The sequence below is a fragment of the Chiloscyllium punctatum genome, chromosome 14 (genome assembly GCF_047496795.1).
Source record: "Chiloscyllium punctatum isolate Juve2018m chromosome 14, sChiPun1.3, whole genome shotgun sequence".
Classification (NCBI taxonomy): Eukaryota; Metazoa; Chordata; class Chondrichthyes; order Orectolobiformes; family Hemiscylliidae; genus Chiloscyllium; species Chiloscyllium punctatum.
In genome coordinates this window covers 20,712,382-20,818,718 of record NC_092752.1, presented here as the reverse complement: position 1 = coordinate 20,818,718, position 106,337 = coordinate 20,712,382, and the positions used below count along the sequence as shown (strand labels likewise).

The window sequence follows — 106,337 nt, the reverse complement described above, 5'->3', positions numbered from 1 at the left end:
CTTGAGCAGCTGTATTTATGCTGATGATGCTGGGGTGCCAGTTTATTTTGGTTTGATGAGTTCAGGTAGACTAGCATCAACACCTGGAGTTTTGCCAAAAGTAAGGGAATCAATAACTTTGCTCGTGTCTTTCAGCTATTCCATGACAGTCAAGCTCTGTAAATTTAAGGTCATCATGTCCTCCCTAAGGTACAAGATAATGTTTCACTCAAATGGAAAAAAAAATGCCAGATGCAACTCAACAGATCTGGCAGCATCTATGGACTAGGCAGCAGAGTTAGTGTTTTGAGTCTGCTATGACTTCTATAGAGGTGAAAAAGTTTCAAAAATGGCAGTTTTAACGCCGTTGACTGTCATGGTGGGTTGGGAACAGGAACGAATGGGACTATGAGGGTGTTCACAACAAAAGACAAAGGGAATGTGAATGGAGATGAAACAGTGGTAAAGGTGCAAATTAGGCATAAATGAAGGTTCTGCTTTGCTGAGAGAAAAGTCAACAAGATAAAGCTGGGGGAAATGTGGGGAATGCACGAAAATGGAGGATAGAGGTCATGCTTTGAAGTTGTGGAACTCTTAAATCTAAAGAAGTCATACCAGTTTCAATGGGTCTGGCAGCATCTGTGAAGAGAAATCAAAGTTAATGTTTCTGATCTGGTGACCCTTCCTCAGAAGAGTCACCAGACCCAACTGTTAACTTTGATTTCTCTGCACAGATGCTGCCAGACCTGCTGATCTTTTCCAGCAACTTCTGTTATAGAGTCATAGTCGTAGAGATATACAACATGGAAACAGACCCTTCAGTCCAACTTGTCCATGCTGACCAGATATCCCAACCCAATCTAGTCCCACCTACCAACACCTGGCCCATATCCCTGCAAATTCTGTTCTTGTTTCTGATTTACAGTGTCCACAGTTCTTTCAGTTTTTATACCAGTTTCAATGTTAACTTTGCCCATTTTAAGTATTATTGTTTTGTATTTATTAAAACAGTGAATCTACTGGGAGACCAGTTCAAAATTTGTGGCTGACTGGGCATTAGCCTCTTGTTCTGTTGACTGATGTTATTTTTCTGTTTTCCTCCTGCTGTGTTCTTGGCTGCTAAGTGTTATTGCTTATTGAACTTACTAGCCACTACCCCTTGGTAATATGGCCATTGTCACCTCTGAACTCTAATTGTCTCACCAATGCATTAACTAGTACCGATTCTTTAAGGGTGATGGTCACCTCACTGATGTCACTTCCTATATCCTGACTGATTCCAGAAAACATCAGTAATGTGTGAACATCCTTTCTTGAAAGGGTTCAGAATGATTTACAAAGCTAATGCCAAAACTAGAAGGTTTGAGCTTCAGGGATAGGCTGAGGAGACTGGGCCTTTATATCCCTACAGTGTCAGAGGTTGTCATTAGATGAAACTGATTACAGAACTAAGTTCTAATATAATGCATTATAAAGGTTTGTAAAATCATGAGGGGCAGAGAAAGGTGAATAGCTGAGGTCTATTTCCCCCAGGTTAGGGGAATCCAAAACTAGAGGGCATAGTTTTAAGGTAAGAGACAGTGTTTTCACACAGAGGGTGCAGCATATATGGAGTGAGTAGCCAGAGGAGTTGGTGGAGGTGGATACAATTACGGCATTTAAAAGGCATCTGGATGAGTACATGAATAGGAAGGGTTTGGTGGGGTATGGAGATAGTGAGGACTGCAGGCTGGAGAGTCAGAGTCTCTCTCCCCAGTTCTGATGAAGGGTCTGGCCCGAGACATCGACTCTCCTGCTGCTCAGATGCTGCCTGACCTCCTGTGTTTTTTCCAGTGGTACACTTTATCAATTTAGGGGGAGATGGGCCAACTGCTGGAAAATAGAACCAAATCAGTTCGGGCTATCTGGTTAGAACGGATGAATTGGACTGAGGAGTCTGTTTCCGTAATGTATAACTCTGTGACTCTTAAAGCTTTTCACTCTTAATTTATCAAGATTACAGAATACCAATAGGGGCCCTTGTTCTGCAGTGGTAGTGTCCCTACCTCTGGAACAGAGGGCATGGGTTCAAGTTCTGACTTGCACAAGAGGTATGTCATAATATCCCTGAATAGATTGATCAATCTTATATTTTCTCATCAATCTAAAATAATTACTACTTTGTATAAGTTTAGGGCATATGTAGTGTCAGATTGGAATGAGTGCTATTATCCCATACTCCTAATTGGGGGATTAGGGTGAAGTGATGTCACATTACCAAGGATCAAACCTTATCACTATACTAAATATGTAAAGCCTAGGTTGTACAAGATATCATTAGATGAAACCGATTACAGAACTAAATTCTAATATAATGCATTATAGGTCTACATAGGTCTGGTAGATACATTAAAAAAGATTTCTTCCTTTAAAGCAGAAGTTTGAAAAAAACTAGGTCAACATGAAACCAAAGCTGTTTTGTTTCAAAATACTATGGCAGTTGAAGCTCTGAAATAAAAATAGAAAATGCAGAAGAACAGATTTGGCAGCATCTGTGGAGAGACTGATAAAGTTAACATTACCAGTCTGATGACTCTTTAGTATATTCACGAACATTTATCCGTCTCTAGTATTGGCTTATTTTGATCTGAGACAATGTGCCACATTAAAAAATCCTTCACAACCTGAATTTTCCCTTGTCCCAGACCAAGGAATTTGGTAGCATCTTATGCACTTTCTAAATTTAGTAGATCCAGCATGTTTGTCACTGATGTGCTAATCCACAGCATCATAGTGACTCCACACTGCATGATAATGCTGCAACGAGAATTCACAAGCCTCAGACTTCCATTTTGCAAACTTTGACAGCTTCTGTCTCCAACACACTTTACTGAAACAGAGAATTGTATTGCTGGCCTGGACTGAGCTAATGATAGCAGTGTGATGTAAAGTAGTGGGTGAATGTGAGCAAGTTGAATGCTTCTCTCGTCCAACAGATGGAAGAAATAAAAAAAAGTGAGAAAAACACTTATTGTTCCTTAGAATTATAAAATCTTTCAAATAACACAATGTAATGGATTCAGAAATTATGTTCAATGCTAGTTTTAACAGGATATATAAGAATACACTGTTGGTATGTGTGACTAGTGTTGCAATGTATTTTACGACTCTAAATCAAAATCTATTCATGTGGCAATGCCAAGTATTATGCTGCCATCTTGTGGCTGAAGGTTTGATCTGTGATTCAGTAGAGCCTGACAGAATGAAAAAGGGAAGACTTCAATATTGATAAATGTAATACATGTTTAAAAGATAGCATTAAACAAAACAAATTTTTGAGTTCCCAAAATGTACTTCTCGTTTCAGTTTTGTAAATAGCTTGGATTTTCAACTTCTCCTTAAGAACAAATTTGAAAATTGGAAGAACATATTCTAGATTTGTTTAAATAGTAGGGAAGAAGTTAAAGTTATCCATTAGAATAGATTCAACATATAATAGTTAATACATACTTGCACTTCCATAGATTTTGCTGTAAAATGTAAATGTGATGTCAGACTACTTACATGGTATGGGAGTATCTTCAATTACTGTAGTTGCAGTAACTTTCATGTATGATGATGTATTATGTTGAATATAAGACTCAAATTAAGAACAGTTCATAAAAGTTTATCTTGCACAAAACAAACCCCAAATCTTTGAAACAACTGAGATGATCAGGCATTACTTAGAGGGTGTGACTCTCTGAAAATCTACAGCTTCCTGTAAGAGACAATTCCAATCATTGAATATATTCAAGGCAGAGGGTCAATAAATTTTTGGGCACTGAGTATAGCAGCAGATTAATGTCACGCCTGAATGATCTACCCTTGCTTTATTTTTATATGTAAAACATCCATACCTCCCCAGGTCACATCTTTGTAGCAAATTGACCACATATTTGGAAGTATCCTCTGCCATTTCAGGAAATCAGTTCAACTTCTGCTGCTGGTCCATTTCCAAATTAGAGCTAACTTTGTATATTGTTTTCTTTCAGGACAACTCAGCTCCATGGCTACCTGCAATCGAATGGCTGGTGAAGATCCAAGATTCCAATACAATTATGTGACTTTATCCAACAGTAATCAATCAAATGTCTCCTTCTCCAGGGTTTGATTAATTTTATTGATATGTTAAATAATCTCTTTCTTTCCAACTATCATTTTACTCATTCCATTTGCAGTCTGAGGTAGACAACCAACATCTTAAAAACCTGAGAATGCTGGTCTTGATTCAAGCATCAAATGGAGCATAATTACTTTTAGGTTCTTTTCTTTTATTGATGGACAACATGGGGAATGGAAGGGAGGCCTGACAAATGGAGGCTTAAATCTAGAAATCTGGGCCCCATCGTACCCAATTTTGCAGAACTAATTTGTTCAGCTGCTACTCTGGCAAGAATAATGTTGCCTGTTTTAATGTTAACACATACATTGGGATGGTTTAGAATCATAAGCAGTGTTTTTGAAACCCGAACCACTTGTTGCATTAATAGGTTTCCTGCATACTTTGGTCCAGTCTTTTTGATTCTTTCATCAATAGGAACAGTTTCTTCATATGTTCTTAGTCAAGATTTTGAACATTGTTGCAATATTCCCTTTCAACATTCTCTCAAGGAGAACTTAAACTTCTCCAATCTAAGTGAAGTCCCTCATCTCTCGAACCATTCTTGTAAATTTTTGCTGTATCTTCCATAAAGGTTTGCAATGCTTTTAAAAGTGCAATGCCTAGAATTTGACAATACTCCAGAGGCAACTGAATCAGTTTTATAAAACGTCAGCATAATCACCTTCGTACTAATGTTTACTCTATGTAAAGGCCAGAATCCTGTGTCATATTAATCACTTTCTCAAGCTGCCCTCATTTCCTGTATCCTCTTTAAATATGCTCTTTATAAGGATGCTAAGAAATGACAGATGAAATTTAACATTGGAAGTGAAGAACCTTTAATTTACAATACTTTCAAATTTTGTTGCATGCATATTTAAAAATTGTCCCTTAATATAGACAGGAAGATAGGATACTGAAGGTTGTATTTGGTATGCTTACCTTTATTGGTCAGAGCATTGAGTACAGAAGTTGGGAGGTCGTATTGCAGCTGTACAGGACATTGATTAGGCAACTTTTGGAATATTGTTCAATTTTGTTCTCCCTCCTATAAGGAAGGGTGTTGCGAAACTTGAAAGGGTTCAGAAAAGATTTACAAGGGAGGATTTGAGCGATAGGGAGAAGTTGAATAGACTGGGGCTGTTTTCCTGAAGCATTGGAGGCTGAGGGTTATCTTATGGAGGTTTATAAAGTTATAAGGGGCATGGATAAGGTAAATAGACATTGTCTTTTCCCTGGAGTGGTGATGTCCAAAACTAGAGTGCATAGGTTTAGGGTGGAGGGGGAAGACTTACTAGGGACCTAAGGAGCACTTTTTCCTGCAAAAGGTGGTGCATGTCTGGGATAAACTGCCAGAGGAAGTGGTGGAGGCTGATATAATTGCAGCATTTAAAAAGGCATCTGCATGGGTTTATGAACAGGAAGGGGTATAGACCAAATGGGACTAGATTAGGTTAGGATATCTGATCAGCATGGACAAGTTGGACCAAAGGGTCTGTTTCTGTGCTGTATATCTCTATGACTCTAAGAAAAGCAGTGGTCAGAATTCTGAGGAACCTCACTATGAGCTTCCTCTAATTCAAAAACTAACCATTCACCAGTACTGTTCAATGTGACTCTTAACTTCATCGCCACATTGCTATTGTCCCTTTTGTCTTAAACTTTGTCACTTTACTAAATATCTTTTGTTACTCTATGTACTGCAAATCAACTCCATTTCCCTCTCAAAAAGGTTTGTTAGTTGAACATAGTTAGTTAACTTTGAACTAATCTGTGCTAACTTTCCTTTAATTTTTGACATGGGTCATTTCTAAAAAGCATTCTCACCACTGAGGTTAAATTGACTGTTCTAATACTGGACATAATTTTATACCACAATTTCCACCTACTTCCTGCCAACTTCAGATATACCTCCTTCTGTTCTAGTTATGAGCAGTCTCCAGAATACAAACGGGTTTCATTCTGCAGTCCCTTCACTAAACAATTTGTATGCGAGTTGAAACAATGCAGGACAGTGTAAAAAAACTGTGCATTAAGTGCAGAAGTATTTACAAGTCACAGGGAGGCTCAGTGGTTAGCACTGCTGCCTCAGTTCCAGACAGCAGGATTTGATTTCACCCTTGGGTGATGGTCTGTGTGTAGTTTGCATGTTCTCCCCTTGTCTGTGTGGGCTTCCTCCCACAGTCCAAAGATGTGCAGGTTAGGTGGATTAGCCAGGAAAATGTGGGGTTACAGGGATAGGATAGAGGGACGCTCTTTGGAGGGTCAGTGTGAATTCAATGGGCCAAATGGTTTGCATCCACCCTGTAGAGATTCTATGATCATTAAACTTACACCCTTGTACGGGATCACATATTTAAGGTGAATATTCATAAATCAGAGCAACCCATACTTAACTCCAAAAGGTAGTCCAAATCTCATTATTTTTATAAATCAGTTTTCTCTTATTAAAATTACTTCCTTTTTATCCTAATGTGGCCACAGCACCTTTGTTGGTACAAAACAGGTGAAAAGTACCAATTTACTGTCTGAGTCATGTCTCTGCACCCCCCCCCCCCCCCCGCATAAATCTCCTTTCACTTAGGGTATGTTAAAAAGGAAGCCAAAAATCTTCAATGTTGACTTCTAATCTCTTCTCACACTTCCCTTTGGTTTTTTTTTCCCATTTCCCTTCTAAATTTTGTACATTTAGCCTGATTTGCAATCATTTTATTTTTGAACATCTGCTATGTGGTTTTTTTTTGGTTCATTTTGCTCTGTCATCCAAGAAGCCACAGTTTAGTTTGTCCTATTATTCCCGCTCATGCGAGTAGACCTCAACTATTTGTGAACTATCTCCTCTTTAAGGACAGCTGTTTGCTCTGTTTTATCTATTAATTTTAATTGAAGCCTCTGATCACTCAATGCAAGAATAGGTGTCAACATATCAGTTATTAAAATTTACCACAAGCTGTGTTGCTTGCTAGCTTTTAAGAAAGGAGGACAAATATCAGAATCCGCTTGGGCCTTAAGGTAAACTATTGAAACTTGTGCCCTTTCTCTTTGCCTTCAATTTGGACTTGCATGTTTTTGGACACATGTATGTCATTCAAAAACAGCATTCCTTCTCCCAGAACTCAATGTGTCTGATAGCACCAAAAAACAAAACACTGGCATGAATAGTGGAAACGGCCTCTTTATTCAACACAAAAACATGATTCAAAGCAGCTGAAGGCTTGTTAGGTAGCGGTGTCAATATAATTATTTAATACACAAGCTAAATAGACACATTCCATTTCTACGTGATACAGTTAACATGGAGTGCAGGAATCAGGCACTTAATACAACCGGATCCATAAATGAACATTAGTGAGCAAATGGAAAGAGGTAATGTGAATCAAATGCTAAACACGTGACTGGTTTAGGCAAGGCAGTTAAAATTTGTAAAAATTGTTTTATTCAATACCGATTCTATACTGACCAAATTCTATTTCTCAGGGTGATACCAATGAATTTCTACCCTTAGCAAACAGCACATTTGATTTCACAATTAATGCTGCATTTGCTTACTACAGTCATTGAAGCTTTTCAATATTGCACCCACACAAGTTAACACAGTGACGGGTCACAGGCACTTAAATAAAGTTTGGTAGTATTCAATAAACAATTAAAACATCAGTGGCTTCATTTTTACATCTAGAATATTCTGTGAACGTTCTCTATTTCTAAAAATATCTGATTAGATGGTAAACAATCTATTTTGAAAACACTCAGGTCTGTGAATTATTTATAGCACTTCTGTCATTCTAAGATACAGTCAGAAATATATCCACAGGTCTTTCATACTATGTAAGACTTGAGTTTGGCAGCTTTCTGAAGTATCAAAATTCAAGTCATTCGATAAATACAGAGTTTTACACAGAGCATATTAAAGTCCCATTTATTGCAGTTGCCAACATCTGCTCCCACTAATAAGCACTTGCACCTTTTTTTCACAAATCTATGTGCAGAACAAATAATGGAACAATTGCACTTTGATTACAGATGATAAATGTCATATGCATTAAGCAACATGCATGTTCTGTCTTATCTATGATGTACAATTAAATTTCTACCTCTCCCACTCCCAATACCTGCCTGCAGATAGTTAAGATTTGAAGCAAGAAATTCTGTCCAATGAATGCCTTATTATATGACGGCATATTCTAAAAACAAATCCCAGTAAGAAGTATTGTTCTAACACCAACTTTAGGACCAGAACAGAATTAAGCCCATGGGTACTGATTTATAAGTGAACAAGTTACCATCAAATTTTCTTGCTGGGATTGTTAAACTCCCTGTCAGACAGCTACACTTTGGTCCCAATTTGAAGTATTTCTCTTCTTCCCTTCACTTCGACCACTTTTTTTTGTTTAAAAGGTAAAATTGAGATTTAGAATCACATGCTGGCTAAGCAGACTGTAAATACTATATTTAGGGAAAATATATAAGGTCAAGAGGGTTGAAAGCACCAAGTTCCTAGGAGTGACAACCACCAATCTGTCCTGGACCTTCCATGGAGAGGTAATGGTCAAAAAGGCACAATAATGCCTCCTCTTCCTCATGAGGCTTAGGAATTGCAGTATTTCCATAAGGACCCACACCAACGTTTACAGATGCACCATGAAAAGCATTCTCAGTGCATAATAGCTTGGTACAGCAACTGCTCTGCCTCAGAAATCTCAAAAATCAACCTCCCATTCATGGACACCATCTACACTTCTCGTTGCTGTGGAAAGGCTGCTATTAAAAGAATCCTCTCATCCCGGTAATATTCTCCTCCAACCTCTTCCTTCAGGTTGAAGATACAAAACTTGAACAAACATACCAACAGGTTCACAAGCAGCTTCTTTCCTGTTGTTATTAAACTGCTGAATGTACCTCTAATTTAAAATCTAATGTTGATCTTGCTTTTGTGTACCTCCTGTGCAGCTGTAACCTTGTTTGCCTCGCTCTATCTAAACTCCCTCTGATCTGTATGTTCTGATCTACCTGGACTGCTCAAGCCAAAACTTTTCACTATACTTAAGTACGTAACAGCAATAAATGATATTTGATTTAAAGTGCTCCTTTAACAATTAAGTTCTATATTCAAATTTTTACTATGAAACCAGGAATTACACTTGAATGGTATGTTGTTTCTAATTGTTTTTGATATTATTCATAAAAATCTTTAAAGCCATAGTTGCAAGAAAAATATATTAACAGCAGAGGTTTAAAATAATTCTTCAGAACTTCCATGCCCATTCCCTCCTCAACTGACAAGGATATGCAACGGTTATAGATGAGTAGAGATAGCATTCCTTTCTTGCAGTACATAATGCTATTTGGTCAGAAGCAAAGTTTCGTGAATCTCTACTTACAACGTCTCAGAAGGTCAAACTCCTCTTTAAAGATGAAGAATCATAATATAATTCCCACACTCCTCTTCCATAGCCAACATCATAAAACCAAACTGCCATTAAACTAGCACAATGTCAAGCTAAGAATTGCTTATCAGATGAGGTCTAATTCAGGAATTAAAGTGCTATATCAAAAATAAAATTATTTCCTATCAATAAGAACAGTAAAATTAGTAAGACCTTTGAGCTGGTCACCATAACAACCATTACTATTTTACAAGATATCACTGCCCTCTGCCAGTGACTACTAGAAGAAATAATTAAGCACAACTCATACGCTATAGAGCTTCAAAGACTCAACACTGTTGTCAATGAGAACAGAAATCACTAAATTATCAAAACATGGAAGAAAGAAATTGAATTTATACACATCCTTTCACGACATCAGGACACTACAAGCATTTTATAGCCAATCAAGTAATATCTTTGGAGCATAGTCACTAATGCAGAAAAGCAATTCAAAGAATTACAGGCTGCTCTACTTTTACATGTTTATTGCAAAAGATTAAGTGTAGCTGTGGTAGGAGATTACTATATTGTGCCTATGTGTTTACACTATCACAGAAACAGCAGAGTGTGGGGTGGGGTGGGGAGGGGAGGGGAACTAACGGAATAGGATTTAGTTTGGAATTTAAGTCTTAAAATGTCACCTTGAATTGCTATAAGTAAATAAATTTGAAGTGTTAACTATTAACAGCATCTCAATGATGCACTAGTACTACAAATAATAACCATATCACTTTAGATCATTCACTAGAACTGAACTATTAAAACATCCCACATTAAAATCTAATTGTTTCTACAGAGTCCAGTGTTAATTCAGTAGCGCAAACATTTAACTTCACAAACAAAAATAAGAAAAATAATGGAAGAATAACTAAAACCTTCCACAGACTTTACTGATGTATTTTATTAATATTCAGTCTTATTTCCTACTCCCTTTGTTATGCAAGAGGGAAAAGCTGAACAAATCCAAAATGTCGCTCATGAGAATGGATGTTTTATCTATAAAATCTCTCTTCAGCAAATGTGTGTGGATGCAAAATACATTTCAGCAGATTAATCATGGTACTGTTATCATCCCATGTTAATTCAGGCTTTACCATTTATTGTCAGTTATTGTTTAGCACATGTTCATTATATACTGCATATCATGATACTGGTTTATTTAGTAAATGGTTAGAAGTATTTATTAAAATGCTAGCACATTTTGATAATTATCAATCTTTCTACTTAACTAATGCAACAAGAATGTACTAAAACAATAGCTGGTATCTGCACCAAAGTCATTCATAGTCAATTCAAACTAGTGTTCCATACACTGAAATCCACAGATCCACCTGTAATTAATTTTCTTCTGTACTAATTCTGACCAGATAATTTTAAAACTGGACTTGGTAAATATAAATTTCTTTTGCCCTATACATGTTTCCATTGTTTTAATCAGAATGGACTCCAGAACTGTTAAGCGAATATTCTATAGTGTAGCGCTAAGTAAGTCAAAAAGGCAGGAGAGTTCATCCAGTAAGAAAAAGACATTAACAACCAATGCTTAAACGCAAAGCCTGGTTTTATATAGCACAAAAGAATGGTGCGAAAAAGAAATTGAATGCAAATTTGAATGCTAGCTTTACAATACCTCTCCAGTCATGTTCAATTTTGACATGCCTTGCTGATGCTGGTGTTAGCTTCGCCATACAGTTAAGGCACTTGATGGCTTTCAGTTCAAAGACTGGCCATTTACTGCCCAGCTTGCCCTCCAAAATAGTACTGAATTCCACAATACTTCCTTGTCCCAAATTCAGCAGAACATTCTTGAACTCATTACTAGCTCTTAGTACAATATCTTTGGTTGCATCATCTTCAAGAGTTTCATTCCCATTCGAACCATAAGGCATTCCCACAGTTATTTCAAATTTATAGCGACAAAATCTTTTAAGGTGGCAGGTGTGCTTTGTGAGGAATTTAAGCCGACAAAGATCTTCCTCCATCACAGTCACATTTTTAGGATCACATTCAGGATATGTCTCACCATACAAGCATCTCATCCAATCACTTAAGAAGTATGGAAGCATATTTATTGCAGACTCTGCACTGTTCTCAATCTCCGTGATACGGACATATTTGAACCTTCCTGTCCATGTTACTCTATGTCCCTCAAGATGACCACAAAGAATTTGAACTTGAGCCATGTTCGTCTCTTTCCAGGCACGAGGACCACAAACAAAGCTATATTGCTGCCAGGTCAAAGTGGAATTGTACACCTTCATACCTTCCGACCTGTACACATAAACCCAACAGAACATCATAATTGCAGTGAGCCAAACCAGGATGAGCTTGACAACAGAGCTCCTTGTCAGGGATTTAACTAGTGCTAACAAAGTGCCAGTTGCTTTTGTCCACATGTGAAGGACAACTGGAATTGTGCATAATACAAGGGTGACAAGAATCTTGATCAATTCCATGGAAATGAACCATTTTATTAACTGGATGAAAATCATTATTGCAACACCAATGAGTAGAATTGGTAAAGCAAAGAGAAACAGGAAATAGCCCACAGATGCCCGAATCAGACCCAATCCTGTGGATGACCTCAAGAGTTCTATAGCCAGTTCACACCATATAAAGCAGACAAGGTACGGAATTAAGTAATAGTAGGTACCTTTAAAGTTCCTCAATTGTGCCATTTTGAAGAACAAGTAAAACAATAAAAAGTACAAGAGACAGGGAATGCCAAGATTCAACATAAAGACATGACCTATTGGCATAGAGATAAAGGGCTCCCCAATAATTCTTAAGTAGGACCAGTTATCAGGAAGTGTGTAAAGGAACCCGATTACTGCACATATAACCTCTGTAATGAGGGCCCTTCGAGTATACGGTTCTGCACTTGTACTCAGACTCGTATAAGATGTAATCAAAAAGAAAATTGCAATAACTGACAGCTCTGAACAAGGAATCCAATCTTTGTCTGCAACAGGAAAGGAAAGAATCACAAAAAATGCAGAGAGCATGAAGTGGATATGTGGTTCCAAATGACTCCAACTAAAGTTCACCTCAGCCTGTTCTACATCTAGGTCTGGCTCAAAACGCAGCAGCAAGTCAGTCATTGTTCTGAAATTGTCCCATGCTTTGCTATCTTGAAAGACCTTTAGCGTACAAATTACCATGGAAATGAAGGAGAGATAAAAAATGACTAAAGGGATGATGAAAGCAAAAAAGCCAATTGTCAAATTGCTGATTATAAAGAAAAAGACAAGAGCATTTACATGGTGAAGTGGAATAATAGTATGTAACCAGTGCATTCCAGCTTTAGAGGCAAAATCTATTAGGTGCTCCTTTATTTCCATTAAGGCATGAAGTGGATATTTCACAATCTATAGGAAAAAAAGACAAAATATAATGAGACATTATAAAAAATGTTCTGTAAGGTTTGATTAGATTAGATTCCCTACAGTGTGGAAACAGGTCCCTTGGCTCAACAAGTCCACGTTGACCCTCTGAAGAGTAACCCACCAAGACCCATTTCCCTCTGACTAAAGAACCTAACACTATGGGGAATTTAGCATGGCCAATTTACCTGACTTGCACATCTTTGGACTGAGAGAGAGGAAATCCACGCAGACACGGGGAGAATGTGCAAACTCCACACAGACAGTCGCCCAAGGCTAGAATTGAACCAGGGTTCCTGGCGCTGAGAGGCAGCAGTGCTAGTCACTGAGTCACTGTGCCACCCACTTTGTAAATGTTCCCTGCCTGAGAAGCAGCAGCCGATTGATTAGATAATTGATTGATAGATGTATGGGTAGATAGAAATTAGAAACTATGATGGAGTGAAAGCTATCAAAACATTGTAAAATTATTGACAAACACCAAGTGACTGCCAAAGTAATCCAGTGTCACGTTTGACTGATTAATGAAGTAATACTATTATTATACAGTGTAATCAAACTTTAAAAAAAATGTATAAGGGCTGAAACAATGGAAACAAAAAGTTTGAGAACTCCTTAAACAGCTCCTTCCAAATTCAAAATCACTTTCATCTAAAAAGGGCAAAGGCCAACAGGTACTTCAGAAAACCATATGCAAATTTTCCTACATGCCACTCATCATGACTTAGAAGTATATCACCATTCCTTCAAAATTCTGAAACTCCTTTCCTAAGGACATTGAGAGTCTGCCTATACCAAATGAACTGCAACAGTTCAAGGTGGCAACTCACTACCACCTTCTCAAGGGCAACGAGAGAGAGATGGGGAATAAATATTGGCTCAGTCAATAAAACTCTCGTCCCACAAATAAGGCAATCAAAATGCATTGACAGTACTCAGCAAGAAATCTTTAAAAGTACTCACCTAGAACTCTATTTTGTTCGCTATTCGTGACAGTAATATTTAACATTTGGAAAATTTACAATTGCTACCTGCAACTTACATGCAGAATTATTTATATTTCTCAATCTTTTCAAGAACAAGAATTGACATGTACTAATCAGATTGATTATAACTATACTCAAGCAATCCTTACAGATTATAAATAATTCAACACATTTACTTTCTTTAGTCAACCCCAGTTGGCAATATTATAAAAGAAAGTATCAAAGTAAGAGGGACCTATTGTAATAAATTAGTGCTCACTGTACAAGTCTGTTGAACAAATCTATTTGGATTCTTAACTATACCTTCTGCTGTAAAGGCAAATCTTCAGGTAGTTTCCCTTCAAGTCCATCATCCTCTCCCTGCATTAGTAAGTTAGATGGGATAATTCCCTTGGCATACTTCTTTGTGATGTCAACAAAATCATCCAACTTCATGTCCTTGTTACCTGAAGTAGTAATAACAGTTTTGATTAACAGGAACCAACTGTATCCTTCATTGGACTATTAAGTTGCACCTTCCAATTTTATAGCATTTTATTTCTGTTCAAGGTAAGAAAACATTAGGATTTTATATACTTAGTTTTTATTGAATACTTCCAGCTAAGTGAACTTTAGTGAACTCTGACAACATGTCTTAGTTTAAGCGGACAGAATTATCCCATTACACTTGTATCACACCTGCATTCTTGAGGTCATGACATCACCGTATTGCCAAGTTGTGAAATTCATAGAAAAGTTATAGCACAGAGGAGGCCATTTAGCTAGAGTACCTGAGGTGCCTCTCTGCAAGAGCAACTCAATCATTGATACTTTTGCCAAATACATTAAACCAGTGTCCTCGTGTTCCTAAGCCTTCTGCCAATGCAAACAGTTTCTCTTTATCTAGTCTGTCCAGTCTCTGAGGAGAATTATTATAACATCACCTGTCTGATCATGGAGCTGAAGTCCTTCATCACCACAACTGTTTGTCTGATATAAACTCATTATGATGAAATCCACCAGTCAACTTTCCAATGATAGCAGAAGATCATCAATAATGAAAATAAGGTTATTACCTAACATACATTTAAGCTGACTAGGTCATTTGTTTAGCTTCGCAGTATCCTTTTCCTTGTAAAGTTGCTAGCATTTTAGGATTGAGTGATACTGATTCTGTAAGCATTAGGCTCATGTTCATAATCGCTTTATATCGCTTCACAATAGAAAATACATTTAATCTACCAGCCTGGTTTAAATTTGAATCTAGGAGTTAACAGAATACTGACATTCAATCCTCTTAAATGGCTAACCTTAGGTCAGGTATCTGAGCAGTACTGGCCATTTTATATTGGCCTCACACATCACAGTCCCAGATTAATGCAAGGCATATACAGTGACATAGGTACAAGTATTGAGTAGCATCATTGTACTCTTGGGAGTTTATGGGAGAGTAAATTTCTTTCTGCCATTCAAAGATATACTTCCTTGATTTCACTTCGCTTGCATCCTCCTTTCTCCATTTTTCATCTTTGGTTCTAATGACCATGAACAAAGAAGTTAGTAAAGCAGAAACTGGAAATGGAGATAAAATATCCTATAGCACACTAATTCCCTGATCACTGGTATTCACTTTAATATGAAAATTGAGAAAAAAAATCTCCATTCAGGGATGATTTGATTTTCCTACTCCTGGTATATCACTTTACTTCCATTAAAGACAATATTTCTTAAACTGAAGTTAAAAATGATTCAAATGAAATTGAACTAGATGAACTAAACTATTTGCATACTGAATTTCACAATGTAGCTGCTTAAGAGTTACAAAGGAGGAAGAATGTTAGCAGGTTATCTTACTTTGAATGCTGACCAGTCGCTCAAGCACTCGCCTCTCTTTCTGCAGCATTTTCGGGACAGGGCCTGGTTCAGCCTTGCTACCTGCATGATGATAAAAGCAAAGGAATGGCAATCTGCTACAACACATTGTCAATATACATTTGAAAATGTGTGAATTTCATCTGCATCAAGATGTGGATGAAGACCCAGCAATGAACCTTCTCTTTTGCCCTACCTTCAGCATTGATGTGACTAACATTCTCCAGGATTTCAGAGACAGCTACCTGCTTCTTTCGGTTTGGATTCAGCTTCTGATACATAATTAACGTAGCCTTCCGCACAGCCCGCTCAAGCTCACTCTCATTTGCAAGTTGCTTCACCAATTCCTCGTTCTCAGATGTGATGCCTTGAGGAAAAAGTAGGTGTCAAGCAATTTTTCCTGAAAACTGCATTAACACATGCAGCCATACAGTAACCTGGAAAGTAGCATGCAAACGGTTTACAAGTTTTTCTCATGAAGATGCAACATGTGCAAAATCTTCAAAATGCTGAACAGATCTACACAATCAAAAGTAAAATGATGTTTGCATTAATTATTTCAACTCTTTAAAACAATGGAAACAAAATGTGATCCGAAAAAAAGAAACATTTTGAATGATTGCACTCTTCTAAATACAGGTTTAGACTTTAGCAATTGCGTTTAGAATTGATTCAAAGCAGGCTGCAAATTGGACATCAGCTCACATTTATCACTGATTTCCATTGTCCTTTTTAAGAGCACTGTGGTATAATAGGAGCGTCAATAGGCTAGTAATTTACAGTGCCAGATTCTAGGGATGTGGGTTTGACTTCCAGCATGGCAGATGGTAAAATCTGAAATTACAGAAAAACTTGTCTGATACGATACCATAGTCATTGCTGACTTGTAAAAACTCATGTGGATTCGCCTATGCCCGTAGGGAAGGAAATCTGTTATTGTTCCCTGGTCTATGTGGGAGTCCAGACTTCTAGCAATGTAGTGAACTGCCCAATGAGATAGCAAGTGACTCAATTTCTTTTTGAATCAATACAAAGTCAAAAGAAATTAACAAAACCTCTGGGGCATCTGACATTAACTCAGGCACCAGAAACAACAACAGCAAACACAGCCTTGATGTGCAAAGCTCTTCTCATTAACATTTGGGGGTTTATGCCAAAAACTGAGTGCTGTTGCTCACCATTCAAGCTATAGCCTGACAGACACACCTACAGAATCATACCACACAGTCAATGTCCCAGACAACACCCTTCCCAGGTACATACTATTTTACTGGCAGGACACACCAACCAGAGGCACTGACATCAGGCATATCGACAAAAAAAAATGAAGCATCAATCTGGAAGCTACAGAGGTTTATTTGGATGCCAAACGTCGGAAGCAGCAAGCAATATTCAATTCAACACAGAGACCAGATCCTAATCCTGCCATATCCAGTTGTGAATAGTGTGGTTTATTTAAACAGTTAACAGAAGGTAGAGAAGGAGGATCCACAAATATGGTCATCTTGAATGATGGGGGGAGCCCAGCACTTAAATGCAAAAGACAAGACTGAAATATTCTAGGAGAAAGTGAGGACTGCAGATGCTGGAGATGAGAGCTGAAAATGTGTTGCTGGAAAAGCGCAGCAGGTCAGGCAGCATCCAAGGAGCAGGAGAATCGACGTTTCGGGCATGAGGCCTTCTTCAAGAATAGGCTAAAATATTCTAACACAGCTAAATGTGGCAAGTGGATGATACATCTCCAACTCCTCCTGAAGTTCACAGCATTTTAGATGTCATAGATTCATACAGTAAAGGCCCATCAGCCCATCAAGTCTGCAGCGATATAACTGGCATTAAAATGGGTAAATCCCAATTTCCTGCACTTAGCCTGGTCCAGGTTGATCCTCCTCTCTCTGTGGCTTCCCTCCTGTAAGACCCTGAGTTTGGTCTGACCTTTTGTGCCAAGTGGTGTTTATGGGGATTGTTGCAAGTATTTGGAACAGCATCATTAGGTTGGGATCATTTGTTGGGTTTTTGGGTAGGTTACATTATTCGGTGTTCCGTTCTCATTTGTGTTTCATTTAGTAATCTTGTAAATAAATTTTGTTTTGTTTAAAATTAAGTGGTGGACCAACTCTTGGAATATCTGTGTTACACCAGCTTAAAACTAGCAAAGTTAGAGTCTAAGCCACTTTCTTTAAATGTTCGGAGTGGGTCTAGCCTGGTCCATAATAAATACGATATTTGAAGTGTTAAGCCAAATGTTTTCAAGGTTCTAAGGCTTCCAGCCTCAATTATCTTCCCAAAGAGTACATCCCAGATTCCGATCACCCACAGTGAAGCAGCTTTTTCCCCAAATCCTATCTGAATCGCCTGCCCTTTACTCTAAAGCTATGCCCTCCAGCGATTGACTGCTCAACCAAGGGATACAACTGCTCTCTATTCACTCTGTCTTTACCCCTCATTATTGTATACACCTCAAGCATGTCCCTGCTCAGTCTTCTCTGCTCTAAAGAAAACAATCCAAGCCCCAAGCCTATCAAATCTTTCCTTATAGCACAATTTCTCCCTCACAGGAATCATCCTGGTGAATGTCTTCTGTACAGTCTCTCGTACAATCACATCCTTCTTGTGGTGTGATGACGAGAACTGCACACAGTACTTCATTTATGGCCTGTCCAATGCTCTGTACAACTCCAACATTACTTCCTTGCTCTTATATGTTATGCTATGACTGACGAAAGCCTTCTTAACTATCACATTCATGTGGTCTGCTGACTTCATGTCAGTTCTCAATTCGATTCATTCTACATGATAGTCAAGAAATGCACAGAATCCATAATGTGAAAACAGGCCATTCAGCCTATCAAGTCCACACCAACCTTTTGGAGAACATCCCACCCAGTCACATCCCTGTAATCCTGCATTTCCCATGGCTAATCCATCTAGCTTGCACATCCCCGAATACTATGGGCAATTCAGCATGGCCAATCCACCTAACTTGTACGTCTTTGGACTGAGGGGGGTAACCAGAGGACCCAGGGGAAACACACACAGACACGGGGAGTGTGGAAACTCCACACAGTCACTCAAGGCAGAAATCGAACCTGGACCTCTTGTGCTGTGAAACAGCAATGTTAACCTCTGAGCCATTGTGCTGTCCCAGACTGAAGGCATTGGATACTGCAAAGGCTCTGACAAACATCTGGTAACACTACTGAAAACATATGTTCTGGAAGTAAGTGCACCCCTCGTCAAGCGGTTCACAGCTACGACACTGACATCCATGCAACAATGTGGAAAATTATCCTGATTTGTCCTATTATTATGGACAGGGCATATCTAACCAATTCCCACTGTCTACTGAAAATCAGCAAATAGCTCATCGACAATGCTATTCAGTAATATTTGTAAAGGAAAAACTTGCTCAATGATGCTTTGGTTCTGCTAGAACCATTCAGTTCCTGACTTCATTACCACCTTGGTCAAAGAGCTGAATTCTATATATTAAGTGTAACTGCCCTCAACATCAAGGCCGCATTTGATGGAGAATTACATTGAGACATCCTTGCAGAAGTGGACTCAGTAGGATTTGAGGGAATAATCTCCACTGTTCAACATCTTGGATAGCACAGAGGAAGATGGTTGTTATTAGAGGTCACTCATTTCTGTCTGAGAATATCAGTGCATGGGTTTCTCAGATTAGCGTCTAAGGCCCAACTATTTGCAGCTGTTTCATCAATGAGCTTCCCTCCCTTGTAAAGTCAAATGTGGATGCTTGCTGATGATTGCACAACTATTAGCACAATTCGTGGCTCCCTGAATATTGAAGCAGTCCCTGTTCAAATTTTGCACGACCCAGACAACTTCCAGGCTTGGGCTAAGTAATATCTTAAAGCAATGCAACTGCCAGGAAATGGCTCTTGAACAGGAGAGCATCTAACAATTGCCCTTTGATGTTCAATGGCATTACTATTGCTAAATCCTCCTTTATTAACAACCTGGAGATTGGAGATTTGCCATTGACTGGCTACTGAACTAGACCAGCCATATAAACAATGTTGCTACAACAGCATGTCAGAGGCTGGGAATTCTGCAGCAGGTAACTCCCCTCTTGCTTCCCCCAGTACTTGTCAACCAGCTCTAAGTCACAACATGATCAAGTACTTCCTACTTGCCTGGATCACTAAAACTCCAACTACACAAGCACCTCCACACCATCCAGGACAAAGCAACCAGCTTGATCCAACATCTTCATTATTCACTTTTCAATCCTGCATCACACAATACAAGTTGCAGTGCTGTGATTCACCAAGGTTCCTTCGACAACATTTTAAATGGCGAAAGCAGCAGTTATAGTGAACTGCCACATTCTGAGAGTTTCCTTCCAATGCACACATTAGGAGTTGAAACTAGATCGCCACTCCTAGATTGCCTTTGGATCAAAATCCTTTCCTAACATAACTAAGTGTTTGTAAGCTCAGAGGATTGTAATGGTTCAAGAACGCAGCTCATCACCACCAATTCCAAGACTATTAGGAATGGATAATAAATGGCGGCACAGTCTGTGATGAATTAATTTTTAAAAATGCTAATGTATTTAATATGCAAAAAAAATTATTGCAATACATAGTTTTACAAAAGATCTAAAAGTTGGAAGACACAGACAGCCTACCACTAACCCATTTCCAAATCTGAATAGAGGGAGGGACTCTTGTGGGCGGCACGGTGGCACAGCGGTTAGCACTGCTGCCTCACAGCGCAAGAGACCCGGGTTCAATACCCGCCTCAGGTGACTGTGCGGAGTTTGCACGTTCTCCCCGTGTCTGTGTGGGTTTCCCTCCCACAATCCAAAAATGTGCAGGTTAGGTGAATTGGCCATGCTAAATTGCCCGTAGTGTTAGGTGAAGGGGTAAATGTAGGGGATGGGTCTGGGTGAGTACGCTTCGGCGGGTCGGAGTGGACTTGTTGGTTCGAAGGGCCTGTTTCCACACGAAGTATTCTAATCTAATCTTTCTCAGAGCTAAGTAAATTCTGGTACTATATTTCTCCTGAACTCCAAGTCTGTTAATCCTGTATTCAAAGAATATTAATGGATGACTAATTATGAAAAAATTGAAGCGATTAAACAATTTCCAGCTTTAGCAACTGAGCTAAAATTCTAACAGTCATACATAGCCAGATATGGCATAAAACATCCAAATGCCAACTAACATAATCAGGCTGTAAGGAGAGATTCAGTTGCAATTTCACATTGTCTGTGTCTCCACTTGCACATAACATAAGCCATTCAGTCCCCACTTTCTATTTGGGTGGGCAGACCATTTCCTTGATATATTGAACAAACTTTACTTTCTGATACTGGCTCTAAAGTCAATTTTACGAAAATGCAATGAGACTTCAAAGCAGCTTTGGGTCAATTCTTACAGATGTGATAATAGCACTGGAGTAATGCAGGTCCTTCTTTCTCACCAATTTAAATTAATGACCTCCCATCTCAGATTAACTGCTTACATCGGTCATGTATATACTTTGGGGAAGATTCCTCCTTTAAGGATGTTGAGCCTTGGCTGATTCAGTTTTTTCCTCAATGCACACCCCCATTAACCTTTCCTTTAAACTGACCCAAAGGGCAACAACAATTCCAATGCTGGTCATGCACAAGTTGGCTCCTTGAAGTCTGAGTATGTGGCCACACAAAAAAAATAGTGATACAGGGGTTACAAGCTTAGACAAATCATCTGCATATTTCAAAACGTTTAGAGGGAAGAAAAGTCATTACCTAGATTTAGACTGCAGCACAGAAATAAGCTGTTCTGCCTAGCTGGTTCACGCCAGCTCGAGGTGTCCTTCCAGCCTTTTGACAAGCAAATTTATTCTGGTATTCTTCCTTGTGAATCAGTTTCACACCCTCTCTGGTGCTTTTCTTTTAAGACTATGGAGACATGACATGAGTTTTACTGTCCTTCTTTCAACCTTTTCCCAAAGTATGGCTCATGGCATCACCTCCAAAATGGGAAAGTCAGTTTAAATAAGCAGTCAGCATTTGCCATGTGCAGTTTTGTGATATACTTGTGTTCCTATAGCAATGCAATCATTCAATCAGCATTCCTTTTTAAAAACTGTTGCACCATTTTAGCCACATAATAACTGTAGGGTACAAAAATGATATGTTATCTTTACTTCCACATGCCATTCAAAGTCTTATTATGTCTACTATAAAAAAAAAAGTACCTTTCCTTTCTGCAAGACAACCTTTAAGCAGTTTTCCAGCTTCTTTTTTGCCCTGTTTGGCAGATTGGATTAACCAGTATACAGCTGTACAGTTGTTCAGTTCTTCATCCTTTCTGCCAGCAAGCTTCAGGTAATATTTACCAACCTAATGGCAGCAGATAAAAAGGACATTATTTTTCTTTAAAATGCCACATATGCAAATCTGACAATGGCTGTCAAACGGAGGCAAACATTAAAATCCTGGATCTTCAGATAAGTATAGGCAACAAGAATGATATGGCTTTAGAAGTCAATGGTTAGGTTGCAGCAGTAGTACCATATCTACATTTAAGTTTGGACAATGCACTTGCAGAACGCTAGCAAGGTCTTACAGACTGTGAAAACGAGAATCATTGGAATGATATGGGGGATGAGAAACTTCCTTTACCAAGGAAGACAGAGAACCTATAAGGAGAAAGTCAAGATGAGGTTCAGTAAGTCTTCAAAATAACAGAAGACCTCGATGTTTTCTTTCTTACTCTGTTAGCATTGATGCAAATGTCAGGTACCAGAGTACAGTGAATTCAAGGAAATTTTCAAAAGAATCAGGCAAAAGAAGATGACTTTTTTAAACAAGAAATAAAATGCACTTCACACAAGAAAGTGCTGAATGCAGATTCAATCATAACTTTCAAAAAGGAAGCTGAAAAATTTGAAAAGGACAGAGAAAGGGAAGGAATAACTGGCTGAATAGGCTCCTATGCCTTTGGTTCAGTGAATCCTATAATAGTGATACATGTCTGGACAGTGGCTTTACTTCCTACTTATTTGTGCATGTTGAAATATGGCACCTTAGCTCAACTATGTAAATGCAATCTATTTTCCACTATTAAATAGCTGAGAGTAAAGTCAAAAGACTTCAAACATTCAAAATTGGCTGCCAATGGAATAGGGTGGTCCTTATGCGGGCAGATGGACGGACGAGATCTGGTAGGATGTGCTCTTTGTGGGGTTTCTCATTGTTCCACTCTGTCTAGATCAATCCTCATCCTTTTTCTCCCTCATATTTTGCAAATTAACACCACACACACACACACACACAAGTTTATGCAGGAGAGTAGAGAGTGAAGCTCGGTCTTCCTTAAATGAGCAGTTCAGATGGAACAAAACCGGATGTGAACAATAGCGTAGAAATGCAAAACAAATATCATTCTTCTTTAGCAATTCTAAAGAATTAGACTTACAGAACACCAGATGTAGGACATTGGTGAGACCACATATTTGAAATATAGCCTCTGTACTTTGTATTCCCCTCACAATAGACAATAACATCCTATGATTTTGTCTAATTCCAAAAGATAAGTAGTGCAGACCACAAGGTGAAGTTTTTTTCTCCTTCAGTCCTTTGGCTTTTAGCAATAGTGACATGTTGTTGTTTGTAGGGCAATAGTTCTTAGTTTCGTTGGTTGATCAGTTATACCTCAGTATTTTCCACATATTCAAGAGTGTGTTTGTTATGGTTATTTTCTATCTGTAGACTTTAGAAATTTCTCTACTGCTCTTGACAGTGTTTTTATGTAATTCTGCAGCACAACTGCTGTCAGACAAAATTTCTCATAAGGCTCGATGTCACTCAGCCTTCAAAAAGCAACACTGGGCCACACAGCTCAAAAATATGTAGCACTTCATCAAGTTGCAAAATTCTTATTACAATTATAGTCCAACTTCCGCCATTTAATAATCCCCCCAAAAATGTCACTTCTATGAAGCACTTGCTTTTTGGTTCTCTCAGGTGAAATAATCCTTGCTTCAACAGTAAGTAAATTTCCTTTTTTGCATGAGTGGATGAAGAACTTTCCTTGGTGCAGCCAGGGATACTAGCTTTGTTTCAGGACAGGGTGATTTATTATGATACCTCCTGCTTTCCACGTCTCACGAATAGCTGTGGGAATTCAGCTCTGAAATGTTTTGACGGATATTCTTGGCTTTCCAGTTCCTCTACTCTGCCAATAAAATGCAAGTCAGATTTCTTGTGTAAGAGTGGATTGCTCTGGTTCAGGTTTATAAAATCATGAGGGGCATAGATAAGATGAATAGTGAAAGCCTTTTTCCAAGGGTAAGGGAGTTCAAAACTGGAGGGCATCATTTTAAGGTGACAGGAGGAAGATTTAAAAAGGGACCTGAGGGGCAACTTTTTTCCACACAGAAGGTGGTTATGTGGCAGATGCAGGTACAGTTACAATAATTAAAAGACCCTTTGATAGCTACATGAATAGTAAAGGTTTAGAGGGATATGGAGAAAGTGAGGACTGCAGATGCTGGAGATCAGAGCTGATAATGTGTTGCTGGAAAAGTGCAGCAGGTCAGGCAGCATGGATGCTGCCTGACCTGCTGCGCTTTTCCAGCAACACATTTTCAGCTTACAGGGATATTGGACTGGTTTAGTTTGGGAAACCTCGTTACCATGGATGAGTTGAATGCAAGGTCTGTTTCCATGCTGTATGACTATCACATCTGGATTTTAATTATTTTTCTATCTATATTGAAAAGTCATATTCAGTTGCCCGACAACCTATGGTTTCATGTTCCTAGGGTACTGGTTTACCAGTATGCTCATTTTTGCAGTAAGGCTGAGTACAGTGTGATACTGGGTAAATCTTCAAAGTCAATTTAGCGATACTTCTGCTTGTTTGGGGCTGAAAATCTGCTCAAAAATCCAGTAATAGCAGACATTGTCCTGTCATTCACTACCATTTTATAATATTCTTCACCTCGCTGTGCTACTAAAAATATTTAGATTCTGAGGAGGTAATGAAAACACTAAACTATTTTTTCCATCTTGTTACAATACTTCAAGAGACAGCAGGAGCACTTCCTGTGATGATGTATGCAGTCTTTTTAGCATTTCAGCTAGACCTAACCCTGATAACATTTTTGCCACTTGTTTTACTAGAGAGTATTCACATAAAAGGTTCAGTACAGGCACCACATTACATGTACAGCGAATATTTACACCATTTAATTGATTTGACTGCTCAAATAGCACAGGGCAAAAGTGAGGACTGTAGATGCTGGAAACCAGAGTTTAGATCAGTGTGGTGCTGGAAAAGCACAGGTCAGGCAGCATCTGAGGAGCAGGAGAATTGATGTTTTGGGCAAAAGCCCTTAAAAAAAATGTGATAATTACACTATAAATAATGATAAAAATAAAAGATCTTTTTCCAGATTTAAGTGAAAGGCTTACATTTCTCAAACCCAGCAAGTGGGTCAGTTCACTGAATCTAAGCATATTATGAAGTTCAACATTTAGCTTTTGTATGTTATTTCTCCATTAATTAGTAGAAAACTCAATGAGACATTTTCAAGCCTGTTATAGCAATGGAAACAATACAGATTAGGCCAAAGGAAAATTTTAAGTTTGCTCAGAATAAATGATTCAAGAATTATTTGTAGAAATGCTTTTCTGAACAAAGATGCATTACTCAAGTTTATCCTGCAGCAGAAATACTAACATAGGAACATATAAAGAAACTACGACATGACTAGGTCACTGAACCCCTCAAAAACACCACAGGAATTATGCCTGCTTTACCATTTGATATAATTGGAACTGATATACCGCTACAACTCCAATTTCCCTTAATCTCAGGTGCTGTCATTCAATTAAATCAAGGTTGTTCTTTATGTTAACTTCATTTACCAGCCGGGGTCCCATAGAACTCATTATCATTCACAGACCTTTGTTTGGCAATCTCAGTTTTAAAATTTTGAACTGACCTCAGCAGATTCGCGATAAGAGCGGCCATCACTTTGACATCAGCCCCGAATTTCCCATTTCAAATTTTAATGTTATACTTCTTTGATCTGAATTCCATTAACAGAAACAGTGGTTTCTTTTTGATCTAACCAACCCCTTTGATCAGCTTAATTAACTTAGCTTTTATTCCCTTAACTTAATAGATCAAGTCTAAGAGAAAATTAAGTCTATACAGCCAATCCTCAAACTTTACACTTTCAGTTCTAGGGTCATTCTGGTAAAATTTGCAGCACCACGCCCATGGCTAATACATCCTAGTACACTGCCCAGAAGTCAAAACATGGTGGACCAGAACCCTGTATAGTTGTAACTTACCTTCTACTATTTATTTTCTAGCTTGAGATAAAGGCCAACATTCCATCAACTTTTTAAAAATTGCTTTATTCACATGTCCCCTAGTTTATACAATTTCTTTATTTGGACCCCTAAATCTGATTTTTAAAAAAAACAGTTCCCATTAAGAAATGGATGGCCTTATTACACTAAACTCTGCCACTTTTTGCCCATCATTTAATCTACCAATCAATGTCACTTTACTGCTTTCTATTCCATCTACATTAAAATGCCCCTTACGTAAGTGCCCCAACCAACTTACATATACAGCTCTCTATTCCTTCCTCCCTAACCAGCGAGAAATCTTCACTAAATCAGTATCCAAAACAGCACGACCATCTCGAAATGTCTTGGTAAGCAAATTTGAGTGTAATGTGACACTGGACTGCAGCACTGATCTGCTAGCTGGGCAAGGCCCCCAAAGGAGTTTTACAGCTGCCTGCTGTGTTATGGGGGGGGGGGGGGGGGCTACATGTAGCAGTGAAATCCAAATATAAAATGGTTCAGTCTTTTGCAATTGCAGAAAACAAAATCTACTTTTATGAGAAAACAACTGGTTACTCCTCCACTCTCAAAAGCAAATAAAAACAACATTCAAGAGTCCAAAGTCACCATAAAAATAAACACCTTTGAGGAATCTATCCACAATATAATGCAGGATTGGGGATCATTTTAATGACTGAAAAGAGGTTTTAACTTTTGAAGTAGGTTTAAATCTATAAGAGGCAATAATTTATATTTACTGTATAACTACAATACAAAAGAAAACCTTATTTCCATTTTGTATCTATTTTAAATCAGTAATATTAATGTCTTCAATCTATCCTCTCATCAATTCAGCAGCTACCACTATTTGCATTACACCCAATTTTCCACATTAAAGTGTTGGCTTAATTTGTCTAATGTTACAATAGTCTGTCAACGCTAATAACCCAGTAGCCTGGTAAGCCTTTTTCTGCACTTCCCAGGCTTTGTAATGATCCTCAGTCACGCTCCCTCTGACCCCATCCAGTGCCACACTGTGGCAATGTGATCTTCCACTCTTGCATTAATACACTTCGGCTTCTTTAGTTATCTTTTCTTGAAGCTTCTGTAGCTCCTGCTTTTTTTCAGCTCATTTTTCACGGTGGCACAGTGGTTAGCACTGCTGTCTCACAGTGCCAAGGACCCGGGTTCAATTCCTACCTCAGGCAACTGTCTCTGTGGAGTCTGCACATTCTCCCCATGTCTGCATGGGTTTCCTCCGGGTGCTCCAGTTTCTTCCCACAGTCCAAAGATGTGCAAGCCAGGTGAATTGGCCATGCTAAATTGCCCATAGTGTTAGGTGAAGGGGTAAATGTAGGGTTGCTCTTCGGAGGGTCGGTGTGGACTTGTTGGGCCGAAAGGCCTGTTTCCACACTAAGTACTCTAATGTAATCTTTCATTTAATTTTGGGCTTTGTCCTTCAGTTTCCGTTCTGGTGGTGCTCTAATTTGTTTCTGTATACAATATCTATTTTTTCTCGTCATGCTTTTATGGCCTACTCAGGCTGGTAGAACAAACCAGTTGCGAGAGATCGCAGTAGAAAGATGACAAGAGATCCAGGGGCACACAATGAAAGACATTCAGCTAATGGAGAAGTCAGAAAACAGTGCTGAGGGGAAATCAGAATACTGGAAGGCAGTGGGAAAAGCAAATACTTCCAGATGGGACTGAGTAGCTGAGGAAATCAAGAAATGAACTGTTGAGCAAGATCCAAGAGGGAAGGCTATTTAAAATGGAATAAATGCTTTAGAAAGACCTTTTTTGGAAGCTGATAGCATCAAAGGATGAGAAAGAGTTGAGTGTTAAAGTAGATGAAAGATGATTATAACACAAGAGGAGGACCCCACAAGGATAGGCAATGAACTGAAAGATAATGTTTTCTTATGGGATAGTGTGAAGTGAAAAGTAGTAGTAGGATACAGATCAAGGTGATGAAATGGTGGAAGAGAAGAGTGCGCAGTAAGCAAAGATGGAAGTAAATCAAAATAAATACAATGCACAATGCAGTATATGATTTTAGTCTTCAGATCCAATAAAGGATAATTATTTACCTTGGAAGGGGGAACAAAGGTTAATAGATTGATTGCTCAGGTGAGAGACCATCCAATGAAGAGATAATATTGAATAGGTGTATTCTAAGAAAAATGAAAGGTGATCTAATTGAAATTGATAAAATAGAATCATAGAGATGTACAGCATGGAAACAGACCTTTCGGTCCAACCCATCCATGCCGACCAGATAGACCAACCCAATCTGGTCCCACCTGCCAGCAGTCGGCCCAAATACCTCCAAAATCTTCCTATTCATATACCCATCTAAATGCCTCTTAAATGTTGCAATTGTACCAGCCTCCTGGGTCAATAACCCCTGAGTTGTTTCCCTGTGGACAGCCTTTAACTAGGGAATACAGTCTATGCAGATTAGTCATTTAGGACTAAGATGAGGAGCCAATTCACATTCAGAGAGGATTGTGAATCTTAAGAACAGTCTAATCTTGGCTGCAGATATTCAACTGTTAAATGCATTCTTGTAATACTACTGCTCTCCATCTGACCTCTTTCAGCTTGACAATTCTGAAATCTGTGCTCCTTTAATTTTCATCTCTCAAATCTTCAAGCTTGCAAAACCACCAGCCACCCAGCTCTGCAATTCACTTCCTGAACCTCTTTGTATCTCTTTCCTCCTTGAAGGTGTTGCTTATAACCAACATCACTGTATATGTCCTTATATCTCCTTAAATTATTGATTTCTCAGCCTGAATGAGTATATAACTTGGGACTTTTGAAGCAGTATGGGGATTTTGAGGCAGCGTGGGAACTTGGTGCAATAGGAAGAGGTAGTTTTTGTTTTCTTTCCAGTTTCATAGCTTAAGGTCTCTTTAGGGGATAAATTGTAGCTCATGATCGGAGGCTCAGCGTAAAAGAAAGTGATATCATAGAAAAAACATAAAGTCACTAGTTGATAATAGCTATAATATGACTATTAAAGATTACTTTCAGATTAAAAGCAAACACAGGAAATATTTACAGGCTACAAACTAAAAGATCAGTATTTAATCGTTAAAAATCCATGTTATAAGATGGATGTTTAATCACTCTAGGATCTCCAGCTCAGCATTGATGAGTTGGAACTCAAGCTTCAAAAACTGTGATACATGAATACATCATAAAGTGGAAAGTAACCTGGATGCCGTGTTTCAGGGGCAGTCATACCCCTTTTTATACAATTTATTCATAGGATCATTAGTTAGGACTAGCTGGAATTTAAAGCAAAATCCTAGATCATCATCTTAGGGTTCTAGATTACCTTCCTCAAATAGAATCAATTAAGTGACTGCATACATTACCCATTGTAATAAAATTATGTAACAGCAAGTGTCGTAATATGTCGGCCTGTGATGATTTACTAGATGAAGTACATAATTTATTCAATTCGTATTTCTAAAAACATATTGACAATGCAGATGTTAATTATGTATAATGTAAATTTTGGCAAATCTGGGAATTTAGAAAAAAATAGCACGAGAGGTGGCCATTTGTTCAACATACCAAATCTAACTTTTTGGAAGAGCTATCCACCATTAATCCTACTCACCCAGTCCTTCCCAAAACGTAGCAACTTCTGACCTCATTAGTGTTGGTCCAAACATGCAAAAATCCATCTGACGTCCAGGAATGACTGCTTCTAACATCACTGTACATGTGACTAAGAGTTCTAGCAAAATCAGAATTAAGGGAAAACTGAAAAGGTTGTTATAGGTCAATAATCTCAGCTCCAGAATATCACTACAAGAGTTTCTCAGGGTAGTACTTCATGCTCAACCACCTTCAGCAATGCTCTTCCTTCTATCCCAAAGTCAGAAGTGGAAATGTTCACTACTGGGGACAACGTGCATAATGTTCAGCAACATTTGAGAATCCGCAGATTGTCCATTAACAATCGCAGCAAGACCTGAACAATATCTGGGCTTAGGTTGATAAGCGTCAAGTAATATTTACACCATACAAGGGCCAGGCATGACAATCTCTAACATGAGGGAATTAATTATGCCCTCTTGACATTCTATGGGGATTACTAATGATTAGAAACAGAATTGGAACAGACAATAGTACTGTGGCTATAATAACCGGTCAGAGACGAGGGAATTCTGCAGCAAAACACCTGACTCCCCAAAGCTGGTCCACGAACTACTGGGCACAAGTCACGAGTATGATGGAATACTCCCCACTTGACTGGATAAGTGAAGCTCCAACAATATTTTAAAAGCTTGACAATTCAGGAAAAGCGCAATGCTTGTTCAGTATCACATCCAAACATTCAATCCATCTATGGACTACTTTCTAAACGGTGAGAAATTCGTAAAGCCAAAGTACAAAGGGATCTGGGAGTGCTAGTCGAGGATTCTCTAAAGGTAAACATGCAGGTTGAGTCCGTGATTAAGAAAGCGAATGCAATGTTGTCATTTATCTCAAGAGGGTTGGAATATAAAAGCAGCGATGTGCTACTGAGACTTTATAAAGCTCTAGTTAGGCCCCATTTGGAGTACTGTGTCCAGTTTTGGTCCCCACACCTCAGGAAGGACATACTGGCACTGGAGCGTGTCCAGCGGAGATTCACACGGATGATGCCTGGAATGATAGGTCTAACATACGAGGAACGGCTGAGGATCCTGGGATGGTATTCATTGGAGTTTAGAAGATTAAAGGGAGATCTAATAGAAACTTGCAAGATAACACATGGCTTGGAAAGGGTGGATGCTAGGAAATTGTTTCCGTTGGTGAGGAGACTAGGACCCGTGGACACAGCCTTAGAATTAGAGGGGGTAAATTCAGAACAGAAATGCAGAGACATTTCTTCAGCCAGTGTGGTGGGCCTGTGGAATTCATTGCCACAGAGTGCAGTGGAAGCCGGGACACTAAGTGTCTTCAAGGCAGAAATTGATAGATTCTTGTTGTCTCGGGGAATTAACGGCTACGGGGAGAATGCAGGTAAGTGGAGTTGAAATGCCAATCAGCCATGATTGAATGGCGGAGTGGACTCGATGGGCCGAATGGCCTTACTTCCACTCCTATGTCTTATGGTCTTATTACTGATGAAGTAGCAGCAGTGTGTACTATCTGTACAATGCACCAGAGAAATTCAACAAAGCTCTGAGACAGCACCTTCCAAACCCATGAGAACGATCATTGACAAGGTCAAAGGCAGCAGACACACGGGAACACCAGCACCTGGAAATTCCTTGCTAAGTCACTCAACATCATGACTTGAAAACATTGCTGTTCGTTCACTGCTATTGGGTCAAAATCCAGGAAATACCCCCCAAAAACAAATGTGCGTACCTACACCAATTGGTTGCATCAGTTCAAAATACAAGTCACCATTACCTTATTAACAGTAATGAGGATGGGCAAAGGATACTGACTCAGCCACTGAAGGCCACATCATCATGAATGTGTATTTTTTAAAAAAATATTATTTCCATACAAGGGATAAAGATCATACAAAAATAATCAGTAATCTCCAACTTAAGTTTAACTTATTTAAATCCTGCAACAAGTGATGAAGGTTTCTATGGAATCTTCATCGGAGAACTTAAAATGAATACACTGTACCTTAGCTTTGGCCTTGATATCCTTGTTAACCTACTTTTGACAAAAGTAATTGAATATTAAAAACCATTGGAGTAATGAACCATACTACAAAAACCAAACTTCCTGTTAACATAGGGAGAGTTTGGCGGGCTGGCAGTAGAGAAAAAAAATTACTTGCAACTATTAACAACTGTGAATTAGTAAACCTGAAAATGACCCTTTGATTTTTTTTCCTTCTAATATTATAGATAACAGTTGGTTAAATATATGAAGATGAATTCCCATTATCAATTGAATACATTGACATTTTGAATTAAAGAATATTTACAGCAACGTTTTGGTTCTACCTCAGTCTGTGCCTTTGCATCACCATTTCTGGCTTTTTCCTCTTGTTCCTCTATGTATTCTCTCTCATTCAACATTTTTGCTGCAAATAAAAATATAACAAAGGAAACTATTAAGCCTAGCATAATTTTTTTAAACTCAATTGAGTTTTACTAATGAAATGTAATGGAATAGCTCAATAAGACAGTCACAGAAGTCATGCTATGCTCAAATAAAACATTTATCACAAATTAATCATTCAGAAAACAAATGGTACACCAAATAAATAATTTTAAAACAGCATGACATTTGGATAATAGCAGATTTGACATCCTCTTTCCTTATTTCCAACTATCCTAAAATTTACAGCTAAAGATCCAACCCTGATACAAACACTGTGGTAACATTTCACTACATTATTCAAATTGATTAGGTATATGTGCACTCCATACACTCTTCTTATCCAGTATGTAGAAATGCCAACAGGAGAGGGGACACTGCTGAATCCAGTAATCAGACACGAGGAATAATCAAAGAGGTATATATTTGCCATAGTGATCAAACATAGTAAGCTTTTAGGATAAAGATTGAGAAAGACACAGTAAAACATAAAGCAAACTATTTAATGGGGAAAAACTAATAGGTAAGAACTGAGCTAAGAAAAATAAACTGGAAAGGTACTCAAAGAAATAAGATGTTTAGAAACTAAATACACTGCATTAAAAAGATCAAGCTCAACATTAAAATTACATTATAGATGATTAAAGAAGTAAAAAGTTTACTTTAAGCATACTGGCAAATGAATAGATGACAAGAAAATGGAAATGGGAGTGTCAGGAAACAGGCCAAAACAGCTTGAAAGATAAACATAAATTTAAAGATTAAAGTACTAAAAAGAAACAAGAAAACATTCTTTAACCATACAGAAAATAGCCAGGATTTGTATATGCCCACTGGGGAAAATGAATGACAGGCAATAACAGAAAAATGGCAAAAATATGACATTATTACTTTATCGAATATGCAGGGCATGACATTAAGAGATTAAAAATTAATAATGTTTGATTTCCAAAAAGAGTGATAACTAAAACTATTCAAGTCCCTGGAGAAAACAGGCATTACTATACATAATACTATCCAAGTATGGGGCCAGAAGACTAGCTTCCATTTAACATTATATTTGGAAAAGGAGTTTGGATAAACCCAAGAAATATAGACTGACTGGCTGGCTTAGTGCAGGTAAGATAATGGAATGCTTATTAAAAATATAATGTAAAAACATCTCAAAAATAAAAATATAATAAACATGCCCATATGGATTTCAAAAGGACAAGTTCATGCGTAATCAACCTCACTGAACTTTGGTGAAGAATGTTCACCTGAGTTCCTGTTTCGCTTTCTCAGCAGCTATCCTACTTTTATGAATTCTAGATCCATTAACTATTTCAAGTGGAAACATCTCTACTTCTAGTCTAACAATTCCTTTCATCTTTTAAACAGCTTGAGTAGACCGCATTTAAGTCTTCTTTCTTCTAAAAACTACAATACCAGTCTCTTCAGACTGTCGTGCTAATTAGTTCTGGTACCATTCTAGTAAATCTTTCTTGTACCTCTTAAGAACTAGTTGGAATAGCCAGCATGTGGCTGTTGCTTTCCCTTAGGATAGATATAATAGGAAGGAAGGAATAGAAGGCTAGGGTTAGCAAACAATAAGAAAAGACTCATGTACAGCATAAACACGGTCATAAACCTGGAGGGCCAAATGGCTGATTTCAATACTGAGAATATCATAGCATACTGCTTAACAGCAAGTGTTGGCATGCTGTTCACAAGAATTTCATAACTTAACCAATTCTGCAATTTATGATGACACTGTGTAGTTCCCCAAACTAAAAATAGCACAAACACATTTAACGAGTGTAATATTAAAAGATTAAATAGGATTCGCTCTCTGGACATTAATATAATGTTAAAAGGTTAAACTACACAGTGTACATTCTGGAAGTGGGTAGGGATGATAGTCAGGCAAGAATGCGAATGACCCCCCACTCCAATTAGACAGTCATCTGCTCCCCCATTAACAAATTAAACCATCATTCCATCTCTTCCTTCAGAAATGCTTTCTAGCCATCTGCTGAAACTAGGTATGTCGCACCTGCATTGTCTTGTGGCATCATGGAGTCAGGAAATCATCTGCATAACGATTCTCCAGGATTAGGATATTAGTATTCCCATTATCTTAGAGGATGATCTCATCCTACCATTGTACCTGGGGTAACATGTGACTGAGTGACTGGGTGTTGTTTGAGTGGCATATGACTATGGGGGAGTAGCCAGAGTATCTGTCAGTATGGCCAACTGACCTGTATAAAGAGGATGTGGTTTCTTTATTCAGTGCCTCACTTTGACTCAACTTCACATGCTGGTGAAGAGGGTCAAAGGGGGTTACCTAGCTTGTACAAGCTTTAATAAGCTTTAACTGTTTGCAGATGTTGGTGTGTGAGAATTGCATCTTGTGTATAAAACCTCAGGAAAAGAAACTAACAGTTTCATGTCTGGCTTTTAACAACTCTCCAGCTAGTGCTCTTCCTAGTTGAAGAAGGGCTTTTGCCTGAAACGTCAATTCTCCTGATCCTCGGATGCTGTCTGACCTGTAGTGCTTTTCTAGCACCACACTCTCAGTTTAATCTCCAGCACCTGCAGTCCTCACTTTCACCTAGCTACTGATCATGCCAAACTCCAACTATTCTTTCCATATTAAAATTAATATTGATTACACCTTTACGTATTTGACCTCTATACCTCAGTCTTCCTTTATTCCTATTTTGAATGAATGATGAATTTGTAACTCGACAAGAACTGTTATATCAACCACAATTTTGTAGTTAAAAACAGAACCAAATAGCAGTCTCATTCTTTTGCTATAAAAGCAAAGTCTGTAAAAGGGATAGCAGTAAAACAGCATCAACATTACTTCATATATGGAATTGCTCACAGTTTAGTGAACGAATTGGACATGTTTCATTGTCTGAGTCATTTGGCTGGAATCCCTACATAACCTGAAGAGAAACAAGTGCCATGAAACTGTACAGGCAAGAATGAACTTGAATTGCAATCTTTCCTCTCCCCAGCCAAGCCATTCGAAGAGTAAAGAGAATTAATAGCAAACCCATATAGAGGCAATATTCATTAGTATATGGAAATGGAGTGGTCTCAATTTTATTAGTATAAAGAAAGGCTTGCACTTATGCAGTGCTTTTCATGACCACTGGATGTCTCAAAGCACTTTACTGGCAACGGACTTTTTTTGTTTTGAAGTGCAGTCACTGTTGAAAATTGACACTTAATGGGAAGACAATGGTTTAGTAGTATTATTGATGGACTATTAATCTAGAGACTCCGGTAATGTTCTGGGGGCCTGGGTTCAAATTCTAATCTGGAATTAAGAACAATTGTTGGTTGTCAGGAAAATTCCCTTCATGTGACTCCAGATCCACAGCAATGTGGTCGACTCTTAACTACCCTCTGGGCAATTAGGGATGGGCGATAAATGCTGGCCTAGCCAGCGACACCTACATCCCGTGAATGAATTAAAAAAAACTTGGTAGCCACTTTTCACAGAAATTGGCAACATGACAGTTTCCAGCCAACTGTTTCTGCAATGTTGATTGCAGGGTAACTACTTATCAGGACACCAGGAAATAACTCATTTGCTCGACTACAAAACAGTGCAATGGAATCTGTCAGCTTCACCTGAAAGGGCAGGCAGATCCTTGGCTTAAAAGCTACACAAAAGACAGCATTTTCAGTCCGAATCATACCCTGAATGGAGCAAAGGAATGTCAGAACTGATTTTATTTTTGTTGCGGGTAAATCGACAAATTTGAATGGGCTATGATGTATGGATTTGCAGTTGGGCTAAGGAAACTAAGGCAGAATTAGGGAAAAAAAGTAATTAAAATTGTTAAAATTTAGAATTTTAAAAATGTTAGGATGTGGATGTCATTGGCTGGCCAACAATTACTGCCCATCTCTGCTTGCCCTTGAGAATGCAGTGGTGAGCTGTCTTCTTGAAGCACTGCAGTTCACAGGCTGTGGATTGATCCACAATGCCCTTAGGCAGGGATTTCCAGGATTTTGACCCAGCAACAGTAAAGGAAGAGTAATATGTTTCTGAATCAGATTGGTGAATGGCTTGAAGGCAAACTTGGAGGTGGTGGTATTCTCATGTATCTGCTGTCCTTGTCCTTTTAGAACAAAGAACAAAGAAAATTTACAGCCCAGAAACAGGCCCATCGGCTCTCCAAGCCTAAACCGATCCAAATGTACTGTTTAAACCTGTCTGTCAATTCCTAAGCATCTCTATCCCTCTGCTCCCCACCTACTCATGTGTCTGCCCAGATGCACCTTAAATGAATCTACTGTGCCTCCCTCTACCACCTCTGCTGGCAACGCATTCCAAACGCCCACCACTCTGTGAAGTACTTGCTGTGTGTATCACCCCTAAACTTTCCACCTCTCACCTTGAAAGCGTGACCTCTCAATATGGAATCCTTCACCCTGGGAAAAAGTTGGACTCTATCCACCCTGTTTATACCCTTCATGATTTTGTAAACCTCAATCAGGTCCCCCTTCAATCTCCTTTTTACTAAAAAAAAATAAACCTAACCTACTCAACCTCTCTTCATAGCGAGCACTTTCCATACCAGGCAACATTCTCGTAAACCTTCTCTGCACCTTCTGCAAAGCGTCCACATCCTTTTGGTAATGTGGCCACCAGAACGGTACACTGTATTCTAAATGCGGCTGAACCAATGTCTTGTACAATTTTAACATTACTTGCCAGCTCTTATACTCAATACCCTGTCCAATGAAGGCAAGTATACTATATGCCTTCTTGACCACTCAATCCACCTGTGCAGCAACCTTCAGGGTACAATGGACCTGCACTCCCAGATCTTTTCCCAAGGCTCTTCCATTCATTGTATAATTCGCTTTAGAATTAGTCTTGCCAAATGCATCACCTCATTTCTCTGGATTGAAAACCATCTGCCACTTTTCCACCAATTCTCCAATCTACCTACATCCTCCTGTATTCTCTGGCAGTCCCTTATGCTTTCTGATACTCCACCAATCTTCGTGCCATCTGCAAACTTACTGATCATACCAACAGTGGCCTCTTCTAGATCATTTATGTATAATACAAACAACAGTGGCTCCAATACTGACCCCTGTGGAACACCACTGGTCACCTTTCTCCATTTCGAGAAACTTCCTTCAACTACTACTGTCTCCTGTTGCTCAACCAGTTCTTTATCCACCGAGCTAGAACACCCTGCACACCATACGACTTCACTTTCTCCATTAGTCTACCACTGAGAACCTTATCAAATGCCTTACTAAAGTCCATGCATATGATATCAATAGCCCTAGCTTCATCTATCAACTTGGTCACTTCTATCTCGAATCTCAACATTCATCATGCTCCTGTCAGTGAACACTGATGCAAAGTAATCATTCAGAATCTCACCCATTCTCTCAGGTTCGACATACAGCCTTCCTTCATTATCCTTTAGTGGACCAATCCTTTCTCTAGTTATCCCGCTTGCTTCTTATAAGAATAAAATGCTTTGGGATTCTCCTTAATTCTGCTTGCTAAAGCTATTTCATGACCCCTTTTAGTCTGCTTGATTCCTTGTTAAAGACTTGTCCTACTCTTCTGATATTCTTCCAGGGCCCGTTCTGTTCTTAGCTGCCTAGACCTTACGTACGCTTCCCTTTTCCTCTTGGCTAGTCATACAATTTCTCCTGTCATCTACGGTTCACAAATCTCGCCCTTCCTTTCCTTTGCCTTCAACGTGACATGCCTATCCTGCACTATCTTTAACCTATATTTGAAAGCCTCCCACATCTCAAATGTGGACTTCCTTCAAATAGGTGCGTTCAAAGTTTGAGAGAAGATTTGTAGCTCGGGTGCTTGTTGTTGTGGTTCTGTTCGCTGAGCTGGGAATTTGTGTTGCAGACGTTTCGTCCCCTGTCTAGGTGACATCCTCAGTGCTTGGGAGCCTCCTGTGAAGTGCTTCTGTGTTGTTTCCTCTGGCATTTATAGTGGTTTGTCTCTGCCACTTCCGGTTATCAGTTCCAGCTGTCCACTGCAGTGGCCGGTATATTGGGTCCAGGTCGATGTGTTTATTGATAGAATCTGTGGATAAGTGCCATGCCTCTAAGAATTCCCTGGCTGTTCTCTGTTTGGCTTGTCCTATAATAGTAGTGTTGTCCCAGTCGAACTCATGTTGCTTATCATCTGTGTGTGGCTACTAAGGATAGCTGGGCATGTCATTTCGTGGCTAGTTGGTGTTCATGGATCCAGATCATTAGCTGTCTTCCTGTTTGTCCTATGTAGTGTTTTGTGGAGTCCTTGCATGGGATTTTGTACACTACATTGGTTTTGCTCATGCTGGGTATCGGGTCCTTCGTCCTGGTGAGTTGTCCGAGTGGCTGTTGGTTTGTGTGCTGTTATGAGTCCTGGTGGTCGTAGCAGTCTGGCTGTCAGTTCAGAAATGTTCTTGATGTATGATTACGTGGCTTGTCCTTTGGCTTGTGGCATGTCCTCATTCCGTTGTCTTTCCCTTAGGCATCTGCTGATGAAATTGCGGGGGTATCGGTTTTTGGCAAATACATTGTGGAGGTGTTCTTCTTCCTCTTTTTGCAGTTCTGGTGTGCTGCATGTCCAATCCACATTTCAGAGCTCCTGCCTAATTTTGATATAATTGACCTTGGCCCAGTTTAGTACTCTTCCCTTAGCACCACTCTCTTCTTTATCTAAGAGTATTTTAAAACTTACATAATTGTGGTCACTGTTCCCAAAGAAATCCCCCACCGCAACTTCTACCACCGGGCCTGGCTCGTTCCCCAGTACCAGGTCCAATATGGCCCCTTCCCTCGTTGGACTATTGACATACTGCTCTAGAAAACTCTCTTGGACGCTTCTTACAAATTCTACTCCATCCAGATCTCTGACGTTAAGGGTATCCCAGTCAATGTTGGGAAAATTAAAATCTCCCATCACCACTACCCTATTGCCTCTACATCTTTCCATAATCCGTTTACCTATTTGTTCTATCTCACGCTCACAGTTGGGAGGCGTGTAATAGAGCCCCAACAATGTAACTGCATCTTTCTTATTTCTCAGCTCCACCCATAATGCCTCACTACCCAAGACCTCAATAATGTCCTCCTTTAGCACAGCTGTGATAGCGTCCCTGATCAGCAATGCAACTCCACCCCCCCACCCACCCTCCCTGTCCTCTCTGAAGTGTCTATATCCTGGAATATTTAGTTGCCAATCATCATGCCCTTCCTTCAACCAAATCTCTGTGATTGCAATAACATCATACTCCCAGACACCAAACCAAGCCCTAAGTTCATCTGCCTTACACACTATACTCCTTGCATTAAAGCAGATAAATTTCATGCCACCAGTTCTTTTGCATTCACCTGCTCTCTGCCAACTCTTCCCTTTATTAAAGGTATCGTCATAATTCTTACAGTCTCCAGTCTCCACCTCGCTGCCTACTTGTTTTCTCTTCCGATTCCCAGTCCACTGCTATATTAGTTTAAAACCTCCACAAGGATATTGGTTCCGGTCTGGTTCAGATACGGACTGTCCATTTTGTAATGGTCCCACCTTCCCCAGAACAGGTCCCAATGTCTAAATAATCTGAACCCCTCCCTCCCACGCCGTCTCTCAAGCCATGTGTTTATCCTGACTATTTTTTCATTTCTATGCTGCCTAGCACGTGGTACTGGTAATAATCCCGCGATCACTACCTTTGAGGTCCTCCTCTTTAACTTCTCTCCGAGCTCCCTGAATTCTTCTTTCAGGACCTCATTTCACTTTCTACTTGTATCGTTGGTGCCTATATGCACCAAAGACAACTGGCTGTTCACCCTCCCCTTTTAGAATGCTCTGCAGCCAGTGACATCCCTGATCTGAGCACCTGGGAGGCAACATACCATCAGGGAGTCCCATTTCCAGCCACAAAATGGCCTATCTACTCCCCTCACAATAGAATCCCCTATGAGTCTTTTTCCCACCCTTCTGAATAGCAGTGCCTGCCACCGTGCCATGATCTTGACAACTACTGCCCTCGCCTGGTGAGCCATCTCCCCCAACAGTATCCAAAATGCTATACCTGTTTTGGAGGGAGATGACTGCAGGGGACATCTGCACTGCCTTCCTACTCTTTTTGCCGTCTTTTGGTCACCCATTCACTGTCTCCCTCAACAATTCTAACCTGTGGTGTGACTAGTTCGCTAAACGTGCTGTCCACGATCTCCTCAGCATCGCAGATGCTCCACAGTGAGTCCATCCGCAGCTCAAGAGCCGTCATGCGGTCAAACACGAGCTGTAGCTGGACACTTCTTGCAAGTGTAATAGACAGGAACGTCAGACACATTCCTAAGCTCCCACATCAAGCAAGAGGCACATGCCACAGGTCTGAGGTCCCCTGCCATTGTAAGCTTAGCTTTATATGAACTAACTAAAACCAAACAACGCACTTAAATAAATGAAAAAGAAAGATAAGAAATAAAAGCCTTACCTTACAGAGTGTTTTTCTTCCACTTAGAGGAGGAGGGCAGGATGTGTAGTATCACAGGTTTAACCACTGCCCAAATATAAATTAAGCCCTTACCTTCCCGGCAGACCTCGCTTCACCTCACCTTCTCTCCTCACCGCTCTGGCAAAATGGAGGCCCAAATCCCGAGGTAAGTCCCTTTTTAAGCGGGGAAAAAACCTTACCCAACTGGCAGCCCTCGCTTCACCTCACCTTCTCTCCTCGCCACGTTGACAAAATGGAGGGGAATGGTCTGAGTTTGAAAGGTGCTGCAGAATGTTTGCAGTGTATCTTGTAGATATTTCATACTGCAGCTACTGACTGTCATTGGGAGGAGGGAGTAGATGTTTACCAATGCGGTGCCAATCAAATGGGTTACTTTTTCTTGGATGGCATCGAGCTTCTTGAATGTTGTTGGAGCTGAACCCATTGAAGCAAGTGGAGAGCTAGGAGGTGAGTTACTTGCCGCAGTTTTTCTAGCATCTGACCTGCCTTTGTAGCCCAATGTTTATGTTGCGAGTTCAGTTCAGTTTCTAGTCAATCCTAACCTGAAGGATGGAGATTGTGGGGGACTCAGTGATGGCAATTGAATGTTAAGGGAATGTGGTTAGATTGCTGTGGCACAAATGTTACTTGTGACACGTCAGCCCAAGTCTGGATATTGTGCTGATGTTGTTGTATTTGAACATGGATTGCTTCCATATCTAAGGAGTCATGAATGGTGCATGAACTTAAATATGACTTAAATAGCAGATTGAAATTCTTTCTTAGCATCTTTAACCATCCTTAACAGTAGCCTTCCTGCAACACGGTTCTTTATTTTGGGGAAGTTTGATCTTTTTCCAGCTCTGTCCCTTTTCCTTTAATAAGCTGTGTGTCACTCAAAAGGGAAAGAAAAATGTGCTGATGAGTACAAATCAGCATCTTAGCCTTTTATTTTACCTACCCAAAAGGCTTGGTTGCTCAAAGCATATTACAAATGAAGACCAAAAGAGAGATTTCATGCTATAGTGTCGCTCATATCATCCCAACACCCATAAGTTTTTAAAACAGCTCATTAATTATATTTTAAACATATCCTATGTTTTGTAGTAAAAAGTGGGAGCACATTGAGGAACAAAATGCATTAGGTGAAAGGAACGTATGGTTGTAAACTTTAAAAAAAGGCAAAGCTAACCATAAACCTTTCCAATTACTATTTTTAACCACTTTGGGAAATGGTCCTTTCATTGTAAGAGGCTGATAACAAACTTTTCACTCACTTTGTATTTTGCAAGAAAATTAATCAGTTATTATCATTGTTTTCAAATTCCTCTACTGCTCTCCCTAATTCAAATCACCTCCATCTCTACAACCCTATAAAATATCTGCACATTTCTAATTCTGGCTTCTTGAACATCCTGATTATTACCGATGCTTATGCCTCGAGTTGCTAATGTTCTGGAATTTCCTCCTTACTTGTCTCACTACCTCCCTTTCCACCTTTAGGATGCTCCCTAAAATCCATCTGTCTGAACATGTTAATAACTATCCCCAATGTTGCTTCTGCAGCTTGGTGTCGTATTTCACCCCCTCCCCTATGGTATGCTTTGGAATGTTTCATGTTAAAGATTCTGAAGAAATACAAGGTTAATTTCATTACACTGGGGAAGCAAGATTCTATCGTAAATTTGCATAAATAGGACACTATTTATAAATTACAACTATTTTTTTCTACTCATACACCAGAAATACATGAAACTATCACTTTGATGATGAAATACTAAAGGTATGGAAGTGCCAACATGTATACAAGTGCTGTAGTGGGAAAATATGCCTGCACCCTAGAAATGCGTATTTTCTTCCTGATTTTGAGCATGATTCCAGTATTCATTCTTTTACAAGTTCTACTGTATTTTAAAGTGCCACCTATACTTGCAAGTTGTACCATCCCCACTACCTGATACATTTGTAAAATATTCTTTATAACTGTGGCTTGATTTCAAAAGTATTAGTTGGTTGTACAGCACTTTGCCACATCTGGTGATTGTAAAAACACAACATAAATACAAATCTTCCTTGCTTGGGTCTGAAAGAATATGAAAGGATAAATAGATCAGGTCATACCTCAACCCTCTTGTTTAAGCTAGAAGGGCCTCGGTGTGATTTTGTGCCTAAAATATATGAATAGAAGAATACAACTATACAATGCTTTGGAGATGCCAGTGTTGCAGCTTCGAATGCTATACAATGCACTCTCCTTTGTGATCTATCTTGACTGCTTTAAGGAATTGATCTCTAAAATCAAACTTATGTCTTTTTTAAAAGCAAAGAAAAAAAGTAACAGGCTTCACATCTACCATCATCTGTCCTCATCTGCTATTAGAATTCCTGATGAAGGGCTTTTGTCCAAAACGTTGATTTTCCTGCTCCTTGGATGCTAGCTGAACTGCCGTGCTTTGCCAGCACCACTCTAATCCAGAATCTGGCTTCCAGCATCTGCAGTCATTGTTTTTACCCTGTCTTCTTACTTTGCAGATCTATGCCTAACTGTTGTGCATTTTCACAAAGGATGTGAATAATTTCTGGATTTTAACTCAGTTTGGTGCAAACCAAAGAGCAGAATTTTCAGTCATTACAAATGTATCAAATACAATGAGATCAAAATTATTTTGTGCAAACCTACATCATGCTAAATTGTCCATAGTGTTAGGTACATTAGACAGAGGGAAATGGGTCTGGGTGGGTTACTCTTCAGAGGGTCCGTGTGGACGTTTGGGCTGAACGATCTGTTTCCACACTGTAGGGAATCTGACCTAATCTAATCTAATCTAATTTCATAAATTGATAGCGCTGCGTGTAAAATCACCGATATAGTTAATTTAGATCAACCGGGCAATTTACGGTTTGACTTTTAGCGATGTGTAATGTTAAAAAAAAACTACGGATGCTGGAAATCAGAAAAAAAATGCTGTTTTAGTATCTAACGTTAAAATAAGAAACATAATTTGAAATGCATAACAGGACATTATGCGCAAAAGGCTATTTAAAGCATACCACACCTACAACCTGGCATAAAAGCATCCAGTGCTGTTTACTTTTGCAAACTGAAATGCAAAAATCTGTCAGACATTTTTCGTGGAAAATATTACAAGCCTAAATCAAATGTGGTGCATAGACAGACACAGACACCATCCAATGTTTTGACTGTAACAAATCCCACCCACCTCCCCCGGGAGATGCCTGCACCCAGGAACGGCTCACAAAGTGGTGATCGCCCCGAGTGGATACTGACCGTCCTCTCCCGCCGCAGGCTCCGACTCGACGTTACAGCCATCTCCCGCGGCGTTCAGTTGCGACTTGCCGTGCTGCGGAGTCGGGGGCTGCTCCGGCTGCATGATCCTCGCATCGGAGAACAACTCCTCTGAGCCTCCTCCTCCGCCGCCACCACCGCTCCTGCCGTCTGTCTGACTGATAGCTGTCCGCAAGGTCGCGCGGTCAGGCCCCGCCCCTCGGCCGCTGGCCTCACCCCGCGGCGCTCTGATTGGTTGAAGCGCCGCTCGGCGACGTTCCTCGTGACGTTAACGGGTGGGATGTGGTAAAGAATGAGACACGCCTAACGGTCAGTGGGATTGTTAGTAGTGAAGCTGAGATGTGTTTATAATTCCTTCTCCGTCTATCAACTCCTTTAGTTTTTTTTCCATTATATTCGACCGAATGAGGGGTGTACAAAGTCTGTGTGTATTTTACGCGCGTGTGAAAATGAAGATGATGATGGTTGTTGTTGTTGTAGTGATGGTGGTGGTGGTGGTTCTAACGGCCGACAGTTTGGACGGTTAGGCGCGTGACTATTAAACGCCGGGCATCTGGCTGCTCGCGACCCCGCACGAACCCCCCTGCCCCTCCAACTAGTCCGATAACCATTGGTTGCCGCTTAATAACGTCCCCGCCCTCAACCTGGGCTCTCTGCTCGTATTGGCTGACGCCGGTTTGGCTCGCCCACCATCGAGCTCTGCGATTCTATTGGCAGGCGGCCGGGGTCGTGCCCCGTTGCGCGTGAACATGGAGCTGCAATCGGAGGAGGTGGAGGCGGTAGCCGGGCGACCGCAGGCCCCGCTGCGGACCGATTTCGCCTCGTCCCCCTTCGCTGCCGTTCAACCGAGTCGGAAAGCGGCTGTGAGGACGGAGCCGGCCACTCACATCGCTGCTGCTGCCGCCGCCGCCGGTGGAGGTGGTAGCGGCGCGGTGCCGGCCTATTGCGGTAGCAGTGCGGGCGGGGACGCGGCCACTTTCATCGGGAGTGTGCCGGTCACCGTCTCCTTGGAGAATTTTGATGGTCAGCACAGGTACGGGGGGTTGGTCAGTACACCGATATAGGATATATACCAGCACAGAAACGGGCCACCTGGTCCGAGCAGCTGTTGATTGAATGGCTCGCGTGCAGCCATCTGTCCTCTAAATATGTCTGTACGATTCGAAGGAAGAGCAGAGCCTCGGTAAGACACTGAGGTTTCAAGAAGTTCAAAAACATTGGGTAGATATGTTTCAGATAACAGGGCGTCCAGCCCCGTTGACACAGAAGCCAGCTCAGCTTTAACTCCAGATATTTGATTCAACAACTTAAGTGTTCGGATTTATTCAATGATTTTTGTGTTATGGAGTTTTTATTCATTCATAGGATGTGTGTGGTGCTGGGTTGGACAGGATTCGTTGCTCATCCCTGGTTTCTCTTAAAGGTGATGGCAAGCTGTCTTATTGAACCATTGCAATTCATTAGCTGTATATACACGCACAGTGCTACGAGGGACAGATTTCCAGGATTTTGAACTGAATGGCAAATTGCTTCCAAGTCAGAATTTTGTGTGGCTTGGAGATGGGCATGCTCCCATGTAACTACTGCCATTGTCCTTCTGGATGTTTAGTAATCGTGACTTTGAAATATACTTTCTATGGACCCTTGGTGAATTTCTGCAGTGTGCCTTGGAGATGCTGCATTGGGTATCACTGGTGGAGGGAGTGAATGTTTGTAGATACATTGTCAATTAGTTTGTTCTGGATAGTGTCTGATCTCTTGTGTTGTTGGAGCTGTATACGTCTGGGAAACTAGGGAGTATTCAATACACGAGAATTGAAATTTCAGGTCAGAGCCCTTCATCGATTCTCCTGCTCAGATGCTGCCTGACCTATGCTTTTCAGCAACACACATTTGACTCCGATCTACAGTATCTGCAGACCTCCCTTTCTCCTAGTATTCAATACACCACTGACTTGTACCTTATGTTTGTTTTTGGGGATTTAGAAGGCAAATTAACTGCTGCATGATTCCTACCTTCTGACCTGTTCTTGTAGCCACAATAAATATTTGGCTCATGCAGTTCCATTTTCTGGTCAATGGTAGCCACCAGTGTGTTGATGGTGGGGATGATTCTGTAACTAATGTCTTATCAAAGGGCAATAGTTAGATTGGATTTTGCTGAAGATGGTTGTTACCTGGCACTTCTGTGAAGTGAATTTTACTTGCTACTTATCAGCCTAACCCTGGGTATTGTTCAGGTCTTGTTGTAGTTGCATATGGACTGCTTCAGTCTCAGCAGAGTCACAAAAGGTGCTGCATGTTGCGCAGTCATCAGCAAACATCTCCATGTCTGACCTTGCAATGAAAGGACAATAATTGAAGCAGTTAAAGACCATTGACCCAAGAGAGGTTTTTGGATTCCTCGTTCAACGGCATCGTGAAAACCCGGAATGCAATTTTGGTAAGTAATGTGGAAGGCAAATGGGATGTTGACTTTTTATCTCAATGGAAATGGAGTATAAAAGTGAAGACTTGCTAATGTCATACAAGGCATTAATCAGAACGCAGCTATAATAATATGAAAACATTTGAGTCCCTTCTTTATGGAAAGATATACTGGACTGAAGGCAGCTTAGTGAAGGTTCACTGCGTTGATTCCAGGTATGGAGAAATGGCATTTGTAATTGGGCCTGTGTTTATTGGAGTTTAGAAGAATGAGAGGTTACATTATTGAAACATACAAGATTCTTAATGGACTTCACTGGATAGATATGGAAAGCTTGTTTCATCTTTGGGGGAGTCAAGGACCAGAGAGCATAATCCTAAGAGTAAAGTGTTGTCTTCTTTAAGACAGATGGAGAAGAAATTCTTCTTTCAAAGGTAGTGAATCTGATTAACACTACCACAGAGGCTAGTAAAGGCTAGTTCATTTTGTATTAAAGTCTTGAATATTTTTTAATCAGGAAATCAAGGGTTACGGGGGAAAGGCAAGAAATTATATAAAGGATTATTAAATGAACTATGATCTAATTAAATGGCAGAGCAGACTCAATGGTCTGGATGCTGTGATGTTTTACTAATGCTACTGAGGAACTCTTGCAGAGATGTCCTCGAGCTGAGACAACTGACCTTTAACAACATTGTCCTTTTGTGCTAGGTTTGACTCCAACTGGTGAGATTTTTGCCTGATTCCCATGAAGTCTTATTTCACTACTACAACTGGATGCCACCCATGTTTGGTCAAATGCACTGTTAATTCAAGGGCAGTCACACTCAGTTTGACTTCTTTGTTCATAATTGGACAAAGACTAATGAGGTTGGAAGTTGAATAGCCTTGATAGAACTCAAACTGCATGTCAATGGCTGTAAAGTTAGACACCTTTTATTTCTTTCTTTCTTTCTCTGTATTTAAAGATGGCATCGGAGAGTGGCCACACTATGCAGCACTAACACTGTATTTTGTAACAAATGTATGTGACAAAAAATAAATGAATCAAATCAGTGAGTAAGTCCTTCTAAATCCAGTGCTGCTTGATTTCATTCAATTTGTTATATGTAACAAAGTGTCGTGAAAAGCTTTGTTTGCGAGCAGTATTAGCAGATCATAGTGAGCAAGGACATAAATCGTAGGGTTTTAAAATAAAAGCTTAAAGGCATACACTTGTGTCGCTAAGAGCATGTGCTAGGCAAGATCAACGTTAACATGATGAGCATTATTTGAAGTTAGTGTCCATTCATCTGTCTAATAAAGACCGGAAGAAACTGTTCCTAAACCTGCCGGTGTGTGTGTTTTAAGCTTCTATATCTTCTAGTTGATGGAATAGGTTGTAGGAGAGCTTTATTTGGGGTGTGTAGTGCTGTGAAGTTGGCAGACTTTCTGCGGCAACAAACCATATACATGGAGACCACAGATAGAAGGTTGGCTTCTCTTTACTCAGCGAGTTGTGAGTTATGCAATGCCCTGCCAGTAGCAGTGGTGGACTCTCCCTCTTTATGGGCATTTAAACGGGCATTGAATAGACATATGGAGGATAGTGGGCTAGTGTAGGTTAGGTGGACTTGGATCGGCGCAACATCGAGGGCCAAAGGGCCTGTACTGTGCTGTATTTTTTTCTATGTTTCTATGTTCTCTGGTCTAGGATGAGGTACAGTTGTCTACCTTCACTGCAGTCTATGGGTCATAGGGTCACAGTAATAGCGATGTACAGCATAGAAACATAAGTCAAAGGAAGAGGAGGCTAGAGTGGAACATTGCTGATTGGGCCAGATGGCATGTTTCCTTACTTCTATTTCTGTGAGGCAACTTTTTTTAAAAAAAGTGTACTTCAGGATTTCTACTTGTATTTTATGAATCACGTGTATCCACATTTTCATAGGCAAGATTCACGCCTGTGACCTTGATACCTATCTGTACTGGACAGTAATCCACCCCACATCCACAGAGGATATGTTCCAGGACCTACTGCGGAAAGGTGCAAACCCATTCATTTCAATAGGAGATGTATCCTCCCAGTAGCATGCTGGTCCTTGGTTCCGGAAAGTTCCCGATAATATGTTCCGGATACAGTAAACTCTGGGAAACTGAAACCACAGAAAACTATTCTGCGAATTCGGAGTTGGGTAACCCTGTACATGAACTTTGTCATAATTTACCCAAGTAACAAAATCTTGTATCTAATGTTATGTTATCCTTGTTAACAAAGTAACGACCTGTTTTGATGTGTTATAAAGTAACTTTGAAATGTATCGTAAGCCCTTGACACATCAATGTTCAAACAAAGGCAATGTAGTTTCTTTCTTTTTTTCAGTTGAATCATAGCCATATAGCACAGAAACATATCCTTCAATCCAACCAATCCATGCTGACCATAATCCCAAACTAAGCTAGTCCCACCTGCCTGCGCTTAGCCCATATCCCTCCAAACCTTTCTTGTTCATCTATTTATCTAAATGTACTTAAAATGTTGCAACTGTACCCGCATCCACCACTTCCTGTGGAAGTCCATTCCACACATGAATCACTTCCCTGTGTTTGAAAAAAGTACTGTTTTCTTTAAATATTTTTCCCCTCACCTTAAAAATATCCCCTGTAGTCTTGAATATGCCCCCACCCTCAGGAACAGGCACCTGTAATTCACCTTGTGTATGCTCTCAATTTTATAAACTGATATTAAGGTAATCTCTCAACCTCGTACACTCCAGTGACAAACATTCCAGCCTCTCCTTACCACTCAGACCCTACATTCCCAGCAACATGCTGATAAATCTCTTCTGATACCTCTCTAACTTAATAATATCATTCCTATATCAGGGCAACTAGACTGGACAGAGTACTCACCAATGTCCAACCTCAATATAAAATCCCTGTACTCCGGTCTGAACAATGAAGGAAAGCATACTGAATGCCTTCTTAACCACCCTATCTATGTGTGTCATGCAGACTTCAAAGAATTATGTATCTGAACCCCTAGGTGTCTCTGTTCTACAAGACTACCCAAGGACCTACGTTTAATTGTCTAAATCTTACATTTTGGTAAAACAAAGGCAATACCTTGCATTTATCCAAATTAAACAAATTTGCCACATTTCACCCCTTTGACCCAATTGATCAAGATCTCTGTGTCATCTTAGATAACCACCATAACTGTCCAATATACGACCAATCTTGGTGTCATCTGCAAACTTACTTACCATGTTTTCTATAATCTTATCTAAATCATTTATATAAATGACAAAAAGAATGTGAACTTAGCACTGATCCTGGCAGAACACTACTGATCACAGGCCTCCAGTCCGACAAACAACTCTCCACCACCATTCTGTCTCCTGCTGTTAAACCAATTTTGTATCCAATTCATAATCTTACCCTGAATCCCATGTGATGTAACTTTTCTGCATAGTAGACTAATTAGTACCTTGTCAAAAGCTTTACTAAAGTCCAAGTAAACAATGTCCACTGCTTTGCGTCCACTGTTTGACTTCCAGCACCTCAACTTGTCTAACGTGAGCTGTTTTCAAAACATCAATATTTATATTCCTGTGTTCTCTGGCCACCATTTCTTCGCAACTTAAAAAAAGCGATGTGAAATATTCATTTTATATCTCTCCCAATTTCTGTGGTTCAACACAAATACAACCTTTTTGATTACTTGCTCAAAAAAATTAATCGAGTTTGTGAAACACCATTTCCCTTGCACAAAACTATACTGACTGTCCATGATCACTCCTGCCTCTCCAAATGCACATAAATCCTGTTTTTCAGAATCAGTTCGAACAGCTTACCTACCACTGAAGTCAGATCCACAAGTCTGTAGTTCCTAGGCTTCTCTTTGCATCCCTCCTTAAAGAAAGGTGCAACTTAGCCACCCTCCAGTCATTTGACATCTCACCCCTATCTTTAGATGATATGAATATTTCTGCAAGGGGCCCTCAAATTTCCTCCCTAATTTCCCTAATTGGTAGGAGATGCACTAAATTAGGTTCCAGGGATTTTTCTGGCTTTGTTTTCTAAGACTTCCAGCACCTCAACTTGTCTAACGTGAGCTGTTTTCAAAACATCAATATTTATATCCCTGAGTTCTCTGGCCACCATTTCTTCGCAACTTAAAAAAAGCGATGCGAAATATTCATTTTATATCTCTCCCAATTTCTGCGGTTCAACACAAATACAACCTTTTTGATCTTTAAGGGGCCCTACTCTGTCTTTCGTTAATTTCTTGCTCTTAATGTATTTGTAGAATCTCTTTGGATTCTCCTTAACCTTATTACCAAGGCTATCTCATATCCTCACTTTGCCGTCCTGATCTCCCTGTTAAGAATGCCTCTACACTCTTTATACTGTTCAAGAGATTCATTTGAACCCAGTTGTTTATATCCTAAAAATGTTTTTTTTTTGTTCTTGACAAGAGCCTCAATATCTATATTCATTTGTTGTTCTCTAATCGTACCAGCCTTACCTTTCACTCTAACAGAAACATAATTGCGTTGAACTCTTGTTATCACACTTTTGAAAGCCTCCCACTTATCAGGCATCCCTTTAACCGTGAACAGTCTACATCAATCAATTTTTGAAAGCTTTTGTCTCGTACTATTAAAATTTGTCTTACTCTAATTAAAAGTTTTATTTTTATGGAAGGCTTATCTTTTCTATAATATTTTAAAACAAATAGAATTATGATCACTAGGTGCAAAGTGTTCCCCAACTATCACTTCAGTTTTTTGCCCTGTCTTATTACCATCTGATTATATTAAGTTGGAACAAATTTTTTTAAAAGGGTTTTTTTTTCAGCAGATTTTCTTGTCAATATTTATTAATATTTTCATGTTATGTCTATATTTGTTTTTATAGTACATAGAAGCATCTTCTCAAGAAGTTTTTCTGTGTTTTCTTTCTCAGTTAAGATCCAACCAAAATGTGAGGAATTTTGTTGTGGCATTGGTAAGATAACTGAAGTATTTCTTGCTGACATTGTAACATTGAGTCATCGAGATGTATAGCACAGAAGCAGACCCGTCGGTCCAACTTGTCCATGCTGACCAACCCTTCCTATTCATATACCCATCCAAATGTCTCTTAAATGTTGCAATTGTACCAGCCTCCACAACTTCCTCTGGCAGCTCATTTCATACCTGTGCTAACTTGTGTGAAAAAGTTGAGATATCGTAAATTAATCTATTCCCATTTGCCAACATTTGGCCCATATCCCTCTAAGCCCTTGCTATCCATATACCCGTCCAGATTGGTTTTCAATGTTGTAATCGTACCAGCCTCATCCACTTCATCTGGGAGCCCATTCCAACCTCTGAATGAAATGTTGCCCCTTAGGTCTCTTTTAGATCTTTCCCCTCTCTCTCCTTAAACTTATGCCTTGTAGTTCTGGACTCCTCCATGCCAGGGATAAGACCAGGTCTAGTTACCCTATCCATGCCCCTCATGATTTTATAAACCGTAAAAAGTCACCCCTCAGCCTCTGACATTTCAGGGAAACAGTCCCAGCCTATTCAGCCTTTCTCAATAGCTCAAATCCTCCAATCCTGGCAACATCCTTGTAAATCTTTTCTGCACCCTTTTCAAGTTTCACAACATCCTTCCGATGGGAGGGAGACCAGAACTGCACATGACATTCCAAAACCGGCCGAATCAATGTGCTGTATAGCTATCTAATAGCTGTCCGGATGCATCAACATCAAAATGTTTGGGGAGCATTTTCTGAAATAATGCATCACTTGTTCTCTTTGTTAATGTGGAGAATAATACTAACTGTAAATAATGGTGGATAAATCAAGCTATCACATTTATTTAGTTTTTCTTTTATATGAGCAGTAGTTTACTGTTCTAAATTGAAAGTGCTTTTGGGTGTATTTTTGTAGAAACTGTCAGGATGCCGATTTTCTTTGTTTAGTGTAACTGGACCTGCATAGTTTCTTTGTCTTGTTCATTGTGGGAGAACTGAGTTTGAATTTCGTAATCTTATGAATTCGGGGGTTACCACAGCTCCTTCGTGAGTTCTTTATTTTAAATCAAAGGTGATGTTTTAAATTCAAGTTGGCAATTTATTCTCCTTAGAATAACTTTTTCAATCTCTGTCCAGTTTGTGTCACTATATCTGTCCTCCACACAATGAAAATTCTCTTTTTTTGAGTAAAATGAATGATCATCAGAAGCGTTGTCTGTGTATAAAAACATGTCTCTTCTACATACGTTTTTGATGAAAAACATTTTTACAAAAAGTTCTCATATATAATGCGTGTGTAGACTAAAACAAAACGTCATTAGTGCAACATTTTTGATAGAGGAAAAATAAGTTTTAGAATTTGATTTCTAAATCTTTGCATTTCGTTCTTCCATGAAGGGAGTGGCATTGGTTGAGATATAATTTTGAAATTGTTGACTTTGTAAACTACACAATCACGCACTGTTTCAATCCAAGAAGGTGCAGTTAATAACAGAAAATAAGTCAACAGAAATCAAAAAAACAACCTATTTCCAAGCTTTCTTTGCTTTGCTGGGAAAAGTTGGTCGCCACAGTTAAGATGACATAGTACACGAAAGAGAGAATGTAGGAGAAAACTTCCCTGAGACGTTACATGATTAAGTCCTAGTTTCATCTTATGATGTCAAGATATTGCTCCTAATGTACCTGCTCAGTAGCTATGATTTGTGTAAAGGTGCTGTTGACTCTATTGTCATAAGCATAGAGAACAAATATTTAAGATGATGGATAAGTGCAAAACAAATTAACTGCTTTGTCTTGAATGGTGTAAAACCTCTTGAGTGAGTGCAGCCGAGCAACAACCAGACAGTAAGAAGTACTGTATTTTATCTCACACTTAACCTCCAGTTGGAGCAGCTTTGGGAATTGAGAAGTTACTTGTTTGCACAACCCTTGTCCTCTGACCTGCTTGTTGTAGCCTCTATGACTCCAGTTTAATTTAGATGAATGTGAGGTTCTGCATTTTGAAAAGAAAAATCAGGGCAGAACTTATGCACTTAATTGTAAGGTCCTGGGGAATGTTGCTTTAAAAAAAGGGACCTTGGAGTGCAGGTTCATACTTTCTTGAAAGTGGAATCCCAGGTAGATAGGATAGTGAAGAAGGCGTTTAGAACGCTTCAATACATTGAGTATAGGACTTGGGAGGTCATGTTGCGGCTGTGCAGGACATTGGCTAGGCCAATTTTGGGATACGCTGTTCAGTTCTGGCCTCCCTGATATAGGAAGGATGTTGTGAGATGTGAAAGGTTCAGAAAACATTTACAAGGATGTTGCCAAAGTTGGAGGGCTTGAGCTATCAGGAAAGGCTGAATAGGCTGGGGCTGTTTTCCTTTTGTGTCAGATGCTGAAAGGTGACCTTGTAGAAGTTTATAAAGTCATGTAGGCATAAGGTGAAGAGCCAAGGTCTTTTCCCTGGGGTCAAGGAGTCCAATGCTAGAGGGCATCACTTGAAGGTGAGAGGGGAAAGATTTAGTGACCTAAAGGGCAACTTTTTCACGCAAAGGGTGATGCATATTTGGAATAAGCTGCCAGTGGAAGTGGTGGCGGCTGGTACAATTACAGCATTTAAAAAGCATCTGGATGGGTATATGATTATGAAGGGTTTAGAGGGATATGGGCCAAATGCTGACAAATGAGATTAGATTAATTTAGGATTTCTTGTCAGCATGAGCGAATTGGACTGAAAAGTCTCTTTCCGTGTTGTACAGCTCTCCAACTCCATGTGACAGATCCAGTTAGGTTTCTGATCAGTTGCAGCTGCTGGGATTGTAATCATTGAGATTCAGCAATGGTAATCCAATGGAATATCATGGGGAGATTATTGGATTCTCTCTTGTGGGAGATGGCCTTTGCCTAGCACTTGTGTTATGCATTTGTTACTTTCCACTTATCTGTCAAGACAAAATGTTGTCCAGGTTTTGCTGTGTGCAAGCATGGGCTATTTCAACATCTAAGGAGTTTTGAATGGAACTGGCAGGAAAGATGCAGAATTCTGATGTTTGGTAGCAGGAAGGCCAATAATGAAACAACTGAAGATAGTTAAACCTGGATGTTACCTACAGGTGTTCTTTTGGGAAATGTTGTGGATATGAAATAATTAGCCTTCAACATCTACAGATATCTCCCTTTGTGTCAAGATACATTTTTGCCCTGATTTCCATTGGCTTTAATTTTGCCAAGATTCCTTGGTGTCGCACATGCCTTAAAACCGCCTTGGTATCAGGGAGAACTGCTCTTGTCTCATTCCTGGAATTCAACTTTCTTGTCCATATTTGGATGAAGGTTTGAGTCAGGTTTGAAAGCAAGTGGCCACAGTGGAGTCCAAATTGAACATTGATGAGCTGCTTATTTAAATCTGTATAAAATAAAAGTAATAGCTGATACTATTATCAAGATTGCAAACAGCTTGTACACACAAAAAATGCTACTTTCAAGGTTATACTGCAGAAATGTGGAATAATGACATTACCAGACTATGAGTTTGTCATTTCCTTTTTTATTGGCGATAGTGGCTTTCATCTTAACCTAAGTCTTTCATTTTTCGATTGTTGTTTATTTCAGTGCTTGAGTGGTCTTAATGCTGCAATATATTAAAACTAATGTGGTCAGTGCTTTTAGTTACTCAAAAAACCTAAGTGACCCTGTAAATATTTTCTCAAATATTGGTCAAATGTTTTCCATTTCTGCTTAACTCAAGTTTTACAGTGAAATAATTTTACAGGTCTCTATCTCTGACTTGATGTATTAATTAGTTCTCTCCTGCATTCCGAAGGAGTGGCTTTTGCAGAGCTCCAATGAAATGAATTCCGAAATGTTCCCCAGCATTGAGTTCAGGATCTTGTTGCATAAGCTATAAAACTATTCTAAGATAGCCAAGAAAAATAGATCTTAATTCAGAATGTCCTGAAAAATAATTTATTAGGTTTGAGTAATTTCAACCTAAATATGTGAACTAATAAAAACTCTTTTTAATTGATGGGTCAGCAATTCATGTAAATCCTTTTCTGCTTTACATTAAAGCTAGCTTTATTTCCTTTGTTTTGATTGCTTTGTTTAATGTCAGCTATGAGTGTCCAACTTTGTTACTTGAGTAATACATGGGGACAGTTGATTAAAATATTTTTTGTTTTGAACAGCAAAATAATTAGCGTGACTTTGATTTTCAGTTTCATTCCTGAAGCTTATTTCAACTGCAATTTTTATTAATTTCAGAATAGTATGTGTGACTACAGATGCTAATGGAGGAACATTGTCTTACGTGGGTCAGCTGAATTCAGATGTGAATTTGGAATTACAGGCTGCAGGTAATGGTCTTGTACATTGTTGTTGGAGACGTATTTTAATTTTTATTGACCTGGGATGGGGAAATGTGATTCAGCTTTTGTTTACTTGCTAACTAACTAGTAATCCCAGTCTGCAGTTTGTTAAATGTAAAGAAATTCCATTTATACATGACACAAAGACACTAAGATGAGCTGTGTGCTTACAGCTAATTCTGGAGACAGAGGACAAGATCTATCATAGTAAAATAATCACTAATGCTTTTACAGTTGCCCAGTCACCTTACAGTTGAGGTCCAAAGGAGTATTAAATTTATACTATTAGTTCAAATTGAGATGGACCATCTGCTCCTATCTTTTGTCACATGACTGAAATTGGAGCTGATTTGTTTTCTTTTCAAAAATACACAATTATAAGATTCTAAGTTGTTGAACCTGTATAGGTGGGGCAGTTCTTCAGGCTGAATTGCCAGCTCACCTTGAAATCTCCATGTCTCTCTCCAAATTACTGGCTGGAAAGAAGCCCACACTTTGCCTGCCTCTATTAAATTGTAATTCAAGTCAACCGATTTTTAATACTTTTTGGATTTAACAAACATTTAATTTATAACTTCTTAGCTCTCCTATCCTGTCTTCCTTAATTTCCTCTGTGTGGAATAGTGCAACAATTCCTTTGCTTTTTAAATATTTTCAAAATAAGCCTTACCTTTGATTTTGTGAAAGTCGGAATTTGAGAAAGGTTTTGGGGAATACCCTTTGGCTTATTTTAGTAAAGCATTGAAATTGAAAGGAGTAAATCAAACCATGCCTTGCTGTTTTTGACTTGAGGTGAAAAGTAGTTGAGATTTAATTTTACCTTACATCTGTGACAAAGCAGAGAATGATTTGGACTGGTTATGAATTGAATACAGCATGGAAAGAGGGCGTGCAAGGAGGCATTTTATTACTTGGAAGAAGCATTTGAATAAATTTCAATGGAATAATGATTAATGTGAAATTTGCTGAAATTGCAGAACTTTATTACCAGTAATTATCACAGTTGAACTTAGGAGTTTGATATCTATGAATCTGTTGGTATAAACCATTTTCCTAGCATATTGGTATTTCAGCATGCTCCATTGACTTAGTTGAAAGATGATCGAAATTATGCAAGTTTTACCATTTGAGATGCTGAAACCACAGAAGTTCTCAGCTTATGGCATATAAGGCAAAAGAAAAGAGACACTACATTGATTTTTTTTTAATTTCAAGGTGTGCTTTTAAGATTTTCTGAAGGGTTACTTTAGATTTTCAGAGCTGCTTTTTGATTATCAATCATTCCATCATTAGATGCCTTTACACAGTAACGTTACTGTATGTAGTTGTTGAATTTTTACAAGGTTTCCTTCTTTTAGATTAGCAAGATAAAACAAATTTCAAACCAAAAGACTCACTCTCTAATCAGTGACAACTTATCAAAAGAAAGTAGATCAATTTTGTATGTTAATCATCTATTAGTGCTAAATTTGAAGATTTATTTTGCAAAATAACACCTCTTTTATTTGGCAAGTCATGGTTTGTGCAATAGTGGTTTAAAAAAAATAGGAGTAAACGTATAAAAAGTTGCTAATAGCAGTTTTGATTCAAATGCAAGTTCCACCATAAGCACCAAAATGCTTGTCTGTTAAATTTGTAAAATTGATTACTCATGAATGTTTGACTCATAAAAAATCCAAGTTCACGATAACGTTGCAAATTTTGAGATTAAGAGAAATCATTGATATATTTATGTCTATCAATCACATTCTTTGTGACTATTACATTTTCTTGTTACATAATTTCTTTCTTTCAAAATCATGTGGTACAGGATGAATATGCTAATAATTGTGACCTCCCTGAATTAGCGCAACTTGCTTCAGTAAAAGAACTCAAGGTGTTAGTACCTATGAGCTAAAGTTGGTTGTCCTGCTGTCTGAATATTCATTGTTCGGCACCTAAATGTAATTCCAAATTGACAACAAAATGTTTGCAGAAGTACAACAAAGGAGCACAAGTAGGTCATTCTACCCTTCTAGCCTATTTTGCTTTTTAATATGGTCATGGCTAATTTGATTGTTATACGATCCACATTCTCATTTGTTCCTGATAATCTTACACTTTTGTTAAGCAAGGGGGTGTATGTACTGCTGCCTCAAAAATACTCATAGACTTCACTTTAACCTTTTTTGTTAATGAAGAGAATTCTGAAGACTCAAAAAGAAGTTGTCTTGTCACTGTTTTAATGGACAAACCCTTATTTTTTGACAAGTGACCCCTAATTCTCAATGCTCTCATAAGTGGAAATACCATCTTCACATTCAACCTATCTTTGTAAGTTGCAATTGAGTTATATCATTCCTTAAGGGGGGGGCGGGGGGCTGCTACTCTACACAATACTCCAGATGTGATCCCACAAGAGTCCTGTATAACTCAAGTGAAACCTCCTTAGTCCCTCTTGCAATAAATAATAATATTGTGCTGGCTTTTGTATTTATATCATGTACCTTTTGTAGTAAGATGCCCATATCACACTGCATCTCAGAGCTCTAATCTTTCATCATTCCAATAAGAGGCTTTCTTTTTTCCTTCCTGCTTAACCAGGCAATTGCATTATGCCACAATATAGTCCATTTCCCAAATCTTTGTCCACTCACTCAACTTGTTTGTAGCTTCCGATGATATCTTTGTGTCCTCTTCGCAACTTGTTTTCCCGACTATCTTTGTCATCAGCAAATTTGGCAACCATTCCCATCTCCCTTTATTCAAGTCATTCATATGTAACTTGTTGATGTCCAAGCACTGATCCCTGTGACACATCTCTCCTTGCATCCTGCCAACCTGAAAAAAGACCCATTTATGTTTCCTGTTAGCCTACATTGAGTTTTTATTTTGTGCCATAACCTTTTGTAGCACATTATCCAAGACCTTCTGGGATTTTAAATACAGTACATCCATGCATTCCCCTTTATCCTCAGCATGTGTTATTTTCTCCATGAACACTCAGTAGATTTGTTAAACATGATATCTGTTCACAAAACTATGTTGATTTCATCTGATTACCTTGAACTTATCTTAATGCCCTGCTGTAATTTCTTCCATAATAGCTTCTTGCATTTTACCCTTTGACTGATGTTAAGCTAACTGGCTTGAAGTTTCCTGCTTTCTGTCTCCCTTTTGTTTTGAATAAAGGAGGTGTATTTGCTATCTTTCAGAACATGTTATTCCAAGAAACTATGCCAAAAACATTGTGAACTCCTCATCAAGGCCACTTTTGCCCATCTGACGTTTCCAATCTTTATGTAGATTAGTCTCCCATGATTATTATTGTATTTTTCTGACAAGTTATTTTTCATTATTTTTCATTCTGCTCCACCAAACTATCTACCCAAAGACCTGAAATTATGCTCTGACATAAAAGGTATATCTGGCTCATTTAGAGAAGAACTGGTTTGAGCTGCTTCTTTGATTAATTAAGCCTTGCTTCTCTTCTGACATAAGCCTTGTTAAAATCCTTCATAAGGCTGGGGATTTTATTTAAAATTGGATTTTAGCTAAATGCTAACTAAAAACAAAACTAGATTTGTACTGAAAATTCAAACTTTTCTTAACCATAAGTACCAGCATTCAGACTTTATGTAGCTTAACATAAGAATCTCTGTTTCCAGCTATTTGATGCAATGAAACGAGCCAGAGACACAAGGAGTTCAGGTAATTTAGTCAAGGGCCAAATGAATCTGGTCTTCTCGTTCCCCACTAACATTAACAATTACTGTGCACTTAAGAGTCCAATGTTAAGAGCACTGGCCCATGCATTATAAATTTGTGCCCATCTTTTCCTAGAACTCCAGCAGGTTTCTGCTTCTGTTACAATGTTGAAGCTGTTTTTTTTTTCAGAGTCACAAACGATATCCCATGTGAGTAACTAAAGGCAGGCATTCCCTTCTCGTCATTCTGAATCTGTCTGTAACTTTTGCCATGGTTGACCGCACTATCATCCTTCTCCACCTCTCCGTTATTGCTAATCTGCATGGAACTGCAATCACTCATTTCCAGTATTGGCTACAACTGGATAGATAATTAGCTATGTGTTATGGCTTCTCTTCCTGCTCCCACTCCAAGTTCTATCTTTGTCACCCTTGTTTTCTGATCTGCATGCTGCCCTTTGGTGACTTAATCTGAATGTCGCTTTCCATATGTGTGTTAGTGACAACCAGCTCCAATCATGGCCACCTCTTAACCTCTCTGCTGTTTCTGAAGTGTCAAGCTACTTCGTCGACATTCTGCACTTTAGCAGAAATTCCTTCAAGCTAAATATTGGGAACAAAAAAACGTTGTCTTTGGTCTTCATCCTCTGCTCCATAGCCATCCTCTTGCTGTAAAATGTCTGAGGTGGAGTCAGACTGTTTGTTTGCAGTTATATGTCATATTTGACTGTGTTAAATCTCCATCCATTAACCTATTCTGTCAAGGCTGTCTATTTCCACCTCTGTTCCTCTTTACCCCATCTTAGCTCATCTCAGCTAAAATTCTAGTGTGTTTGCTACCACTAGAGTTGGATACCCAATCTTGTCCATTCCCCATAATACAGTTTGTGTTGAACACTCAGTATAAATTTTATGTCAATGACTCTTTTCAAGTTTGCTCTTTCTTTTCTTAAACCAGCCTTTCTTCAAATATTTTTTGCCAAATATTAAAGTTGCTATTGCTAGAAATTGAAAGAAAATAAACAGGTAATTTGTTTGACTTAACATTTCCAGGGAGCAATGCTTAATAGACGTATTTGGTCTGTCAGGTTTATTTGAATCCAACCGTCACAGTAGAACTGAAAATGAAGTTTAAGTTCAGACACTTGGGGAAGGCTGAGGCTTTTTGAGAACATTGCAAGTTTAGACAACTAAGATTTCCAAGCTAAGTAGCAGTTACGTTTTGTGAAATATAATTTAATTGATTCACTTTTTTTTAAAGTTTATTTATCGGTTATTGTGATTAGTCGTTCTGTTAAAGTTCTTATTTTGCCTTTTTCAGTTTGCTATCCCACACTGCCTCCAACCCCACAGTCCTGGAACCCCACATTGCCAGGTTCTACCCCTTACCCAGAATCCACAAACCTGACTTCCCTCAGTTGGTCTATCATCTCAGCCTGTTCCTGCTCCACCAAACTTATCTCCTTCTATCTTGACCATCGTCCTATCCCTCTTGGTCCAGGAACTCTCCATCTATTCGGGTCAGCACCCAAACCCTGCACCTCCTCCGTGACTTTTGTTTTCCTGGCCCCCAATGTCTCATCCTCACCATGGACATCCAGTCCCTATACACGTCCATCCACCAGGGCGAAGGCATCCAAGCCTTCCATTTCTTCCTCTCCCACCAACCCAACCAGTACCACTCCACTGACACTCTCATTTGATTGATGGAAGTGGTCCTCTCCCTCAACTTCTCCTTCAAATCCTCCTATTCTCTTCAGACCAAAGGGTAGCCATGGGCATCCGCATGGGCCCCAGCTATGCCTGCCTCTTTTTTTAGGTAATTTTTTCCACAATTACACTGGTACCATCCACCACCTTTTTCTCTGCTACATTGACGACTCTATTGGCACCACCTTGTGCTCCCAAAAGGATGTTGAACATTTCATTAACTTCACTAACACCTTCCACCCTGACCTTAAGTTCACCTGGACCATATCGGAGACCTCCCTCTCCTTCCTGGGTGTCTCTGTCTCCATCTCCATCTCTAGTGGCCAACTCAACATGGGTATCTATTTCAAACCCACCGACTTCCACAGCTACCTGAACTACATCCCCTCCCACCCATGTAAAAACACTATCCCTTACTCCCAATTCTTCCGCTTCCGCCGTATTTGCTCCCCGGAGGAGCAATTCCACTCCAGGACATCACAGCTTCCTGTTTCAAGGACTACAACTTCCCTTCCCACATGATCAACAACGCCCTCAAACGCATCTCCGCTACTTCCTGCACCTTTACTCTAGAACCCTACCTCTTCAACCAAACCAGGATAATATTCCACCTCACCTTCCACCACAGCAATTTCTGGATACCGCGCATTATCCTCTACCATCCGCCCCTACCATCAGGTTCCACCACCCCACCCTTATCTGCATTCCGCAGAGAGTATTCCCTCAGTGTCTCCCTCGTTGGGAACATGCCCTCCATCAACCCGCCCTCCATCAACCCACCCTCCCCTCCTGGCACCTTCCCTTGCCACCTCTAGCGATGAAAACCTGCACTCTCGCCTCCCTCCTCACCTCCAAGGCCCCCAAAGATCTTTTTTCGCATCTGGCAGAGATTTTCCAGCACATCCAAACATCTCATCCACTGCATCCATTGCTTTTGCTGTGGTCTCCTTTACATTGGAGAAACAAGATGCCAACTCGTGGAACGTTTTCAGAAACATCTCTGGAACATGTGCACCAAACAACCCTACCACCCTGTGGCCGAGCATGTCACCTCCCCCCCCCTCCCAGTTGACCAAGGACATGCAAGTTCTGGGCCGCCTCCATCGCCATATCCAAGCCACCTGACGATTGGGACCCTCCAACCACATGGCAACAACATTGACTTCCACCAGTTTCTTTATCTCCCCTCTGCCCACCTCATCCCAGATCCAACCCTCTTGAAGTGTACTACCTGTCCATCTTCCTTCTCTCTCTTCCCCCTTCGCCCCCCCCCCCCATCCACTCCACCTTCTCCTTTGACCTACCACTATCACCCCCCCCCCCATCTGTATCTACCTATCGCCTTCCCAGCTACCTTGACTCCCATCCCACACTCCTATTTATTTCTCTGCCACATTCCTGATGAACAACTTATGCCCAAAACGCAGACTTTCCTACTCCTTCGATGCTGCCTAACCTGCTTTACCAGCATCTCAGTACGCTTGCTAGTATCACTGATCTGGATTTTTACTTATTTCATCTTGCTACTTCTCAACTTGAGTCAACCAATAAAAGTATATTGTCATTAATACAAGTGGCAAAAAGTGTTAGGATATGTGTGCAAATGTAAACTTATTTATGTGCAGTTGGTATTTCACAACGTGTATATTTTAACACCATATTTCAGTATCTCCACAGCCATTGCTGCAGCGAGATGGTGTGAGTGCTATTTCAACTGGCAACCCACTCCTTCAGATTCATCCGTTGGATGCAGGATCACAGCGCCTGCAAAGTGTTATTTTGGAGGGACAAACAGAAAGAAGTAGCAGTGCAAAGGAAGTTGAGAGTGATGAACCCAAGGTATTTGTGTAGGATTGGTGAAGTGGTGTTCATTTATGGATTTGATTTCTTCCCAAAGTGAAGTAATTGACTTTTGATTCCTAGTTTTTTTTTAAAATGCAAGATTTGTTTCTTGTAAGCTTCTGTTCTAACTTTAATAATTTGTATGGTATTTACAGAAGTACCAGTCTTGCCCATGACGATGACATTAAGGCTATTTACTGGTGCCTTGTTTATAGATCAACCCACAACTTGTTGATATGTAGGATTAAAGATATGGGAATGTGTTGGTATGAATGATATTTGAATTGCAGTAAAGGAGTCAAGAACATGAACTTAATTTGAGAAGACTCAAAAAAGATGAATTTCTCTATTTTTGAACAAATTATATTGGGGGGGGGGGGGAAAGCCTGGAAGTCGTAGCCTATTTGGGGATTGTCATTTGAGTGGATTAACTTTTCTTCAATTTAAGAAATTAAGACTGCTGTAAGGGAGATGGTGATTAGCAATGAGCAAAACTATTGAATTTTCATTATTTTGAGGCTATTTACCATCAGCAAATTGCCTTTTATAATGCCACCTTACAAGCACTAGCTCTGCTTGAATAATTTAAATAAAGACAATTATTTGGACTTTTGAGTTTTACAGTTGTGCAAATAAATAATAAAGTATTTTTAATCTTGAATTAATTATTTTAGGGCAAGCTTGACTTGCAAACCCATTTGTTTAAATAATGGGGTGTTTTTTTTCTCTCTTGCTCTGCTTGTATCCCAAAACCTGTAAAACTGGTTTGCTTGGAGCGAGCACCGAAGTCAATCAAACGTCCAAACAACTAAAGAGGGTTGGTATTAGTGGGGTCAATTAGCAGTTGTTCATACTTTTTCAGTGTTCCATTTAATCAGTACTTTGTGAGACTGAACAAATGGACAAGTATCGTTAACAAAAATAAATCCTGCAGTCTGTGAAACCTGGTAGTGAATTGATGAATGCACAAAACACCAAAAATATTGAGAATTTGGCTTAGTTCGAGAATGTTTTTATACCAGGAATAAATGAGAGTCAAGATGCTGAGAAATTATGGCTTGATCATTATTTTAATTTTCAAGAATTGCACGTCCTGATTATCATGTTTTGTACTGACACAATTAATTTAATGTGAATATAACTTGTTTGGAAACCTATTTCTGTTTTGGTTTTTCTTTTGCTTTTTAACAAATCATCATAAGGATATTTTTGATTTTGTTAACCTGCATTAGAATTTGAGTAGCACTTGTAATTGAAATGGAAATTGAATACTGGACCAATGAGTTCTCCTAAATTCAAGTTCCAGTCTATTGATGCAATGTTTGCAGGCTTTGGCAGTGAATAAATGGTAATTTTGTTTGTTATTGTGAAATTATATTTGGGCTGGAAGGGAAATGTTAGCAATTCTTTTGTTAATTTTACAATGTTTATAAAAGGTTTATACTTGGTTAACATTTTTCTTAATTTAAGCTACTGATTGTGTTGCAACTCTTTGCAAGTTGCATTGTTACCTTGGTAAACCAAATACATGAGTCACTGTGGTTCCAACTTTTGACATTCCTACACAACTAAATTTACAATTTGCTTCCTGCTTATTGGCAAGAAATACAAAAAATTGAATTAAATTAAGTGATGGACATAACTCACAGCCAAATCTTGCTTCCAATTAGTGTATCAAGTCACTGTTTAAAACCAGAATCCTGCTTTTATAAAGGGAGTGACATATTAAGGACAATGGAAGAGTCAATGTTTGGTGTAGCATGTTTTCTACATGCTGGGTCATGTGCAGATGACAGGGAAAATGTGCGTATTTTGATACCTGTTAAAGGGTTAGATGGGATCGTGTCGGTCTATTTTCTTTCTTTGATTCTTGGATACATAGAAAAGTATTTTATACTTTATTTTGCTGATTTGAAATTGTTTTTGTAGCCTCAGGGTTGATCCAACAGATTTCTCTGTTGTAGAACCGATCTTTTGTGCCTCCTTGTGGCAATTTTGATTTCTAGCTTGAAGTTTCTTCTGTTGAGAATATACCACATTGTATCACTGTAGCTGTTTACTTGAGATAACTAAAATTATATTGCTCACTATTATGATGCTGCATGTTAGATATTCGGTGTATTCCAAGTAGTCTAAATTTGAAGTTCCCGCCACAATGAAATATTATATTTGTACAGTGCCTATCATAAGTCCTAAATTGCTTGACAGCCAGTTAAGTTCTTTTCAAGCGTAGTCACTATCATAATATATGAAATACTATTGCCCGTTTGTACACAACAGATAATTTGTTGCTAGTGATATTCTTTGAGGAGTAAATGTTTGCCAAGACATCGAGAGCTCCTCTGCCCCCCTCCAAATAACAATCTGGTTCTGCTGAGAGGGGCAGCTTTTGGCTGTAGTTTAGCATATCACTTGAAGATTGATAGTTTCAATGCCACCTTGCACCATCTATACCACACTGAAGTGTTAGCTTAGTTTTTGTTTGCTCGAGCTTTGTTTAATAAGGCTTAAACTGAAGGCTTCTGACTCGAGTGACAGTACTACTGTTAATCCATACATTGACACTTATGCGCATTAATGTTGTTCAGTTTGCAGCAATAACTAAACATTCATGCAACTGGGCAAGTTTTCATACACCATTTTATTGCTGCTCTGTTTTGTTAATGGACTTGTGCCACAGAGAGGTATCCCTTTTCAAATCCTTTTGTTTTGCTTTGTACTATGGCTACACTCTGATCCCCTTCAACCCAGCAAATCCACACTGCTTTACTCTGGGCTTTCAGTGCTGCTTCTGGTCCTGAGAAGTTGCAGTATCTGCTGCTCCTGGTGGAGTTCTTGGGAGCACGGACCTATTGGTTATTTAATTAGCCGGCTGCTGTTAGAGGCAGTATCCTCAATCTGAGATGCCAGACAGAGGCAACAGACTGTCAGAAAGGGATTTAATTACATTGGGGTGCATGGAAATAGTCACAGTGGCTTTATGGCTGGTGAATGGAGCCAGAATCATGACCACTAAATTTAGCTGTGAGAGTGTGTGCTTTTAAAGAAAGTGCTATTGCTGCTAAGAGGAAAGGCATTGCTTCTGCATACTTTATTTTCCCTTGTAATAGGGAAGCTGCCCTGTAATATAACTGAGTTGTTTTCAGCTGGGAAATTGATCTTATTTTCCCGATCTTTGCCTCAATTGATACCACAAATACACGTGCTTTCTACAGCAACTCAAAAGCAAAATACCGCGGATGCTGGAAATTTGAACTAAAAACAGAAAATGGTGGAAATGCTCAGCAGCTCACTCTGGCAGCGCCTGTGGAGAGAGAAACAGAGACACCGTTTCAGGTCTGTGACCTTCCATCAGAACATGCTCTCTATTTCTTGATAGATTGGCCACAGTGTTGAATGCCCCTATTTCTGAAGACCGGGTTTAATTGGAATCAGTCATCCCTATGTCAAGGTCTGATTTGTTATTAACCTTTGATCTCTGTACATGGATTGAATAAATCAGTCATGAGTATATTGTTTATAGGTCAGCTCAAGTTAATAGGTTTCACTTCAAATTCCACAAATACAAGAATACAATATAAAATGCAATTCATTTGCAAGGAAGAAAACAATCCCACAAATCAGTTGTTTGCTATGGTGGATGTCTTATAACTTTTATCTTTAACAGGGCTAGTACAATCGTGTCAAGCATCAGTTCATAATTAGTGTTCTCATGAGTGTTTTCCGTAATATGCAGAGAACAATATCTCACTATTGTCAAATTTTAAGTAATTGCCTAATATTTGAAATTTAAAAACTTATGACCAGCATGGATGAAAACCTGCTTATGTTTGGTTCTCCTTAGTGGTGAAATTTCTCCTGCCAATCTTAAATTTTGACCAAAAGTCAGTATGGATGCAAAGCCTTTATTGTTATATTGATCTAATCATGGGAATTTAGGTGGAATTAACTCACCTTCCTGCGTCTACCTGAAACCCAGAGAACATTTGACAAAACAATCTTACTGTCTGATTTACTGCAGTGAAAGACAATGAGATGTTTTTCGCATTTTCAAGATGAAAAAAATTGCAAGTTGTTGATTACTCCCATTGTTTTTGTTATATCAATACACTTGGTATATATGATGTAATTTATCTGCTATTTTCACAGCAAATGACTGATGCATTGAATTGTTTCTTGTAAGTGGAATTGAAAGTTATTTTCTATTTATTGATATTTAAACTGAAATGTGTTTGAAAAAACTTGTGTCCAAAATATCAACTTATACTTTTCAACCGTAACTGAAAATGTGGATTGGGTTAGGGAAAAAAAGTCAGTGTAAAAGGTACATTGGTCTGTAGTTGATGTCAACCTGTGTTTGCAGGTACAGAGGAGTTCAGCTTTGCTTCTAATCTGTTCTGAGATGCAGATAACATTTGTTTTGTGATATCATTCGAGGAAGATTAAGGGAAACAAATCAATTTCCTATTTGTATCCTGCACTCTTGAGTTGAGCTAAGTATCAAAGAAAAGTTACTGAAACAGTAGTAATAACACAACCTAAATTAAGGAGATTTTTTTAATGTCAGAGAATGGCTTGCTCAATTGAAAACTGATAATATTGCAACTTGAGACAGAAGGGTTTGATATCAAATGAAATTGTAATGCTAGTAACAGAGCAATGACATTTCAACTTTGGTGATACCGTCATTTTTACTCTGACCTACATACCAGCACATCAGGCATTTAACAATTTAGGGTTAGTTCTAAAAGTAAAAGATACAATTTACTAAAAATATGATAGAGATCTTGGGTAGTAATTTGAACTTGAGGTCTGTTGATTTTCATAAGTAGCTTCAGTGTCACTCCTTGCTTAAGGTGGTAGAAAGAAGTGATTGACAGAGTTACTTTAGAAATGCCCAGTTATTCAGAAATGGGTTCTGAACTTTAATATTTGCCCTTGTATCTTGTTGTGGATTTTAGGGCTGCTATGTAGTAGCATGTTCTGTGCTTAAGGGGTTTTTCCAGTCTAAACAAGTATGGTCACTTCTTGCTGAAAAAAAGTGTTTTTAGCCCAGGGTGTTTTTTAAAAATTAATTTATTGCAATATGGGCATTGCTGGCTGGGCCAACACTTATTGTCCATTCCTTGTCCTGAGAAGATGGTGGTGAGCTGCCGCCTTTAACCACAACAGTACTTTAGGTTGAGGTAGACCCAAAATGCCATTCAGGGAGTGAATGCCAGGATTTTGATCCAGTGATAGTGAAGGGATGGTGACGCATTTCCATGTCAGAATTTTGAGTGGTTTTGAGAGGAGCTTGCAGGTGGCGGTGCTGTTATGTACATCTGCTGCCCTTGTTCTTCTAGATGGGAGTGATTTTGGGTTTCATAAGTAACCTTTTGTGAATTTATACAGTGCAATGTGTATCTTGTGGATGGTGCATATTGCTGCTATTGAGCATTAGTAATGGAGAGAGTGAATGTTTGTGGATGTTGTGCCACACAAATGGACAACTTTCTCCTGGATGGTGTATTCCACCATACTGCTGATTTGTGGATAGACTTTTGAATCAGAAGCTGAGTTAAACACTGCAAGATTCTTAGCCTGATATGTTCTTGTAACCGCTATATTTATGTGGGTTCAGCTTCTGATAAGTGGCAACTTTATGTTGATAGTGAAGGTTTCAGTCATGTATTGCCATTAAATGTCAAAAGATGATGGTTGGATTATCTCTTGGATAAAATTGCCTGGCATTTGTATGGTATATATATGATCTGCCACTTGTTAGCCCAAACCTAGATATGGTCCAAGTCCTGCTGCATTTGAAGATGGACTGTTTCATGTGCATGTACACAATTGTCTGGTAGTACAGAACGTTAGAAGATAGATACCTAAATACACAGGATCCTGTTTTATGAAGGCAAAAGGAATTTGCACATAGGTTGCACCTTTTCCCTTTAAGAGTCAACACTCTGACCAATTGGAATCTACATCTCTGGTCTGAGAATTAAGATTTAACAGTTAATTGTTTTGCTGTATTTCCATTCCAATCTATCAGCACCCTGTTCTCATCCTGTATAAAATGGTATCCCTTGTTTCAAATCTGTTTTAGTTCTGATGAGTGCATGATGAGCATTTCAACTTCTTACACATGGCAAGATATTGCTAAAAGGCATGTCGATAGTATTACTTCTGAAGGGGGAAAAAGGTTTTGAGTCAAACCAATGATACCAAGTGCCATCAAGAAAAGTGTACAGAACTTGAGGTAAATCAGGGACTAATAAGTAGATGATACCATGTTTGAATTTTATTTGATCTTAAGCTTCACTGTGCATGCTTTGAGTGATTTCTCACTGGTTGGAAATGGTAGCACAGTATATTGAAATGTTACAGGGTTCAGTGATCCAGATTATGGTATAGGGCAATTGTTTAATTCCACCTTGGAAGAACAGGAACTTAAATTCAATTTATTAAACAATCTGGAATGAAAAACTTGTATCGATAATGATGACCATGTCACTCATGGATTATCTTAAAATCTATCTGCTTCACTGGTATCCTGTAGGGAAGGATATCTGCTGTGCTTACCTAGTTTGGCCTGCATTTGACACTGGACCCAGAGCGCTGTGGTTGACTCTTCACTGGCTTGCCAAGCCTTTTCAGAAAACAATCAGTTGTCAAAAGGGTTGCTCACCATGGTCTTGTCAAGGACAATAAATTACGGCTTTGTCAGCAGAATTTACATTCTGCAAATTAATATTTTAAAAATGCCTACTGTTGGGCTGTTTATAACAACAAGGCTAACCTGAAGTTTCAAATTTAATTTAAAAAAGCAAATGTATATTTTTGTCAGTAATAGCTTCATGTATTCACGCCAACGGAGACATCCGTAAACCTCTTTTTTTTTAATTCAGAAGAGAAAAGGTGGTTGGCCAAAAGGCAAGAAAAGGAAACCTCAAAAAGATTTTACTGCACCCCGGGCTCCTACTACAGGGTAAGAAAGTGGTTTCATGTCATGTTTGAAGGACTTAATTTTGAATGCCCAGTCGACATTAAGCACTTGTATTGATGTTTGCTCATTTGATCATTCTAGCATAATGTCATCTACTTTGCTCTGATAAAAATCACATCCCTTGTAATAATGTTTCTGTCAGATTTATAAGTGAACCTTGATGGTATGATGGCTATATTGCCACAATGTGTTAGCACTATTTCAAGTCAGAATAAAATACCTAAACAAAAATAATAATTTGCAATCAGAAAAGCAAAGGAATTAGAATGAAGACTTTTGGCCACCTGTCTAATACCAAAGAGCTCCACCAAAATTGCGGGAATGCACAAACACTAAAATTAGCAAGTTAACTGCACAGGATGTGGCAAAAGGATAATGTCCAAGCTTATGGTGAGGTTTAAAACTACGTTGGGTAAACCACTACAAAGTCACCAAAAATGCTTAATTTATATTTGAGCAATAAGCTACGTTATAGGTAGCTCAACCTCTTTTGTTTTTGCGTAGCTAAATTTTATGATTGTATAAATAAAACTATAGTTTATCAATAACCAGATATTTAGTAATAGTGCTTATACAGTACGTGTATCACAAACATGTTTTATGAAATGCTTGTGGTAAAATTGGGTCATTTGTATTCATATTTTTGGACATCATAATTGTAGAATCAAATCACATTGTCTTCTGTTGCAATACTTTTCTAATTTCCCAGTTAAAATATGGCTAGACTTATTCTTTGTGTAGTCTCATTTATTTATTTTTTTAAATTGATATGCCTGGTAACACTGCCTTTCAAAATTTGTTCCTTTTAATCCCTCATAACTGCCTGGCAGGTATGTGTTGTTCCTGAATGAACAGAGAGCCAAGCTGAAAATTGAACATCCAGATCTCCCTTTTACAGAGATTACAAAACTGCTGGGCACTCAGTGGTCACAACTGTCTCAGGAAGGCAAACAGGTGAGAAATGTCTATCTTTAAAGTGGCTACAGCTTTCTTCCTGTCTGTTTGGCTTTGGAGTAAGACTTCATGTTTATTTTTCCCGCCATGTTAACTCCTCTTGTTATAGCTCTCCTGCTCTCCATACAAAAAAAATGAAGAGGATCAGAGAAGGAAGAAGAGGGTACGTTCAGAACTTTGCCTTCAGGGTTCACATTGAGGTTTTCTATGAGCTGAAGTGTTAAATATGAAGTTTATATTTGTGTTTCAATTAATTGATCCTAACTGATCCTTGGCTTCAGATTTGGGATTTATCGTTATTGAACAATGGCATTTAAAAACAAAACCTTTTCCAGGGGCATACAATTCAAGCAGGAATAACTAACAAATAAATCTAGGTGCAAATGAGACTAAGGGTTTAGAGGACCATAGTGCCAATCCTGTATCCAGGGTGAGGGTAGGGTGATATTGATGATACATGCAGCCCTTGGTCTGTAGGATTGACAACCTGATACTAGATGTCACTGTTTAATAGACGGATCCATTAATTGTTGGTTTCTGCTGCTTAGAAAGTCAACATAAGTAATTGTCTTCTCATAAGGACTACAGGTATAATGAATTTAACTTACACCTGGTTGGAAATCAAAAGCTCCAGTTTTGAGTTCTTGTCATTGCATGCTTAGCATTTTTTTGGATGCATCCTATTTACCTGTGTATTCACCAGTAACAATGATTTCCTAGGTTCCCAAGAGAAATTAAAAGATGGTCCTATCTAATCTCATCGGAATTAATTGAATTGAATGGAATTTATTGTCACGTGTATCGAGGCACAGTGAAAAGCTTTGACTTGAGAGCATTGCAGGCAGATCACATATTTAAATAGCACAGATATGTAAATAGTAGGTAAACAGCAGCAAAAACCAAAACACTGCAACGGGTGAATGCTAAGAATTTGAGTCCATTCAGTATCCGAGCAACAGGAGGGTAGAAACTGTTTCGAAACCATCTGGTGCGTATGTTCAGGCTTTTGTACCTTCTCCCTGATGGTAGAAGTTATAGGAAAGCATTGCCAAGGTGGGATGGATCTTTGAGAATGCTGGCTGCCTTTCCTTGACCGGGGGCCTGGTAGATGGATTCTACAGATGGGAGGTTGGCCTTTGTGATTGTCTGGGCCGAGTTCGCCAGTCTCTGTAACCATCTCTGATCTTGAATGGTATAGTTGCCATACCAGGTAGTGATACATCCAGATTGAATGCTCTCAATGACTCACCGATAAATGTTAGCAAGGGTGTTTGCCATCTTGTCAAATTTCCTCAGCTGTCTGAGGAAGATGTGATGTTGGGCGTTTGTAACCAGTGCGTCCACATGAAGAGTCCAAGAAAGCTTGTTGTTGATCATTCCCAGGATCAATCTCCATTTGTTACATCTGTGCTGTTAATGTGTAGGTGGGCATGAGTAACATCCCACAGAAAGTCAGTAATGAGATATTTGGCTTTGCCGGCATTGAGAGCTAGGTTGCTCTCGGTGCTCCATTTTTCCAGGTCTTCCACCTCCTGTTAGTCTGTTTCTTCACCATCTGAGATTCAACTGACTAGGGTGGTGTCATCAGCGAACTTGTAAATGGCATTAGTCTGGTATTTGGTGATGCAGTCATCGATATACAGTGAGTAAATAGGGGGCTGAGTATGCACCCCTGCAGGGCTCCAGTGTTGAGTGTTAGTGACCATGAAATATTGTCCCCAATCTTTGATTGTGGCCTGATTGTGAGTTACTCATCTTGGCTCAAGTTTAGGCAGGGTATAAAGCCTGGCTATTCGAGGCAATCGAATTTTAAAAAAAAAGAAATTTTTACAATCAAGGGCTGGTTGGGTACAGCCTACACACATTTGTTGCAAATGGGCAAAGTGACCTATTGTTTAATATGATCCACCAGTTGTTGGTGCATATTACCTGGCATCCCATCAATATTAAAGTTCATGTACCACGTTACTCATTTATGTGCTGGGCAGAATGTTTTGTTGGCTTAATGGTAGTATCTATTATGGTGAATATCACTTGTGTTGCTGCTGCAAATTAGCAGTATGGAAAAAATAACTTCAACTGTTGCTCACTTTATCCTGCCAGAGTTATGTGAGGTAGATTAAGATCTTTTCAGAGCTGCTAGTGGTGGCCTTAGGCTTGTTCATAAGTTGGTGAGTTGTATAGTGAGCAGTTATCTACTGTAGGCAAACCACAGGGAAGCATTGACATGCTCTATTTTGGCAGTGACCTTGCATGTGGCAATGTATAGCTTCTGGTACACGCAGGTGAGTTGCACTGCACACCTGACTGATCATAAATGTATCGTTAGTGTAATTCTTCTCATACTAGATTATCCAGCACAAGACCAGTCATAGAATCCCATCTAATGTTGAGCACTGTTGTTTAAGAGGAGGTTGGTTAAGTATGGTTAGTATGTTGCAAACAGCCAAATACGCAGGCCCCTGTTGTACACTGAAAAGCTGTGCGTAAAATGTCTTTTTCAGCTCAACAAAATAATGGTAGATATTTGCTGGTTCAGTTCTCAAGTCAAAGTCTTAACCACTCAGTCAACTTGCCTGATTTTAACATTTAAACGAGCTTGGTAGTTAATTGTTGATGATCACTAACTGATATATTCTCCATGGCAACAACTACCAATCACAGTCCACTTGCTCCTTTCATACAGCTGTAAGTGTTGGTTTCCAATCATATTGGTATTCTTGCAAATTGTCCCGATGTTATGGACCAAACTAAACCTCCCCAAAATATGTTAGAGATAGCCTAGGCTCTAACTTTTTATTTTATTTCAAGGCATGTGGGTGGTGCTGTGTTTCAGATATGATTTGATTGGTCCACCTCTAAGCTTCGGGTTAGCTGTTAACAATGGTGATAGCTAGACGACATATCGTCTAGCTATCATCATTGTTAACAGCGAACCTGAGAATGCAACTTTAAAAAAGGGTTTTGTGATTTACACATGAAAGAAGTGAAATTATCACTGTATTCTAACAGATGAAAGGCTTAACAGACAATCAGTTTTTAATGTATAATTTCAGTTACATCACACTACAAATTTTTGCTATAAATTCTGTGTTACGATTGTGACCTCCACAATCACCTGATGAAGGAGCGTCGCTCCGAAAGCTAGTGTGCTTCCGATTATAACCTGGTGTTGTGATTTTTAACTTTGTATACCCCAGTCCAACACCGGCATCTCCAAATCATGCTCTTTTGTGCAATGTTAAAAAAAAGCACTGCTTCAGAAGCAGACATTGCAGTCTCATAGTGGCAACACCCCTCTCTGCAAGTGAAACTGCGCACAACAAATTTAGTACCATCGTAGAGTGCAAGACAAAAGCTTAGACAAAATGTGTTCTCAGCAATACTATAATACTGTCATCTACATGTTGGAAGTATGCATTTGGTATGATTTGATGTCAGTCCATGGCAATAATATTTCTCATGGAAACTGGCGACACATAATAGATTTGGATTCCACTAAGCATTCCTCCCTTTATACCTACAGAAGTATATTGATGAAGCAGAAAAAGACAAGCAACGATATATTGAGGAGCTGAAAGCATACCAAAATTCAGAGGCTTATCAAGCTTTCCTGAAAAGACGAGCAATGAACAAAGTAAAAAACCTATGTGGTAAGAGTCTAGCTCATTTGCCTTTTTATTTTGTTACTTTAATTTTGCATTTTTTTATAACTGACTTATAGGAAAATATCAATTTTGTTATGAAAGGAACAATCAATTTTATTCTCAAACAAAATATTTTGCCAATTATATAGATCCATATTGGAGATAAAAAGCAAAATGCAAATGTTAAAAATTCTGTTCATCAACAAATCAATCAGCATCTGAAATTTTAAAAAAAGACAAATTTTGGATGGACACCATTCCAAAAAACTGAAGAAAGAACTCTACTGTTTTCAGCATTGTACATGATTTGTGGTGATGAAATCCAGTATAATACTGAGATTGCCTCCCCCAGAGTTAATCATTGTACTACAGTAACTTCATCCACATGTTCAAGATAACACATCTAGGTTTCATAATTATGCAAATTTTACTTGTCAGACAACTTTTTAGTTCTCCATTTTTGCATGAAAATTCATGGAAAGAAGAGCAAATTTGATACGTTCTGATATGGGTCAGTACTCGAGCATTCATGTATTTGCTGCTGTTTGTAGGCTTAGTTGCCAGCAATCATGCTTTGCCTGTTAGATGTTTATGGGTTCCATTCCAGGGAGGTGTTGAAGGAATGTTGCATTGGGAGTGTTTTTAAAGTGAAAAGTTGTCAACTTACTCCATTGGTTTGTATGTGTGTTATAGAGGTTGATGAGAGGGTTTTGAGTATTATACTGATAATTGTCTGAACAATACCTGTTTTTAGGGCCTTGCTTTAGTGCTACATTCATTTACTTAATAGAAAAGTTGCATCCATGTAGTTAATTCCATCTGCAACATTTCAACTCACTTCCTAGATCACCATGGTGGATGTGATATTGAGGATCTAAAATTTGAATTTAGACAACAAGTATATGTAGATTTTTATTTACCACAAAATGATTTCTCAATTTAAGAGAATATTATAAAATGGCCTGTGAACCTGTACTGCTGATTTGCAGAATTAAGCTGAAATTCAAAGATAAGAGGACAATAGAGTTTTCATAAAATGAATACTGACACATTAATTGACCATTTGAACTAACCTTGAACTGATACATGGCATGACAATTTACGTAAATGAGAACTTTTCCAAAGAATACCATTGGATTAGCCTGTCTTCAATCATGTCACCATCTTACAGTTGATTTGGACTTTTCTTGTAATTAAGAACCCTTTCCCAGGGAATATCATTGGATTAACTTGCTGTAAATCATGTCACCTTATTATGTGATTGGTCTTTCTTGTAATTAAGGCTGTACTATTTCTTAAAAAAAAAAGTGTAATTTTCAAATGTAATTGCGCAACTTCACCACGGAACACAGAAGCTTCAATCTGTGTTGCTGGATAGAATTGCGTCAAGGTACCTTTTTTAATTCAATAAACTAATTACGCTTGCTTTTTGGACAGACCGCATTTGTTGATTCTTTTGACCGATCTCGAACCAAGAGGCCCCTCTTGAGGGGTCATAGATTTTCAAGGTTTGGCTCAGAGGGTTGGAGCTAATCACTTACATTTTTAAAAAAAATACATGTACGTTTCCAGGTTTAATCAGCTGAATAATTGAGAAACTGCACAGTACTGATATACAATGCCAGCAGTTCTATGACATTGCTCATGTTAAGTCTGTAGACACTGTTTTACAACCTATAACAGAATGTTTATAATGTTGAATATATTGAACTATTAAGATGCAACTATGTTGTTTTAAGGCAGATCAGTATTATTGCTGGTAAAGATGGTCTCAGGCCATTGAAAGATTACTCAGTTTTTGGCCAGGAAAAATTGGAAGGTGTAAATCAGTTTAAGGCTTCAGAAGCATAATACCTTTGAACATTGTTGAAAATTTGTACTTGTGTATGCCGATGTTACTATGTTGTAATTGTAACGTTGTTACTTAATAGCATTCTATACCATCTTTTGCCATATTTAAACCTGATAAGATTTTTATAATTTGGATATTTCTGACATTTTGGTGATCATAGGGAAGTTTCATTTTGAAGTTAGCTCGAGATTGAGAAGAAGCAACAACTTCATGTCTAGCAAAGCATATAAGCCCCATAATCTTGAACTAATATTCAATTCATCAGTATTAGAGATTGCAATGTTTATTTGCCAAAGAGGACATCTATTGCCAGGCATCAAACTGCTGGTGAGGCAAAAAACTGTTCAGATTTAAAGTTACAGTGAATGCCATCATTTGTTCCAATTAGGTGTGGAGTCTCTGGATACCGAATTTGAAAGTGAAGCGGTTGGACTGTCAGAAATTGGTGTAAGTAAACTTTTTTTATTTCATTAAACATCGAGCGTAACAAATAGTAATTTATTTTAAGCAAGGGAAAGGCAGTGAAAATTGTTTATTTGGTAAAATAATCTAAATTATTAGTATAGTACTACTCCTATTCAGGGTACTGTGACAGCAGTTGAATGCACTTTGAAATGTTGTAGTTGAATTGGAGGGTAATTAAACCAATTTATAGGAAATGAAGTCCCACATGCAGCATTAAAAGTAATATCCAGGTAATATTTTTGAGAGTGTTGGTTAAAGAATTTATTTTAACCCGAACACTGCGTGAACTGCTATCCTTTTTCTTGTGTGTGGGATCTTTTTATTTCTCTCTGAATGAGTAACTGGTGCCCTGGTTTAATATTTCATCAGAAAAAACAGCACCTCAAACAGGCAACATGCCCTCAGTATTATACTGAAGTGTCAGCCTGGATTATGAGCTCAGGTTTCTGAGGTGGGGTTTGAATCCAGAGCTTCTGATTCCAAGCTAAGTTTGATACATAGCATCGATAGATAATTATCCTGTTTACGTTCATTTCAAATAAAAATGACTCATTGTTAATTGTATCCTAAGCTCCTTCGTTAACGTGAGAGACTTCCACACTTAGAAGATATGCAGTCATGAGTTTGCAATCACCTCCAGCTGTCATTTACTTGTGCTTTAGATGCAATAATAAAAGGTAGACGATGGCCCAGTGAACTTATTGCTAGACTGTTAATCCAGAAACCCAGGTAATATTCTGAGGACCTGGGGGTGAAGCCTTGGAGATGGTGGAATTTGCACTTAATAATAATATGGAAGTAAGAGTTTAATGATAACTGTGAAACCATTGCTGATTGTCAGGAAGAAACCCATCTGGTTCACTAATGTCCTTTAGGGAAGGAAATCTGCTGACTTTACCTGTCTGGCCTACATGTGACTCCAGACCCACAGCAATATGGTTGACTCTTAACTGCCCTTTGGGCAATTAGGGATAGGCAATAGATGCTGGCCTAGCTAGTGACACCCACATCCATGATTGAATAGAAAAAAATACTTCTAGAGATATTGTAAAATGTTCCTGTAATTCAAATATTACTTGAGTTTTAAAATGTTTCACACACTTGTAAATTTTGACTTAATTTTTTAAAAATTAGATATCTCTTCTTTCCCCTAACCAATTTCTTTGACGCTTCACTATTCATATATCTGATAAAGAATGGTATGTGATTTGAGCTACTTCCTGGCCGTTAGATTTCACAACTCGAGCCTATTAATGACACACAAAAGTAAAACAACAGCTTCTTTGAAATAATTCCACCATGTAGAAACCTGGCTCAGATCAAAAGCTTTAGGAATGGAGGGATTTATTCTGATTCACACACTATCTTTAAAATGCTTAATTTTCAAGCATTTAGTTTTGATCCTGTCGATGACTAGAATAACCACATCCACCAGTTGAGAGTTATATTTTTCAGAAATGGGTGAACTGACTGCTTCTCTTTCTCCTTGAAAAGAGAACGTGACGAGGGCCCGGTGGACCCCTGCAAAATTATATAAGTTGTGGACACACTGTTACATAAGCAAGTTTTGAGAAGATTTGTAACTCAAGTTGAGGTTCTGGATGTAAGTTTGCTCTCTGAGCTGGAATGTTCATTTTCAGATGTTTCATCATCATACTAGGTAACATCATCAGTGAGCCTCCGTTGAAGCATTGGTGTTAGTGACCTGTTTCAAAATGTCTTTAGGTTTCCTTCGATTGATTGATTGCCATTTCCAATGGTGATGTCACTTTCTGTTCTTTCTCACAGATGGTAGTAAATGGGCTCCAAGTTGATTTTTTTTTTGTTGTTAGAGTTCTTGTTGGATTGCCATGCTTCTAGGAATTCTCGTGAATGTCTCTGTTTGCCTTTCCCAAGGATGGATGAAATCTGGAGAATTAAATAAGACAAACTTCCAAAAAATGAAACCAGATGGACCCAACACACCATCCTTCTATGGATTACCCAACATTCGCAAACCAAGAGCTGCCCTCAGAACTATAGTCTTGCTGCCTGGAACACCAATGTACAGATTAGCCAAGGAGCTACACCAAAGACTAAAACACTTCGTAGAAGACTCACACTACTCCATCTACTCCACTCAAGAATTCCTGAACACCATCAAAGACATCAACTTAGAAGAGGATGAAATAATTGTCTCCTTTGACGTAACAACTCTATTCACATCCATCAACATCAACCTAGCCAAGGAAACGCTGACTACGTTATTAGAAGAATCAAAGACACATACACCAACCACCACCAACATCATCAGCAAGGACAATATTGTCAAGTTAGTGGACCTATGCCTGACCACCTACTTCACTTTCAATAACCAACCTACAGACAAACCAATGGAACACCCTTGGGATCTTTGACATCAGGGTTCTTAGCAGAGGCAGTAATGCAGAGATGTGAACAAACCGCTCTGCCAACCATCCAATCCAAACTTTGGGTCTGCTGTATGGATGACATCTTTGTCATCACTAAACAAAACAAATTAGAGGAAATCTTCAAGATCATCAACAATATGCCTTACTGGCATAAAATTCACTAAAGAGGAGGAAAACAACAACAAACTGCCATTCCGAGATGTCACGGTAGAGCGAACAGTCAGTGGGGAACTTTAAACCAGTGTCTACAGGAAAACAATACATACAGACCAAATACTGAACTACAGAAGCAATCATCCCAACACCCATAAACAAAGCTGCATTAGAACATTATTTCAATGAGCCACCCCACACTGCAGCGCAGAGGAAAATCTCCTAGACATCGTAATCAAAAAGAATGGGTAACCAATGAACACAGTCTGCCAATTTCTCAGCAACAAACCCAAGCAAGCAGACAAAATCCAGAAACCCTAGCCACACTCCCCTACATCAAAGACCTCTCGGAAATGAATGCTAGACTACTCAGGCCTCTTAGAATCGTGGTAGGCAGCAAACCAACCCACACACTAAAACAGTAGCTAATGAACTTAAAAGACCCCATACAGACAACAAGCAAAACTGTTGTCATTTACAAAATAACTTGCAAGAACTGTAACCAACACTACATTGGACAAACATTCTGAAAACTAGCCACCAGAAGAGATGAACATCAAGTAGCCACAAGACGACATGACTTACTCTCACTAATATTCTTATGTACAGATGAGGAAGGACACCACTTTGACTGGGACAACACAACCATCCTAGGACAAGCCAAACACACGCATGAAGATTCCTAGAAGCTTGGCATTTCAACCAGAACACTCAACAAACAAATGTACTTGGACCCCGTTTACCACCATCTGTGAGAAAGAAAATGAAATGATATCGCTACAGGAAATGACATCACCAACGCAAGGAACCCTCAACACAAATAGAAAGCAGGTCACTAATACCAGCGCTTCACAGGAGTCTGATGTTATGGTGACGAAATGTCTGAAAATGAACCTTCCAGCTCAGCAAGCAAACTTACATCCGGAACATTGTTATACTTCTGGGGAAGAGCAGAGTGAGAGGCCATGAATATAAAATAATCATTGAAATATTTAATAGGGCATTCATAAGAAATTTCTTTACTCAAGTGGTGAAACTGAGGCTCATTATCATGACTGTTTTGTTTTAGTTAATGGAATGTGGGTGTTTCTGACAAGGCCAGTATTTATTGTCCATTGTTAATGTGCCTTGTGATAGTGAACTGCCTTCTTGAGTTGCTGCAGTGTTTTGGGCGTAGGGACACACTCAGTGGTATTGAAAGGGAGTTCAAGGATTTTGGTCCAACGACAATAAAGGAAAAGTAATACAATCCAGAATCAGTGTGGTGCATTTCTTGGAGGGGAATGTGCAGGTCGTCGTGTTGCCACTCATCTGCTGCCCTTGTCTATCTGGATCATAAATGTCCCGGTAAGCAGCTTTGGTGAGTAACTGCTTTGCATTTTGCAGATCATTTTCATAGCTGCCACTGATGTTCAAGGTGTGATTGTTGAAGGTAGTAGTTGGGGGTGCCAGTAAGAGACTCTTTTTTTCCTGGATGGTGTTCTTAAGTATTATTGGAGCTAACCCATTTAGGTAACTGGAGAATATTTTGTAACAATCCTGGCTTATTCTATGATGGTGGAAAGGTACTGAGGAGACGGGAGGTGGGTTACTCACTGCAGAATTTCTAGTCTTTGACTGACTTATGAAGTCACAGCATTTATATGGTTGGTTCAGTTCAGTTTCTGCTCCATTGCAACTTCTGAGGATATTGGAGATTCCAAAATAGCTGTGCTATTGAATGCCAAGGAGCGATGGTTAGATTCTCTTGATGGAGATGGTCATTGTTTGGTACTTGTGTTACACGGATGCTACATGCTACCTATAAGCCCAAGCCTGAATATTGTCAGGGTCTTGCTACATATGGATACAGGGTGCTTCAGTATCTGAGGAGCCATGAATGGTGCTGAACATTTTCCACACAAGCAAACATCCACTATTTTTCACCTTTACGATAGACAGAAGTTCATTGAAGTAGCTGAAGATCACTTGGGGCCAGGATATTGTACTGAGGCAATCTTGGATAGTGATACCTTGGGGCTGAGATGATTGGTCTTCAGCAACCATAGCCATCTTCCTTCATGATAGATATGATACTGGCCAGTAGTGTTTTCACCTGATACCCATCGACTTCAGCTTTGTTTGGGTCCTTAATGTAATTGGCAGTCATTCACCTCTGGAGTTCAGTTCTTCTGTCCATGTTTGACCAAGGCTGTAATGAGGTCAGGAGCTGAGTGGCCATGGCAGAGCCCAAATTGAGTGTCACTGAGCATGTTATTCCTATGCAAATGTTGCTTGACAGTACTGCTGCCGACCTCTTCCATCATGTTGCTGCATTTGAGAATAGACTGATGTGGTAGGAATTGACTGAGATGGACTTATCCTGTTTTTGTGGATAGCATATGTTCCTGGGCAGTTTTCCACATCAGGTAAATGCTTTTTAGGCATTTGAAAATGTTTGCAGGGTTGCCACGGCAGTATTTAAATGCATGATGCCAAAACATTCACCTGCGGCTGTGGATTATTACCAGTTGATAGGGAAACATTTATGGGAATCTGTATGAGTGTATCTTGGAAACGGGAGTAAATGGTTGTGCTAGTATTTAGATAGGAACATAGGAGGAATCTCAATTAGCTGTACTTGAACAGCTTGACTCAGTGCACAGCTAGTTTTGTAGCACAAGTCTTCAGTAGTATCGATAGAATGCTGTCATGGTTCACGCCCTTTACAGTATCCAATTTCTTCTGATGTTTCTTGATTTCAGTGGAGTAAAGTAAACTGCAGACTCAGCTGATGCTGGAGACCTCCAGAGGAGGCTGAGAAAGATAATTTACTCAGCACTTCTGGCTGAAGATGGATGCGAATGTTTTGACCTTGTCTTTTGCATAGATGTGCTGAGCTCCCCTATTCTTGGTGATAGGGACATTTGTGGGGCCTTCACTTTCTGTTAGTAGTTCAACTGTCCAGCACCATTCACGATGGAAAGTGGCAGACGTGCAGAGCTTTGATCTGAATTGGTGTTTGTGGGATTACTTGGCTTTGTCCAATGCCATGGTGCTTTTGCCATTTGGCATTCAAGTATTTCTCTGTTGTGGTTTCACCAATTTGGTATCTCACTTTTAAGTATATCTGGTACTGTTCCTAGTGTGCATTACTGCACTCTTCATTATACTAGGGTTGATCTCCTGGCATCATGATACTGATTATGTAGGGAGTTTGCCCAACCATAAGGTTATGGTTTGTTCTTGAATACAGTTTTGATGCAGATGACCTACAGCATATCATGGATGCTCAGTTTGAAGTCTGTCTCATTTAGTACTATTAGTGCCAGACAACACTATGGAGGATATCCTGTATTGAAAAATGGAATTTCAAATCCACAAGAGCTGTGCATTAGTCACTTCTACCAATACTGTCATGATGTTAGTACATGCGATTGGTGAGGACAAAGGCAAGATTTGTCTGGCTTGTTGGTTCCCTCACAACTGGTGCAGATCCAGTCCAGCACCTGTGTCCTTTTAGGCCAAGATCAGGTTAGTTGAACAACTGGCAGTGATGTTGCCACTTTTGATGATGAACGTTGAAGTCCCCACCGACAGTGCATTCTGTTCCCTTGCCACACTGACAATTTGCTCTGTAGTTTCCAGCCTGGAGGAGTATTGAGTCATCAGCTCGTGGGGCGGGCAGAGAGCAGCAAGTACGGGTAACTGATAACATGTAGGAGGTTTCCTTGCCTATGTTTGACCTAATGCCATGAAATTTCATTGCGTCCGAAATTGATCTTGAGAACTCCTTGGTCACCTCCACCTCAACTGTATGCTATTGACTGTCATCTCTGGGTCCCTCCTCTAGTTGTACAGGGCATGCTACATTCAGAAGGAAATCTGCTACACTTGGTCTAGCTTCTGTGACTCCAAACCCACAGCAATGTGACTGAATACCCCCTGAAATTACACATTAAGCTATATTCGTTGAATCATATGTTGCAATATCCGACTGTTGCTTGATCAGTCTGTGTGACCGCTGTTCCAAATTTGATCCAAGTTCACTAATGTTGGCAAGAAAGACTTTGCAATTGTTAATAGGACCGTGTTTGTCGTTACTTGGATTGATATAAGGTGCCCCTATGGATTAATTCAATGCTCTAGACTCCAAAGCAGTTTGATCAAACTGAGTAGCTTCCTATGTCATTTCAGAGGGCATTCAGTCACGTTATTGTGGGTATGGAGTCACATAAGCTAGACCAGGTAAGTATGGCAGATTTTCTTCTGAATGTGACGTTAGTGTACTGGATGGGTTTTCAGACATTTGAAAATAGTTGCAGGTTTGCCATTAGACTCGTCATCTGCCTTGGTGGGATTTGAATGCATGATGCCAAAACATTTGTCTGGGCTGTGGATTATGACCAGTTGACAAGGAAATATTATTTATAATAAATTAGGGCAATCTGATAAATGTAGTTCAGAAAAGGGAGTAAATGTTTGTGGAGTCTTTAGAGGAGGAAGTATAGGAGGAATCTCAATTAGCTACGACCTATTGAATGGTAGAGTAGGCTTGAGGGGCTGAAATGGCCTTCTCGTGTACCTGGAACATCACAGATTAGTTGGACTTAATTGACTTGCTCTTTAGTTGTGCACACTGTGGATGATAGCAGGGAGCATTAATAATTATGTTGATCGTGTTCTCAATTATTATTAAAAGAAATCTTATTTGCTTGCACTCTAACATGGAAACCTGTATTGTGATATTTTAGCAACTTATAATAAATGTTAATATCATTTTGTAAATGAGAAGAGAATTTTTTACATTCCCTAAGAATACAACAACTGTTTTCACTTAATCTGACCTCTTTTAAATGTTGATTAAAAATATCAGCAATTTGTATGTTGCTTCCATTTCTATTCTAGATTTGAAATTCTCCTTTTTAAAACACTAATGATATAAAAAATAAATTCATCAACCTTGTAAACTGGTGGTATATTCAGGAGAAAATAATTGGGTCTTTTTGTTGAGCAGGATGAAGACGACAATGGCCTCTATTGCAAAACATGTAATCAGTACTTTAGCTCTTTACATAATAAAAAGGAACATCTTTTTGGAAGACAACATCTGCAAAATTTGACAGGTAAAGTTTTCTGTTTATCAGCCTTGTGCTTAGAGAAAATATTTTAGCAAAACCAAATAATAGCATCAGCAAGGTTGGAAGTCAGTTCAACTCGGCAATTACACAAAATACTTTTCTGAAATGTATAGACCCCAAAAACAACTGTGTTTAATTTAAAGGGACTTACAATGAAATGAGAGTTAGCTAAAGTGAACTAGGTGGATAAATTAGCAGAAATGACTGGAAGCAAACAGTGGCAGACATTTTAAGGAGGTAATTCATAACTCTCAGCAAAAATATATTCCAGTAAGGAGGAAAGATTCTAAGAGAAGGATAAACCAACCATGACTAACCAAGGAAGTTAAGGACCGTATTAAGTTGAAAGAAAAAACATATAAAAAGGCAAAACTCAGTGATAGCTTTGAAGACTAGGATAAGTGCAGAATCTAGCCAAGAAAGACTAAAAAGTTAATGAAGGCTGAGGAAATAAGCTACCTAGTAATATAATTATCTGACAATAAGAGCTTCTGTAAATATATAAAAAGGAAGCTAGTACTCAAAGTAAATCCAGGTCTCTAACTGTCTCGTCAGATTTATTTTTTAATGGGAACAAGGAAATGGCAGAGATGTTAAACAGATTTTTTGCATCAGTCTTTATACAGCCAGAGTTATACAGCACAGAAACAGACCCTTCATTGCAACCAGTTCATGCTGAACATAATCCCAAACTAAGCTAGTTCCATCTGCCAGCTCCTGGCCCATATCCCTCCAAACCTTGCTATTCGTGTAATTATTCAAATATCTTTTAAACGTTGTAATTGTACCCCGATCTACCACTTTCTCAGGAAGTTCATTGCACACGGAAACCACCGTCTGTGTAATATATTTGCTCCTCCTATCTTTTTAAATTTCTCTCCCCTCACCTTAAAAATGTGCCCCTTAGTCTTTAAATCCCCCATCACAGGGAAAAGATAACTACCATTAACTCTATCTATACCCCTCATTATTTTATAAACTCAATCTCCTATGTTCCAGTGAAAGAAGTCCCAGCCATTCTAGCCTTTCTTTATTACTCAAACCTTCCCTACCTGACAACATTCTGGTAAATCTCTTCTGAATCTCTCCAGGTTAATAATATCCTCATAATTAGATGACTCGAACTGGACACAATATTCCAACAGAGACCTCACCAATGTTCTGTACACCCTCAGCGTGGCTTCTCAATTTCTGTACTCAAAGGTGTGAGCAATGAAGACCAGTGTGTCAAATGCCTTTTTAACTAAATAAGAACTGCAGATGCTGTAGACCAGGAACAAAAACTGAAGTTGTTGGAAAAGCTCAGCAGGTGTGGCAGCACCTACGAAGAAATAGCCAAGTTATTGTTTCTGGTCTGGTGACCTTTCCTCAACTGTTTTGAGGAAGTGTCACTGGGACCCGAAATGTTAACTTTGACTTCTTTACACAGATGCTGCCAGACCTGCTGAGCTTTTCCAACAACTTCAGTTTTTATTTCTGACTTTTAACCACCCTGTCCAAATGTGATGCAAACTTCAAAGAATTATGTACTTGAGCTCCCAGGTCCCTCTCTGTTCTACAACACTACACAAGGCCCTGCCATTAATTGTATAAGCTCGACCCTCGTTTGCTGTACCAAAATCTAAAACCTTGCATTTATCCAGATTGATCTTCATTTGTCATTCTTTTAGTCCATTGACCCATTTAGATTAGATTAGGTTTCCCAGAGTGTGGAAACAGGCCCTTCTGCCCAACAAAGTCCACATCGACCCTTCGAAGAGTAATCCACCCAGACCCATTTCCCTCTGACTAATGCACCTAACACTTTGGGTTTCACCTGACTTGCACATCTTTGGACCGTGGGAGGAAACCAGAGCCCCTGGAGGAAACCCACGCAGACACTGGGAGAATGTGCAAACTCCACACAGCCGACTGGAATCGAACCTGGGTTGCTGGCGCTGTGAGGCAGCAGTGCTAATCACTGAGCCATCGTGCTGCCACAGCACAATAATCAAGATCCCTTTGTAATCTCAGAAAATCTTCTTCACTGTCTACTATGGTATCGATTTTGATATCGCCCACAAACTTACTAACCATGCCGTCGATATCCTCATCCAAATCTTTTATATGAATGACAAATAACAGAGGACCCAGACCCGATCCCTGGGGAACACTACTGATGACAGACCTCCAATCCAAAAAGCAACCCTCTACTACCACTCCATCTGAAAGGAGAGGGAATTTCTCCTGTGTGGTGTCAAAATGATGGATCTTGGACCTTCGTTATGCTGTGTCATGGATTACTAGGCCATCGAGTGTAATTATTAGATCGCTCAAATCTTGGGTGTTTTCCATCCTTGCTACAGGATGCACACGAAGTCTTGAAAATAAGCCAGACTTATTGAAATAGTGCTTCATTATTAACATTTTCTGACATGTTCCTGCAGGTTTACAGAACCTTTCTGATACAAAGTATTACTTCAGTGCTGTTAGTAGGCCACACCACTGTGGCGATTTGTGTACAATTGAAACTTTCGATTTCCAAGGAAAAATAAGGAGCTTGGGGATCATGCTAGGTTATGGTAGTATAAGGCTAGTAGGAGATATGAAAAGCAATTGCACAAAATTGGAGAGTTTGAGACCTCATTTTGTAGATCTTGTAATGCTGGCTGTAATACACTTGTTTGGCAATAGCAAAACATAAATAAATTTGGTGTAGATTTCCAGAGTATAATTTAACCACCATTAGTAACATATATACTTGTACAGATACTACAGTATTTTTACTTCATATTGTGCTTGCATCGATATTGATCCACACATATATCGGACCAGACCAGTGATAGCTGGTTGACTAAATCTATCTTCCCCTTTCTGTTAGTTAGAATGGAGACAAAAATATTGCGAGTTTGGCTTAGCAAATTTTTGAGAATGGTATGCATTTCTGCTATATTGACTGATCAAACAGTGGTAGTTGCTGCATTATTTTGAACAAAGCAGTACTGTTTGAAGTACAATTCTCCTGTCAAGAACAGTCATTTTGATAGTTAAAATTGAAATGTTTGGAGAGCATCCTTTTAACTGTTAGGGGCAACATGGTGGCTCAGTGCTTAGCACTGCTGCCTTGAGTGTCAAGGATCTGGGTTCCATTCCACCCTTGGGCAACTGTCTGTGTGGAATTCGCATGTTCTCCCCATGTCTGCATAGATTTCTTCCAGGTGTTCTGGTTTACTCCCACAGTTCAAAGATGTGCAGATTAGGTAGATTGGCCATGCTAAATTGTGCAGGGGTGTGCAGACTAGATGGATTAGTCATGGAAACTGCAGGGTACAATGATAGCGAAGGGGGTCTGAGTGGGATGCTCTTGGGAGGGTTTGTGTGGTCTCTGAACCGAAAGGCCTGCTTCCACACTGAGGATTCTGTTATTTCTAAGAAAGCTCATCATGACTATGTTCAGACTATGGTAGGACAAGGATCCACATAGTAATTTAAAATTCTCTTTAACACCAAACTTGATTTACACACCATATGTATCCAGCCCGATTAAGTTCTTCTCCACTGTATCTCATGTAGCATTACTAAGGATTGAGATTAGGCTCTCATTTCATATTTATTTAAACACAATGTTGTATAGTATATAAACAAAATGCTTCAACTTCAAAATCTTGTCACCATCATAATCTGAATGGGCAGACACATTGCATTGAACCCTCACCCAACCATGTAACAATTGTAATTATGAATTCAAACAGGAGATTTTGAGAAAGAGGCAGCTGAGCTCTCCAAACAAGAAATGCAATTGGGTGATGACTCAGCAGATGATGATGACAGTGCAGAGCGCTCTCAGTTGTGTGGCCTGACGTCAAAGCATAACTATACATCGCTTAATCTAAGTCTTTTGGAGGAATATATTTTCAAGCAGGTGAAGTGTAAGTACAAACAACTTTTGTTTAGTCTTCTCTATCCCAAATACATAGACAAGGTAAACTGGTTTTGTTATCAACTATTTTAAGAGGACCAGTTGCCACCTCTTTCATCTTATATAAAGTGAATGTCCTCCCTCTGTTGAATGATGGAATCCTGGTTGAAATTCATTTGGGTAGTTATAATCAAGGCCCTTATAGTTGCACCAAACAAATTTAAACAGGCCATCGTTTGGCACAGCTGATAATTACTACTTTTATGGAAAATAGCTAAATATTTGTATTGGTTAGTTGAAAATGTCTTACATCAGTTTTCCAGCACTTTGCAGGAATGGGATGCAAGAAAGCTTGATTTTGCATTTCTTGTAGATGTACCAGGCGGATTGTTACTACATGGTATCTAAATTGAAAATATTTTGCTGTTCAAAGTATTGCCATTCTTCCTTTACCAGTACTTTTAAATATAAAAGCCAATATGTAATTATTATTTACAAATCTGCAGATCTGAAGCAAAATGTAGACATTTTAAAGGGATGAGGGGACTGGTTCAAGTTTGTTTTGATAAATTTCCTCACAGATGATAAGTGCTGATAGAATTGCTGAGTCTTTTCAGTATTTTCTCCTATTTTTGACTCTGCTCGACAATCTTGAAACCCTAGCTTCTTTAAATTTAAAATTGCATGTTTTTACTACGATTCATGGTCCTGTGTGTTCATCAGCAGATAACACTTTTGCCTCCAAGGCAGAATGTTATGAAAAATTTCACTTAAGACTTGAGTGTAAAATTTTAGGTTGTATATGTAGTGCAGTACTGAAGGAATGCTGCATTGTTGGAGGTGTTGTCTTTTGAATGGGATGTGAAACTGAGGCCCTATCTGTCAGTTCCGGTGAATGCAAGACATCACATAGCACTATTAAAGAAAAGCAAAAATGTTCTTGTATCTGGGTTAATACTTATGCCTCAATCAAGATCACTTGTGGGACCAAGGTTTTTGCAAAATGGCTATTCCATTTTCTACTTGAAGCGTTTAAACAACCAAGTTCATGAAAAGCACTATGGAAATTAATCTTTTCCTTCCAATAACTGGAAGATCATTAAAACGCTGAGATTTCAAATGATGCAATTTGACAACAATCTCCATTTCAAGCATGCAATTTTCTTTTCAACTTCTGAAAGCCATTCATTCCTACAGATAGTTAATTTGTAAATGCCTATACTTCATGCATTGATGGGTTCCTTTGTTTTGCATAAGTACAGAGGAACCTTGATTATCTGAACAACATGGGCGGGGGAGTATTTTGTTCGGATAATCGAATGCTGGATAATGCAGTTTAGCCAAGCATCTAGACTTTGCAAACTTGTCCTGATAATCTGAAATTCGGATAATTGAATGTCGGATAATCAATGTTCTATGTACAACTGAGTTAGTCAAAAAGCTGAAAATAAGTCAGCAAGAAGTTATTATCATTAATCTGCAGAATGAAGTCTTACATAACGTTAATAACTGACAGATGTGTACTGCTATCACATCTTAATTGAATAATTCTTGTAATAATAAAACAAACAACTGCAGGTGCTGGAGATCTGACACAAATTGTTGGAGACGCTCTGGTTTGGCAGTATCAGTGGGAAAAAGCACAGTTGTTTCAAGTCTGGTGTCATGTCAGCAGAATTGATAACTGCTAAGAAAAGGTATTTATGGTGAAAGTGGGATTTTGCAGGGTGGCTGCAGGTGGTTGGGGAGAGTAGAGTGGATAGCTGCAGGTGGAGCCCTAAGAGAGGGAGAGTGTCAGATAAGGGGATTATTGTTAGTAAACTAAGGCAGAAGACAATATGTGTTAATGAGGATTAAGACTCAAAGAAAATGCGTAGGCTGTGCTGAAAGCAACCCATGTAATGACAGGGCCAGGGTGTTGGGTGGGCTAAAAACATGGAAGGATGTAGTCAGACTGTAAAATTATTGAACTTAATGTTGAGTCCTAGAGGCTGCAGGATCTCCAAATGAAAGCTGCAGTGCTGATTTTTGAGTTTACGCTGAGGCTCATGGGAGCACTGCAACAAGCCTGAGATAGAAATGCTGGTGTGGGAGTGGCAGTTAAGTGGAAGCTCAGGATCATTTTTATGTGTAGAATGTAGGTATTCTGCAAAGTCGTCCAGTCTGCGTTTCGTCATCTCAGTGCAGAGGAGACCACGTTGAGAGCAGCAAGTACAGTAGACTGGATTAAATGAAGTGCAAGTAAATCCCTGTTTCACTTGCAAGGTAAGTCTGGAGCCCTAGTTATTGAGGAGGGAGGATGTAAACAGGCAGGTACAACACGTTGTGGATGTTTGGGAAGGTACTGTTGGGAGTGAACCAGAATGTCCTCGATGGAACACTCTCTGCAGAAGGCTGACCAAGAAGGGGAAGGGGATATGTGTCTCGTGGTAGCATCCCACTGGAAATGGCAAATGGCTGCGAAAGATCCTTTGGATGCAGAGGCTGGGGAGATGTTCACTGTGGTCCAGGGAAACCCTATTGTTGCTGCATGAGGGAAGATGATGAGTGAGGAAAGAAATTCTTATTATGGTTTTAAAAGCATCACATGGTTTTTTTTCTGCTGAGGTCATTTTGTGCATTATTTATCACTTAAGCTGGTTCTCCTAAATAAACTTTATTAGGTGTTTTTTTTCTCTCTTATTGCATTGTCAGTAGATTACATAGTGGGCAAGAGTGGGCCCAGGAATCTAAATCCTTCAAACTATTAAATTGAATGTTGACAAAAGCCATTCACAGACATCACAAATCAGAATATTATCCTTTTTCGTTTTTCCATTTAAATGTTTTGAGGAGGCTTTTGTATTGGTGTCACAGGAACAAAGATTAGGGACGTGTAACTATGGAGTGTACAGACCGCATGAAATAACAATTGGTTGACAATGCAAATTGAGAATCCATTGACAATTTTGTGATTTTTTTAAAATCCTTTTTCTGGTTGGCAGACAGAAATGCAACATTGGTGTCTAATTTGGCTTTACCAGCAGTTCAGTTAAAGTATAAACTGATGGCTCAGGTCCTTAATATTTCCCAAAGCAATTTTTTTTGTCTCTGCCATTTGTATGTATTAATGGAATGTTATGCTCTAGAATTATTTCTAATGGAGAGGCAAAGGTATGTTGCGTCTCTAAATTTTTTTTTATGACAAGTTGTCCTGCTGATCTAACAGCAATTTGCATAAAATAAAACTTGGTTATACTAAATAGTGTATTTATATAGTAAACATAACTTTCTGGAACCAGCCCTGTTCACAAATATTTCCTTGTATCACCTGTTATTTCTTGTATCTTGTTAATTGCCAGTGCAGTGTAATTTGGAGTTCTTGAACTTGGTCAAGGAATATGAAATCTCCCTGTGATAAACAAAAGTCCTTTCCAATATAACAAGTTCGTGTTGCATATTTTTTATGTTTGTCAGAATTGGAAAAATTGAGAAAAAGTACGTTTTGAGTAGTGAGTGGGGGAGGACTGTGGTAGAGTCTGTGGTAGAATGGAAGGATCAAAGGGCTGAATGGCCTACTGCTGCTCTCATTGGAAAATCTGGGCCAAGCTCTCTTTATGAAAGGGAGGGTCAGGTCTGGAGCAAGGGAAGGGGTTTGGGAGCGGAATGGAGAAGGGTAGTGGTAGGCTCTGGGGCAGGAATATCAAGTAAGGATTGGGTGAATGGGGGAGCAGGTTGCAGTGAGGAAAGGGGATTGTCACATCCAGAACAGGGTAATAGAGTTGTCCATTTGTAGGTACTGTTGGGTCCTGGGGGGTGTAAGTGGTGTGGTGAATGTGTTTTGAGGATGTCTGAGATGAATATGGGGTCAGTTGAATTGTTACTTGGGAGTTAAAACTACGTATTTAGGAGACAGAAGTTTCCTGGGTAACTATTATTTTTATCAAAATTCTCTGATTGAAATGGAGACTTTCACAGGGTTCCAGATGTAGAGAAGTTGCCCAGCAGAGTCTTCAATTCTTTGGTATTTTGAGTCTGCTATGATGGTGATCCCACAGGGTGTCTGTATGCAAACTTCAGTTTATGCTAGAGTAACGACTGTCCTGACATTGATAATCCAGGGCAGTCTTTGATTAGATTAGATTAGATTACTTACAGTGTGGAAACAGGCCCTTCGGCCCAACAAGTCCACACCGCCCCGCCGAAGCGCAACCCACCCATACCCCTACATCTACCCCTTACCTCACACTACGGGCAATTTAGCATGGCCAATTCACCTGACCTGCGCATCTTTGGACTGTGGGAGGAAACCGGAGCACCCGGAGGAAACCCACGCAGACACGGTTTATACAACCATTGCTATGCTATTCAATTGCTTTACCACCAATCAAAGATTTATGTTTGTGAACTTAGAGATCTGTCTCTGTTCTTTTAACCTCTTTAAATTGTATTATTTAGTTTATAGTATCTCTTCTTCTGAAATGCATTATTTCACACTTTCTGCATTGAATTTCATTTGTCGTTTGTCTGCGTGTTTCATCAATCCATGTCCACTTGAAATCTGTATGCCACACTTTGAAGTTTAATGCCATCTGCTATCTTCGATATAGTGACCTTCATAGCCCCAAGATTAGATGATCAATGAAAAAGCATAGTATTTCTTCTACCAACCTATGGGGACACTAATATATACTATCTTGTAATCTGAAAAATAAATGGTCTGCTTACATTTTTCTTAACTTTTTATTCGTTCTGCCATGTCCCTTTTAATCCCATCCTTTTTTAATTTTGCTGTTAACTCTTATATTACTCTCATCTGGTAAAATATTAATAACTATACCACTTCAAAATTTGCAGTACTGGAGAAGAGCAGGAAATTCATTTGGATGTTTTTTTTTCCCATACCCAGAATATGCAGTATAATCTATTTATTTTCCCCTTAGAAGTTCCATGAGCCCCATCTAGTAATTTCCAAATCCTCAGCCAATCTTGTTGGGCATAAATTGTCTTCCTACAAATGTATGTTGCTTATCATTCATTAATCCATGATATTTCATAGTCCTAGGAATCCTAATTCGCCGCAGAGGTGAGAGCGACCATATGTAATCAAAAATGAAAGTTACTATCTACTTTGTTTGCTTCCTAGTGAGAGAGTTAGAACTTGGTGAACTTGCAAAATCTTTGGCGCATGCAAAGGATGAGTGTGAAAATTTAAGTACACAGTTGGAAGCATTGAAGGTAAATTATATTCGTCACTACTTAGTGAGTCTTTGAATATTTCCTAAATTTTTAATTCAATTCTCTTGTATTTAAATTTTAAAATTATACCTGCGTATCATATACTTTGATGTTTAAGGTACAATTCATCATGCTGTCTTTGGTGAGATAATGTCAGTGGCATGGGTTCAAATCCCACACCAGCTGAGGTTACCATTAAGGACTCTCCTCAGTGTCTCCCCTTGCCTGAGGTGTGGTGACCCTCAGGTTAAACCTCTGCCAGTCTCTATTCTATTGAGCGAACAGTTCTACTGTTCTCTGGGACTATGGCAACTTTACCTTTAGAAGATAAAACATGGAACATTGTAGCACGGTACAGGCCCTTCAGCTCTCAGTCCTACTCTGAGATCAAACTTTTGATTTGGAGGTGCCAGTGTTGGCCGAGGGTGTACAAAGTTAAAAATCGCACAACGCCAGATTATAGTCCAACAGGTTTATTTGGAAGCACTAGTTTTCGGAGGACTGCTCCTTCATCAGGTGATTATGGAGTACAACATCGTAAGAATTTATAGCCGTGTGATGTAACTGAAATTATACATTGAAAAAGACCTGGGTTGTTTAAGTCTGTCATTTTTTTAGAATGACCATGCTGGTTTCTATTCTTTTATATATAAATTCCAGATTTTTTAACTTTAATAAAGCTCTGGGATTTAAATATGAAAGAACTGAAACCAACATGGTCATTGTAAAAGTTGAGAGACTTAACAAACAATCCAGGTCTTTTCAATATTCAATTTCAGTTACATCATACTAAACTTTTGTTGTAAATTCTGTGTCTTACGATCTTGTACTTCACTACCACCTGATGAAGGAGCAGTGCTCTGAAAGCTAGTGCTTCCAAATAATCCTGTTGGACTATAACCCAGTGTCGTGATTTTTAACTAAGATCAAACTAACCTACATACCCTACATTTACTATCATCCATGTGCCCATCCAAGAGTCACTTAAACTATCCGCTGGCAATGCATTCCATGCATCCACCACTCTGTGTAAAGAACCTACCTCTGACACCCCCACCAAGCCTTCCTCCAATCACCTTAAAATCATGCTCTCTCATGATAGCCATTTCCACCCTGGGAAAAAGTTTCTGGCTATTCACTCTGCGTCTCATCATCTTGTACACCTCTATCAAGTCACCTCTCATCCTTCTTCACTCCAATGAGAAAAGCCCTAGCTCCCTCAACTTTTCTTCATAAGACATGACCTCCAGTCCAGGCAGCATCGTGGTAAATCACATCTGCACCCTCTCAAAGTTTCCACATCCTTCCTATAATGAGGCAACCAGAACTGAACACACTATTCCAAGTGTGGTCTAACCAGGGGTCTATGGAGCTGCAGTGTAACCTCGCAGCTCTTAAACTCAATACCTCTGCTACTGAAAGCCGACACACCATATGCCACCTTATAGCAACTCTGGGAGATCTATGAACGTGGATGCTAAGATCCCTCTGTTCCTGCACGCTGCTAAGAATCTTGCCTTTAACCCTGTAATCTGCATTCAAATCCGACCTTCCAAAATGAATCACTTTACACTTGTCCAGGTTGAACTCCATTTGACGCTTCTTAGCCTAGCTCTGTATCCTGTCAATGTCCCATTGCAACCTCCACCAGCCCTCCACGCTATCCACACTATCACCAACCTTTGTGTCACTGGCAAACTTACTAATCCACCCCTCCACTTCCTCATCCAAGTCATTTATAAAAATTGCAAAGAGCAGCGGTCCCAGAACAGATCCCGGCGGAACACCACTGGTCATTGACTTCCAGGCTGAATACTTTCCATCAATTGCCACCCTCTGTCTTCAATGAGCCAGCCAATTCTGTGTCCAGACAGCCAAATTTCCTTGTATTCCATGCCTCCTTAGTTTGGGTCTACTATGGGAAACATTATCCACACCTTGCTAAAATCCGCGTACACGATACCCGCTGCTCTACCTGTGTCTCAGAATCCTCTCCAATAATTTGTCTACTACTGATATAAGACTGACTGGCCTATGATTCGCAAAGTTGTGCCTATTCCCTTTTTTGAACAATGGAATAACATTTGCCACAATCCAATCATCCCACCCTATACTTTGGTGAGAAGGCAATAAGCAGCCAATAGTTTTAAGCTGACTTTATAGATTTAGGTAATGTTTGAAGGGATTAAATATTTGCAGCGTTAAACTTAATTCTGCTTGAGTAATGTTCTTTGTCATTGCATATGGTATCTTTCTACGTAAAATATAGGTGTTACCAAAAATCTAAATTGCATCACATGCATTAAAACAATTTAACTTAAGTTTATTTATATTAATATTTAGATTGGACTTTATGATCTATAGCTGTTCCATGATTTTTCAAAACCAACAATTTTAAAAATGCATTTATTTCCTATTTCAGAATCAAAAGGTAAAATTGGAAACCGATCTTGCAAACCTGAAAGCCTATGGAGCATCATTGGACGCACAACTGGACAGTTTAAAAATGGTTCCAATGCTCTTTCAATTCCACATTCAAATAATGGATAATGGTAAGTTATAAGTAGTGATGATGATCAGTTCTGGCAAAGTTGACATTTATTGTCCATCCCTACTTGCACTGGGAAGTTTGGGCCACCGTCATGACTGAAATTGTGCTGCTCTGGGATCAAAGTTGCATAGACCAGATAAGCAAGGAGGTTTCTTTTCCTGAAGGACCATATTACACCCATTGGATTTTTATAGCAATCCAACAGCTTCATGGTCTCCTTCAATGATATCACTTTTTTTTAGTTTTAAACTGAATTCAAATTTACCAACTGCTATTTGTTCAACCATGGTTTCATGAGAATTGCTAATGCAATGTTTAAACATCTATATGGTGAAATATATCTGCAAAGTATGTTGCTTCTGATTCTTTAATTCCCTCCATCCTAACAGCCCACTGAAATCTCTGCACTCCAAGTTCTAACATCTGTTCTTCGAGTTTTCATTGTTGGCATGAAGTCAGCTGTCTAAGCTCTGAGATCTCTAAACCCCTCTGTCTACTGTATCATCCTTTTAGGGCATTCCTTAAAACCTATCTGTGACAAAAGGTTTGGTCACTTGTCTCATTTTCTTGTGGCTCTATCAAATTTTGATTGCAGTTCTGTGAAGCACTTTAGGACTTTATATATGCTAGGTTAGACAGCAATTATGTCAGTAGCAGCATAAATTCCAACTAGAAAAAATGTAGACTATCCTTGACTCAGTGAATTTTAATCCATTGATCATAGTCATTTCATTTTAGTTTGTATGAGCCACAACACACACGCAGATATTATTCTCATTTGTTAAAACTGCTTCCTATTCCAGAATCATTCTTGAATGGAGAGTCATCTCCCAACTTCCTTTCTCTACTGTAAACTATCGCCGTGACCACTCCACACTTACCTCCACCTTTTACAGCAAGTGTGAGGAGTTCATCGATTTCTTTGGATGGTCTCAAACTTTGTGACAATCAGCTATCTGCCCCTGTTTCCTGTCCCCAACAAGTGAAATTTCCTTACAAGTTCCTAACCCTTGTGTCCTTCTCTCGTCTCTCATTCTCTTTCTAAACTCATCTTGCCTCCATTTCCATTAAACTACTGACTACTATCTAATTTCCCTACATGCCTCCCATGTCAAGTGACACTGTTAACAGCTCTCCTCAGGTTCTATCCCCCTGTCCTTGTTATCATTCTTCATCACCCCTTTCCTCAAAAAAAAGGCCCTTGACTGCTTTGTCTCTAATCTTCATTTTTCATCTTTTGTTTTTTTTCTAATAATCTTGGAACATTTTGTTGCTACCCAAATCTGTGACCATCTTTCCTTCAACTCCCATATTTGAATCCCAGTGATCAGGCTTCCATCCCTGGATAGTGCTGAAATAGCTTTTACCATAGTAACAAATGATACCCTATGTGACTGACAAAAGAGAAACTATCCTTTCTCTTCCTTCTCTACCTGACTACATCATTTTGGAATTGTGATCACATCCACTTTGCTGAGACTGCATTCGCCTGTTTTCATTCATGATTTATTTCCCATTCTTCATTCCAATGCTATTACCTTTGGTGTCCCCAAGGATCTACCCTTATACTCTTGCTACTTCCTACAAGTTGCCTATCACTGCCATCATTCAAAAACACTTGCTGTCTGCACTGGTGAGCTTTGTCATGATCATCAATCTCTGAATTGAGGACTGCTTAATTGATTAACTTCCATAGAATTGTAGAATTTTATAGAAGTAAATGATCAGATCCCTTTTATGTGTGCCAGCTCCTGATAAAGCTACCCAGCTAGTCTCATTTTCCAGTCTTACCTGAAACCCTATTAAGTTCATCACTTCCAAATGTATATCCAGCTCTCTTTTGAAATCTCATCTGGAACCTGACTCCTCCATTCTCCCAGATAGTGCATTCCAAATCCTGACAACTGAGTAGAGAAGTTTGTCCTTGTCTTGCTCCAAGCTCTCTCGCTGTCAGTTTTGAAACTGTGACACGTCGTTACTGACCTGCCAGCTCATGGAAACAGAATATTCTTCTTTACGCTGTCGTAATTTTGAACACCTCTGAATCTCCACTGCTGCAAGGAGAATAAGCCCAATTTCTTTAATCTTTGCCTGTATCTTAAATCTCTCATTCCTGGTATCATTCGAATAAATCTCCTTTGCACTCTCTCCAGGGCTTTCACATCCTTCCTTAAACAAGGATCCCAAAACTGAACGCAATACTCTAAATGTGGTCTGACCAATGATTTTTTGCGGTTTAGCACCACTCTCTCGTTTTTCTACTCTGTATCTCAATTTATAAACCCAAGGATACTATAAGCTTCATATCACTTTCAACTTTCCTAGCCGCCTTCAATGAATAATGCATGTGAAACCTGAGGTCCTTCTGTTACTGTTCTCCTCCTCAAAACTGTACCATTGTTGTCTGTCTCTCTTTTTCTTCCAGCTGTTATGAACCAGACCAAACCTCCTTCAAAACTCTCAACAAGATAATTAGACTCTAACTTTTACCTTCTTTAAGGGCAGGTGTAAACTGCTGTGATCTAGATATAGTTTGATTGTTCACGCCACTCAGCCTTAAGCAAAATACATTTTTCGCTAGGTGTAAGAATAAATACAAACAAAAAAAATAATTTATGTAACTTTTTAATTCTAATGGAAAACTTAGTGAATAATAGATTATTTATCTACTACACAGCAACTGGTCAAAAATAGTACAATCCCGTAAACAACCTTGGTAAAGGCAAATTCAGTAAAATAGATTCTCTAACATGCAATGTTTCACCTGTCTAGTAGAAAAGAACACAAGGAGAAAATTGGGGCAGAGAGAGAGAACTGCAGCATTTAGCTGTCGCCAGTGATATATAACAGCTTCCACAGCTAACTTCAAACCCAACTACTGAAAGCTAAACAAATCCTGGATCTGTGGGAGCCTGACTGCACCCATTCATGCTGCTTCTGTTGTTTTAACTTTTAAAAGAAACGACAGGGCGCCTCAAGCTGTTTACTTTATTGGTTTGGAAGAGACAATTCCCTACTTCTGTCTCAAAACTTCTCTTCAAATGAAACCTGTATAAAATACACCTCTTAAAGCTATAGTATCATCATACATCAAAATGTATTACTTCACATTTCTCTGCATTGAATATTGTCTGTCCATTTGGTCTATTTGTCAATGTCCCTCTGAAGTCGCTCAGTGTCATCCTTACAATTTACTCTTCTCCCTAGCTTAGTATCAGTTGTAAATTTAGAGGCTTATTTTTACCCCTCAACATCCATCTCCCAATTACTTAAACCTGAAAAAGCAAACGTCTCAACACTGACCCCTGGGGATCACCACTTTCACCTCATCTGCAGTCTGGGAAATAGCTGTTTCCTATCTTGTAGCCAGCTTCAAATCCATTCTGCCAAGGATCCATCAATCCCAACCATTTCTAATTTGCTAACCAACCTGTCATTTGGCACTATATCAATTTTTTTTTTGGAAAAAAACATCCACAACATTCCCCTCATTCACTGCTTGTGTTGCCTCATTGAAGAACTCAATTGAATTTTTCAGAATGATCTGCTCTAGACAAAGACATATTAACTGTCTAGTATTAACTTAGTTTTCTCTAATTCCTTCTATGTCATGGTTTTCCCACTATTTGATGTCAGACTGCAAGCTAGTCACATACCTATAAGAAATAACTACAGAGGATATCCAAAGCCAGAGTAGATTCCTGGGTCATCCTTTGCCCCTTCCTTCAAGGACAGTGTCACATTTGCAATTCTTCAGTCTGCTGGGACACATTTTGTGTTCATGGCGGCCTGGAAAATTTCTGTCAACAGTTGAACAATTTGTTCCCTTACCCCCCTCAGCAATCTAAGATGCATCTCTTCTGAATCTTTTCTACTTGAAGTGCTGCCAGCCTTTTTAGCAACTCTTCTTTATCTTTCACTATACTGCTCGGTTGCTCTGTACCCACATTTTCAACTAGGTCACTGTCACCATTTTTCCGCCACCATTTTGAGCACTGTTCAAAGCTAACAAAGTATACAGCTTATAAGGCCTTAATGTTTTTAAAAAGTTGGAACAATAGAAGCAGCCTAAATGGGTGGGGCAAACTCCCAAAGTACCAGATTGAGTTTTACCTAACAGCAGTTGCTAGATTCTTGAAGCTGGATGTAGATGTTCTTATTCCCCTCTCTGTTCCAACTAAAAGCTTGGTTTCTCTTCCTGCTTCTCGAATGGCATGTGAGACAACTTATTTTATTGAACTTGCCCTTGCCAAGGGTTACGGGATGTTAATATACATTATTTTGTTAATCATTTCAATTGAATTAAGCCAATTCTTTTCTTATAATTTTATTTTAATCTGCATTTTAGCTGTAGTGTAAAAGTAGTATAGTTTGCTTAAAGTTGAGTAGTTTGACCAATCAAATTGCATCTGACTACAATGCCTTACAATTATTTTAAAATAAGAAAAGGTTAGGATCTAGGCTAGTTTCTTAATATATTTTGAGGGGGTTTGGTCTGGTCCATAACAGTACCTAGCTTGCACTGTCTTCATTTCTCTTTTGAAATTCTCCCATTTTTCATGCACTCTTTCAGTACTAGATGGACATAACTTCCCTTCCAATTAAATATTAGAAAGACTGAAACCAATGTTTCATTTTTCCAGTGGTTCCTGCCACAAATGCTACTTCCTTCGCACTGAATCATTCATTACCCCCTCCATTGTTTGAGGCCAGACCAGACTGTTCACTACTTTGGGAACATATTTGACATTGAGATGAGCTTTCTTTCACCATGTCCGTTCTGTCATTAAGGCTGTCTATTTCACACTGTTAAAATATTGCCTGGCGGTGCCCTTGGCATCCCTTGTCTGTTGCTGAAGCCCTCAAGCATAGTTTTTTTAATTCTCAGAGGTAACTTTCTATTGAACTCGAGTCAACCTCCCATCATCTACCTTTCACAAATCCGAGAACGTCAAAATTCCTGTTGGCTGTGTTCGAACTCGCAGCAAATCCATTTTTCTGTTCCTATACTAGCTGACCTACATTGGGTCCTGGTTGAACAATGTATTGATCTCATCAATTCAAACAATTGTTTTAAAATCCTTCCAAGTCTTGGCTCCTTCTTACCTCTAATCTCTTGCAGATATCTATTTTATCTAATTCTGGCCTCTTGAGCATCACAAATTTTAATCACTCCCAAATTTAATCACTCCATCATTGGTTGGCAATGCCTCTAACTGGCTAATCTCTTGGCACTCGAATTCCCTTTCCAAGCCTTTCCATCTAATTATGTGCTTCTTCCTTAAAGTTGCTCCATTAAAATGTATCTCTGTCATTCAAGCTTTTGGTGATCTGTTCTGATATATCCTTATACATCTCGATGTCTAATTTTGTTTTTTAACAGCTCTGGGATGTTTGAAGACACTAAAAATATAAGTTGTTATTGGGGCAGGCATTGCCAGGTATATCTAGCACATGTTCTCCTAAAATAATATTTCAGCAATTTTTTTTCCAGGTTATTGGCAATATGTTCTGAAAATTAGGGGAAATCTAACTTTTTTAATAACTGAGGAACTTGCATACTGCAGAAATAGTTTGTATCTCTGGATACACTCTGGATAAAGGTGAATAAGTAAAAGGATATAATGGTTAACTCAATGTTACTGATTATATTTGCAGTATGCACAGAAAAAGAGGTTGCCATTTGATACCAATTTGAGAAATCAGCATAAAATTAGGCTACCTCCTTATAAAGGTCTTACAAAATTGGTGGGAAACTGTTATGAAGATGACATAAAGCTACAGAGGGATGCAGATGGGTTAAGCAGTGAGTAAAGATCTGGCAAATGGAGTAAAATGTGGGGAAATGTGCAGTTGTCCATTTTGAGAAGAAGTGTATTGTCTCGTGAGGATTACAGAGCTCTGAGGTGAGAACATTCTAGATGCTGTACTGATGTCATCCAAGTTGAGCAGCTAGTTAGGAAAGCAACTAGAATGTTATTTACAGTGAGAGGGATTGAATACAAAGTAGGGAGGTTATGGTTCAGTTATACAGGGCATTTGTGAGATCACAGCTGGGATACTGTATATAGTATTGGTCACTAAATTTAAGAAAGAAAGTAAATGCATTGAAAGTAGCTCAGAAGATTTCCTAGACTTGGACTTGAAATTCATAGGTTGTCTGATGCGAAATTGTTTAACAAGCTAGGCTTCTATCGGCTGGAGTTTAGAAAGATAAGAGATGACTTGATTGAAACATAAGATCCTGAAGAGTCTTGACAGAACATTGGGAATATGGAGTTGATAATTGGGAATAATGAGTTCAAGTTACAGTCAGATCAGCCATGATCTTATTAAATGGCAGAGCAAGCTTGAGGAGCCAAACAGTCTACTTTGTTTCTGACTTGTGGTACTCCCAGTCTAAATTCAGATTGCACATCTTGCTATTTCACTTTAATATTATAGTTAGTCTTGATACCAAGCCCAGTACAGTTGGCAAGATACAAAAGACTTTTATGGGGAGTAGAGAAAACAAAACTCCTCTCTTCCTGAAGGTGGGGGGAGTTCAAAATGAGGGGCATATTTTTAAGGTGAGAGGAGAAAGATTTTAAAAACAACATGAGGAGCAACTTTTTTTTTTAAACAGTGATTAGTATGTGGGATAAACTGCTGGAGGAAGTGGTGGATGCAGGTACAGTTACAATGTTTAAAAGACATTTGGATTAGTACTTGAATTCGAAGGTTTGGAGGGATATGGGCCAAACACAGGCAGATGGACCTAGCTTAGTTTGGGAAGATGTTTGGCGTGGACTGATTGGACCGAACGGTCTGTTTCTATCCTCTGACTGTATACATATTAACCAAAAACTCCCTCTCCCCGCCGATGTTAAGTGGGTAATGTAACAGTTATATTAGAGTTAAACCAAATTTTGACACAAGAATAAAGCATAGTTGTACTCTCACTATGTGCTCCTTTATGTATAGTCAATGCTTAATATTGGTCATAACAGAACGTGAAAGCAGATGTAATCATTTTATGAATGTAGGGAAAGGAGAGTGGTGAATGAATAGATCTAATTGCTCATATATGCTGACATTGGTTTCTTATACTGAGCAAGTTTCTTTTTTCGTTGTGCCCCCTTCACCATATGTAAGTTGGTGTGTTATATTGGAGAGAGCAGAGATAAATCCATGCAGCATAGCAGGACTAATTCTGCAAAACTCTGCGGGCTTCCCACATTACTAACCAGACTGGTAGAGACTCAAAGCTTGCCTTCACCTAAAGGAAACAAAGGCTTTTCTTTTGTTGTCTGCGATCTATTCGAAGTAGTTGGGACACCTTGGCTCATTTCTTGACATTCCACTTTTGAGATTCCTCTCAGTTTAGGTTTTTTGCTAATTGTATTTAAACTTTGTTTTTCCTGTACAAATTAATAAGCTCCACAAAATTGACCATTGTAAATAATGTTTTTACCTGTTTTCTCAGTTATCATATCGTTTAAGTTCAATGCAGTTAAATGTTATTAAAGAACACAAGTTTAACCACTGCCAGTTGTTTAGGTGGCATGATTTATGAAAATGCTGTATGTTTCTGTTTCAATATTAATGGTTTATTTGTCAGAATTTGCTAAAATATTATGTCAAATTTAAGTATCCATCTGCCTTTCTCCAATTCTACTGCCTTAGAGATGCTCAGGTATATGGGAATTTTAATTCTACTGTAAGTAAAGCCTAAATAGTATTCTGCAACTGGTTTCTTAGCCTTTAATCTTGAACTTGTCCTTCCACGATTGCTCTTCTGGTGAATTAGCTGATCCAAACAACATTTAGGGTCCCAGACTGAATTTGTAGCCAATGAAGAGTTAGCTGGCTTCAACTGAGGTGGCATAAGCACTACAATTCTCTATAGGATCTGGGTTAAGAAGGGGGAAGATGAACCAGAGTTTCCGCTCCCTATTGTTTCCTTGTAATTACTGTAATTACAGTACGTTGAATCTGTAGTTTGCAACATGAGATAATACTTAACTTCTTTTCTGTGCTCCTCCAAGTGTAACACTGCATCCTTCTATCTGTCATTTACTGGTAGTGTTTCTGCTCATCTTTTGAATAGAAGTTGAAATGCAATAGAAGTGCAATGCCATACATTTGAGCAGCCCAAATTAATTTTAAATATTTATAAGTTACTGGTAAGTTTGATTTTAATTTGTAACAAGCTACTTATGTATGATCTCACAGAAAGCATCCAAATTGCAACAACCTTTTGTTAAAAGTACAGCATATGAAGAATAAAGATGTGTTAACTGATGAAGAATGGAAACGATTTTGAAGCAGCAGCTCAGGTCAGATGTGAATACTGAATTTCAGTGGGTTTCTATCTGTTTAAAGAGATTTTCTGTTGAAGTTGACTTTTACGAATTAGATTTATCAGTGTTTTATTTTAATGCAACAATTTTTGCAGATCTATATGTTTTCAGTGTGCTGTATTTTGTTATAAAAGCATGTAGCGCATACATTTTACCAATGTATTACAAACTATGTTGATCATGTGGCACAGCTTAAATGTTGAATGCTCATTAGTAAGAATTGCCAATCTGGGATCAGCACATGATTATTATTGGCTAAACTGTGGTCAATTTAAGTAGGAGAGAGTGAGGACTGCAGATGCTGGAGATCAGAGCTGAAAAATGTGTTGCTGGAAAAGCACAGCAGGTCGGGCAGCATCCAAGGAGCAGGAGAATCGACAGCCCGAAACGTTAATTCTCCTCCTTGGATGCTGCCTGACCTGCTGTGCTTTTCCAGCAACACATTTTTCAGCTGTGGTCAATTTAAACACTATATAAGGGGCAATTTATTGAAATGCCTAAGTCCATTAGTGGAAGATGTTTACCACTGTCATGTAAAACTTAAGCACAGTAAATGTAAATGCTTGCCAACCCCACCAACCTGGCAACACTCTTCCTATTGAACACAACACTACAGTTTCATGGTTTAAACTGTTTTTTATGTACTAATTGACACAGCATTTCTTTTACAGAAAAATGATAGAATGAAATATCTTTTACAACACGTAAGTGAAAGTAGTCTTCATTTGTGGTTTTTCTACAAATTTGTGAATGTTTTTTCATTTAAGTTATTAGTAATTATGTACAGTATAATACATGTACAATAATTATGTACATTAGTGGAAAACTACTTTGCCTAGTTTTTGAAATTGTAGAAATGTGATTTTTTTTGTAATACTTGTTATTTGCTGCCAGCTATTCAAAATGTTAATTTTTTTTGTACACAATGTACATGTGTATCATACATGCTTTTTAATGTAAATTGGCTACTAATTTTTTGAAGCATATATTATGCTGACTTGCAAGATTACTTCCAGTTGGTAATGCACATTATATTGAACATAATTGTTCTTGGTGCCACCACAGAAGGCGAGATTGCTAGTAAATCGCCATTGTCTAATACATCGGTTAGTTGGTGCTATGTTAGTGAGACTAATGAATTGCACTTTCATATATGGGTCATATTGTAGAATGTGTATTTTTAAATAATGCTTAAGAAAACTATGAATCTGTTTTATAGATCTAAAGAAATATGTTTTGCCATTTTAAATGTTTACTAAATCATTGAGAACACAATGTTTTCTATATAGTATTGCTACATTGGGACAAAAAAGCACTGTATATTTATTTTTATTGTGGAAATACTGTCCAATCCAATAAAAATGTTTTTAAAGGTGGTATTTGCTGTTTTTATGGAAAACTAAATTGCAAATTTACATTTTCTTGATTTATGGTGCAACTTTACATATCCTAGCACCATGCAGCAACGGCTGGTAACAATGGCAAGAATTATTGACGCCAAAATAGGAAGCAAAACATCTACGCCATTGATAATTGGCTAAGAAAGAATCTTTATAGTTTTTTTTGGGGGGTGGGGTTGGATTAACATGAAAGGATTTGATTTGTACCTATTGTCAAAGGATAAAGCATAGACTATTGTGATAGACTTTTTGTTTCATTCAATTTTCAAAAATGCTTTTTTTATCAAACTTTGCTAATCAAACCTGAACTATTGCATTGCTGGAAAAAGTAGGAAAGTTCCATTTTGGTCACTAGTACAGA

At 38.9% G+C, this 106,337-nt stretch overlaps 2 protein-coding genes across 6 annotated transcripts; one reads left to right on the top strand and one right to left on the bottom strand.

Annotated features, from left to right (window-relative positions):
* Nucleotides 1-7,261: 7,261 nt before the first annotated feature.
* wfs1b (Wolfram syndrome 1b (wolframin)) lies at nt 7,262-44,311 on the bottom strand. Of its 3 annotated transcripts, XM_072584043.1 has the most exons (7): nt 43,929-44,311; nt 32,060-32,139; nt 21,968-22,112; nt 15,948-16,118; nt 15,734-15,814; nt 14,204-14,346; nt 7,262-12,899 (listed from the first exon to the last, which is right to left on the bottom strand). In XM_072584043.1, exons 1-7 carry the CDS (start codon nt 44,029-44,031, stop codon nt 11,094-11,096), a joined length of 2,529 nt encoding a protein of 842 aa, XP_072440144.1. In that variant the 5' UTR covers nt 44,032-44,311; the 3' UTR covers nt 7,262-11,093. The 3 variants fall into 3 exon arrangements, with proteins under 3 accessions (XP_072440144.1, XP_072440146.1, XP_072440145.1); XM_072584045.1 differs by lacking the exons at nt 32,060-32,139; nt 43,929-44,311 and adding an exon at nt 21,516-21,668 and having other exon boundaries at nt 15,948-16,188; nt 21,968-22,093; XM_072584044.1 differs by lacking the exons at nt 32,060-32,139; nt 43,929-44,311 and adding an exon at nt 21,516-21,668 and having other exon boundaries at nt 21,968-22,093.
* Nucleotides 44,312-44,456: 145 nt separating this feature from the next.
* Nucleotides 44,457-105,942, top strand: LOC140485660 (uncharacterized). Of its 3 annotated transcripts, XR_011962401.1 has the most exons (13): nt 44,457-44,979; nt 55,634-55,725; nt 62,800-62,972; nt 69,869-69,948; nt 70,797-70,920; nt 74,447-74,573; nt 76,808-76,866; nt 84,445-84,553; nt 88,300-88,476; nt 93,592-93,683; nt 96,106-96,235; nt 104,449-104,552; nt 105,248-105,940. XR_011962401.1 is itself a non-coding variant. In XM_072584046.1 (12 exons), the coding sequence occupies exons 1-12, from the start codon at nt 44,696-44,698 to the stop codon at nt 104,478-104,480; spliced, it is 1,479 nt and encodes a 492-aa protein (XP_072440147.1). In that variant the 5' UTR covers nt 44,457-44,695; the 3' UTR covers nt 104,481-105,942. The 3 variants fall into 3 exon arrangements, 2 of the variants coding, with proteins under 2 accessions (XP_072440147.1, XP_072440148.1); XM_072584046.1 differs by having other exon boundaries at nt 104,449-105,942; XM_072584047.1 differs by lacking the exon at nt 44,457-44,979 and adding an exon at nt 45,010-45,129 and having other exon boundaries at nt 104,449-105,941.
* Nucleotides 105,943-106,337: the final 395 nt, after the last annotated feature.

What these genes read in the sequence shown, in the direction of transcription:
- LOC140485660 (XM_072584046.1), top strand. Translation starts at nt 44,696, where the DNA reads ATGGAGCTGCAATCGGAGGAGGTGGAGGCGGTAGCCGGGCGACCGCAG. An exon ending in CAAAGTAAAAAACCTATGTG is followed by an intron (nt 74,574 to 76,807) that starts GTAAGAGTCTAG and finishes TGTTCCAATTAG; the next exon opens with GTGTGGAGTCTCTGGATACC. An exon ending in CATTCAAATAATGGATAATG is followed by an intron (nt 96,236 to 104,448) that starts GTAAGTTATAAG and finishes ATGATCTCACAG; the next exon opens with AAAGCATCCAAATTGCAACA.
- wfs1b (XM_072584043.1), bottom strand. Translation starts at nt 44,031, where the DNA reads ATGCAGCCGGAGCAGCCCCCGACTCCGCAGCACGGCAAGTCGCAACTG. An exon ending in GCCTGCGGCGGGAGAGGACG is followed by an intron (nt 32,140 to 43,928) that starts GTCAGTATCCAC and finishes TTTTATTTGCAG; the next exon opens with CAAAAATGTTGAATGAGAGA. An exon ending in GCGACTGGTCAGCATTCAAA is followed by an intron (nt 14,347 to 15,733) that starts GTAAGATAACCT and finishes TTACTACTTCAG; the next exon opens with GTAACAAGGACATGAAGTTG.